This window comes from Myxocyprinus asiaticus, chromosome 33 (genome assembly GCF_019703515.2).
Source record: "Myxocyprinus asiaticus isolate MX2 ecotype Aquarium Trade chromosome 33, UBuf_Myxa_2, whole genome shotgun sequence".
Lineage (NCBI taxonomy): Eukaryota > Metazoa > Chordata > Actinopteri > Cypriniformes > Catostomidae > Myxocyprinus > Myxocyprinus asiaticus.
In genome coordinates, this window is record NC_059376.1 from 27,545,019 (window position 1) to 27,671,084 (window position 126,066).

Below are 126,066 nucleotides of genomic sequence, written 5' to 3' on the forward strand. Positions count from 1 at the left end.
ATGAATTTCTTCCTTCCTTGGAATACAAAAATAGGTAACTATAGCAGATTGTTCAAGCTGCATTTTTCCATTCAATGAAAGTGAATGGTGACCAGTGCTGATTTCAGTCTTTTCCACACAAAGCTATCACATGTCTTCAAAAGACTAGTGCATGAGTCATGTTTTGGGTGGAATAAAATGTGCAAGTTGTATGGACTGCTTTTAGAATGTTTTATGGTGCTTTTTAGTCCTCTTTGGTCACCCTCCACTTTCACTGAATGTAAGAGAGCAGTGACCATTCTTCTAAACATTTTCTTTTGTGTTCCACAGAAGAAAGAAAGTCATACAGGTTTGGAAAAACATAGAGTAAATGATCATATAATTTTCATTTTGGGGTGAACTATCACTTTAAATTAAAAAAGTTTCATTATTTAAAGAAGCTAATCAAAATAAGATGTACTGGTTTTCCTTTAGGATACAATGCCAACCACCATCACTGGCATTATGGGAAAAGGTGCAGTGACACTGAAATGTAAGGCTGAACAAAAGCCTGAGCCGAGGAGCCTGGTAAGGGCACAAAAGCACACACTGAGGAATCATGAGGGATGGATGTGTTCTGGAAGACAAAACAGAAAACCACAGGGGAGCAGATGCAGTGGATTTATTTACTCGCCACCTTTCAACTGCAGAATAAGTCACACATGCAGGCCTATGTGTGTGTGATTGGGGATAAAAGAAAAAAAAAGAAAAAAGAACAGAAACAGAGAGTACCGTTGCATATCTGAGGAAAATGATGATTGAATTCTAATTCAAATCGACATAGTGGGGACATTAAAAGGGACAATGTATAACTGATTCAGCATATACAGTAATTTACCCTTGTTTCTACAATGCTTCAGTCACACAGTTATTAATTGTTCTGTAAGTATCATCAGAATACCATGTAAAAATCACAAAATGTTGTGGAGAAAGTGTCTTTGTCTTTTATACCAGCTGCTTTGATGATGCTTTTTGTTACAGAATTACCACACCCAAAAAACGTGCACTCACACACATACACTCAAACACACAAAACACACACACAGATGCCCTCTTCTGGTCAGGTTGGAGTTTTGTCTCTCAAAGTGGCATCATTATTATTTTTATTTTTTCAATGTTATTGCCACAATATTGTCTTTAATTTTAAAATGTATTCATTTATTTATTTATTTATTTTACTCTCATTTTTAATCTAAACAGGAGTTCTGGTATAGTACAGCATATAGAGATAAGGTAATAATGCACATTTAAAATTTCCCAACAAGGTCAAAGCAATTCATTACCACTAACTTTGAAAAATAAAAACCTTACTGTCTGCATAAATAATTACAAAGACAATAATTGTTCATAATTATTACACAGACAACTGACAAGACAGTAATTAACACCATATTTTAAGTAAGACTAATGGATTTTTGTTCAGATATAGATAGTTTGGCTTCAATAATGAATATTAACAAAACAAGTTCTCATCCTCTCAAATAATTTTCAGAATCATAAGATTTTTGAAATCATACAGCCTCCATGCTTCTTTTTCTTCATACTAAACTTAACAATCTCAAATTATTGAAGGTTTCACTGTGAATCTATGGCTGTCATCGACACATCTAAGGTCTCATGGGGTGGAGAACATGAGAAAGGTTTCAGCCATTTCCAAGTATAGTCCCTGCAAAAACATTCCATATTTACTTTTACTCATTGGAATTGCAGACAGTCCACCTACATGGAGAAAATTAAGTAAACAATGGGAGACAGAGGTCAAGTCATATTAAGTTTTTCTTCATTCTAAATCCATTTCTAAATGCAAAAACACTGACATTCCAAAACAATGAACCAATAACCTAAGTTGTTCAATTAATTTATACATATGCTTAATTTGAGAATCCTAATTTTATTATTCTTTATAAGGGAAGAACATAAAATGACCTGTTGATTTTCTGTCCTTTCCTCTTTTGAAACTCTTCCTCATCCACTGTCCAAACTGCCCCTTTCCTCCTGTCCACCCGCACAAAGCATTTATGAAGACTCAGATTGTGTCGCACAGCATTCTGTGGAAAAGTTTGAAATGTTTATAAAACAGATAATTAAATGTAATATTCAGATGTTGGATTCTATTAAAAGACAATTGTTGAATGTTTCAGCATATTCTCCTCATGCCAACACTGCCATCATGTGGTCTATATAATGTTCCTGAAGTTCCTTGCCATGTCACATCACTCTCAAAACATTAAGAATACTCAGACCTAGTTTTTTTTTTTTTTTTTTTTTTTTTTTTAAGGAATATTCTAGGTTCAATTCAAGTTAAGCTCAATCAACAGCATTTGTGGCATAATTTTGATTACCAAGAAAATTTATTTCGACTCGTTCCTCCTTTTCGTTAAAAAAAATAAAATAAAAAATAATAAAAAAAAATTGATGTTACAGTGAGGCCCTTATAATGGAAGTGAATGTGGCCAATTTTTGGAGGGTTTAAAACAGAAATGTGAAGCTTGTAATTCCTGAAAGCTTGTTTTTTTTTATTTTTTTATTAAGCCAATTTCTTTCTGTGTAACCTGACCAACAAGTAAACCTCACAGTGTAATATTTTATAATACAGTTTTTAAAAAATGCATTTACAAGTACAAAAATATTTCTTCTATTCTGTGAACTGACTAAACAGAAATGGGACTGTCTCCAGGTCTGGCACTGACGGTTATTTGGCTAAGTCAGCTGTTAGCATACCAGTACCTTCCATGAAGTAGAGCTATGACGGAAGTAGAAGAACATTCGTGTGAACCAGATGTAAATATCATTTAGCATCCGTTGCTTCTCTGGAGCTTCCAGTATTGACTGTTTGAATTAACAGGGGAAAAAACAATCTTTTCAGAAAGACTAGGTGAAGAATACACGTTTCAGTATGTTTAAAAGGAAAATTCTTAATTGCTGCAGAATTGCAGTTAGGCTCCAGAATTCTACATGAACTGTTCTAAAAGATTTCGGGTGGAAAATGTAGCCAACAGATGTATTTTAAAGATGCATTTATGGGTAGAGGCAACACAGAAATATATGTGAAATGTTATTTTTGATAGGCTATCTATATATTCCACATTCGTCAAATTTCTTTAAACATTTGGTACAGTACATACTCACATACTCCACTGCACTCATTTGTGTACTTACCCATCTGATTAGGAAAGCGTAAGTATATGGAGGTCGTATATTGGCATATTTGTAGTATTCAATGCTGCTAACAAAATCTGCAAAGCAGAAGCACAGATGACTTGGAGGAAGAGCATAATACAATAGTTCATGGAAAATTACTGTAAACTCTCATTCTTGCATTGTGGTTTACAGTATGTATGTATGTATGCCACTATGTATTTTGCTGTATGTAAAAAATGTAGGCCTACTGTCACGTAACACGAATGAGTCAGTCATTTTCGAGAAACTACTTACGCAGTGCACCAAACCTGGCATATGTACAACCAAGGTTTTATCAAAGACTGCTTATGAGCAAGAACTCCAGCTGAGACCTGTGAGCTACTTTTGGTCCAGATTTAGGCAACCTTTGTGGTCTACAGGCATGCCAACTGTTATAACAGGAAATAAGCGATCTCACAAGTTCAGCTGTAGTGAAGTGGTAGACCACCAACTTTCTGCTGTCTGGCCAACAACAAACAGAGAAAGGAAATAACAATCCGTTCTCATTCCCTAAGCGTCCAATTTTGACACTTGTGCAGAAGTCGTCCGCGTCTGCGTGATGACGCCAAAGGTGCCTCCTAGCGTCCTCTCCTTGACGAACCCCATTGTTTTCAACGAGAACATTTTGTTGTCAGTTATAAAACTTTGAATATTACTTTATGTGCTATACCTCAATGTTTTATAATATTTATGAATATATTAGTGTGAAATTACATTATACAATCATATATCATATTTTAGATCCCCTAACCCAACCAAATTTCTAAACCTAACCGATAACCAACAATATAAAACATGAAATAGACACTTTGATATACATAATCTGACATACATTAGACTATTTATAGATATTTTAAGCACCAAACTGCACATTTATGCCTTAACCTAACCAGTTCTAAACAACAGAAAAGACGTAACAAGCAGATAAAGTAAAGTCACGATCATTTATTTCTATAAATGCACAAAACCACATAATATTCAAAACCATACAATGGCATTGTGTGTGTAGCAGAGTGAAACTGAAGGTTTTAATCATTGAAAATATTCCTCCTCAGTGAAGGAACTGTGATCCTGATTCTACCGGCAGGTCTCATTCAAAAAATGAATGTAACCGAACTTGAGCTCCTCACAACCAGTCCTCACAAGCAGGGACTAGCTAATGGGGTGAAAGGTGGTAAAGATTCTGGGGGGCCACTGATCCAGGGAGGCCCATAACGAATTTTAAACTGCATTTTTTTAAAGTGAAAGGGGCCCAGACCAATATACAGTCAAGGGGCCCAGAATTCCTTTGCTATGGCCCTGCTTACAAGACACGCGACAGCCAATGGTAAAATCGATGAGTCTCTGATGTCAAACCCGTGTCATAACCTTTGAGTTGGCAATTTTTGAATTTTACGGTGGACGCCGGGTGATTGTGGTGGTAGTGTAGTGGACTAAAGCACTGCACTAGTAAGTGGAAGGTTGTTGGTTCAATCACCACAGCCACCATCATTGAGTCCTTAACTCAAAGTTGCCCCAGGGGGATTGTCCCTGTAATCAGGCACTGTAAGTTGCTTTGGATAAAAGCGTCAGCCAAATGCATAAATGGAATACACCTGGAATGAAAGGGGTCACTTCAGCAGTGCAGGATCTGTACAGTTCGATTAAATAGACAGATAAACAACAGATTAAATATTAAGCACTGTGAATAAATGTTGCTGATTTGAAATTAAATGAAAATCATACCCCCAACAGATGTCACTATGACAAAATTGTACCCCAACGTATAATTAAACGATGCTAAAATTCTGATGCCCTTCGCGTCAGTCAGTTGACGTCAAGGGTTCCCCTGTTGTAAAGAACGCACTTGCCGGATGCGGCGGAAACCTAACGCCAGAGGGCGCCTTTGGCGTCTGTAGATTGACGCGCTGGGCTCTTGCACAAGCGTCAGTTTTTGACTACTTGGGAGTGAGAACGTGTTGCAACGAAATAAACAAAATATGGGTGTGGCTTTCACACTGTAAACAGTCTTGTATGGTAACCTTTATCTGTCTATATTTTTCAACCTCTAAATCATCTGCATTTCATCCATGAGTCCCACTTCAGTTCAATTTTGATTGGATTATTTATAAATATTGACATGAATAGATGTGTCACTTTGACACTCTTCTGTTATAGTGTGTGTTTTGGGCACAGTGTATTTTGGACTCTGATACCTACAGAGATGTTGGTATGTTAACAGGTTTTACCTGGCAGCAGGTGTGGTGGCGGTATGTGCCAGTATTCCTGTGGCACTGGTGCTTCACTAGCTCTCTCTGTCCTGCCATCTGGCTCCCCCAACGGGGGCAAATTTGGTGCCAGTGGCCTCCACCAGCCTGGAGCTGTTCCCTGATGGAGAATCCACAAGTCAGCCTTTCTTATAAGAGATGTCAAGCACAACTATAGGTCAGAGCAGATCTCAAACCAATGAACCAATACAATAAATTAAACAGTAAGGTACGAGGCCACGATATATTGTGAATACAGTCATGGCTAAATGGTGCTGCAACACCTTCAGCTGTGACTATATTCAGAATATCACTCAAGTGTCTCAAGTCTCAAGTGTCTTGTTTCTTCTGTGCAACAGTTATTACATAATAAATACAAATAGTGCACACAAAAATTAAATTCTCTCATCATTTAATTGTATGTGTCTGACTTTCTTCTGCACAACACAAATGACAATTTTTAGAAGAATAACTCAGCTCCTTAGGTCCATACAATGCAAGTGAATGGTGGCAGAACTTTGAAGCTCCAAAAAGCACATAAAGGCAGCATAAAAGTAATCCATACGACTCCAGTGGTTAAATCCATGTCTTCAAAAGTGAAAAGATAGCGTGGGTGAGAAACAGAACAAAATATAAGTATTTTTATTTTTTTTTACCATAAATATGCACAACGAATGTGAATCGCCAAAAACCAAAAGAAGAAAAATATGGAAGAGAAAGTGGAGATTTATAGTAAAAAAGGACTTCATCTGTTTCTCATGCGTACCTATTATATCGCTTCTGAAGACATGGATTTAACCATTGGAGTCATATGGATTACTTTTTGAGCTTAAAAATTATGGTCACCATTTACTTTAATTGTATAAACCTACAGAGCTGTAAACCATCTTTCGACTAAAAGATATAGGCTCTGACATAATGGAATGTGGCTATGCAACAAAAATAATAATTCAATGTGAGTGCTGTGCCATGGCTGTCACTATATCTTGGAATTTAGCACCACTGTATTGCCTAATCATTATCCAGGGCCAGAACTATCTGTTTAAAGACAAGTTCCCCTACTGAAAAATTAACATCTTAAACCAATTTAGGCTGATTTGCTGGTCTTGGTTGGATTAAGGTGGTTTTAGCTGGTTTAAGATGGTCTCTAAGCCTGGTCAAGCTGGTGTTCAGCTGGTTTAGTTGGTTTGGTCTCCCAGTGTGACCTGCTAACAAGTTCCCAATACCACTCTTAAACCAGCTAATATACTGTATCAGCCTAGGAGACCAGCTAAGACCAGAAGACTCATTTAAACTGGGATTTTTTCAGGGTCATCTGCACTTTCTATAAATTTCCCGACACTGTATGAAAACACAGAAAGGAAATTACATGTTCACTGTGAGAACCTATGTTTCCAAAACCTCTAGCAGGCATTGTTTTAAAGAGTAATCTAAACAGAGTCTTACGGTGTGTGTTGAGATGCACTCAAACAGCCGAAGGTGGAGCTGCAAGGCATGAAGTCTCTGCTTCTCCTGAATGAGCTAAAATATTTAGAAGTCATCCCATATAGCATATAAGCACACAAGAGCCAGTGGGTTCTCAAACCAATTTTACCAAGACATTTGATTCTTTTGGGTTCACACTCTTGCTTGATGACTCAAAACCATTGAAAGTGTGAATCACTTTCTTTTTCCTCATTCATAATGCACAACTTGTGCATGCTGTCTGTAAGAGATTGTATCACTGATGTTTTTGTACCTGATTTTCCAAGTGCCATACCAGGTCTTGCTGAACTCGCCACTGTGTGATGGTTTTCTCACCTGTGCTGTGGTCTCGATCCAGGTGTCTAGACAGTGTGAGAATCCAAAAAGCTTTCTGCTTAGACTTCAAAAGGATCCAAACAAATGATCAGTTCTGGCAATGGTGGCTTTCTGATGTACTGGTTATGTTTACATTTACATTTACATTTAAAAGAATAATTCATGCAAAATTGAAAATTCTGTCATCATTCTCTCACCCAAACACATATGATTTTCTTTTTTTCCGTAAAACACAAAAGGAGAGGTTAGGCGGCCACAGGGTGTTAGCTTAGAGACTGAACATTTTCACTTAACATCTCTTTTTGTGTTCCACAGAAGAAAGTCACATTGGAACAACATGGGACACAGAAATTAAAAACCTACAGACGTACCTCAAAAACAATTGATACCCTTCGAAGACTTTGTCACAGCCAGGCCAACGACATTGTCCGTTTACAAACAGAGAGCTAGAACTCTCGATATCCGACTGAGCATGACTGAGGAGGACACATCTAGATCTTATACTGTTCTTGATGAACATTTTATACTTTTAATCAAAATATTTGCAGTCGTAGAGATATTCTCACCTGTGTGAGTGAATGCTGGGAAATTGTTTACTGGCCTGGCTTGATCCAGGAACAGCTTGGACTGAGATCTGGGAACTGCAACTTGCATCTTTTCTTTTGTCCATGGCTATTGAGTTGCCCTCATTTGCTAAGGAATGAGGCAAACCAAATCACAAATGTCAGGATTTTAAATGACTTTTACAGAAGATCACAGGATACTTTCTGTAATACCAGGAAACAATGATCCCATAATGATTCTCTTTACAATCCATGAGCTTAAGAACTCATACAATTATATTTATGTTCTATAAAATGATATGCTTCTGGTGATGTAGAAGCAAATTTGATTTCCCCTTATAATCCCCTTCTGAACCGCTTTAAAGAAGTTATTTGTGTAGATGCAGTAGTAGTACATGCACACTTGAAAACATTATTGCTCCACAGAGCATGTAAATACTGTATATAGAATATAATTATAGATAAAGATAAATAATAATGATTTTTGATCAGAGGATTTGACCAGTTTGACAAAGTTAGGTTACAAAACAATGTTAAGTCCATAATTTATTGGAGCACAAACCCTGAAGCAGGAAAGCTGTAGAGCGGAGTACAGATGGCCTGAGCTGGCCAACACAAGAATTCTGAAACACCAGCTGAAGAAATGGCATCCGCTCCTCATCACCAGCTCCCTGCGTGCACACACACACACACACACACACACACACACACACACACACACACAAATCATGTCAGCATCTGTTCCACAACAAAGGCCATTCACTAACCACGGGTTACTTATGGTTCGATAGGTTCAGTATCTATTAACTTAATAATTCACCTGGTGTGAGAGAGGATGTTTTAAGTGTGATGAGCTGATGGAAGGAGCAGTATGGTCAAACTGGACTGGTCTCACCATCCGATGGGCAGAATTCTGCACACAGCAACCCAAGCAGCATAAGTAAACCAATTCCAAAAAATTAAGAACAAATTTAACATATTGCATTTCTATTACAATGATTTTAGAGCAGGACAATACATAAAACAATTTATCTTCAGAAAATGCATTGGAAATTATGTGCAAGTACCCCACTAAGGGATGGCTTTCTTCTTAGAAGACATTGTCACAGAAAGTACTGGAGAATAAAAGCTCACTGAATGTGGTGAAGAACATTCATTCATCAGAGGGGGAGATGCATCATGCTCTTCTTTTATTGTCGGCTGTCGTTCATGTTCTCTCTCTCTCTCTTTCTTGTCACTCTCTTTCTCAGACTGAGGCATTCCTGAAGTACAAAGTTTCGTAAAGCGTTCTGTTTATTTCAGTGTTCTTTACAGTATGCTTCAACTTCTCTAACATTAAACAAAAAATGTAAAAAAAAAATAAGAATAAAGAACAGCTTTTTTGCCACCTGCTATAATTCAGTAATGTTCATTAGACAAATTAAATATGAAAAAGTAAAAAAGACTAACTAGTATTACATTCAATTATTGTACAGTAGCCACCAGTGTTTGCGTATGTCTTTCAGATCTTTTAACCAACATCCAAGAGATAAATTAGATGTAAGTTTTGAATTTTGAACAGTTTGAACAATTATGAAATTTAGACAGCAGAAGGCAAAATATTATAGGCATCTCATGGCATTATATCAAGATGAAAATTAAGAAAGAAAAGTGTTGTTGATGCAACAATATGAAATTGCATTTCAAAAAGAGGAAAACATGGTATATGTGTAAGGAATGTGAGATCCTAGAAGGCAGACTCCTAGAACATCTCATTCGGCAGTGTCATTTCTATAACCATAACTTTCTTTTTTGGTTAAAGTCTCCTCAAAAACCAAAGCACAAGAGCTGCTTTACTGCAAAGGACATAAGGTGTGTGACATCTGTCGGTCTAAACAAAACATAAACCCCTCCCACCTCTCAGGAAACCACACACATACACTTTGCATTTTGCAAAAACATGCACAAAAACAGCAACCCAGGAACAGGATATGGGATATGAGGTAGAGACAGAATGTGGTTGACAATGTTATTGAGTCTGAGTTGAGATCAGAACACCAATGATGATAAAAGGATTTGTTTTCATGCACTCCTTCGCACTGTTAAAGAAAAATTAAATAAGATAACCAAAGTTCATGAAGGGATAGTTCACCCAAAAATTATGTCATCATTTAAGCACCTTCATGTTGTTTAAACCCAATGACCTTTCTTTGTTCCATGGCACACAAAAGGAGATGTTAGGTGGAGAGACTCAGTCAGCATTCACTTTCATTGCATCTTTTTTCCATACAATGTAAGTGATTGGTGACTGAGGCTCTCTACCTAGCATCTCCTTTTGTGTGCCACATGACATGAGGGTGAGTAAATGATTGACTGGGTGACTGGGAAATGACTGGAATTTTAATTACTGCAATGCCTAAACATTTATTGTTATCCTATTTTTTGTCTGATAAGAATCAAAACCAAAAACACATAAACACAGTGATGGAATATTACTCACTGCCTCAGTCATGTGATCCTTTTTCCTTGTTTCACATGGGTAAAAGCTTTTTTTGAAATTCAAACAAATTTACACAATATTTCCACGTGCATCGTAATACAAATTCTAAGTGAAACTGCATATAGGCATCAATTTCTGTCAGCTACTTTCCTTTCCACTTCTACCACATGAAACAAGTTGAAAAACTGAACTTTGTTGGTCTGTGTAAAATCAGGATGTTATCCACAAATATTTGCAGACAAAATGCGAAAGATTCAGTGAAAAAAGCAAGATGACTCATGGTGATAACAGCTTTGTCTCTTTTGTCTTCCCACTCTAATATTTCTAACGTTTGAATGGGTTAATATGGAGGCGTTCCTGCAGCAAACACAAACAGTTCTGAATACTTAATAACCAAAGTTTAAGTGTTTATGTGAGATTTCAGTGGCAATTTGTATATGTATCATATTGCAATCATTTACTTTGCAACATGGTACAGTAAAATGCAAAACAAATATAATTAATGCAAAGCAGGTAACTGTTTGGGAAAAAAATATTTTATAATAGTTTTATGATTTTATGACCTTTAAATATTTCTTATTTGAATTCATCTGTAAACATATCATTTCACATGCAAATAATAAGTCGCCACATACATACTGTATTGTCTATCAAGTTTATAATACATTTATCCATTCAGTACATGCAGATTTGAGAATCCACACATTTTGGACACTTTGGAAATATTATAATCCAAAGCTATCTCATCAAAGGTCTGTATGAATGCCTTGGTTGTTTTTATCTGCCACATTTCAGCAAATGACAAGCATTACTAAATCAAGCAAATTTCAGAGACAAGCATGTAAATATTCACAAGTGTGTTCTGTACCTTGCACCTTCGCAGTCAGCCGTTCTCTTCCTGTGCTGTTCTGGTTAAAATGAGAGTGAAATAATCTTTATAGGATGAAAAAAATAAAACAATCTGAAAATAAATTGGAGATAAAAACCTCACATCAAAGCACCAAAAGCAATGTTGGTTTCTTTAACTCATGGTGAAGGTCATACATCATGATATGCACTACTGTGCAACTATCCAATGTGCACACGTGAAAAATGAAAACCATCTAACACATGTCAGTCTGCAGGATGAGATCACAAGAGTAAGAAAGGTGAGTTTTCTGAAAGACAATTCATCTCACTCACACAGAAGGCTTTATGTTACGTTTACAAGGTTTAAACATTTACGTTTAAAAACATTTCTGTGCCCTAAATGTTTCACTGAGAAAAACATGATATTAACAGCAAAAATGTAATTCGTGCACATAATGTTTTATGCTGAGATATATCAATTTTTGTGTATATAAATTAAATATTTGCCCCTAATTTGTTGCGCAAACAAATCATAGGCCATTATTTTCCTTATGATGACTGAGTTTCTTTAAAAAATGTTTTGTTTCTTTATGACTTAATATCTCTTACTGTGTCTACTATGTCATATTGTAATTGTAAATGCCTGTTCTATTCACATATTAAAAGATCTAAGAATTGTCAGGTTCAGAGTATTCATCTTTTTTTTTGTTATGAATAGTAAAAAAAAAAAAAAGAAAAAAAAATGAATGAACTGCTTCCTATATAATCACACTTAAAGATATTTTTCTTTTCTCTGCTGCATTAGATGCAAACATTTTATGCTTTTTTGAAACCCTTAACGCTCCTTATTTTGATCAGGTAAACCAGCAACAACAATAATAATTATACAAATAATAATAATAATAATAATAATAAAGCACACAGAATATATGTTTTTTAAGCTTTTGACCTCTCCCTTAGGTTGCCATTGCATACACATAAACCAGTAATATGTAGTAATTTTTGCAAAGGAGGTGATCAGTCAGAACAGAACAGAATTTAGTAATTGCAGCAAAAAATAGCTTGAAAATGTGAGCAATAATTGTGTCATGCAACAAATCTCTTAGGTTGTAGGCAAATTTTTCTCATTCACACTTTAGCAAAAAGTTCAGTGCCTGTCACGGATTTCTCGCCAGAGAGCTGCATTGCGTTTAAGACTCACCTGAAGTTGCTACCTCTCCCACACACAAAATGTGTCATTGCAAATAAACAATATCTAGCACTTATTTATACTCATTGTCATCACAGAGGAAACAGGATGAAATGTTCCACAAATAACAAAGCAAGGGTTAACACACACATTTCATAGTTGTTTGAAAAAGTTGTGAAGTAGTAAAAATCATTTACTACACTTTAAGGGTTTAAAAGGATAATTCCATAGTATACAATAGTTACTAAGTTGGCATCAACCGTGTCAAATGCATAATTAATGAAGAAAGGAATGGAAAATCACACACACCATTTCATCGCTGTCCTTTAAGAGATCTTTATGTTTCTTGAAATCTCTCAAATATTTTGTGCTTTATTCTGATTACAATTTGACATGATTTCTGCATTTGATTGATATCAAATAGACTGTGAATGTGAGAACATTACAGATGATGTTTTTTCTGGGCATTAATTTCATCTGTAATTATAACAATACAACAATTACATCAACAATGATAATTATTATTATTATTATAATAATCAGTATCATTATTATACAGGTAATTTACATTTTGATTGTGAAATTCCTTCACTTCACTTCCCTCATTACTAAGTACTAAACAGTATAACCAGACATCACAGAAATGACAGGAATGGAAATGCCAAAACAAACAAAGACTTTTTGATTTATATAGACTATATGCAATATACATACATGTCAATCAATGAATGATCATCAGAAAATGATCATAATATATTTTACAGTCACAGCATTCCTTTGCCTCTGCTATATGATAGAAGAGTTTGAAGGAGAAATCATTATAAAGAAAAGTTAAAAACAAAGTGTTAACTTTAAAATTTCTCATTGTGGTAACTTCATAAAGATCAAATAAAAAACAAAGTTGGATGATTGTAATTTCTTGTCTATTAGGTAGAAGTACAGAAAACAAGAAAACAGAGAACAAATACAGGCATATTCACAATTAGATTCAGGTTGAGCAATATTGCATAATGTTAGGTTTCCTAAATTATATAATTTATGAATACCTAATGTCTTTGATGTGTGTTTTAGTAGATAGACACAATTGTTCTTTATTAGATGGAGGTTATGTAGATATCACAGAATAAAATAATCCTAGTGAGAGCTGGCAGTTGTCTTTTCTGGATATTTGTATACATTAAGTTGTTAGGAAAGACAAAAACTGGGTCACACTTTATATTACAGTGTCCATGTTACGTACAATTATATGCATAAATAAGAACAGATTAATATAATGTGTTATGCAATTACATATCGATATTATATTTTACTGGAAAAACTAAAATTCTGTCAGCACTTACTCACCTCTTGTTGTTCCAAACCTAGGTCTAACTTTTTCTTCTATGGAACACAAACGGAAATGTTAAGCAGAATGTTAGCCTCTGTCATTCGCTTTATTGCAATTTTTTTTAATACAATGAAAGTGAATGATGACTGAGACTAACATTCTGCCTAACATGTTCCACAAAAGAAAGAAAGTCATACAGGTTCGGAACAACAGGAGAGTAAGTAAAAGATGACTGAATTTTTATATTTGGGTGAAAACTATCCCTTTAATGTGTAACATATAACTTGGCTACTGAAGGGAATGAATGGTAAAGCTGCTGAGGCTGACAGAAATTTCTCTAAAACTGCAGGTTCACCGCGTTTAAGGTTTTAAGATGTAAGGAATATCGTCTATACAAAATGCATTGATTCTGAAAAAAACTTGGCAGCTTTCACTAATTATGAAATTTCAGAGCACAATCGCCAGAACTGTGAAGTGTTTGACCCTTTTCTTCTTCACCAGTAAAGCTTCTATTTTTGAAGCATGACATTTACATAGCTGCCTCTGTAGATATTTATCATTTTTTTACACAAATGTGATGAGACAGACATGTGTTTAATGTAGTATGACTCAGTATTTCTTATTGTAGGTTTTACCTACTGTGAGATTCAGCTCATTCAGATCCGTTTGTGGGCGATGGACACAACCGAAACAACATAACCCAATAACTGTAACTATTTAATATAACTGTAAACCGGAGTGCTTTACCAAAGGGCAAAGGTTATGGTTAAACAATTCTTTAATATGAAAGTCAAAATGAGACTGGCAGAAATTTAGAAAACTGTGTCTCTCTGTGTTTTGTTACACACATGAAATAGTCCTTAATAGTAACATCTTGCACATTTGACAACAGCTTCAACAAAACTGACTAGTAAAATGTAATATCTCAGTGCAGCTTATCTGCAAAGAGACTCGAATAGAGCAAGTCACTGTAGGGCTGGTAACAGATGTTCCAGACAGACCATTATTTTTAATACCATTTTAAAATATATATTAATTTTTTATATTAATTGACTTCTTATTGAACATTCAAATGTTTATCTTTGTCGCTTTTGCATTTTAGTGTCATTTTTAATATGTATGACTTTTACATTTATTTACCAATTTTTTTAATTTTCAATGTGTTTTTGAAACATGATCACATGGGAAAGCTGTGTGTTAATTCTGAACATTTTGCCACCCATATTTGGATGAACTGTGCAGAATTACAGACAGGCCGATCACAGCTTTAACTGTAACAAATAATAATAATGTGACCTCTCCACAGAGTCAAATAACCTTTCCATAGAAAACAGTTGCCTTGGTATTGCTTGTGTATATTACAATATATGTTTAATAATGACACACTTGTATTTGTCATAACCTATGAACAGTGCTCGGCAGATTATTTCTGAATTGTAATCGGGTACTAATTACAAATTACATGTAAAAAAAATTGCAATCAGTAACAATCTCACAGATTACATTTTTGGGTAATCTAATCCAATTACTTTTGGATTACTTTTGGATTACTTCCAACCTAACTCTTTTTTTGATGTCACTTGCATTTCTTATGGAAGTTTCTAGAAATGTGGACAGGTTCCCAGGGCACATTACACAAATGTGGTCATGCAGTTTTGCCATTTTACAAACACCATCCTTGTGTGGTAAGTGATCAGACCAATTATATTTGGGAATCAACGTCACAAAAACGGCCTCAAAGTTATCGCTAAAGCAAAAGTGCCTTTTGAAGCCGAGTACAAAAGCAATTCACGAAAGAAAACTATTTTTATGCTGCTAATGCAATTGAATTACATTGTGAATATGAAATGATGTGCATTTGGGCATTTTGATGTGTTTGATGGACAAAACCCTTTCAAACACATAGTGGCACATGGTTAAATTACACACAGAGTGATAATTCAAATATTACTTAAAATGTGCTCATCAGGAGTTAAGAAAGTTAAGAAAACATGCACACATGTCTTCAAATGCTTCTTTAAATTTTACTTGAATCCTTTGCAGTTGACAGGATATTAACCTTCGGAAGGCAGAGTTTACCTGAAAAGGGAAATTATCTCTGTACATCCAGTGGTCAAATGCTGATTTAGACCGCTCCATCTTCACCTGGCTAATGACAAGTATCAGATCTTTGTGCAATTTGACAACTCTCCCCCTCTCCCTCTCTTCCAAACACACTCAAAGAGTTACTGAACATACGGTATATCATAGTTAGGCTGAGTGAAAAATGTAAAAGAAAAAAGAGAAAAAATGGTGGGCCTGTGTAGCTCAGCGAGTAAAGACACTGACTACCACCCCTGGAGTCACGAGTTTGAATCCAGGTCGTTCTGAGTGACTCCAGCCAGGTCTCCTAAGCAACCAAATTGGCCCAGTTGCTAGGGAGGGTAAAGTCACATTGGTAACCTCCTCGTGGTCACTATAATGTGGTTCCCGCTCTCGGTGGGGTGCGTGGTGAGTTGTGTGTGGATGCCGCAGAGAATAGCGTGAAGCCTCCACACGCGCTATGTCTCCGCGTTAACGCGCTCAACAAGCCACGTGATAAGATGCGCGGATTGACGGTCTCGGACGCGGAGGCAACTGAGATTCGTCCTCTGCCACCCGGATTGAGGCGAGTCACTATGCCACCACGAGGACTTAGAGCGCATTGGGAATAGGACATTCCAAACTGGGGAGAAAAAGAGGAGAAAAAAAAAAGAGAAAAAATTCCATTAAAAAAACAATTTGCCGCAGTTGCCTAATTAACATGAAATCATGTAATCCATAAGAAAGTAACTGTACTCTGATAATGAGTATTTTAAAATGTAATCTAATTCAATTACAAGTTTTTTCATAATTTCATAATCTGATTATGTAATACAGGTTACATGCGATCAGTTACTACCTAGTACTGCCTATGAAGTATTAGGATGTTTTCATGTAATATTAGTTTAAGGTCTATGTAACTGAAATCGAAAGGCAGACTGCAAAAAAGATGAATCAACTTGTCTATTTCAAAATGAACATACATAAAGTTGGCCTATATTTAAAGCAATAAGCAACAACCCCTGAAAGGGCTACTTCAATCACAAAAAAAAGAAATTTACATAAATGGGACTGTCCTCATGAGAGCAAATAGCAATGTTCGCTTTCACAGTTTGTTTTGATGAGAATTCTTATTTTTGTGGTTGGCAAAATGTCAAACATGTTATGTTCCGATTTCTGATAAGCTGCATTCTGACTTCCTCTGAAAGCCCATCAGTCATCATCGTCGTCAGTCACATGATCCCATCAATTCTGTACAGATAAACACTTTCACTGGAACGACAGACAAACAGTCTTTCTAATTGAGAAATGGAACACACACTTATCTCAAATAAATCTATCATTTGACATAATCATTTGACAAATTGTATGATTATAAGCTTAATATATTTTTCTTATATTGATGTACCTTAGCAAACAATGAGTCTTGTTAAAAATATATGGGCCCTGTACTGAAATAATAAGATGCATAGGGGTGAGGGATGGAGATGCAGAAGGAGAAATAGAATGGATAGTAATAATTTGTTATAAACCTTTTGAGCCACTTGCATAGACTATGAATCACATGCATACAAACTTTATCCGCCCTTGCACTGGCCTCTGAGATAAAGCAATTGATTTGAGAGGAAAAGTCAGTCAGTCTCTATGGACCATCCCTCTGTGCTGTCAAGCAAGACAGGAATCGGTCATCGTGCTACTAGAAAAAGAGTGTTCATTAAATAAAAAATGTAGATATGTAAAGAAATATCTAAAGAAATTTAAATTATAAATACTGAAATAATAAGAATGTTGAAATTATGAAATTATTTTTGGTAACATAATTGTAAAAAAATTTGTGTCGGAACAAAATGACAATATTTAGGGAAAAAAAACAAAACAGTGTTTTACTGTGATTGAGAATACTATAAAGAGCAAACAATCTGTCTTTGCTTTGGAATAAAAGGAGTCAGCCTGTGTTTAGACTGAGCTTAGTTTACCAGTCTCGTCAAGCATATCAAATTCTGTCCACTAGAAGGCACAACTGAACACAAAGTGCCTTTACTCCCAGCCTACTGTCAAACATGTTGCTGGGTGCAAACCAAAGAAATGATGGAAAAATTATTATTGAGAGCATTATCGATAATCAATAGGTTATGATGATATACCAAACAATACAAGAAAGTTATTAGAAAATGTAGACATGCTCTGTGAGGTAGCAAAGTTTGACTGAATTTATACTATCCTGTTATTAAAGGTATAGTTCACCCAAAAATGAAAATTCTCTCAAAACTTTACTCACTCTCATGCCATCCCAGATGTGTATTACTTTCTTTCTTCTGCAGAACACAAACAAATTTTTTTAGAAGAATATTTAATTTTTGTAGGTCCTCACAATGTAAGTGAATGGGTGCCAAAATGCACATAAAGAATAAAAGTAATTCATAAGACTACGTTGGTTTAATCCATGTCCTCTGAGGAGATATGGTAGTTGTGGGTCAGAAACAGATCAGTATTTAAGTCAGTTTTTACCATAAATTCTCCTCCCTGACCAGTAGGGGGTGATGTGCACAAAGAATGCAAATAACCAAAGACAAAAGAAGAAGAACTTAAATATTGAACTGTTTCTCACCCAAACCTAATATATCGCTTCTTAAGACATGGATTTAACCACTGGAGTCTTATGGATTACTTTTATGCTGCCTTAATGTGCATTTTGGAGCTTCCAAATTTTGGCACCCATTCACTTGCATTGTGAGGACCTACAGAGCTGAAAATTTCTTCTTAAAATCTTCATTTGAGTTCAGCAGAAGTCATAATATATGGGATGGCATGGGTGTGAGTAAATGATGAGAGAATTTTCATTTTTGTGTGAACTATCCCTTTAACACTTTATCCTCCACTAATGTGGGGTACAACAGCAGAGGATGTAACAGCAATGTCAGTCAATGTGCATCACATACATTGGCATTCATCTCTCTAAATAACTTATTTAAACCTTATATTTACCATTTTGTGCACACACACAAAACATCAAATAAGAAAAAATAACTTTTCATTCCTTTATGGTGACTGATTGTGTGTCCTCAGGTTGGTCTGTCACGCTTTTCCCTTTCTTGTGTAAAGCCATCTGTTCCTGTGGCTTCCAGCAGTTCAGGCAGCTGTTTGGCCAGGCATGAGGGCACAGAGTAGATTGCTGTCACACACAGAGACAACACATCGTTTTACCTGGAAGTTACAGATAGATTAAACACTCACACACCAAGGGCTTATTGGGTGAGCTGGCTTATAACCTTACTCGCTTCAATCAAAAATGGGCCAAAGACCCAAAAGCATATGAATTTTGAACAATAAAACAAGGCCATCTAGAATTGTCTATTTATGTTCTTTAAAATAGAGAGAAGGTTGTGGTTTGTCTACGTAAAATCGTCCATGGACTTTAGTGCAGCACATTATGCTACTATGGTGGGGATAGCAGCATCAATGAGGCTGCCGAAAAATCCCGAGACGTTTCCGGAGGGATCCGATCCAGGGATAACAAGGCTGGAGCGCAGAGACAGGAGCCGCTGTATCCAATTCACCATCGCAGAGAAGCCCATTTCATTTAGTACATTTTTCGTACGTTCTTATTTCAGTGATGGCAACAGGATACTGACAGTCATGGCGAATTCCCGTGCGAAGAATCGGGATTGACTGCCATATATGATTTGTGATTCATCTTTTTCCGCCTTGCATCACAGACCGTACCAGGCTCATGCATTTTAAATATACAGGGCGCTTGCATGTAGTGTACATGTCTGCACATAAAATGACTACACTAAGTGAGAGGACAACGTTGATGCCACTGGATATATCGAGGGATGATGCTCGATAAACTGGATTTATTCCCGTCGAAGATAAGATGTGTATCGGTGTGGCGTGTGGGAAAATATATTTGGCTTCAGTCGAGATTTCAGCAAGAAAATGAAGATTGGGGAAAGGCGTCTTGTCCTGTAGCGCATGCCAATCGTTATTTACAAATATAAATCGGCGCACGAGATAATGACACTGACGCTGTGTCTCAGGTCCCCAAGAACCTCAAGACCCCAAAACAGAGTATAAATAGAGTCATTTTTGCCAGTGAACTGTGTTTGATTTAGTCACAGTGTCATGGGAATATACTGCTAAGGCTTGGCCTAGCTTTATGGAAAACCCGAAGACATGACATGCACACGAAAAAAGAGGAAACGATATTTTTGGTTTTTTAAAACCTGTAGCCTATGTACGTAAGAAACCAGAACGTGGCATAAGGTTCAGACCGTTCGACAAAAAGACTTTACGTGGAAAGAGGTCTTGTTTCTTTTTCCCCCAGACGTGACCATTCCCTGTATTAATTAATTCATTAATTATTTTTTTCACTCTCTGTTGTTTGTAAAGGACGTCGAGGTTCATCTTGGATTACAATCTGGATTCATGTGCGATTCCTTGAACGCGTTGTGTCGGGTCGGGGGAAAAATTCCCCACCTTATTTTTGTGTGTTTTTATTTTATTATTATTTTTATTTATTTGCAACAAGCTCCCGTTAAGGCATACAGTCGCCACAAGATCCATTGTCTGGAGGAAGATCGAGCATTCTAGGTAAGAGCTCCATCATATATGACTCTCCAATAGGCTACTTTAATGTTTATTTTAGGGGATAATAATTTACTCTAATTTGAGGGCGTACAAGTGCTTATGTCAATTTGAACATTCTTTAAATAAATAAATAGCCTAAATAAATAAATAAAACATGCATCCATGGCTCTCGTCGTGACGCACCCTATGTAGCTACTAAAGTGAAATGCAGGCCTGTTTTTTTCACTTGTTATTTAATTGTCCATCATGCAAACACAAGCGCGCGCACACACACACACACACACACACACACACACCACACCAGCGCGCGCGGAATAATAAGACAGAGAGAGGCATAGGCGCTTTTTCCCATCACACCCAATGTTATCCATGTAGGCCACAATGTTTAGTAAATCTATGAATATGTAAATTGTACCCACGAGTACTACATAACGAAAAATCAGTCTGGGACTGTCATATGCGCTCTGACAGGTCATTGGTGTATTAGGTGCACTGGCATTGGCTGTGCTGGTCACGTCACTGGATCTAAGTAATACATTATTTTCGCGTTCTTTCCAATGCGTAACGGAAGAACCATCGGTCGCAAACTGGACAATACAAGCGCCGTTATGTCGCATCATCACGCGCAGACCGTTAGGCCAACACAAATAAAGATGAAGATGCGAAGAAACATTTTGTTAAAAGCTAGGCGTCGTTTCAAAACAATAGGTGTGAGAGAGTCGAAATGATTTAGGCTCGTTTGGTTGGTGAATTCCGCGTCGCCTCCTCCCACCGAGCCCACGGTTTCGATATTCACTGCTGTTGCTATCCAACCTTCAGCCTCCAACCAGCTCCCTTTACATCTGACTCCTCCCAGCGCGATCGAAGGCCTTCTCACTACTAATGCGAGATATTCAATTTAGCCTCTTAGTGCACATCAAACCTCTGGAGGCAAATATGATAGAGTCATTAATAGCACAATGGTAACCCAGGGATGATAACTGTGTACATGTACAGTTAAATTCATTAGGAGTTATATTTTAAATGCTGAATATCTGGGTAGGCTCCTTACACATCAAAGTATTTGGTGGAGGAGGGTCAATTCTGTTTCATTAAGTAAGTGAACTTTTCATCCACCCTCACTGGAACACGTGTCTCTCTTCCTAGAGTTTGAAAACTGAACTTTCACATTATGTAGGTTGACCTGAATGACACATCCAAAGATTTATTTTACAGAGCTAAATATATATGCATATTACACTCGGTGGGAAAGTGAAATAGAAGTTTTCACACCAAATTGATAAAACCTGCAGATTGAAAAGTTTTGTCCATGGCCCATGAAAATGTTAATGCGCTCCCAGTTCCTAAACCAGGTCATTGAATTACTACACATTTTCAAAAGAAAAATGTGACTAAGCATTTGGAATTCAGGTTCAATTGTCATATTCATTCAGCCTTTGATATTTGTATGTGCACGCAAAGTTCTAGGATATAGGCTATATGTTGTAGGTTATTTTACTTAGGTTTTAAATGAAAGTTCTATTCAAATGACAAATGCTTTAGCATCAAAATTCATGATGAAACCATTTCAGAAAACACCTTCACCAGTGACTAAACAACATATTTTAAATGCACCTGTGTTTGACTTTTTGGATATCCTTTGTTTAGATCTTGTCCTTAAAAGGATAGTTCACCCACTGTGAACTACCTTCTGTAGAACACAGACAAAGATTTTTTGAAGAATATTTCAGCTCTGTGTTTCAATGCAAGTGAATAGTGGCTAGGACTTTGAAGCTCCAAAAAGCAGATAAAGGCAACATTAAAGACTCCAGTGGTTTAATCCATGTCTACTGAAGTGAGCCAGTCAGTTTTGGGTGAGAACAGACAAAATGCAACTCCTTTTTCACTGTACATCTTGCCATTGCAATCTCTAGGCACAATCATGATTTCAAGCTCAATTACACTCATGATCACCAAGGAGAATGCTGTAAAGATTTATAGTCAAAAAGGAGTTATATTTTGGTATGTTCTCACCCTTTTGGAGCTTCAAAGGTCTGGCCACCATTCACTTGCATTTTATGGACCTACAGAGCTGAGATATTCTTCTAAAAATCTTCGTTTGTGATCTGGAGAAGAAAAAAAAGTCAGAATTTTCAGTTTTGGGTTAACTATCCCTTAAAACAATCTAAATAAAGTCCTTAAATTGTCTCTTTAAACAGAGGTTTTGGAAATATTCATCTGTAGTTTGTTTATCTTATCATCATCAGTTTATTTCCATCTAACAATATGTACTCTGTTCTCTATTACAGTCCAAATGGAATAAATGAAACTCACTCTCATTCCTCCACAAAGTAGGGATTGTAGGCCGAGATGTCCAACGTACTCTTTTTTTATTAAGTGCTTCATGCAGTAAAAAAGACTGTTCTCTATTTGCATCATTCAGCAGATCTTTTAAAAGCATAGTCTTCAGTTGCTACAACAGCAAAAATCTTCTCAATGATAACAATAATGAAAGTTCACCCTAAAACTACAATTCTGTTATCGTTTACTCACTGTCATGTCGTTCCAAACCCATATTACTTTCTTTTTTGAGTAAAACAAAAAAGGAGATCTTAGGCAGAATGTTAGCCTCTGTCACCATTCACTATCATTGTATGGAGAGAAAAAAATCAATGAAAGTGAATTGTGACTGGGGCTAGCATTCTTCCTAACATCGTCTTTTGTGTTCCAGGGGGAAATGTAAGTTATGTGGGTTTGGAGGCACATGAGGGTGAGTGACTGATGACAGAATTTTTATTTTTGGTGAATGATTCCTGTAAAAGCTCATTTCTGAAAGAGAATCAAAGTGAAACTGCTGATTCAAAATACACCTTGCAATGATATAATACTTTTCAATTTATAAACAGGTTGTCACAGTAAACAGAGACTACAGTTAAACATATCAGTTTCAGGACTCACTTTAATCTTCATTCTGGCTGATCATGTCTCATGAGTGACACTTGCCTGCCTACCTCATCTCAATACATACAAATCTGAGTTGCATTCAGGCTTAAAAAGACATACACCGACAGAAGGACCCTGTAGCCTAGCAACAAGCAGCTGTAACTGCTGTGACACAAGTGAAATAGCGTTTCAGCTCTAAAACAATGGGTCGGCAGAGTTCTGTCTCCTGTTGGACTGAGGTACTCAGCGACTTTGTCATCAGCTAAGGCGTCTTCTTATACAGTAGCTCACTGTATACCAGAGGTCGTTAGCCAGTGAGGGCTAGCACTAATGGCTCTATAAGTGCTGCCAATATCACCACAGTGGGTGAAGGTATACACCTGTATTCATGGGTCAATGCTCTTTCACAATGAGGCAATCGGATAATGCTAGCTGTCTTTGCTACACCACAGCAGGGGAGAAGTGTTCGTTTGGCAGCTGTACATGACTTCGTCTCACATAATACCCTCAATACATATAACATATCCCAGCCAGATAGTGAAGGGTGTCTGCATCTCTGCAGTCAATTAAGGACAGATTTCAAAGAGTATAAACTAATTATTATCCTTAAACATTGCCTTACTAACATATTGTTATTATTGTCAATTAATTTATTAAATGAAAACGTGAATATTATAACACATACTATGTAACTAAACAATATTTCGCCTTGCAATCATATATTGCAATGCGCTTCCACAGTCACCTTTGGGTTGCTCACTGGGGTCTCCGTAAAGATGCTTGGAAACAATATTATGAAAAGCTCTATACAAATAAAATTTACTTGACAGACAAAAAAGACTACCCCCCCCCCCCCACAATCCATTGCCCCCACATCCCAGTCCACATGCCCATACTCAAGACATAACAAGCGTTGTGTTGTAGCCTAGCAACCATGAGGCAATTACCATGAAATATTAATTTCTGGCATGCCATGTAGCATGTGTTGGAAACTGCTGAACTAAGGGGGAAGCAGAAGATGTTCCTCAGCGTGATACAGCAGATGCTTACAGGAGCCCTGCTTACTCCATTCAACAGACTATTGATTGATCAATGTTTACTGATGGTGGACAAAAACAAAATAGGCACCATTTTGGAAAACTTGCATGCAGTGTATTTACAATTGGTATACGCTAAAGTGTATTGGTTTTAATACTTATGATTAAAATTAATATGATATTTTTTTTATTGTTCAAAGAATTGTATTGTGCTGTACTATATTAAACATTACAAATGTGACTGAACATGAGAAGTGCATGGCTTTAGAGATAACATGTTTAGTTGCTGAAATCACTTCTACCTTTAGGAGCTAGATGTGTTTATTTCTTTAAAATGTAAAAATGAATAAAATTACAGTACTTTTAAATTGTCGAAAATACTTTTGTGAAATGAGTTAACTTAAAAAAATAAATTATTAAAGGTACTTGAAGGCAGAAGTCAAACTTTACAGGACATGCACAAACAACCCTAAATCCACTGAGAAACATGTGTCCTAACATGCTGACAAACTACCGAATAACAAAAATAAATATATAGATGTTACTTTGCCTTATTACATGGCGCACTGGAATACTCAATTCTGATTGCTTAATGGTGCCATATAGTGGTCAGATATCTCGGAGTAACAACGACACATCCACATATCAGACCACTCATCCATGTATTGCAAGTCATCTTTCCTGCTTCTCGGATCACTGTGCAATCTCTACAAATATGCTAATAAAATAATTTCAACTCAAACCAATGTTTATTTATTTGGCAAATGGTCTTGTAATGAAATGCATAATGTGGAGTCAGACAGTGATTATTTACAAAATAAACACCAACAGAACAAACCAGAGGTGGATTTTAGCTCTTCAGCGATTTAATACTTCTCACTTAATTAAATAATTTCAATGCAAATCAGTATTTAATGCCCATTTATTTATTTGGTAAGTAGCCATGTAAAAAGCGGGATTATCCCTTACATATGTGATGGTTGAGCCTGTTTCTAAGAGTATATCATGTCAATCAGTGGTTCAATACCCCACACACACAGTGGAAAATAATCATCCACAACAAATATTGCTTTTGAGGTGAGTATAGAAAACGTGGCTTTGCACTGTGGATTGATTTGTTTTTGATTTGTGTTTGAGCCTTTAAGTTGGAAAACAGGCTTTGAACATTGGGTGTTAAGGTAGTAAGCAGGGGCGTTATCACCTATTTTTTCAAGTAGGTATAGCTGCAGGCCGGAGATCTCCAAATAGGGATGGACTTTCCAAAATAGAGTGTGGTTTCTCCAGAAGGGGGCAGGATTACTCCAAAAGGAGGTTGTGCCAACTCCAAAATGGGGCGACACCTCCAAAGATGGTTAGGGTTAGGGAAAGGGTTAGGTAAGGGGCTGCCTATATCTTTGCTGGTGATTTGGAGCTCTCGCCCCTTTTTAGAGCTCTGTCTACAGCTATCCCCTTTGTATAAATCACCGGAAACAGTATCACAATTTTTTTTAACCTTTTTTTATAGCAAATGTTTCAAATATGTAACAAACATGGCACCAAATACTTGATTGATGATTCTCAACTAAGCTTATTAGACAACAACATAAATGGTAAAGGAGGAAAAAAAAAAGAGAAAAAGGTGAAAAATAAATGTCATTCCGAGGCTTTCTAATAAATTACAGTGCATCCGGAAAGTATTCACAGCACTTCACTTTTTCCACATTTTGTTATGTTACAGCCTTATTCCAAAATGGATTAAATTCATTATTTTCCTCAAAATTCTACAAACAATACCCCATAATGACAACGTGAAAGAAGTTTGTTTGAAATCTTTGCATTTAGCCAGTATAATTATGCAATTTATAATATATTCCTTGTCTTTGCTTCCCATGATAATCCCAAACAGTAGCCTATACACTTGTAGCAAGGTTAAGGATGGGAAAGGAGGAGTCGGGAACCGGTTGAACAGTCAAAGTAATATTTAATAAAACAAAAAGACACACAACACAAACGCACACACAGCAGCTGCGTGTAGCTCACTCTCTCTCAAACTGCCACATCCCGCTGCACTTATCCCTCTCCTCAGCTAATTAGCCCGATTGTAGTCATGGCCTGGCCCCGCCCTTCTCCTCATCACACTCCTCCCTCCTTTGCCTCAGGCCAGTGAACCTTGAAGAGAACCTAGAAAGAGGAGAGGGACAGGGCAAGGCGGAGCGACAGTCAGAGGGAGAGGAGAGAGAGAAAAAACTTGCTCGCCAGTTCCCAGACACGCCGTCACCTGGTCCTCAATCACTCCTCCACATTCTGGCAGATAACAGCTGCTCCTCCTCGGGCGGACCGGAGCAAGTCCTCTGACCCCTGGTGGATGGCATGCCCCTCCGCGTTTTGGCGGCCGGTAGGGAGCCCCTCTGCCCCTGGCAGCGGCTCCACCGCTCCAGGCGGCCGGCAGCGAGCCCCTCCTCCCCTCGCAGATGGTGGCCGTTCCTCCGCATCCAGGCGGCCAGCAGCGACGACTCCTTCCCGGGCTTCTGCACCAATGTAACAGGGTTAAGGATAGGAAAGGAGGAGGCAGGAACCGGCTGAACAGTCAAAATTATATTTAATGAAACAAAAAGACACACAACACAAACGCACACATGGCAGCTGCATGTGGCTCTCTCTCTTTCGAACTGCCACATCCTGCTGCACTTATCCCTCTCCTCGGCTGATTAGCCCGCCCTCCTTCTCGTCACAACACTGTATATGGAAATATATGGAAACAATCGATCAGACTGTTCTTAAGGGAACTGACAAATAATAGCAAAATGTCAGCTGATTAAAGTCATGTCTGTGTGCTCAATGACACACGACAGCCGCAAAAAGTTCAAATACTTTTATCTTGCGGAAAATATGTGACTCGATTGGACTTGGACTGACAGAATTTAGACATATGAATAAAGATTTCTACCACAATTTTTTATTTATTTTTACATGCAATAATTTTTATCAAAGGTACAAATGCTTTTTTGGAACTTCAAATAATACATTCAAAATCCTCTTGGCTCAAAAATCTAAGGGGGTACATGCCCCCTCAGTCTGAATGGACATGACGCCTCTGTTGGAAAGTGTCATATTAGTTGACATTAGTCAATTAGTTATATTTCACAGGTTTTAAACTGTCATTTGCAAACACCGCCATGATGCACGTGAATTCGTATTTAATGCACTGTCTGTCATACTTCTGTTGTTTATTCCAATCATTTTTCACGTCACTTGAGTGGCTATAAACACATTAGTGAACGAATATGTGTTTTTGAAAAAGACACTTGGGGTGCATCTTATCTCGCTCCGTTGCTCCCTATGTTGTGAATCAGTTTATTCTGAATTGAAATTTAGGGACTGGCAAAGGTGTTCATCCACTAAACTTTAGGCTCATTTGAGATGAGCAAGTATGGGAAAAAAAACTCAATCTCTGTATGGGATATGTGACCGTTATTATATTTCTAAAATATCTAAATTATGTCTTTATTAAACTAAAAATGGATGAAAAAGACTTAAATAACAGGTACATTGTGTGACTTTGTTCATCATAATCATTTTCATTTAAAAGCAACAGAATTTAAATTCACTTTTTTTTAGCAACAAAGCACATAAACGCAAATCACGCAGTATCTGCCTTTGATCTTGTTGGTGGCTGATCCACTACGAGAAGTGAGAACTGTCCGACATGACAGCCCTTATTTTACTACTCCCCTGACTGCAGCCGCCTCTCGTCTACTTTCAAGGTGAGGCGTTTGGTGTCTAAAACAACCCTAATGGGACACTCATGGTGACTCAATTACCTGCAAAATAATTATAAGGTTAAACATTTTTATTTAAAACATCACTGTATAAATTATGACACTATTGTGCATTTTACTAATGTTAAAATGTACAGTGTAATTATGAAAGATAAATGAAGAAATAAAAATACAAAGGAGTATACTTTTAATCGTAAAACACTAATATTTAAAAGGTGATTTACCTTTCTTGCACATTGTGGATGAAAGACAACTACAAACAAATCTCTTTTAAAGAGAAAATAAGCCTTTGACTCATCCTATAATGACTTTTGAATTGGTCAAAAATGACAGTGATATTTAGGCAGAATTACTTTGCTTTATTTTTTAACCACCAAACATTTAGATTGATGTGGTGTCAGAAGGCTAGGACTCTGTTTGAAACAAGTCATTTTCCTGTCAAAATACGGAAAATGTCTGTATCTCCACACTGAGTCACCAGTGTCCACTGGACATGGTAAATAAATGAATAATTCCAGTGGTTCTATACTTAAAAATGTAATTCAGCAACAGCCATTTGATGTTATGTTTCTTGCAGTATGTGTTTTTTGCCTAAACAGAAAATGTGTCCTATGTGCTACAAGAGTTTTACAACTTTTTAATTTGCAAGAAAAAGCAGCATGGTTAAAAAAAAAAAAAAAAAAAAAAAGCTGTAGTGGTTTTGAGAATAAGCTCTTTTATCATGAATCGATATCATGCTACCTGCTACTTTACTGTACCTGACCTAAAAATCTACCAGGCATTTACAAATATGCTTGCTTGCATACTTTTCTCAAAAGTCAGTTGTGTTTGTGACATGGTTGGGAATAAATATATTAGGGTTTGCAGAAAACACATTTAAAATACAAATGAATAGTAACTGTATTTTGTTATATTTTCATTACATTGCATTTAATTGTCATTTGTTTCATATAATATTTAGTCTATTCAGTTGGAAAACATTTATCCATATACATAATGTAATCTGAGGAGCATTTGAACAGTGTTGAAACACTTTCTTAGGGTTAGTTCACCCAAAAATGACAATTCTCTTATCATTTACTCACCCTCATGCCATCCCAGAAGTGTATGACTTTCTGTCTTCTGCAGAACACAAATGAAGATTTTTAGAATAAAATGTCAGCTCTGTAGGTGCGATGAATGGTGACCAGTGGACCAGTGGAGGTTAATAAAGAGAATCCATATAAGATCAGCAAAAGATGTAGCTGTGTACACTGTGGGTTTTTGAAGTTTGGAGCAGCAGAAATAGTTAATCTTCTGTAAATTGTCATGTTAAGTTAAAGTGCTATTTCTAGCCCTTTTACATGCACCTGTTATCAGGCACAATTAAATTATATCAAGAAAATCCATGTTAGATCTTTTTTCTCTCTCTCTAATAAGACCTTTGATATTAGGGCAAAGATGTACAGCAAAAATCCTATACTTGATGATTTTTTTTTTTTCTGTAAATACAAATCCCTAAAACAATATAAATATAAATAACTTGTTTCAGAAAAAAGACTGCATAAGATATTTAAGCTTTTTTCAGAGAATGTGTTTGTAATAAAAGTGTTTTGTTTTTTTTTCACTAATAATTAACTTGCAATGTAAATCTGTGATGAAGAAGTAGTCTGAAGATTACGTCGCTAACCTGGAGTAATGTAACGGATATGTCACAAATTAAATTTTACAGCATGTATTCTTTAATCTGTATTGGAAAACATTTAAAGTAACCCTCCCAACCCTGTTCTGTGAACTGTAAGAACCAGCAATGCTTTTGGGGGGAAAAACTGCAACAAATGTTTTGTTTCGTTTTATTTATAGGAGTGGAGGCCAAGAGAGGTGGTACCTTTGAAGGGAAGTTCCAAAGAGAAGCGTGCAAAATGGGGCAATGCAGATCAAGCTTCTCTCCTTCTATTTGAGACAACAACAAAAGGCAACCACGAGGACGGAGGACAGCTCAGCCGGAGGAGGCGGAGGTGGAGGAGAGAGTGGAGGAAGTGGGGGAAAAGGAGGAGTTGGTTTTGGAGGAGAAGGCAGAGGCGTGCAATCAAAGCAGCAAAAGAGATGGCCAACGGAAATGCGAGCAGCGATGGGCCTGGAAACCCTTTGGCAGCCATAGTGTCTACTACAGGTGGCATGATGGGTGGAGCGTCTTCCTCTGCTGTGTCTACCTATGTTAAACTTGTCCTTTTGGGGCTGATCATCTGCATCAGCCTGGTAGGCAACTTAGTGGTGTCTCTGCTGGTGCTACGGGACCGAGCGCTTCACAAGGCACCTTACTACTTTCTTCTGGACCTCTGCCTTGCCGACACCATTCGTTCGGCGGTCTGCTTTCCCTTCGTGCTGGTATCCATCAAGAACGGCTCTGCTTGGACTTATAGCGTGCTCAGCTGCAAGGTGGTGGCCTTCATGGCTGTACTCTTCTGCTTCCATGCTGCCTTTATGCTGTTCTGCATTAGCGTCACACGTTACATGGCCATCGCCCACCACCGATTCTACTCTAAGCGAATGACCTTCTGGACCTGTGTTGCGGTGGTCTGTATGGTCTGGACACTGTCGGTTGCCATGGCGTTCCCACCCGTCTTCGACGTGGGCACCTACAAGTTTATCCGTGAAGAGGACCAGTGCATCTTTGAGCATCGCTATTTCAAGGCCAATGATACGTTAGGCTTCATGCTGATGCTGGCTGTGCTAATCCTGGCCACTCATGTGGTCTACATGAAGCTCCTGCTGTTTGAATACAAGCACCGGAAGATGAAGCCGGTCCAGATGGTTCCAGCCATCAGCCAAAACTGGACCTTTCACGGGCCTGGAGCCACAGGCCAGGCAGCCGCAAACTGGATAGCAGGCTTTGGCCGTGGTCCAATGCCTCCCACTTTACTGGGCATCAGGCAGAACTTGCACAACCAGAACAGACGGCTGCTAGGCATGGAGGAGTTTAAGGCCGAGAAGCAGCTTGGCAGGATGTTCTATGTCATTACCTTATTTTTCCTGGTGCTCTGGTCCCCATACATTGTGGCCTGTTATTGGCGTGTCTTTGTGAAGGCGTGCACCATCCCACTCCGGTATTTGTCCACCACCGTGTGGATGAGTTTCGCCCAGGCAGGCGTGAACCCTATCATCTGCTTTTTCCTCAACAAAGACCTGAAGAAGGGCTTGGTGGCCCACCTGCCTCCCTGTTGTAGAACTCCACCTCAAATGCCCCGTGAGCCTTATTGTGTAATGTGAAGATGATCATTTATATTGTTTTTTATTTTTTGTTTTGTTTTTTTCTTTCATTCTTTATCTTCTAGATGATTGGAGAGTGGACAGCCTCGGGAGGGGTTTAGGAGGTCATAGATGAACTTAAAGAGCTGTTGTGGCCTTTGATTCAGTTTAAGATGTTTTAAAATGGTGGATGTTAAGGAATAAGCATCTACTTCACCTTATAGTAATTTTAAGAGGAAAATGAGCTCTATGCTAATATGTGATATGGTAAATCAACTCTAAACAGATTTGAAGAACCACATGTTTTCCATTGGGTTGCGTTAGGGTGGTAAAAACATGACAAATCTTGCCCTTCAGAATTTATCTGGTATTTGGTATATTTTATTGTGAATGTATGACTGCTGTATCAAATGGTTTCTTAAGACTAAACCCTACAAACATTAAATTTGGCTCAGTATCTCTGATGGTTTATAAGGAACCTGAGGGCCTCGAACAAAGATTTGCAAAAAAAATTATCCATGCCTTGTGAACAGCTGCACTCTTGGCCGAATAATTTGTATTATTTGAACTAACAATTCAAAAATACTCAATGTGCATGTATATTACCTTATCTTTAAGGGCAAAACAAACTTGAGATTAAACTATTTTTAAGAAAGCGTGCCATGAGACAAGTATAAGCCTATATAGGAATGGTAATCAATGGGGGCTGACAAAAAGACAAAGTTTCTACAATTTATGCTAATTGTTTGGACTGGATCCTTCCTGTTTTCCTGTCAGGTAGGAATGATCATAGAAACACAGTATGTATAAAAAACAACAGAGAAACTTCCATGAAAAATGAAGCTTGTTCCTCTCTTAATTGATTCAAATGGAGATGAGAGGAGCTGACTGAAACATGAATCTTTGTGAAATGATGCCTATTCAGGTTTGCAGGTGCTCTTTCCTGAGTGACTTTAATGACATTTTTGCTGCAATTTATTGTGTTTATTTATTTGTCTCAATTGTTTTTTATGATAAAGATTTCATTGCATTGCACAAAATAACTCATGTCCTTATCATGTTCAGAACTGGTTCTGAATATGTGACCAGGCCTTTGATATTTAAACCAAGAAAAGTAAATATATAAAATAAATAAATAAGACAATAGTACTTTGCTGTAATTGGTCTTTTAATATGGAGACAACATTTGAATGCAAGCTTAGATTTTGAGGAGTGGAGATTTTAAGTGAATGAGCGAATAAACTTATCAGATAACAATCTACGTTGGTTAAACTAACTGATCTTTTATCCTTCCAAATGATTCAGAAGACATTGTAGAGGAGAGATTACATAGTCTTTTGCTTCTTGAAATTACTTGAATGAAAGTTTACTAGCATATCAAATCAATACAAAATTTCAACTATTTTAAAATGTGGTTTAGCCTACATATCGAAATATCTTTGAGAGGAATTAATTAATCCTTTCACATAGTCATGCCTGGTAGATTGCAGTAGAGGGATTTCTTTGCATTTACGATGCATTACAGACTAGTATAGGATGAATGGATTTCCTGGAAATAAGAAGTTGATCAGGTGGCAACAAGGAAATTAAAGTTTGTGCTGGATTGCAGCATGACAAAATACATGTAGAATTTTGCCTCCTGTTCACCTCATAACTCTTGAAGCATAAATCAAACAACAAAAATCTTATTTTAAGACATTAAATTCTTAATTATTCTTGTAATGAAATTATGAATGTGTTTGTGATTAGAACAACATGTAAGCTATTAGAGGAATGTTTCAATTTACTTTACAAGTATTCCATCTCATTAGGAGCAAATTGGTTGACGTGTCAAAGAATTTCCCTTAATATTTTGCACACAACTTGCACACAAGTAATCATTGATCCAGTGACTTTATTTCTCTTGCATATTTTGACTTGAATCGGAATACTGACCAATGGAGATTGTAATATTTGAATGTTAAAGGGGGCAAAAACATACAACATCTGTCTGTAGGTTAGGCATGGGATTGGTAGGTGTGATCAGACTTTCATTTCTGAAACCTGTCAATGCAAGAACAAAGCAAAACAGAATAGCAGCAGAACATCTATGATCAACAGAAAAAGAATAATTCTTTCTGTTATCTGCATTTTATGCCTTACTCCATTACCAAGGTTTGATGTTACCAATGCAAGAATGATTTGAAAGCTGTATGCTTCTAAAGACACCAATAAATGCTACTGAAACATATGCTGGGGCAAACACAACACTGTGTATATGTGGATTATCAGAGGACAAGCCTGCGGGTTGTGGGTGAGAAGATGCCAGCATCAGCGGGGTTACTGATTACAAATTTGCAAATTCTGACACACTGGAGTGTCCAATTTTGCACAGTTCTCTGGAGAGACTTGAATTTAAGAAAAAAAAAAAAAACGTGACACAGAGAGACAAAATTGATTTTCCATGGGATTAAAAGGATCTTCTTGGATTCTTAAGGATTACTTTGAGACTTTTTCCTCTTATTGTCTTTGGGAGGGGTGTGGGGTGGGGGCCAATATATGAATGAAGGTTCGGGTATTGTGTATTCACATGTGCATAGGAAATTGTTTGGGTTAGTGATGGGATCGGGTGCAAAGGATGTGATTTTGTAATGAGCAAAAATGCCTGGTAGAACATTTTTAGTTGCTTCAGGCATCTTATCTTTTGTAAAATAACTGTGAACCTTGTGTAATTTCATGTTTATTATATGGACAATGCACTAACTTCAAATGGGGGGTGGAGTGAAGGGTGGGGTTACGACCCTTGATCGTCATCTTTTTACCACGCATGTGTTTGTGTGTGTGTGTGTGTGTGTGTGGTGGGTGTGTGTGTGTGTTTACAATGATGAGTATGAGTGTGTCGATGGAACTGTGTGCTCATTACGAGTGAGCAAACATGAAAGGTCAGATAAACCATCTGATGGGAACCACTCCTGTAGTTGATCAACTAAAATTTTTAAAACTGTAAAGAATATTACTGACAATACAAAGAGCTGAGCCTTAAATAGGAGATAGTGTTGGTTAAAGTCAACATGGAAAACCATGCTATGGCTCAAACTTACAGTGAAGGCATACTCCCCATCCCCCCCCAAATGAAATTTATGTCATCATTTAATCACCCTCATTTTGTTCCAAACCCATATGACTTTCTTTCTTACATGGAACACAAAAGGAGATGTTAGACAGAATGTCAGGCTCAGTCACCATTCACTTTCTTTGCATCTTTTTTCCATATGAAAGTGGATGAAGGCTAGCAGATTGAAGTGGTGATTGAAGCTAACAGTCTGTCTAACATATCCCTTTATGTTCCACAGAAGAAAGAACAACATGACAGTGAGTAGATGATGACAGAATTTTTTCATTTATGGGTGAACTATCCCTTTAAAGTCATAACCATTACATTTGTTGTTCCTAACCAAACTAAATAGCCCAGAATGAATATACTGTCACAATATATATATACATCTGGAGCATTTTACTTTTAATGGAGTGTTTAAATCTTGTTTACCATATCTTGGGATACTGTAAACAATCACTACATGAAAACACTGGCTGCTTCATTTTTTTAATAACATAGCTACAGATGGAATAGTTATCACACACTGTTTGGCAATCCCAGTGTTACAACGATTGCTGAAGATAAATGAATAATTTTTATGCAAATATATCTGGTGAACAAATGCTGATATTCAGATTATTCATCAGATTTTAAACGCAAATGCAATGATTATTGTTGAGCCTGTAATTGATCATTCTTTTTTATCCTGAACACTCTTTTTTTTACAATTTAGAAAACTACAGAATACATTTTGTGCACAAACTATCCCATATATTTAAGTAGAAAACATTTAAAAATGAAATTGCACATGAAAATATCGCCATTTTAATTATGCTGATGTAATAGATGTATTGAGGTCAATCCATGACATCCATTTTTAAAAGCAACTTTGCAATATTGTTAAACACATTTATATATTTTCTCAAAGATTAATTTGTCTTCATCTGAATGATGCAAATGTGACATCAGAAAACATTTATGGAGTTACCATTTGTGGAGTTACTGTACCATTCAGACTGAGAAGACATGCATAAAAATACTTCTGAAAGCTCCCTTATACCTTGTAGTTAAAACTAAGTTAATTATTTTTAACAATGGACCTGGTATTAAGATGACTAAAACTGTTGGACGATTTCATTTACTTTAGCAAACATTTGATTTAAATAAAAAATAAAAAAATAACATGAATGTATGCAAAAACTTTCACAAAATCACTTCTAGAAATGACGAGCTGCACAAACTCATACAATTATATATTTTCAGAGCAATAGACAGCATCGATCCACCAAAATTCTGTCCATATTGAAGTTTTAGTTGAGCAACTCAGGAGTAGTTGATTTGTGAATGCATGATGTATGAAGGGGGTAAAGCGAAAACAAAACAAAACTGAGAGAGAAAACATGAGGCCACTTTCAGATATCTTGATCTGTAAATCAACAGGATTTTTTTTCCAACATAACAATAAAAGTTTACTTTTGTTGCATTTTTGTCTGTCAATGTTGCGTTCTTATGATGGTAAATTTGAGTATTTGGAAGAAATGTAATTTTCTTCCAAATGGAATTATAATGCTTTTTTTATATAAAATAATGCATTTTCTCTTGTATTCTCAGTTCTATAGCAAAACTTTACCTATCTTTGTTCTGACAAACTATTCCCAAAAAAAAAAAAAAAAAAAAAAAAAAAATGCACAATGTAAAAAGAAGGGCTCTGGCTGAGTAAAATTATGAATTAAGAACTTAAAGAGATAGTTCACCCAGAAATTAAAATAATGTCATATTTTACTCACCTTCATCTCATGTTGTTCCAAACCTTTATGACTTTCTTTCTTTCTTAAGCAGAACACACAAAAAAAATTTTTCAGGGTCAATCTATTAAATACAATGGCAGTGGATAGTGCTTCACTCGGAAGCTTAAAAAGCCCCAAAAGTATAATAAATGTAGTCCATGCGACTTGTGCAACAAATTTCAAATTTTCTGAAGACATATTTTTGGTGAGAAGCAACCAGAAATGTAAGCAATTTTTCATCAAATATCTTGACTTCTGTTATACTTTTAGGCCCTTTTTCTTTTTTTTTTTTTTTTTTTTTTTTTAGATTTCAGTCACTAACAAACACCATTGTTTTAAAGAGATAGACTGGAATATTCATTCAAACATTCCTTTGTGTTCTGCATGAGAAGAAAAAAAAAAGTCATATGGGTCTGGAAAAATATGAGATGAGAAAATTATGACCGAATTTTTATTTTTGGGGTAAACAATAAATAGTGATACAACAGCACTGTTATAATTCATGTCTATGAAATCATATTTTTGTGTCATTCTTCTTTTGTCATTATGTTCATAACCTTTTTCATACTGAAGTTCACACACTTGGTTTAAGAATTTACATTTGATCTTAATCTTCCTGAAATTTATAGCTGATGCTACACTGCAGGAAGGCCAAATTGAGTTGGCTTAAATGCGTCAGAGCAGCACTTATCTATAAACAGGAGAGATTTCCTATGGCTTCAGACAAAATGATGGGGTCAAAAGATTGAGCATTGGGGTTATTACACAATCTGCTGATGAATAAAGAAAACAGTGTGTGCTTTTGATTTTAAGTTTAGATGCCACATAAAAACTGATAAGAACTTGTTTTTATGCATTTAGATTCAATTTTCACATCCACAGCACTACAGTTTTTCAGTGTAGGTTGTCCTTTATGGGTATACTGTACAAGTCAGTTTGCGTATATTTATCTAAAAGTAAACACTGAACCAGGTTGGCTGGATTTTGCATTATCCACCTCACATATTGCAATCTGAACTTGACCGATATGTTCCATTTGAGATCAACAGTGAAGTGATTAGCTTTAAGTGGTAGATGAACATAAGTCCACCCAGTGTGAGACTGGCCTTGGTTAGATGCTCAGGCCATTTGTGTGAGGTCAACTGATAATGTTTGCCAGTCTGTGCTTGGAGAGGTCTGATCCACAGCAAATCCACTCATCCAATAAAGACAACCACTCACCTCAAAAAGAAACATAGCATGGTAGACTGAAAGAGCAACATACAGAGATGCTATGAATAGTTTATAGATTAAAAAAGGGGTATAAAAAAATTTGTGTTGATAAATGTGCAGTAATAAAAACTAAAGGTGCTGGCCTGGAGGAATCTGACATCCTCATTTGATGTTAAAGCTGAGCTGACTGTCTGTCCCTAGCTGGGGATTCAGGCCAGAGATCAGGCAAGGCCAGCTGACTCTATAGGATACATGAATGGTTCTACCACAGCCTTCTCTCATATTCATAGCCTGAAGCTATTTTTAAACCAGTAAATTCTGGTTTGCAATTCACCCACAGTTAACGACTGGCAAATTAAAGGAGTTGTTTACCCAAAAATAATTTACTCACTCTCATGCCATCCCAGATGTGTATGTGTAGACTTTCTTTCTTCTGCATAACATAAATGAACATTTTTAGTTCTCAGTTCTGTAGGTCCATACAATGCAAGTAGTAGGTGACCAAAACTTTGAATCTCTAAAAAGCACATAAAGGTAGCATATAAGTAATCCATATGAGTCCAATGGTTAAATATATGTCTTCTAAAGCAATATAATCAGTTTTGGGTGACAACGGACCAAAATAGAACCCCTTTTTCACTATAAATCATTATATCAGCATTCTCCTTTGCAATCATGATCTCAAGCTCGACTACACATTCTTAGCCAACTAGTGCTCTGCGCATGTGTCAGCACTAAGTGAAATCAAGCTTAAAATCATGATTGTGCCTAGCGACTGCGATCCCAAGATGTACAGTAAAAGAAAGTTATATTTTATTTTTTCTCATTCAAAACCAGTTGGACTGTGTCAATAGACATGGAGTTATGGATTCCTTTTATACTACCTTTGTGCTTTTTGGAACTTCAAAGTTTTGGTCACCATTGATTTTGACCACTTTTGTCCTTGTATTAAATATTCACCTGAGATCTCACAGAAAGTTCAGAAAATCTGACCTGCCAAATATGAAACAAATAATGTAAATATAGGTAATAGTGTAAGACCCCCCCAAACAATAGACAAAGATAGCTATAATGTGTAAACCGAAAAACCCTTTCTATCAACTGTCTTCAAATTCTGACACAAAATCAACAGAAATCTAAAGACATTTTTACCTGTTTCTGATCATTTGGCAACCTCACAGTCTATTTTATGTTTATTCACTATCCTTGCCGAACTTTTGAGGATTACAAATACGTGTATGCCTTACATTCTGTTACCGTATCTGTGAATTAATTTGCATCACATTCTTAACATTGAAGGAAAGGTGTAAATTAAAGCTTGAATGAAATTGACTTAGAAGACTTGAAATTACAAATAAACAATAGCACCATCTTGTGGCCAATGCAGACATTACGCAAGCCACATATTTTTGCAGTGAGCATAAATACTCCACATAGTATTAACAGCACTGTTTAACTTTTTATTATTATTATTAAATTCGTTAATAAAAAGAACATAAAAAAGAGACAAAAAGGCCATATGATCATGCTCTAGAAATGAAGAAATAAACTTTCAAGGCCATAAACAGTGGCAAATTCATTGTGGGAATACAAGATATGTAAAACATTAATGTCCTGAATTTGGTTTGAAACACAAATATTTACATTTTTGATTTATAGCAAAGTTCAGAGGAATGTAATTTTAATGTCCACTTATAACAATAAAAGTTTTAAAAGTTTGCAAACATGTTGTCCAGCTAAAATCTACTGAAAGTATATACACATAAAAGAGATATAAAAATGTACAAAAAACATACAAGTTAAAACTATTAAGAAGATTGGCATGTATCTTGATTCTTGTCATAGTAAGCATGCTTCTGTATGAGTGCTGTTCTCTGTGCATGCTGAATTAAAACAGATATTTCCGGCAGTTCTTCACTCCACATTTGCACTCCATACGGATCCGTTTGATGGGTGATCTTTCAATTCCTGCTCGACTGAAGTCTGAGTCCATTTTTGAGCTCTCTGCATCGACTGGATCAGCTGGGACAAAAGAGAGAGACAGGAACACAGTACAAAGTAAACATGCTTTTACAATGAGTGTTCATCGTTAATTTATTTTTTCAATATTTTTACAACTGTCCAACTCCCAATAATGTAATAAAAAGCAGAATAAAAGACTTCTATTCTTACCTGTCATCTTGTAGTCAAAGGTGAGCTCCTCTCCTGCTTTGATCCCTCGTTTCGCAAAGAATGCTATTCTGGGAAGTCGCTCATCCAAGTTGTCAATAAAAACATTATATACCTGCAAGTTTGGATCACACTGGAAAAACATTGGTAAAGACTTATTATTTTAATGCTTTGTCAAGTGTTATAATGTTAATTTAAAAGCTACATATTATGAGATTTGCATCCTGTTCGACTTCAGTAACATCATCAGATGTTATGAGAAGCCGATCCTCTGTGCAACTGGTTTTGAATGTTCTGAAAATTTTTATAATATTGTCTTTTAAGTGTTTATAATCTTAAAAACTATATGTCCTCTAATTTCACAATTACGTAAATAATAATAATAATAAAAGAGTTTAAAAATTAAAAAAAAACCTGAATAAGAAACATTTATACCAGAAATGCGAATTTACTGGATTTATATCCTGGCTTATGAATATTACTAAATCTATGATAGAAAAAAAAATATCATTATGTATTTCTTTCTACCTTATGCGTAATATCTATAACTGTGGACTGATTACTCTGATCAGTATTCTTTAACTGACAATTATCATCACAAATTTATATGTTCATGCAACACACCTGCAATCATCAAATATCATTAACAAACTGTTCTGTAAAAATATGCTTTATGTAGCTTGTTAGTGCTCACACTGTGGTTGACAAAGTGAGATATGTTTCCATAATGAGCTGCATCGACAGTGTAGACGTCATCCACGTAGTCTAGATCAAACAAATAAGTGACACCCTGTTTATCGTACACCACTCCCCTCCTCTCAGCCTCCTCTGTGGTGATGACCTGATCAAACACACAGCTGATAACAGATCAGTGATCAGCATTTACAGAATTGCAAGTGTCGGCACAATGACTTAAAAGAACATTTCACCCAAAAATGAAAATGTTCTCATCATTTACTCACCCTCACGTCATCCCAGATGTGTATGACTTTCTTTCTTCTGCAGAACACAAACAAAGATGTTTAGAAGAATATCTCAGCTCTGAAGGTCCACAAAATGCAAGTGAATGGTGGCCAGAACGTTGAAGCTCCAAAAAGCACATAAAAGTAAGGCAGCATAAAAGTAATCCATATGACTCCAGTGGTTGAATCCATTTCATCTGAAGCAATCCAATCTGTTTTGGGTGAGAACAGACCAAAATGCAACTCATTTTTCACTATAAATCTTGACATCAGCAGTCTCCTTGGCCATCATGATTTCAAGCTTGATTAGACTTCCTAGCGCCATCTAGCTCTCTGTGCATTCATCAAATCAAACTCAAATCAAATCAAATCACTTTTATTGTCACACAGCCATATACACAAGTGCAATGGTGTGTGAAATTCTTGGGTGCAGTTCCGATCAACATAGCAGTCGTGACAGTGATGAGACATATACCAATTTACAATAACATCAAATTAACACAACACAATTTAAAGTCTAATATACACATAATTACACACAACAATATACAAATAATAACATACACTGTACAGTATACAATACACACAATATAGATACACATTATTCAATAAAAAAAGTATATATAGTATATATTGAATGTACAGTAGGTTGTATTGTACTGTATTGACATTCAGGCTGTCGGTTGATAGTCAGTTGTTAAGAGAGAATATAATATAATAATAATATAATTTATGACAGTCCAGTGTGAGATATAAGAGTTCAAAAGTCTGATTGCTTGGGGGAAGAAGCTATCATGAAGTCGGCTGGTGCGGGTCCTGATGCTGTGATACCTCCTGCCTGATGGTAGCAGTGAGAACAGCCCATGGCTCGGGTGGCTGGAGTCTCTGATCATCCTCCGAACTTTTTTCACACACCGCCTGGTATATATGTCCTGGAGGGAGGGAAGCTCACCTCCGATGATGTGTCTGGCAGTTCGCACCACCCTTTGCAGTGCTTTGCGGTTGTGGGCTGTGCTATTGCCGTACCAGGCGGAGATGCAGCCAGTCAGGATGCTCTCTACAGTGCTGGTGTAGAACCGTGTGAGGATGTGGCGGTTCATTCCAAACTTCCTCAGCCTTCTCAGGAAGAAGAGGCGCTGATGAGCCTTCTTCACAACGACTTCAGTGTGGACGGACCATGTGAGTTCCTCAGTGATGTGGACACCCAGGAACTTGAAGCTGCTGACTCTCTCCACTGGTGCTCCATTGATGGTGATGGGACTGTGTTCTCTGTCTTTTCTTCTAAAGTCCACCACAAGCTCCTTTGTCTTACTGACACTGAGGGAGAGGTTGTGCTCCTGATGCCAGTGTGTCAGAGTGTGCACCTCCTCTCTGTAGGCTGTTTCATCATTGTCAGTGATCAGACCTACCACCGTCGTGTCATCCGCAAACTTAATGATGGCATTGGAGCTATGTGTTGCCACACAGTCATGTGTGTACAAGGAATACAAGAATGGGCTTAGAACACAGCCCTGTGGGGCTCCAGTGTTGAGGGTCAGTGATGAGGAGATGTTGCTGCCTATTCTAACCACCTGGCATCTGCTTGACAGGAAGTCCAGGATCCAGCTGCACAGCGAGCTGTTTAAGCCCAGAGCCCGGAGTTTCTCATCTAGCTTGGAGGGCACTATGGTGTTGAATGCTGAGCTGTAGTCTACAAACAACATTCTCACATAAGTGTTCTTTTTTTCCAGGTGGGAGAGAGCAGTGTGTATTGTAGATGCAATGGCATCATCAGTGGAGCGGTTGTTGCAGTAAGCAAACTGCAGCGGGTCGAGGGAGAGAGGCAGCACAGAGCAGATGTAATCTCTGATTAGTCTCTCAAAGCATTTGCTGATGATGGGGGTCAGAGCAATAGGACGCCAGTCATTTAAGCAAGTGATTTTGGATTGCTTTGGTACAGGCACAGTGGTGGATGTTTTAAAGCATGTGGGGACTACAGACAAAGAGAGGGAAAGGTCGAAAATGTCCGTAAAAACACCAGCCAGCTGGTTCGCGCACGCTCTGATGACGCGGCCCGGAATGCCGTCTGAGCCCGCGGCTTTGCTGATATTCACCTGTCGGAAGGATCGGGTTACATCCGCTACTAGGAAGTGTAATCAAGCTTGAAATCATGATGGTGACTAAAGACTGCAATGGTGAGATGTTCTGTAAAAAAGGAGTTACATTTTGGTCAGTTCTCCTCTAAAACCATTTGGGTTGCTTCAGAAGACATGGATTAAACCACTTAAAGTCTTATGGATTACTTTTATGCTGCCTTTATAAGCATTTTGGAGCTTTTAAATGAATGTTGGTCACCAATCACTTGCATTATGAGGACCTACAGAGCTGAGATATTCTTCTCAAAATCTTCGTTTGTGTTCTTCAGAAGAAAGTCATACACAAATATTGTTGACTTTTGTATAACAAATAGCTTGCTGTGTTCCTCATTTGTAAGTTGCTTTGGGTAAAAGTGTCTGCTAAATGACTAAATATAAATGTAATGTAAACGTATTAGGCACAATGAGATATTAGGCAGAATATAAGTCTTGGCAAGATGGGTAAAGCTGATATGAGTAATTTTTTCCATGTTAAAAGGATCTTGCATCTCATTGGTGTGAGTTAGGGGTGGGACTATCTGTTTGTTCAACCAATGGCAGACAGGGAGCATCTTTTGTAATTGTTTTAAAACAGTGATTATTTTTGAAGTTCTGTTTGGTTATGCTAGTGATGCAGAAATAACACACTTCACCTTGAAATAAAAGTGTTAATATTGCTATTGAAGAAGTGAAACATTTTTACTTCTGGAGGAATGTGTTTACAGACCATAAGAAAACAGGGGACTATTCATTCTAGTGTACATGCCATCCTCAGAGCATCCACATTAACCTATTTAACTTGCTTACCTCTCCAAGATACTCCATAACAAAGGCATTTTTGTAAATCCTCTGTAGCGTCCGCACACCCCATCCTCTCCCATTGGCTGTTTTGAAAATGCACATATCATACTGAATACCTCTCTGCACAACTCTATTCCCACAGTCTGGCCCACATCGGCACATAGAGTTACACTCGTAGATGGGCACACCAGGTATCACTTTCACCTGCCTGCTGTCATTATATGCCCTGCGATGACTCATCAGCCCTGGGCAGCAGCCGTTAACAGGCTGAGAGAGGCAGTTCTCACACTCACATCCCACTGTCACTGGGTGCACCTCAACTCCTTTCCCAAACTTATTGTCATTAATGTAGGTGAAGTCTTTAGGAGGTCCTTCCAGGTCAACATCATTACTGACGAATATGCGGCCCTTCTGCCTGCAGGTCTGGTTCATGAGGCCTTCCCATTTCTGAAGCTTTATGTGCTGTTTAACTTTCTTGAGGAGGATGGAGACAATGGGAGCACTCAGAGATGCTGAATCGAGTGGTTCGTTGGCCTCAAGCAGAGCTGTCTTCATGTCTTGCCGGAACTGGTGCAAGAGTATGGGGCATTTAAGGTTTTTGAGAGGCTCCCATGTGTTCTCGCACTCTGCATAGCCCTTCCACTTCACCAGAAAAAACTCTCGACCCTAGACAAAAATATTACAGAGGTTACAATGGTGACCAAAACTTTGAAGCCCCAAAAAGCACATAAAGGCAGCATAAAGGTCATCAATAAGACTCCAGTGGTTTAATCCATAGCTTCTGAAAACATCTAATCGGTCTTATGTGAGAACTGACCAAAATATAACTCCTTGTTCCCTGTACATCTTGGCATTGCAGTCTATAGCCATGGTCATGATTTCAACCTCGATTACATTATCTGCACAGGGTACTAGATGGTGCTAAGAAGAGTAATCGAGATTGAAATAATGATTGCCAAGGAGATTGCCTAATGTCAATGTCATGAGTTACATATTGGTATGTTCTCACTCAAAACTATTTGGATTACTTCAGAAGACCTGGATTAAACCACTTTGGATGGATTACTTTTATGCTGCCTTTATGTGCATTTTGGAGCTTCAAAGTTTTGGTCACCATTCACTTGCATTATATGGACCAACAGAGCTGAAATATTTTTCTAAAACTCTTTGTCTGTGTTCTGCATAAGAAAGAAAGTCATACATCTGGGATGGCATGAGGGTGAGTAAATAATAAGAGATTTTTCATTTTTGGGTGAACTATCCCTTTAAAATGTATTCTAATTTATGAGAGTTTTGACCTACAGGCTTTTAGGGTAACCAATACTGATTTTCTGATAAATCGTTATCTTCATTTTAACGATCCCTATATTGATTCTTAAAATCCCAAGATCGATATTTTACTTTAACATTTACTTCAGTTTTGGTTGTGATGCTTATTAGCCTACAGTATATCTGTTAAATAAACGGCAATTAAACTGCACAGTTTGAACCCTGTTATTAATTTTTTTTTAATTAATTTAATAATGTCTCAAATTAGAAGGTACCCTGTAGCATTAGCTGAGAGAGAATGTATTTTATATGTTAGCAAAATGGACAATCTAATTGGAATATACTAGTGGTCGACCGATATATTGCCGAGGCCGATAAACCGGCCGATATTCTGACTTTTTTAATTATCGGCATCAGCCGATAAAATTTCCTGTTTGGCCGATTTGTTTCTTGAAGGCGTAGAGAATCGCCTGCTTGCATGTGAAGCAACTGAGACATGTAAACGACCAGTCACGGTTCATTTTGTTGTTACGTGTCATCGTGTTACTACAATAATAGACCGGTGTGCAACACAGTCTCATTTAAACGGACCGCATATACGTATGAGCCGTGGCAGACACGTCTGAGTTCATTATGTTAAAGTGCTCGACTGTTTCATTCTCCCTCTCTCTCCTCAACAGTTCCCTGTAACTTTTAACTGTATTGTCTAATGATAACAAATCAGTAAATATCAGTTAACCTAATATCATATACCATCTGCAAATATGTGCATATCTCACACAACTTCAGCAGATCCAGCATCATGTGGAGCGCTCATTTATTTACCTCTGAAGCACGTATTCTAACAGTCTCTCCTCAACAGTTCCTTGTAACTTTTCTAATGAGAAAAGCCGAATATCAATAAAACTTCTATTATATACCATCTGCAAATATACAGATATCTCGTTTAAACAGATGTAATTCACAAACCTCGTGAAAATCCAGCATTTTCTTCCTGTCGATCGCTCATCTAATATCTTCCTCTGAAGCACGTATTCTATCAGCCAGAATCAAAAACTTCAGGATCAGGATCAAAACTTCCTCTGATTCACAAATCATGACGGTCAGTCCATGACAATCCAATCAGGCGATCCAGGCCGTTTAAACTGTCTGGGGATTGCTGCTGCTCGAGCTGGATCCGCACAAGCGTGTGAGTGTAACTTCAAAGTAAAAGCGCTTCACGTGTGCTATGAGTAAATATAATATTCACTAAGCACTGTATGTGCAATTGGTTTGATTTGAGAAAATGCGATTGCTAACATGGACATGCCATACATGGTTGCTGGACTACAGTCAGTGTTATAGCCATGGGTATATATTTGAAGGGTATACATTTGAACCCAAAAAATAATTAAAATAACATTCTGGGTGAGCCTGGGTCTAATTTGGGTGCTGAAGGGGGTTTCGCCCAAGGCACCATACAATCTAGAACCACTACTGAACCACTACTGTACTGTACTACTGTAAATTAGTTTAAAAATGCATAATTTCTGATAGTGTGAAATAACCTTTTGAATGCACCACTTCAGTTATTTAAATAAAATTTGTTTAAAAATGTTTTGGCCAAATTACCCAAAGGTAATTTCCTGGCTATGCCCTTGACCACAGTGTGCACTGTTATTTCCTGCTTCCTAATATATTACCAATTTCTTCATGTGCAAATAAATTACTAAAATTTGATGACTAAACAGAAATCAGAAGAAACTGCTATCTACCATTTAAAATACAATTTTACTTTTTTAGATTCTTTTTTGCAACGTTAAAGTTTTGTGTGAAATTGAGTAAATATAGTGCTAAAAGAATTTATTCATTTGTTTAGCAATTTTATGTTTATGTTATTTACTATATTAAATATTGTGGTATATCGGCATTGTATCGGCCTATCGACTACCCTGCTCTCTGGATATCGGCATCGGCCATTAAAAAACCCATATCGGTCAACCACTGGAATATACCCAAATGAATCAGATCAAAACGAAATCAGAATCAAATCAAGATCTTGTGAATTAGAACAGAATCAAATCAGGAAATCTGTATAGATACCCAACCAACATACAAAATCACTGCTAAAGAAAACACACATCTGTATAATTGGATATTTGACCTCATAGTTTCTGAGATAAAGTCAATGTGACAAATTCCCAGTGTGACAACTAGCCCCATATCTCCCTTACAGTACAAGCAAAACCTTATTAAGACAATATTAACTCGCCTTATATTTTTTGTAGTTACACAGGTACTCCACCTCATAGTCATTAAAGTTGTTCTTTGTCACACTCAGCTGCTTGCAGACTAGCCTCTCTCTGCAGCACAGAGCCTGAATGTCTCCCCATGAAAGTTTACAGGACACTCTGCAATCTACAAACACAAGGGGCAACATAATCTACATTGCTTAACAAACAATTACAACTTTAATAAACCAGGCAAACGATCGTCAAGCAAAGCAAAAGAAAGCTATGCCATCAAACACATGAAATTTCCTTCCCTTAACTGAGTAATGCAGACACATGAGTTTATTATAATGAATTTTGATGCATATGTGGCACAGTTACAACTTCTCTGCACTTGAACACGACTCATGTTATTCATGCATCTAAAACTGCACGTTTATCCATTGCTATTTAATTGCACCGTAACTACATTGTTCGTCACCATTAAAAGAAAGCGCAATCAAAATTACCTTTCAAAATTTGCGCCATTTTCACTTCACCGCGGAAAACTGCATGAATCCCGTCTGCCGCGGAAGATCATTCTAGGCATTAACGTTGATGATTGGTCGAGGTGTATCTGAGAATATAATATGAAACGCTCATTGGTTAATCCCGTTGACCACGCTTAATAATATTCATCTAAATGAACGTCATTTATCTAAAAATACTTTAAAATTAGCAGTGTGAAAAATACATTATAATGTATTTTTCACACAGTGCTATTGTTGTGTTTTTTGATAGTATTTTGTTTTATTATTATTACGAGTACTTATGTTCACCAAATCCTCAAGTGTCTGTGAAGATTGAGATGAAATATGAGACAAGTGATATTTGGAGAAAACAAAGAAAATACAAAGCAAGTTTTTATTAGGCACCGCATTTCCATTCAAGATGTAATTCCTGTCAAATTATGCAAAAAGTATTTATTGATATAATAAAGCCTTATAACAAGACAACCTTATTCACGCTAGCGCCATCTTTGACTGACAACGAGGCTGTGAGAGACAGACTTACCGTCACTTCAATGGGCTGTACTTCAGTTAAGTGTTTTTGAATCGTTCCGCGGATAAAAACATTGATAAAATATCTGTCCCAGAACATTCATTATACAAAAAACTCCAGACAACACCAGCTGTGGAAAATCAGATGTGATCTAGGAGCTTTAAACAGCTTTATACCGTTGGTGCCATTGAAGTGATGGTGAGTCTATCCCTCACAGCCTCGTTTTCATTCCCATTAAGATGGCGCTAGCGTGAATAAGGTCTATGTCCTTTCCACCACGGAATTCTATTAAACACAACACAGAATTTGAGATGTAGTGGGAATTTTCATGACAAAAAATGACATCTCCTGTGGTGCTTGTACATACACTGTTGGACAGTGTTAATAGACAATTAAAAAAAAAAAATGTTGTAAAAATTTTTTTTAACACCTTTACTTTCTCAAAGTTTACAGTGTTGTAAGTGCCATAAATTGAAGAAACACCCATTTACCCCAATAGATCGCAACAAATGAGGGTATTTTATGTGTTATGAGTATGAGTGAGTCATTGAATCATGGATTCAACTGATTAATAAAAAAAACATATGTTGGACAAATTGTGGTGTTTTTGTGTCATGACATGAAATATGGAAATAGACTTTAAACCAACATATTGACATTAAAACATCAATGATTTATCTACTTTTTGGTGGATATGTGGAGCCTTCAAGTCATTATGCTTTATATATATTGATGTAGGTGTCATTTACATGTGGGATGGGTGGTACATGTCCCTACCACTTTTTGCTTTTGCCAGTTTTGTCCCCACCACTTTTTGAAATAGTGGAGTCACTCAGCATGCCCTGGATTTGAACTTGTGACTCCAAGGGTGGTAGTCAGCATCAATACTTGCTGAGCTACCCAGGCCCCCATGTCCCCTCCATTTTTAAACAAAGTGACAGCCATGGGAATCAGTAATAAATTGTTGTGTAAATTTGTAATATTCTTTTTATTATAATATTAATCCATTGGTAGAACATAAAAATATATCTTATTATGGGGAAAAAAACTTGTTATGGTAGTGAAATTTACAATAATTACATGGCCTTTGTGTCACCATGTTTGTACATCAGAGTCTTAGGACAATAATGAAAATATGTATATATATATATATATATATATATTGGGAACAATGGAGTCACAGACATGTGAAGTACAACAATCACACATTAACTACAAAACAATAAAATAATATATATATTTTCCTTCTTTTTCGGCTATACAACAGTAACATCATCTTTGACAGTATGGTTAATCTCTGCACTGACAGTAATTGTTGGCAGCTCCACACTAATTGAGTTGTTAGGTGGTTTAGTATGAACTTTCTCTGTGCTTGCTGCAGTTTGCAGTCTGTGCTGTAAGGGGAAGGGGAAACAGTCCAGTGGGGCATGTTCAATTTTGCAGAGGCTATCTTCGCTGTCACTGCTGTATCCTTGGTTAGAATGGCATGGCTCGTCCTCATGAGAGGAGAGCTGCACAGCAAATGGCAGCTCGTCTTCTGTTTGAATCGCCTTCTCACAGAGCTCTCTTATGGCATCATCTTCTGTTTCATCAACCTCCTCAGGAGAGGGCTCAACTTTCCGGAATGTGTGATGTGCAAAGAGGCTGATGCAGAACATCTCCACAATAACAGAATAGTGGAATATTACTTGGAGAGACCGCAATAGAGAAAATAGAGAGAGTTATTTTAACAAATTAAAGCTTTAGTTAAAAGAATAGTTCACCTTCATGTACTCACCATCATGTTGTTCCAAACCTGTATGACTTTCATTCTTCAGTTAAACACAAAAGGAAAATGTCAGGCAGAATGTTATCCTCAGTCACCATTCAATTTCATTGCATAATTTTTTTCCCCATATAATGAAAAGTAATAGTGACTTAGGCTGACATTCTGCCTCATGTTCCATAAAAGAAAAAGATATATAGCTTTAGAACAACATGAGAGTGGGTAAATAATTATACACCGTATGCACTTTTTATTTTGGGGTGAATTATCCCTTTAACAAATTAAAGCTTTAGTTAAAGCTGCCATATTCCTGTTTCCAAATCCCCAAACTTTATAAAAATGTGCAGAATCACTTCAAATCTAGTTCTTACATTGAGACCGAAAGAGGTCAGAGAAGGGAGGTGTGCAGGGGATGACATTCAGTGCACCCATGGTCTCTAGAATTCCACTCTGTAGTCCACAAAGGACCAGGACAACAATGATGCAAATAAACTTTGCTCGCAGACTGTATCCAGGCAATGCTCTTTTTGTGGCTTTATAAAACAGCAGGTAGCCATAAAAGGACAGAAAAGTGGAAACAGCAATTATAGCATTGACATACATGTTGGGGTTAACTTGGTCCACCTATGAGAATGAGAAACAGAATACAAAGGGACACAGTTTAATATAATGTAAATCAGAAACTGATAAATGGATATGTTGTGTAGAGACTACATTTGTCACCTAAATGCCTTCCTCAGGGCTTTTCATTCTACAGTTCCATAAACATATTACACCTAATAATATAGTGAGCTGAAAGCAATGGCATATTGTACTCACATCACCATAGTCATACTGTTCATCTGTCCAGAGGACAAGAGTGAGGAAGAACAGCAGTGTTCTGACCACAGAAAGCTGAAGGACAGCAGCCATCATCCAGCCTACACTGGTCCTGAAAAAGAATACGATTCTCCTTACCTCCAATATAATAAAAGAATCCAGTTATTTTACATTTACTTCAACTTTAAACTATTCTGAAAAGACAGTTAATTCTAGAACAGCTGTAAATAGTCTCAGAGAGTCTCAGAAATTATTAAAGGAATAGTTGACCCAAAAATGCAAATTCTCTCATCATATACAGTATTTACCCTCATGACATTGTAGATATGTATGACAATCTTTCTTCTTCAGAACACAAACGATTATTTTTAGAAGAATATCTCAGCTCTGTAGGTCCACACAATGCAATATTAAATGAATGGTGACCAAAATTTTAAAGTTCCAAAATGCACAAAACGGCAAGTAGTTTAATCAGTGTCTTCTGAAGCGATCCAATCGGTTTTGGGTGAGAACAGACCAAAATGTCACTATAAATCTTGACATCAGCAGTTGAGCAAGCAGTAATCAAGCTCGATTACACTTCCTAGCATCATCTAGAGCTCTGCACATGCACCAAGCACTAGGAAGTGATTGTGCCAAGAGACTGCAATGGCAAGGTGTACAGTGGAAAAAAAAAAGAAAAGAAAAAAAGAGTTATATTTTGGTCTGTTCTCACCCAAAATCAATTAGATTAAACCACTGGATCCATATGGATTAATTGTATGCTGCATTTATGTGCTTTTTGGAGCTTCAGAATTTTGGTTCCCATTCACTTGGACCTACAGAGCTGAAATAAAATCTACAAATCTGTGTTTGTGTTCAGCAGAAGAAACATTCACATCTGGGATGGTATGAGGGTGGGTAAATGATGAGAGAATTCTAATTTTTGAGTGAACTATCCCTTTAAAATGAAAACCAGCAGGTATTTGTGTGAAGTACTTGTTGATGTCAAATAAAGGCAGACAGCAGCAGCAGCAACAGGGGAAGGGGTTTGGAGACACCTTCTCCCCTGCTAATGCTTCCAGCATGCGGGCCTTTCCACCGAAGAAGTCTTTGATAAGACCCATGAACTTCAACAGTGTAATAGAGTGATATCTGTAAAGAAATGATACAAACACATTCCAGATAGATATGATTGTTTGTCTGTCATTTGGCATCAGTATTGTGCAATTCGACTACAACAGTTGAGGTCAAAAGTCACTCACAGAGAAGCGATGAAATTGCAAAGAGATGAGGAGCGAGGAACATACAGAGCAACAACAGACATCATTCCAAAGACCTGTACAGGAAACACAATGTTACCAAATGGCAATTACAAGCTAGAAATTAATGAAGTTCAGTAATGCGTGGTAGGTGCTGTTTTACTGGGTACATTCCCAGGATCCACAGGCTGAGACGTCTGCGCCGTGGAAAGGGAACATGGCGCAGAAAGAAGCCAATCTCTTCCAAGAAGAGAGCAAGCAGCAGCACGGCAAACACTGCAGGAAGGAGGAACAGCCAAAGATCGTTTTTGATCACTGCAAGCAGAAAAAATATATTAAGAAAAAAATATTTTTATATAAAAACACATTATTGCTCATTATTAAGGGTCATGATATGAGAACTATCCTGTGGCAGGGATAGGATTAAGAGATGCCCTTGCAAAATAAGAAAAATATTGTAATAATGTTAAAAAATACTTCCTACAGGCTGAATTAGCTGAATTGCTTGTGTACAACAATCTTTATCACAGCAAAGTAGGGTGAACAGATGCCGTTTTTCTCCAGACATTTTAATAGTACAGAACAGTCCCATAAGAAATGGGGAAGTCTGGTTTCCCTAGCTCAGATGCAAGGGGGGTTAATACTCCTGAAAACAGCTAAACAAGGAAAATATCAGAATTTGGAAAACAGTGATACAATGGTAGCAGACTCAGCAATGACCAACAATTAAGTTGTTGAATGATGCTGATAAGCAGTTTCATCTGTGTTGTCTGTCAATGCATATACCGTTCAAAACACATACAGCAGTTTCCGTTACTGCACATACCATGTCCATAGCAGCTTACCATTCCCATCATTAATCATGGAAAAGCACATGAAAGACATTACATTACTCAGATAGACATGATTTGGGTTGACATATCTACACTTTTCATCTGTTAAAACTTTTACCTTTAAAGAACTCTGATGACAGAGGGATCCCACCCCCCATGAAAGTACAGTTGTTCGCCTTCATTGTTCAGTGAATTCAGCGACGTCTCACAAAACAAGCAGCTTGATTAGGAGCCCCTCATGTAACTGATCAAATGAGTAAACACAAGCCAAACACCTAAATCATGTGCAAGACTTAGGAAAATCGGGGATTGGTGATAAAATGGTGTACTAAATCTACACAGAGGTGGCTTCCTATAGTCAAAGGGATGTCTTCTGGAGCTCACTTGTTAATGATTGACTTAAACAGGTAGGGTGTCAGGTAGAGGGCCAAGTCCATCTTACTGCAGGTCTGGGCAATCCCACACAACCTCACGATAGGCATGAAGTACATGTACAATTTTAATCCAGTGCATGATAACTCCTCTATATTTTAAGTACTGACTAAATAGCAGGGTTCGTACAAGGTGCTTAAAGTACTTGAATTTGGCTTTTTCAAATTTAAGTCCTGGAAAACCCTTGAAAATAGCCATTTTTACCAAGAGGTGCTTAAAAAGTTCTAGAATTATAGAAAATCGTAAAATACATTGCTTAAATCGTTTAATAAATGAAATGTATTTATTTATTTTTACACGACAGACCACTAGACCACTGCTGAAGCAGGCAGCGCATAGACGTTGCTGTCACGTGGCACCTGTTACTTTTGGCAGCGCTGTTCAGAATGGGCCAATCACAATCAATTGTTACTGGAGGATTTAAAAATATATTTTATAGATACTGCTGTGGCGGATTTAACAAGTATGAATCCTTGCAACTATCAGTTTTAATTAAAAATTACTCTCCAGAGTGAAAAAATTATATGAGATGTAAAACATTCTGAGATTTGAATGCAGATCAATGGAGGATTCAGTTTTGTGAGCCATCTAGCTTCTGTAAAGAAAGCTTTGTGCCTCTCCAAATAGGTTATTTCTGACAACATTTGGGTCAATATCAAAATATGTTGACAAACATGTCCCTTGACTTTTTTAGTCATGAAAAATCTTTCAAATAGCGAATAAATAAAAGGTATCATTCTATAACCTAACCTTTAATGGTAATGATATGGCTTGACTCTGTTTTGATAATTGTTTAGAAAATATATTTGAAATTGTCAATTGCCTGAAAAAAATCCTTGTCCCCTTCAACTGATACACCACTTCTATGACATGTAAAGTTATTTATGTATTTCTTTTGTACTTATTTTTAATACAAGCATTAGTGCAAGGCCGAACAAGTGTACAAAAAGCAAAACAAAATTATTAATTAATTTAAATAATTTAAAAAGTATGTTTGTTCCTTGATTTCATGGCATTGGTGTTATCAATGTTAAAACCTTTTAAAAAAAAAATTAAATACAAAATGTTGTGGAAAATAATTTAAGGTCAGAGTTCAGAGGCTGCTGAAATATGCATATAGTGATTTTCCTAGTATTCCCATACAATTTCGGTCAGTTCCTCACATAAATCTGTTGTGTGACTTTAGAAAACATGGAACATAGCACATGAGTCTTATGGACTACTGTTTACGGACCCAGCTATTCACTTTTGTTGGAAAGCGAAGTGCGTTTTAAGGGAGCACACTACAATTGCACATCAAATTCATCATGAATGAACCAAGAATTGTTACTGAGAAAATGTAGTTAAAGATGCTCATTGAGATATGTTGTACTTGTAATAAGTGGTGTTTTATACAAAATAAATGAACTGAATGAATAAAATATTTTTATTTAAAATGAACAAATAAAGAATTAGTGACATTAAAATGAACACACGAACCCTGAAATATGCTGCAGTTTTCCATCTATAATAAATATTGCAACTAATGATATTTACTTGGTCTGTCCTTACACTGTATATTCATGCTTTGTTTCTACCTCAATAACACCAGTGGTCACTAATAACACCAGTTGGTCACTAACTTTAACAAATATTTCCTTGTTAATTATAGCCTACAATAGAAAAAAAGATATATATGTATATAGAAAAATCATATATCAGAGGAAGAAAGTGAAATATTAATTTGTCCATTACAATAAAAACACAATACATCTAAATAAAACAATACATCTTTATGTGCATTGAACTTAGGAACAAACAAAAAAAAAAAAAAAAACTTTTATTTTGAAATTTATGGAACGCGTATGATTGGTGGACTGTCGGAGAGGCGTATACGGAAGACAATGTACTTGTAAACAAATGCAGTAAATGAGCATTTCATGTTAGTAATATATATATATATATATATATAAAACCACTTTAAACTAAATTTAACTTTGCGTTTTAAGGGCTTATTCTTGAAGAATGATTTGAAAAGAATTAGTGGTTTTGAGGATAGCCTGAAGAAAAATGACTAAAGTTTAAGAATTTCTTTTAGTAACAAGTATGTTGCTGATGTTTACTGAGCATTCGATCTAAATCACAGAGAAGTGGAGTGAATAATGAATCCCTTTTAATTGTTTCCAGCAGACGTGTTGGCGACTCCGTAAATCGATGGAGAAGCAGGATGTGGACGTGGTTCGTGAGAGGGAGTCTGATGGATCAGCGGCGGGTGCGGAGCCGCAGTCTCTCTCTTTCCCAGAGGTTTACCGTATGATTCAAGCTGGGGAACATGTGCCAGGACTACAAAAGCTAGACGTCAAACCTTGTCTTCAGAAGCCAACGGCTTCACAGATGCCTAGGAAGCTAAAACCATGGGAGAAATGATTCGTGTTTTCTAATTAAAAAATTATATGGTATCATTTTGCATGTATGCGAATTTCTGTAGTTTATGACTGTAAAAACGGAGCAGTTATGGGTCTCTCAATGTAAAATAAAAGAGTGCTGCAAAGCAAAGACTTGCAAATTTTGCCTGATGGTGGTATTGGTAGCTTTTTGCGAACCAAAGGTTGTAGGTTCAAAATCACATAGGAAACAAAGTTTGAATCATTATTTTAAATGAATGACTGTTTCAGTGCAACTCTATCACCACAAAAATGAAAATTCTCTCATTACTTACTGACCTTCATGCCATCCCAGGTGTGTATGACTTTCTTTTTTGCTTAATACAAACATTTTAAGAATATCTCAGCTCTGTAGGTCCATACACTGCAAGCGAATGGTGACCAAAATTTTGAAGCTTCAAAAAGCACATAAAGGCCATATAAAAGTAATCCATTTGACTCTAGCGGTTTAATCCATGTCTACTGAAGTCATCCAGTTGGTTTTGGGTGAGAACAGACCAAAATGGAACTCTTTTTTTCACTATAAATCTTGACATCAGCGGTCTCTTTAGCGATCATGATTTCAAGCTTGATAAGACTTCCTAACACCATGTGAAGTGTAATCAAACTTGAAATCATGAATGTGCCAAGAGACTGAAATGACAAAATGTACAGAGAAAAAAAGTTATATTTGGATCATATGGATTACTTTTATGCTGCCTTTGTGCTTTTTGGAGCAAAGTTTTGGTCACCACTCACTTGCATTGTATGGACCTACAGAGCTGAGATATTCTTCTAAAAATCTTTATGTTCAGTGGAAGAAAGAAATTCATACACATCTGGGATGGCATGAGGGTGAGTAAATAATTTTTTTTGGTGAACTATTCCTTTAAGGCTGGTTCTCCCAACTCACAAAGTGTTCTCATTGCCTCATGTCTGTGTAAAAGGGAAATGCAAAACAAGAAGTTGATACACATCCTGTCTCAGCTTATAAGAGGAAGTGAACATCACTCAACACTCAGCTACTCAACTAGCAATCAAATGTGCAGATCAGAAACAGATCAGAACACAGAAAGATACAGTTAAGGATCTCTTTCATCATGCCTGTTCTTTTACAACAGGACAAATGAATGGATCAGAATGGCATGTTCAAGTACTACCAGTGTTCTTTAGTGGATATGCATGATCCATTCAAGAAACACTGAGAGACTGGTATAAAACAGCCACTGGTAACTACTTTATTTTTCTTTCACAAAAGTAATTATTTTTCAGTGTTCAATAAAAAAGCTGAAAATTCAAGGTACAGAACTTCCCTGAAAATACATTCAAAAGTCACAGTTCAAAATAATGGACCCAAGGCTAGTGCAGCAGAATAGCAGTAATAAGCCAGTACAGTATATGTGCATTTCAGAGTTCAATGGGTAATTTTCAAAACTGTCACCCCTGGATTGGTCAAAACTCTTCCGGTTCACCTGCATCATTCTCCGGAATTACAAAACCTTCCTGTTGAAGAACAGAGGAAACCACACAACTGAGCTTGTTGAAGAAACTTTTGTTTGAGATTCACTTTAAAAACTGAGATACTCTTACATCTGTGGCGTACAGAATATCCATGATCCTTTGAAGTGTTGGGTCACCCTCACCCTCCTTCTCTTGGCAGATGAGCTCAATGTTTCTGAGTTTGCCGAAATAGAAATCCCTTTCCTTCTCCATGTCTGCAATGGTGGCCTTCAGGTCATTTACCTGCTCAGATGGGAAATTTAAAACATTAAGGTATGTCTGAAAACATTTTGGAAGCTGCTCTCAAATAGCAGAATGAGGAACCAGACAGAATATAATTTCTGTTCTGAAAAGAATAATCGAACCATTAATGTATATGTAGTGCTGTGACAGCATTTCATAACCAACTGAGAAAATTTATTCAATCCAGATATAGAGATAGACCACTTTTTTCCAGTACAAGGGACAATACAAGGAAATGGTGACTGAGGCTGTTAATCTGCCAAACATCTTTTATGGTCACTGGAAGATAGAAAATCACACAGATCTGAAACATCATAAGGGTGAACACATGATGAGACTTCTCATTTTTAGGTGAACTTTCACTTTAAAAATTCAACTGAAGTAGTAACACTGCTTTAAGTGATAGTTGATCCCAAAATGAAAATTCTCTCATAATTTACTCATCGTCATGCATTCTCAGATGTATGACTTTCTTTCTTTTGCTGAACAGAACACAAAGATTTTTAGAATAAATCCCCTCCCTGCACAGTAGATGGTGATATGCACCAAGAATGCAAATCAACAAAAACAAAAGAAGAAAGTGAAAGTGTAGATTTATAGTAAAAATTTACTTAAATATTGATCTGTTTCTCACCCAAACCTATTATATCGCTTCTGAAGATGTGGATTTAACCACTGGAGTTGTATGGCTTAATTTTATGCTGCCTGTATTTGCTTTCTGGACCTTCAAAGTACTGGCCACAATTCACTTGCAATGAATGGACCTACAGAGCTGAGATATTCTTCTAAAAATCGTTCTGTGTGTTCTGCAGAAGAAAGTCAGTCAAACATCTGGGATACCATGAGGGTAAGTAAATGGTGAGAGAATTTTCATTTTTGGGTGAACTCTCCCTTTAATATTCATATTTCTGAACACTGAAATTATATGTCTCTCTCCTTGAACACAGTAGTATTGCTAAAACAAATGTGATTACTGTCCATTTATTGATAACATCAAGGTCTTACCATCTGAGTAAGTGCTCCTTTGTCTTCATCCCCACCTCCTGCACAGCGCATTGCAGTTGGAGCTGTCTTTGGTGCAGACTTGGGTGCTGTGGCTGAACGCTGTGGAGCTAAAGATCAACATGACATCCATCATCTTGTTATACATACTTGTGAACCTCCCTTGAGGATAAGGGTCAATTCCAGCCTCAAATTGACCACAGTCAACTTTCCTTTCAAGGGACAGTTAACCCAAAATATAAAATTGTATTTACTCACCCTCAAATCATTCCAAACCAATGATTTTCTTCCATGGAACACAAAAGATGATTTTGCATAATGTCCCCTTTTGTGTTCCATGGAAGATAGAAAGTCATACGGGTTTGGAACGACATGAGGACGAGAGAAAGATACATTTTTGGTGAATCATCCTTTTAAGAATTCAATATTATAAGTATTTCATTATTCCAAAAGTGACTGAAATGAAACTAACCTCAACACTGTTAAAATAACATAGTGCCCTCATACCAATCAGTGAGAGACCCAACGCTATAAACCCCTCTGAGAACCGCATTGTGACTTTTTCATGCAACACTTAAACAGAACAACAACATCAGAGGAGAAAAGACTGGTAGAAGGTGGGTAGGCAGTGTGACTGGTAGTACTGAACATCTTACCTACAGGAGCCACTGGCTTGATGAAAGGTGTGCTACCCATGTCTGAAGTAAACAAGTATTTCAAGCACATTCAACTTCAGGCTCCAGTCATTCTCATATAAGTGAAAACAGTTAATGGACTGGCCAATAGGTGTGTGACTGGTTCATGCCCATATATTTTGGGATCATAATCCATAACAGCTGCACCTGTCATACACCTGTTAGTATTGGAGCAATGGACAACTGGCTTCCAACTATAATACTAGACCTCATGTACTTCTGAAAGGCTTGTGCAACACAAAATGGCTGATATGCTGAAAGTAATTCATTAAAAAAGTTAAATTTTCTATTATATATTAGTAGGCTTATACACAAAGGGATAGTTCACCCAAAAATGAAAATTCTCTCATCATTTACTCACCCTCAAGCCATCCCAGATGTGTATAAGGTTCTTTCTTCTTTAGAACACAAATGTAAATGTTTAGAAGATTATCTCAGCTCTGTCGGTCCATACAATGAAAGTGAATGGTGACCAGGCCTTTGAAGCTCCAAAAAGGAGATAAAGTCATCAAAAAGGTAATCCATAAGTCTCCAGTTGTTAAATTGATGCCTTCTGAAATGATCCAAATGGTTTTGGGTGAGAACAGACCAAAATCTAACTCCTTTTTCACTGTACATCTTGCCATTGCAGTCTCAAGGACAGATCATGATTTCAAGCTGGATGACGCATGCACAGTGCACTAGATGGCGCTATAGGTAGTGTAACCGAGCTTGAAATCATGATCAAGATGTACATTTAAAACGTTACACTTTGGTCTGTTCTCACCAAAAACCAACTGGATCAATTCAGAAGACATTGATTTAACCACTGAAGTTTGATGGATTATGTTTATGCTGACTTGATCTAGTTTTTGGAGCTTCAAAGGCCTGCCACCATTCACTTGCACTGAATGGACCTACAGAAGTGAGATATTCTTCTAAAAATCTTCGTTTGTGTTCTGCAGAGAAAGAAAGCCATACACATCTTAGATGGCATAAGGGGGAGTAAATGATGGAGAGAATTTTCATGTTTTGGGTGAACTATCCCTCTACAATCCTAAAGGGTTTTCATAGTCATATTTAATGGAATACTTAGTATTCAATACATGTTAAGCTCATCGACAGCATTTATGGCATAATGTTGATTACCACAAAAATGAATTTCAACTTGTACTTTTTTTTTTTTTTAAGAAAAGGAGAGACAAATATGGTTTACAGTAAGGCACTTACAATGGACATGAATGGGGACAATCTGTAAAAAATGTATGTACTTATTACTCAATGATTCAAACGTATAGCCACAAGACGTAAACTGTATGTGTTAACATGATTTAGTGTGATAAAATTGCTAACTAACCTTTTCTGTGTAAAGTTATATTCAATTTTACAACTTTGTTGACATGACGACATAACACCATAAACCCTGAAATGACTATAAAAACAAAGATAAACAACTTTACAGCTCAAACAATACACAAGTTTTAACAGAATAATTAATGTAAGTTCTTTTATAAAATTACAAGCTTCACATTTCTGACTTCAAACCCTCCAAATATTGGCCATATTCAGTTCCATTGTAGGTGTCTTACTGTAACTTCAATTACTCCTTTTTTCTTTTGTTTTTTTTAGAAAAGGAGGAACAAGTCAAAATTATTTTCTGTGGTAATCAACATTATGCCACAAATGATGTCAATGGAGCTTAACTTGTATTGACAATGGGAATATTCCTTTAAAGATTATACATTTATGCATGTTAGTTTGCCCAGGAGACTTGATATAACAGGATAAACCCCCAAAAAAGTCTCCAAGTTATATACTGAGGACTTGTTCTCTCTCCTCACCTGAGGTGACTTTCCTTGGCTTGTTGGCTGTGGCTGCCGCTGGACTCTGTTTGTCGGCTGTATCTTGTCCCTGCCGTGCTCCAACCGGGTCATATTCTTTCCCATCATAGTTTGCATCAAAGAACTTCTTAAACCACTGCACAAACTCAAAGTTATCCTGGAACTTGCCTTTCACAAGCTTGTCAACAGGGATAATCTGCACAGTAATGGAAGATTAAAAAAAGACATGTTCGGGCTTTACATATTTTACATCTTGAAAACATTTTGTTTACTGGTATTGTAGTGTGGAGTTGCTTTGGTTTACATACTTTGCTAACTCCCATCTTCTTGAAGCTGGCTTGAAGGAGTTTGAAGTTATGAATGTATTCGTGCTCAAGTTTGGCCTGGAATTTGACTTTCTTCAGTGGAACACTTGATGGGAACAACATGTCCATGAACTGACAGTACGCAGCACCTTGAAACACAACAGCAAAGTCAACAAATAAAAATGCTCATGCAGGTCCCAACCTTTCACTGCTCTCATTCCCCCTGCTCTGAGTACTGTCCTATCTTTGTCTATTCTGTCACTAATGTGTGTTAAATGTTGACCTGGATATTGAAGGCAAATTTAGCATGCAAATGACAGTCAATCCGTGACACATCCCACTGTTTTTCTTTATAGTTTTTTTTTTTTTTTTCTCAAAATGCAAACGAAACTTTATATTTGTCAAGAAAGCACAGTGAGTGGAGTAAAACAAGTGTCTGTAAGATCTACTCAAGTTGGGTGTGTAAAGTGAAGGAACCAGACAGCTGGTCACTGACCTGAGCACAGTTGCTCGATCTTGGCATGGTTCATCTGTAAAGACTCGTTTATCCATGTGAGCATGTCATGGCGGCTCAGGTTCTCACTTGTCACTGATGTCGAGTACACGTTCACAGCCATGCCTGAGACAAAACCGATGAATTTAACTGAAAGTGGCTGGAAAAAGAGGTTGTTCATAAATGGGTTAGGACTCATTTCCTTAAACACATTCAAACCATCTACATCACATTACTTCCTATTTAATGTCACTTCAAGCTTGAGGCTGTACTTTTATGTCCTACCCAGAGCTTTAGCCCTGAAACAAGAATAGGGACATTATACGTATATAAAATTAGAAAATAAAATAGTTTTTTAAATTTGGTTTATTCCGTTTACTTTGTAGAGTAGTCATTGAACGCTCTGCTTTAAGGATTGTTTTAAGTTTTAACTGCTAATCTGTCCAAATTATGAATTGTTTGTTAATTTAAACAGCTGACCGTTGACTTTTTAACTGTCAAACTTTTAAATCATAACGTAAAATAACATAATTATTGTAAGTCTTTTACAATTGTCGAGTTATGAGTGTTACACATGAAACCGATGGCATTATCTTACGTTTGGTCCAGAAAAACTCTTAACTTTGATGTGATGTGAAAGAACCGGCTGCTGTTTCATCGGCGTGTCGTTCTAAACGTGCAGCTTCAAGCAGCAGCGTGCTGAAAACTGGCGAAGACCAAAACAGAAGCTTACTAACCAATCACATCTGTCAAAATAAGTTATTATCTACAAACTGGAAAAAACACACAACTGCCTACTCTCAGCTGTCAAAATAAAAGTAATCATCAACTGAGTGAACGCATAGCTAATCTCAGCTGTCAAAATAAAAGTCATCATCAACTGAGTCAACGCATAGCTAATCTCAGCTGTCAAAATAAAAGTCATTATCAACCGACTGAAATAAGCACATAACTAAATTAAGTGCATGCAGAAATCATCAAAACCTTTGGTAAACTTATTATTGACTTGATAGAATTATGAAAATTAAAAGCTTTATATTTGTTACATATGTTTATATGAATATTTAAATAACTTAATAAATGTATGTTGTAAATTAATAAACCATGTATAGTAGGGGTGGGTAACATTTGGCCTCAGGGCCGTAAAGACCATTTTACCCGGCCTGCGAGGCCATTCGAGAAACAATTTGAGAAAGGGAAAATAACAATTATGATTAAAAATAAAATATTTTTTTTAAATCAACGCAAGTAGAAAGACCTCTTTAAAAAATTATTGGTTAGGACGTTGGTTATGAATTTCTGTGATGTTTCTCGCTGAATGAATAAAATGATATTACACAGTTTTACCAATGTAACTCAAAATGTTGTATTAAATAAAAAGACCTCATTATGATTCAGTACTCTCTCTCATACACACACACACACACACACACACACACACACACACACACACATACAACAGAGACAGATAGAGAGATTAAGTTAAGAATTACCAATTTTCCACGGTGCTTCATCACTCACTCCAGCTATGAAAGGAATAGTTATAAAACATGTTTCCCCCCAGTCACAATCTGAAGCCTCAGGTTATGGTTGCGTCCTTTCTTGCTCATGTCAAGTAAAACTGATTCTCATTTAGCCAGCCACAATCTAAAGTCTCAGTTTACAGCCGGTAAGATCCTTTCTCAATCCTGCTGAGCAGACGTGAATCTTTGTTTCCCTATCGATTCAGTTCACTTCAACACTGCGACTCACTAGGGGATTCCTTCCCCGACAACCTAGTTGAAACCCCTGTACAATAACACCAATCCTGTGATTGGCAATGGTGTTTAAGCCCCACCCCTTTAGGCGCGCAGTTGGCCTATATAAGTGTGTGCGCAAACACCATTTCTTCAGAATTTTCTTCCTTCAAACCGAGGACATCTTCGTCTTGGAAACCCTCTATGCTTCGCCATTGAAATATATGCCTCAGCGGATGGATCTTCTCTGCTAAGACGTGGACAGGATGACTCGTTGCCTGTTCTACTAGTGCCTATAGCGTGGAGACTTACTGCTCCCCTGCAGTGTTTTGGTGAAGAGTTTCTCCACTTCGCCATCGAAGACGCTCTTGGTGAATGGGTTCTTCGCTTCTATGCTCACCGTGACAGCGCAAAGCTTCAGCGAGATACTGCTGTAGTTATTGTATCCTTTACATATACATATTGAATCTAAGCCACAGGGCTTTCACAAAAAAAGTAGCTTGTGTGAAACAGAATTTTTCAAGATGTGGTTCCACAAGTGTTCTTCATGCGAGTGGCAAATTCCACCGTCAGACAAGCATGAGAGCTGCATTCATTGCCTAGGCCATGCCCATGCTGAAGCGGCCCTCATGGACACAGATTGCCCTCATTGCGAGGACAAGCGGTTGCAGCCCACCTCTGTCCGGCTACCGCTATGGGTTGGAAATCCCACCCCACCCAACCCTCCAAGCTGTGTCAGCTAATGTCCAAACTGGCTGGAAAAGCTTATACAGCAGTGGGGCAAGCTGGTTCAGAACTCCACGGATGGTGGTGCTCTAGGTATAAAGCAAATGGACAAGCAAGGCCCCAATCCAGAGCTTTTCAAGGAACTCAGAGATGCGTGATTCTGAAAAAACATTCAGTGTTGCCTGATGGCTTCTTTGGCAACACTGTAGAAGGGTTTGCTGAATGCTTCATCGCAGCTCAAAAACAGTTGCAGGCGAAGAAACACTTCCTGCCAAAGAAAAGCTGCTCTTCATCCCAACCGGCCCGCTCCTGCTCTACTTCCAGTCAGCACATGTTTAAAAATCCTATCCTTGCTGCTCCAGCATAGCAAAGGGCTGCCAGTGAGTCGCCGTTACGGAATGTGCCTTTATTACGCGCAGAACTTCACAATCTCCTCGCGAAAAATGCAATAGAGATTGTTCCGAACTGCGATGCCCACAGCGGGTTTTGCAGCCATTATTTTCTCATCCCAAAGAAAGGCGGTGGGCTCCGGCCCATTCCAGATCTGAGATGCTTGAATCACATGTTCACAAAGCAGCCATTCAAAATGATAACTCAGAAACAGATCTTATCGCACATCCATCCACAGGACTGGTTTGCATCAATAGATCTGAAGGACGCGTACTGTCATGTACCAATTGCGCCTCTTCACACTTGAGGGAACTGCGTATCAATTAAAAGTCCTTCCTTTCGGTCTGTCTCTGGCTCCTCGCACATTCACGGAATATATCAATGCGGCACTCGCCCTATTGAAAATGAACAACACGCGCATTTTGAATTACCTCGACGGGGTAGCTCAATGAGTATTGGCGCTGACTACCACCCCTGGAGTCACGAGTTCGAATCCAGGGCGTGCTGAGTGACTCCAGCCAGGTCTCCTAAGCAACCAAATTGGCCCGGTTGCTAGGGAGGTTAGAGTCACATGGGGTAACCTCCTCGTGGTCACTATAATGTGTGGTTCTCGCTCTCGGTGGGGCGTGTGTTGAGTTGTGCATGGATGCCGCAGAGAATAGCGTGAAGCCTCCACACGCGCTTGTCTCCGCGGTAACACACTCAACAAGCCACGTGATAAGATGTATGGATTGACGGTCTCAGACGCGGAGGCAACTGAGATTCGTCCTTTGTCAACCGGATTGAGGCGAGTCACTACGCCACCACGAGGACTTAAAGCGCATTGGGAATTGGGCATTCCAAATTGGGGAGAAAAGGGGAGAAAATAAGAAAATAAAATAATAATAATTACCTAGACGATTGGCTATTACTGGCCCAATCAGAGGCTCTACTGAGTGAACACAGGGACCTGCTGCTTTGCCATCTGAAAAACCTAGGTCTAAATGTCAACTGGGTGAAAAGCACACAGTCAACGAATCTCCTTTTTGGGAGTTAGGAGCGATTCCATTAGCATGCGAGCACACCTCATGATTCGAGACACCATTCTTCAGTGTCTGTCTCAGTTCAAACTGGGGAAAACAATGTCTCTGAAGTGATTTCAAGGATTCCTGCGGTTTATGGTGGCAGCATCCACCATCATACCACTAGGTTTACATTTACTCATTTAGCAGACGCTTTTATCCAAAGCGACTTACAAATAAGGAGAACAACAAAAAGTGAATCATCCTAGGGAGGCAGTAGTAACACAAGTGCTGTAATACAAGTTTCAAAATTGTTTAAAGAATTACCCCTAGCAAGGAGGATGAGAGACTTTTTAAATAAGAAGAAGACAGTGCAATAAAGGGATTGGGTCAATTGCTCATGGAAGATCTGTGTCTTTAGATGCTTTTTGAAGGTTGTTAGAGAACCAACTGCTCGGGTGGAGTATGGCAGGTCATTCCACCAGCGAGGAACAGTTGAAGTGAAAGTCCTGGACAATGATTTTTTGCTTCTTTGAGATGGCACTACGAGGTGCCATTCACCCGCAGAATGCAAACTTCTGGAGAGCACATAGACCTGAAGTAGTGAGTGTAGATAGGGGGGTGGAAAGCTGGTGGTTGTTCTGTAAGCAAGTATCAATGCCTTGAACTTAATGCGAGCAACCATTGGCAGAATGTGCAGTTTGATGAAGAGAGGCGTGACGTGCGCTCTCTTGGGCCCGTTGAAGACCAATTGCGCTGCTGCATTCTGGATCAATTGCAGAGGTTTGACTGTACATGTAGGAAAGCCTACCAGAAGACCATTGCAGTAGTCCAGCCTGGATAGCACAATTGCCTGGACAAGGAGTTGGGTGGCATGCTCAGATAGGAAAGGCCTGATTTTCCTGATCTTGTACAGAGAAAATCTGCACAATCATGCAGTCCTTGCGATGTGGTCCGTGAAGTTTAACTGATCGTCAAACACAACCCCAAGATATCTAGCTGTCTTGGATGGTGTGATCGTTGACAAGTCTAGTTGAATGGTGAAATTGTGATGAACTGCTGGACTCGCTGGAATCACAAGAAGTATGGTTTTAGCGAGGCTGAGTTGGAGATTATTTTTTTTCATCCAACACGAGATGTCTACCAACATGAGATCATCATGCTGGAATAAGAGGTAGAGTTGTGTGTCATCAGCATAGCAATGGTAGGAAAAGCCATGTACCCGAATGACAGATCCCAGACATGTGAAGAGTATATGGAGAAGAGGAGGGGCCCAAGTACTGAACCCTGGGGTACCCCAGTAGCTAGTTGGTGAGACTTAGACACCACTCCCCTCCAAGACACCTTGAAGGACCTACCTGTGATATAAGACTCAAACCAGCAGAGCACAGTTCCTGTGATGCCCTTTGCCATGAGGGTTGACAGAGGAATCTGGTGGTTTACTGTGTCAAATGCAGCAGACAGCAGAATGAGAACAGATGAATATACCATTAGATCTGTTACACATGAGACCTCTTCAGTACTGGCTCAAGCTACATGTACCGCAACACGCTTGGCGCCATGAACACATGCGCATTGGCATAACTCACAGCTATCTAGCTGCTCTAGCACCATGGACAGCTCCAGCCTTTTACCAACAGGGAGTTATTATGGGTCAGATTTTCAGGTGAAAAGTAGTGACCACAGATGCATCCAACACGGGTTGGGGTGCGGTGTGCAACGGTCGCCCAGCCTTCGGCACCTGGACAGATGCGAAGTGGGTGTGGCACATCAACTGCCTAGAACTGCTAGCTGTCTTTCTAGCCTTGAAGGCTTTTCATTCCGACTTAGTGAATCACCACGTTGTGATTTGTTTGGACAACATGACAGTAGTGCCGTATATAAATCGCCAAGGCGGAATTCAGTCACTGAGAATGATGAGCCTGACGTAGCGCCTCTTACAATGGAGTGGGCGCCATCTCCTGTCCCTATACTCAGATCTGCTGTTGCGCCAGGACGAGTTACCAGGGGAATGGAGTCTTCATCCTCAGATGGTTCTGAGGATTTGGGAAATATTCGGCAGTGCGGAAGTCGATCTGTTTGCCTCCGCGGAGAACACCCACTGTCCCCTTTGGTACTCCATGTCCCAAGCCCCGCTGGGGGTGGACGCTCTAGCCCACAAATGGCCTGCAAAACACAAATACACGTTTCCCCCAATGCGCCTCCATTCTGTCAGTAGCAAAGTCTGAGAGGACATGGAAACGGTTCTGTTGGTCACGCCAAGATGGCCCAACCAGTCCTGGTTTCCAGAGATGATAGAGATACTAGACAGTCCTCCGTGGGAAATACCACTGAGGAGGGACCTCCTCTCTCAAGCACAAGGCACAATTTGGCATCCCCAGCCAGAGCTGTGGAACCTGCATGTGGGGCCCCTTGAATGGGGCACAACGAATGAGCCAGAATTGGCTCAGTCAGTAATGAACACCATATTACAGGCTAGAGCACCATCCACAAGACGTCTCTATGTGCTGATATGGCATGTTTGTTAATTGGTGCTCTTCAAACGGTAAGGTCCCGGTGAAGTGCTCTATAGCTGAGACTCTCACATTCCTTCAAGAGCGGTTGGACCCAGGGCTTACCCCGTCAATGCTTCATGTTTATGTAGCAAGCAACTATCTCAGCATATCACGCCCCAGAGGCTGGCTCCTCTAGAGATTGATAAGCAAAAAACTACAAAAATCTCCTTTTATATTTTATATTTATAAGATCCTAGACATCAGCTTTATGACTGTTCCAAGCTAATAACTAAAACATCAGAAGATGTAAAGGAAAATAATCTTTGTTACGGATGTCTGAAACCTGGCCATAATGCAAAGGATTGTCATTATTGTCTCTTCTGTAATACATGTAAGGGTAAACACCCTACTTGTCTTCACGACGAGTTATGTTAAAAGGGAAAGGCCAGTCCCTGCAACAGTTTCTGTTCAAAGACCAGCAGATGAGTCTACAGCTGTGCTATCGCTCAGTGTGGCTGGAAGGGGATCATCTTATATGTCAATGGTCGTGCCAGTGTGGATATCATCAAGCCACAAAGTGTTTATGCCTTGCTTGATTCACAAAGAGATACATCCTTTATTGACCAAGAAGTGAGTAATATTTTGCAGACAATAGATTTCCTATATTATAGCTCTGCGCACATATTGAACTCCCTCCTGTCTATATCAAGGAATTTATGTCAGTCAATCATGCACATATACCCACATGTGAAATGGCAAAACTCTGGAATCATCTTTCTGCCATTGCAGATGAAATACCTTCACTGAAGAACTGTGCAGCTGGACTTCTGATAGGTTATAACAGCGCTAGAGCACTGGCACCAAGACAGGTGATCTTAGGAGAGAACAATGAACCCTACGCTGTTAAAACTGATTTAGGCTGGACGGTATTAGGAGAAATAGTTCTGGACACTATGAAATGCTTCTACATTTTAAGGAAAGTCTTAATTTGCCAGATAATAAACAACTTGCTCTTGTTAGGCTTAACCACCTGAAGGGGAAATTGTTAAAGAATCAAAGTATAAGGGGCACTATGTGAAATTTATGGAGGAGGAGAAGCAAAGGAAGTAAAGATGCAAAAAATGGTATGTCCCTCATCACGGTGTCTATCACCCCAAGAAACCAGATAAGCTGAGTTTTGTCTTCGATTGCTCTGTGGGGTATAACTGAATTATTTTAAATTATCATCTTCTTCAAGGACCTGATTTGATGAATAATCTGATTGGTGTTCTTTCACTGGGTGCCGACATGTTTGTGTGACATCATGCACCTGTATCTCTGCGAAATTGGAGTTGAAAATTACCGCACGAGTTTCCAAGTTGAAATTTCGACTTCAAGTGGCGTTCCATTGCACTTTTACTAGTAGGAAGTTGGAAAATCCGACATTCCGAGTTCAGTGGAACACAGCATTAGACTATAGACTGTGTAATACACATTTCTTTACTTTTTAAATTATTATTATTATTTTTTTTTAAAGTCATAAATCAACCATCTCCTTATTTTTAGTCATCCCTAAAGGTATTTCTGTATTTTATAACTTTCGTACGTTCCAGACAATTTAAACATATGAAACTTTGTTTAAAGTAGGTGCATCATGCCAGCGGAAAACAAAACTAGCTTTTGTAGTGTATACGGTGGAGCTTTGACAAAGGTTCATCAGATGGCTCGTGGTCATCTTCATCAGCCTCCTCATTTTCGTTTGTGTCACAGTGCTCTTCGTCATAATCCCCCGAATCACTGCCGGAATCCTCCATCTTGAGCACAGTTATGTAGACGACATCGTCCGACTACTTGTTTTTAAAATCACCCATCATTTATTACCATACATTCAGGTTCACATCAGTCCATTCTCTGATGTCCAGAGATGATCTGCGTAGTTATTCAGATACTTACAAACTTGACTGTACTTGACTGTACACACCAGTCCTTTTCTATGAAAAACAGAGGGATATAATTTGGTGAAAACTTCCCGTCTTCCACATGGTAAATCTTGATAGTTTGGGCCGTTTTACCAAACTCAAACCCATTCGGACTACCAGTAGACATGGAAAATTCACGCCTCACAATATTAAACGGTTCCAGGATAAACTTTGACAAACTCGGTCCACATTCTCTCTTTGGGGCAAAAGTCAGAATCTCCACCCTCAACAGGCTCCCTCAATTTCAGCCATCTCAACAGCCATGGTCTCAGTAGAGATAGAGAGAGAGAACCCTTTGTCTCTGTTTAAACAGACCAAAAACCAACCCCCTTAAATACACTCAAAAGAAAAAATGCTGATAAAAAAAGAACATGATTGACAACATGCTCTTAGTTTGAGTGATAGCTCAGCTCCACATGATTGACAATAGTGTTACACATCTAATTATGACTGACAGCCATTCACAACCATCCTTCAACAACCCCTCCCATTTTGACAGCTTAATAGCTGTCAATCATCCACCCTCCCCCATTTGACCTTTTGACTACCTGTCAATTAATCAAACTCATTTTTACAGTTAGTGCATCATACACTTCTTCTGCTATATTTTGATGTTTTAATTCTTATATTTCAAAGAGATGATGCAACAAATATAGAACATGATTCATTTCTTCCACACTGAAATTTCATGAGATGCAACTGGCTATCAAACACATATTGAGCTACACATAACACATATGTATTTTCTCAGGCACTTTTTTGAGTCTAAATGGAAACACAACTTACATCATTTCAGTAGTACAACCAAATGACAATAGCTAAACTGTACTGTTCATGTGTTACACTTGCTATAGTTTACTTCCACATTGCTTCTTCGTCAAATAGCAATGTCAAATGTAAATCAAGTCAATCAATAAAACATCAGCACCACTGTGGTGATGGGGCGTGGCCAAGCGACGTCTGTTGAGAGCTAGGCCGAGAGAGAGAGTGTGGTAAGGGTTGGCACCTGTGGGAAATCACCTCTAACAACTGTTTTGTGTTTGCAGTGAGAGCGGAGAATGATTAAAGGGCGATCCAGACCGCCAGAAGAAGAGAGAGAGAGCCGAGCCTGCATGTGTGTGTGTGTACATGTTTATATTACATGTCCCCACAAGGATAGTAAAACCTGAGATCACCTACCTTGTGGGGCCCAGCCAGTGGTCCCCACGAGGTAAATGGCTTATTAAACATACTAAACTATGTTTTTTGGAAAATGTAAAAAGGTTTCTGTGAGGGTTAGGTTTAGGGGTAGGGTTGGGGGATAGAAATTATCGTTAGATCTGTATAAAATCCATAAAATGAATGGAAGTCTATGGAGAGTCCCCACAATGATATAAAAACAAGTTTGTGTGTGCACGCGCGCGCAATCTCCTGCTTCCTCCTTGAGAGAGTGAAAGAACCTTGTCACAGCCACCTAGAGTAAAAAATAGCATGAATGTACGATATGTGTACAAGCATATGGCATATTGATAATTCACCATCATCACACAGGAAATCAATGCAATATAGTAGTCATTTGTATAAATTTAGTACTCATTTGTCTGCACACTTTTGGTTACTAGACAGATATGAAAAAAAAAATGTGTTTGTTACATTATTCAGAAGAAAAAGGTTAAGGAATACAACAGAGGAGTGGGCATAACTCCAATAAATGGTACAGGGGGTGGAATGAGGTCCTGGGTTAAGCTATGTCTGATACACAGTTGTTTTCAGTTAAACTCCCAGATTAAATCACTCAATTTAAAAGAAAGATTCATCAAGTACTTGATCTTTAGCACATTAACCCTCATATGACCCCTTTTGAACTTTGCTTCTTTAAAAAACATAGTTTCCTTCATCTCAGTGGCATGAGTGATCTATACAAGAAAAAAAAAAGAAAAAAAATTGGACTGGATTCTGGTGGTGTGACAAAAATACTCACACTCAGTGTTCGGGGTCAAATTTGACCCCACATAGGAAATGAATGGGTAAAACAGAGATTTTTTTTTTTTATTTGTCAAATAAAATCAATAAATCAGCCACAATGCAGAACACACACAGAAATGAAGGGGTGATACTACTGTATAACACGTCCATGGTGCGGAATGCACATGCTCACACACACACACACAGGAATGAAAAGGTGAGACTATAAAAGAGAGCATTTTTTTATAGAATATGTCCAATAAAATCAGCCACAACGCAGAACACACACAGAAATGAAGGGGTGAGACCATAATACATCCACAATGGAGAACACACACACACACACGCACAGAGAAATGAAAGGGTGAGACAGTAACACTTGACTCACACCAAGCATGCTCACACACCAACATGTACATGCACACGCACACACAAATCTGAAGGCTGAGTTTGAGACAGCTGACCTTTTCCATTGTGAGAAAGTTTACACTTGGGGGTGGGATCAAAATGTTTATTATAAGTCTTATGTTTGTACACAAAATGTATTTTCACTGTTCATTCCTGTTAGTTTTATAGACATTTTTATGAATTTACTTTATTTAATTATTGAATTGGGATGTTTGAAATAAATGACAGGTTACAAAAATCTTACTCTAACTCTTCTCCTTGTAACACCATGGTAAGTAATTATAATGTGGCATCATTGTAAAAACTGACACTTCAAAACACCTAAAATAAAATAAACAATGCTAAACTTGGACAAAAATAGTGATTTTTTCATGTCTTTGATAATGTATAAATATATATTCAAATGTATAACTTATAAGATCAGTTTGCTACAACCAGGCAAATGAGTGGACCTCTGCAGCAATCTACTGGTTATATCTGTAATTTCAGGACATTTTAATTTCAAAAGTTTTTAAACTTTTTTTTTTCTTCAGCAGATGGCAGGAATCTGCCCCTAAAGCATGACACATTTTTCATATTTTCTCCATGAATGGAACTGAGAAATGTAGATCTTCACTTAAGTGAATATAACAAAAAATGTTCTTATTTTTTATGAAAATGAATGGGTGTAGTTTAGTAATTTAGAGGCAAAAAAAAAAAAAAAAAAGCATGAAACATAAAGCTAGGCAAAGAAACAATGTGAAATATCAAAAGCTATTAAAAGAAAACCAGTCTTGTTTTGTTCTACATTCTAGGTCTATAGACAATTTGCTCTCCTAAATTAAATCCACTTAGCACCAAACATAGCACCAAAATAATTTAAAACAAGCTTAATTTGAGACAGTTGGTAATATTTACAAGATACAGATTTAGGAGAGGGACAGTAACAGTAGTGGTAATATTTCAGAAAAAAATTAAAAAGCGTAAAGTGACTAATGATTCTTTCAGAAAATTACCAAAAGCTGAAGATTAGCTTTTGTAACAAGCTTGTGAAGTTGGAATCACAATGATCTGTGTGCTGCTGAGAAAGAAAACCATGCTAAGCAACTACAAAGAAAAATCCAAAGAACACATTAATTTCACACTTACATAGTTTTTAATCACCACACTTGATATCTAAATGTATTCTGAGACTTTGCAAAGGCAATGTCAATGCTGCATAGCACTAGACAACTGCAAAGTAATCAAAATAATTCCCTTAAAAGTAAACTGAAATTATGCCAAAATTTCCTCCTACATAAAAAATATAGCCTATCCATGTGTAGGCACTTGATTAGAATTTAAGCCCTTGATCACATTGCATCATGCAGTCCAAAAAGGTCTCAATAAATTACCACAGTGACTAACTTTCCCACAGATCTTGTGATTTGCTAAATCCTTACTAAATAAACACAAAGGAAAGACACATCCATTTGCAATGCCGTAGTCCACCAGTTTTAGATCAGCAGCTCAAGGCCAACAGTTTCAACATGGAAGTGTGTATAGATAACAACTAGGGTAAAACTGTAGTGTTGGAAGAAGTAAAACGCTAAACCCCAACCCAACCCAACCCTCAACCTAAACCATAATGACTTTAAATTGATTGATGACCTTTCTATTGTAACATGATGTGATGGTACGATGTGATGGTAGGAAAAAAAAAAAGGATGTAAAAAATCCTAAAGCTTTGGAAGGCTTACTCAAATCTGCCAACTGCCTGAGGCTTTGGATAAAATATAATGGCACAGACAATGATGCGTACAGAGTATACTTACAGGTGAGTCAATTCAACATCTACAAGGCTGAATGTACTCCTATGAGCAAAATGTTAAAAATCCAGGTACTAAACTGGGGGTTTTGCTGTGTAGATTTATATTTTGTTCATTTAAAGGTATGATCCTAATTAGGAAAACATTTACCCTATTCAGACTTAAGTACAGTTGTCATGGTAGTCAGATATGAAATGTTCTAAAATAGCACCATAGTGGAATAAAAAGATTACCAATTACTATTTAAAAAAATTATGTCACAAATATTTAGCAATATTTAAAAATAGGACATGGTTATTCCTAAACAAGAATAAGATCTGATGTAATAATATCATGTAAAAAACTGATGCAAGGTTAAAATGATTGTTTAGATAAAATAAAATAATTAGATTAATATTAACATAATCATTAAATTATAAATAGGCATAAAGCAGCATTTCTCCAGACAATAAACCAGTCACAGAATGGCACTGAGGTAGTGGGTGGACTATCATGTTGCTCTCTCCAGCATTAAATCACATTAAATGTACACAAGAAAAAACTACAGTACTTATGATGTACAAAATCAGATCCAAAAGTGTCCGTGCATTCCAAGGACTTTGCTTTGACAAAGTTTTGAACAACTGTGACGTTAAAAACAGACAAAATATTCTCTGAAATCCAAATCTGCAGAAACATAAAATAATAAAAAAATATAAAAAATTAAAACAATTAAAATCATTTATCTGAACTGGGGGTATCTGGATTCCTCCTCATTTAGACCTCTAGTATCAGTGCTGTCTGGACAAGAGGGAGGCTTTACTCGCAAGCAAAGTAATCCTTCAGAGGAGCGAAGAGGTGTCGGATCACGGGAACACTCCAAGACCGTCCAAGGACCTTCTGCCTCTGTGTCCACCCCATTTTATTCACATCTGTGTAATGCTTTGGGAACCCAAATATCCTGAAAGTGGAGACAGAAATAAAACGTAAATCATTAGGGGTGTAACGGTGTATCCACCGTTAAAAATTTGACAATTCGAATCGTGGAGATTGGACGTTTTTTGTTTGTTTTTTAATTATTTTACAAGCATCTGTATCTAATACGCTCGACATCCTATGCCAACATAACATGGGCATACACATGGAAATCGCTTCAATGGACACAAGGAGCTCTAAAATGTGATTACTAGCTGAATCTGTGAGAACTGAAAGTGCAACCATGCAGTCGAGCGTAATACCGAGAGCGGGAGAGAAGCGTCTTTTTAACCGGGAGGGATCTGGGGGCATATCACAGAAAACTTCCTATCTTGGGCTGTGTCTCGTTTGGAAGGATGCATCCTCCGGAGGTTGCATTTCTTGGCCGCATATGTCATCGAGGCTGTCTTGTTTCAGAAAAGCGAGTCCAACACTCCTAATGCAGCCTTCGATTGTGACCTTCTTTCATGGGAATTTGGAGGATGCATGAGGTGTATCCTTCGTGGGCACTCACTGCCCATAATTCTTTGCTTCAATGGAAATGTCTAAAAAAAAATGATGCCAATTTGCCTGTAAATATGATGTTCAAACGCAAGTAATGTTAATTCCCAAGTTGAAGTCCCTCAGTAGATGGGTGCAGAGTATATAATATGTATAATTATATTAATATATAATTAAAATAAAATATTAGACTAAAAGTACACCTGTAAAATCTATTTTCTTTTCTCTTTACATCATTATAACTCTCCTAAAATGTACTTCATACATTCCCTTCTCAAAGCGCTGGCACTTGTTAAAGAGTGGCGTGCTGTCATAGCAACCATGTTACGTTCCGTTTCCGTTTGTCCTACGAGGCCCTCTCGTTTAAACGAGACTTGTTTAAAGGAGGACACTCGGTATACTGCAGCCTTCAAAGGACGCGTCCTACCTAGCATGCAGCCTTCCAAACGAGACAAAGCCTTGATTTAGGATTCTTATCTTATCTTACAAAATCTCTAACCCTTTCCATCGAGTTCAATAATCAACTCGTCTGTTACCAAGCAACCAGCGATGCCAAACGGCTGCTGTAATTAAACATTAGATAGATGAAAAAATGGAGAAACAAAATTGATGCAATTTTAATTTCAAGGCTGCAGAAACAAAGTTTTGATAACTGCATTATCATATTTCGTGGGAGTCTGTATTTACTTTGAGTGTTTTCTCATCAAACCGCAGCACATCATCTGGTTCTTCCAAAGTGTTTCCACCATCAAACCTTGCTTTTTTGCGTTTTGTGTCACTAATAAATGTAGCACTATTCTCGGACAGTGCTATAGTTATGTTTCATAGTATTGTAATGTGACTGTAAACATTGGCTTTCAAATAAGTTTTCAGTTAGGACGACAGTGGGGTTGTCCTAAAGTTAGTATAACTTATAAGTCTCTACGATGTTCTGGTGCAGAGATATGCGTTTTGATACTCGGTTGCTAGTGTAACCCCATCTGGTTGCTAGGCAGTTAACAGGGTGATACTCAAAAAGCTCTTTGCTAGCCTGAGTCAAATGAGCCAACCCAGAAGTCTCTACGATGTTCTGGTGCAGAGATATGTGTATTGCAACTTGGTTGCTAGGGTGAGCTCAATTGGTTGCTAGGCAGTTTCCAGGGTGATACTAACAAAGCTCCTTGCTAGCCTGAATCAAACGAGTCAACATTGAAGTCTGTATAACATTCTGACCCAAAGATATACCACTAAGCCAATTTGAATGGAAGTCAATGGAGTTTGGTTGCTAGGGTTTTCTAAATGGTTGCTAGGGCATGGCTAAGTAGTTTTCAGGGTGATACTTAAAGGCTGCTTGCTAGTCTGATTCAAAAAAGACAAATTTGAAGTCTGTACGATGTTGTGGTGCAGAGAAATGGGTTTTGAAATACGGTTGCTAGGGTAAGCCCATCTGGTTGCTAGGCAATTACCAAGGTGATACAAAAAATGCTGCTTGCTGGCCTGAGTCATACGAGCTAACATTGAATTCTCTATGACATTCTGATCCGGAGATACCCATCTAAGCCATTTTGAATGGAAATCAAAGGGGTTTTTGTTGCTAGGGAGCTCTAAATGGTTGCTTGGGCATGGCTAAGTAGTTTCCAAGTGGATACCTGAAGACTGATTGCTAACCCAAGTAAAACAAGCCAACTCTCATGTCTCTAGAACATTCTGATCCGAAGATATCCCTCTCAGCCATTTTTAATGTAACTCAATAGGGCTGGTTGTTAGGGTGCTCTAAATGGTTGCTAGGGAATGGATAGCCAGTGACCAGAGTGATTCTTACTGGCTGCTTATAACCTGACTCAAAAGAGCCAATCTGCAAGTCTCTATGACATTCTGTTCTGAAGATATCCTTCTGAGCCATTTTGAATGGAAGTCTATGGGGTTGCTTCAGTGTGGTTATGCCATTTCCAAGGTGATACTTAAAGACTGACTTATAGCCTGAGTGAAATGAGCCTACCCCCATGTCTGTACGACATTCTGATTGGGAGATATGATCCCACAACTGTCAGTGTCTTGTCATTGTATGAAAAAACAATTGTTTTCATGGGCGAGACCTTTGCCATAGTCCCACACGTCTCTATGAAATTCTGATCCAGAGATTTGATCTAACAAAGTTTGGCATAATGCAAAGTCATTAGGATTTTTCGGGTCATTTTTTGCCCCCCCACCCCCAGGAGGCACTGTACCACCCACCCCTTAGAAAAGTCATAGCACAGGTGTCCGCAATAGGCCGGTCGATTTAACACTTAATTCGTTGGTCTACGCCAAAAGGTGGGGGATGAGTTAGATGTCGATTTTTTGTATGGAAGAAGAATAATAATATGTATGTGAGATTATAATAGTGATGCTTTGCTTTGCAAGCACCACTAATAATAAAACTTTCAATCTTAACTTTTCTTGATTCAGGCTAAAAGAACCGTAAACTGAACCAAACCATGAGCTCAGTATCGTGAACTGAACTGAATCGTGAGATAAGTGAACCGTTACACCCTTATAAATCATTTTCTAAAGAAACAAAAGCTTGTGCAATGGAACACTTAAAGAAATAGTTCACTTTAAGGAAGACTTTTATGGTACTTCTGCATCCTTACTGAAACTTGAATGCACCAGTAATGGCAGGAACCAGAAAATTTTTCAAAATTTCTCAATTTGTGTTCCACAGAAGAAAGAAGGTCATTCAGGTTTGGATCAACATGAGGGTGGGTAAATGATGAAAATAATCTTTTAAATCAAATCCATACAATACAGTATTTTGACATACTAACCTATGATACTGATCTTAAAATATACAAGTAATATTAAACTTAAAAATAGCTGACCTCTCCATTTCAGTACAACAAAGATAATCCTCTTTTCCGTTCATGGTGACAGGCAGTGGTCCCATCTTTCCTTGTTTAATTGAGTTAGGCTTGGTGGTGATGGTGCGAACTTTGTTGAACTGCAGAAAATAAAATGAGAAATGTTACATAAACCTTGATGTTAAAAGGGATGAAATAATGTATATTTACCTATTGGCGAACCTTGGCACTATCATAAAGACGCAGCCCTACAAAGTCAAACGCAGTAACAACACCAACACTTAAACACTCTTCAGTTCACTATTTTTTTGATTGTCCAGCCAAATGTGGATTGTACCTACAGTATAATCTGTTTTCTCTGAATCTGAGCATAGTTAAACAAAAGCTGCGTTCACGGCATGTCATAATTACGAGTTGGCAACTCGGAAATTCTATTCGGAGCTGTTCACGACCTGGGAACTCGTAATTATGCGTTTCTATGGCAATACAACAAGTAACAGTCGTTATGCAAATGCCTTATTAATAAACGTATAGTTTATTTAGCGGAACATTAGACATTAGATGGCCATCTGTCACAGGACAGATCATAGTCTAAAGGCCAAAGCATACTACTTGGTGCTTCCGCGTTACTGATCGCTCCGCACATAGTAAGCGTGGCGTAAATTTCATCATAATCCAGTCCGCAATGCCTGACTGCGCGCCGGCCAGATTTTCTAAGGCCATCGTCTGTGCACATCATCGGCGCCTGTACCGGCCATTGACTCTACTAAAAGAGTATCACAAAGAAGTTGTAGTGGGCATGCATCAAGCGCGTTTGTATTCGCCCACGGTCAGAAGAGTATACTCACAAAGGCAACACGGTCGACCAGGCGTGAGGTGATCCGGAACACGTAAAAAAGTATACCTGGGCCTTAAGAGTGGGTTGCACCAACAAGGATTATTCTTAAATTTAGATTAAATCAAGGTTTATCTGATAATTCTGTTGGACCAAACTTTGAACTTTGTTTAAAAATAATCAGGGTTACATTTAAACCATCTTTTTGATCCTGATTTAAATTTAACTGTAAATCTATTTATTTTAATCCTGTTGCTCCTTTCATTTAAACACTGATTTAAATATAAGTAAGGGATTAACTTTAAACTTGCAGCTGAGGTGGTTTAAATAGAAAAACTGACTTACAATTAAACATGAATGACTGGGTAATTGAATAGTAAATGTGGCGTCAGCCTTCTGAGAGACGTTTAACAATTTATTTATGTTTATTATGGTCTAAAATGCCCGCGATGCGTTCTTTCAAATCCAGGGTACAAGTATAATGGCTCACATCTCGGTGGCTCATTCATCTTTCATAAACACATGATAGGAGATGTGGTCGTCGTTGCTGGTGTGTTATCATTGTTTGAGAGATATTGAACAGTTGAGCCAAACCATTTGAATATAGTGCTTACTTGTATGTGATATTCAATCCAAAATTCCATAGATTTTGTCCTATGTTAATAGTGAGGAACAAATTGAGATTTATAAAGGCTGAAACTGACGTGAAAATGTTCTTAAACAAATGCCAACCGAAAAGCGTGTATATGTGTTTTTTGTGTTTGGTGCTCATGCACCGGTACGTCAGTACAGTATTAACAGTTATAGCCTGTATGCCTCATGCAATATTCCTTATTTTCTGCTGTAACATACTATTTATTGACTGGCGTTGTTTTCTGTGTGCATATTTATTAGAATGTAATTTTTATGCCGACGAGATAATGGAGCACACATTTTTGGAGCAAGGAGGAGAGATAATCATTTACACTCCTTCAAAGAAATTAATATGAATCTATATAGAATACGAGTGAAAGCACCACAACTATCTCAAGAATGGCATAACAATTTTCATCAGTTCATCAGCCTCTTGTTTGCTATTGTTGATGGCATAAATTAAAATGACTAAATTCTAAAATGCAGAGTAATCAATAGATCGAGCAGATGCAGATGGCGTGCATAAAGCAAACTTGGTCAAAGAAAGAATCTATTATTAATCATACAAAAAAATCACTCATGATGATGAGCTTTTATGGCAGAAACTGGGAGACTAAAAGTGCATGCATGCTCTTGTTTTTATCGAGAATTGCCCATTGGATACAAGCACATGCCTTATGAACATACGATTGAACGAACGAACGACATGGGTTTTTGTAAGCTGTCCCCCCAATATTAGGATATTTGAAAATACGTTTATATTACTTCTTTATCACTTTTGTGAGAATTGGAGTGTAATTTACAGTTAATTTACAGTAGACGCACTGTTGGTTTTCATAACCCATATGTTGGGTCATAAATTAAAATGTTTATGTAACAACAACCCTGATACACTTTTTTCATTTTTGTTTTTCTCCCCTTTTCTCTCCAATTTGGAATGCCCAATTCCCAATGCGCTCTAAGTCCTCGTGGTGGCGTAGTGACTTGCCTCAATCCGGGTGGTGGAGGACGAATCTTAGTTGCCTCCGCGTCTGAGACTGTCAACCCGTGCATCTTATCACGTGGCTTGTTGAGCGCGTTACCACGAAGACGTAGTGCGTGTGGAGGCCCATGCTATTCTCCGCGGCATCCACGCACAACTCACCACCAAAATGATCTTTCCAAATTATTTCAACACTGACTACGACCGCAATAGAGTTGAATCTTCGCCATAGTAGGATTAGTAATTTTGCCCTCCACTTTCAACATGACTGAAACAACAACAGACTGCTCAGTCAGACTCCTACTACATCTGTTTGCATTGAACTGTGAGGTACAACAAAATTTCATATCACTGACGAGCCACAGTACTATAATAAAAATTATCGGGCTACACTATGCATCTCCTATCATGTACACCAATAAAAGATGACGAGCCAATGAGACTAAGTTATGGGCGGGACGACACATGTAGCCATGCCCCAATGTATTGCCCCGCACCATTCTGCAAGCTGCAGCCAGGGATACTTGAAAATAGTGGCGCTGACATGAGGGGAGAGGGTCAATCTGAGACCCGTGCCACTTGCGTCTTGTTTAATTTTATCTGTCCTTTTTTCGTAAATTATTCTGCCATATTTTAAGGCTTGTGACATCGTACACATTGCTGAGACATTTTCTCAACCTAAGAATGTATGAATCTGAGACCGTCAATCTGTGCATCTTATCACGTGGCTCGTTGTGCATGACACTGCGGAGGCTCTGCATGTGGAGGCTCATGCTACTCTCCGCGATCCACGCACAACTTACCACACGCCCCCATTGAGAGCGAGAGCCACTAATCGCGACCACGAGGAGGTTACCCCATGTGACTCTACCCTCCCTAGCAACCGGGCCAATTTGGTTGCTTGGGAGACCTGGCTGGAGTCACTCAGCACACCCTGGATTCGAACTTGCGACTCCAGGGGTGGTAGTCAGCGTCAATACTTGCTGAGCAACCCAGGCCCCCCCTGTTCAACAGTATTGAAATTAAGTGGTGTGACACAAATCAAATTAAAATAAAACTTGGATCAGCAAACCCTAGATTAGCTCTAAACTCTACTTAATTTAATCCTTATTGGTGCAACCCACCCAATGAGACACAATTTTGCTCATAACTCAATTCTGACAAAATGTGTAGTTATGCATTTTGCCTTTGCATGGCAATATTGCCTAAAGGAATGGAACTACAAATTAAAATGTATATTTAAGTCTTGTCAGTTTCTTTTGAAATCCTGGTTTTGATAATATAAATTGTCCAATTAAATCATACAATAAATGTGTTATGTTTGAAATATTTGTTTTACCATTGCTGTTCGTCCAACCTCCAGGCAGTCATGCAGCTCTAAGTTGTCAGTGAGTGAAGTAGCCAGTGGTCTAAAAACACAAAATCATGTCTTTAATCACATTTAAGATGTGAAGGCATCCATCACCATCTATTTCAGCATGAGTTACATAAATGACAGAGCACACATGTATTTTCATACTCAAGCAAATTCTGCCTTATGTTTACATGCGTAATTGTGAATTTCTGTTTTGTGTGTGTATGTTTTCATTCATACTGGTTCATTCCAGGTAAATTGCCCCAGAAGTAACGGGCCCTGTGGGCAGGGCTCACTTTCATAGCGTCAATCATCACAGGATTACACTGGAAGGAGATGAATGTATAATGATACAGAACTACTGACAACAAGGGCATACTCATTATAAGAGCATAAACCCAGAAGAACAAAATAAGCAAAGGAAGCATTTACATCAAAACATCTCAAGATAGTGAGGGATGAAAGAGGGCCTTGTGAAGACAGCATGGATAAGCCTTCTTACCTCCAAGAAGCGGGAGACATCTGCCTTATCGCGGGCACTCATGGCTACTACGTTCTCAAAGAGCCAGAAAAATGGGCGATCGTCATCCTGTCTTGGCCTCATCAAGGTTAACATGTGGTAATATTCAAAGAACAGCCGACCTGTGCCTTCTGTGAAAAGACAGAAAAGTAAAAAATGCTGTATTTTTGCCAAATTAAGTGATATCCAAATCATAAGTGTCAAGTTTCTAATTGATTCTGTAGCTAATGTCTACTAGCAAAACATGTGCCAGCTTCAGATATATACATGAATGCCTTATTATACAAAATACCATGTACAAATATGCAAAAATCTTCCAGTGTGATTTAACTGGTAGCGTAAATCCACTTTTGGGATGACATTGGATTGTTGTTGTTTGTGGTGCTGTTTTGTTCTTACCAAAAATACCTTTTCTGGCTGGATTTACCATGGACAGGTCATTACAGGGACTTCCACCAATCAGAAGGTCAAATGGGCCCCACTCAGCCAGCTACAATATGATGTGAAAAAGTTAAACATTTAAAAAGGATCTTCCAATTTACTTAAATTCCCTTCAACATGCGGATGTGAGGAGGAGTACATAAAACAGCATGTTTAGCTATTAAAAATGCTATAAAATAATATAATTTTAATTAATTAAGTTTAATTTCATTTGTTAATAACTCCCACAAACTTGAAGTGATAACGATCTTTACGAACATGTTTCCTTGTGATGGTCCGCACATCCTTCACATATTCAATCATGCCCTCATGTTTGATCATCCCGACTGCAATGGAGTCTTCACAGATTTCAGAAGCAATGTAGCGCTCCACCTTTATGCCCAGGTCTTTTAAAACCAGATAGCCTGTAAAAAAAGAGAAATAAGAAACAAAAATCAAACTGGTTTCTGCTTTACCTTTTGCAACTCCCATGATGCACTACAAATTCACATGCTTTAAGGAAAACTAAGCCAAATAATCACCATGCTCATTCAGTGTTGGTTACACTATTCCACTAAAAATAACTACATGTCTCTAAAATTGTAATCAGTAAATACTTTACTGATAATATCATCAAAAAAGTTATTACATTATTATTTACTTTACTTTCACATTCCTTGTTAAAAACACTTATAAGAGAAAAGTTTTTGTATTTCCACTCAACAAACTCAAAATAATGTTTACATTTCCTCCTTGCTCATTGTCGCACACAATATACAGTACACTCAGCACCACACGTTTCTCCCTTACAATGAGACTTGTAAGGCGGAGTAAGCCCTTCAGCTCTCACAGAAACACAAACAAAGTTACATATGACTGTAATTCATGTTTTAATTGTATTCTACATAAATAATATTATTTTAGAAATATGTGTAACCCAAGTATTGCATAAAAATAATTTACTTAACTGTAATAAATAAATAAAAATAAAAAAATAACTGTAATCTGATTACAAGAGTTCAAAATGTAATGCATTACACTTTGACTAAAAAGCAATCAGATTACAGTCATTAATTACCTTGTAATCAGATTATACCAAACACTGCTCTCATTGCTTCAATTGACCTTTTATGAAGAGATTTAAAATGAAAGCAAAAGAAGTGAACAAACCTGTTGCAATTCCACCAAACAGGGAGAGGACCTTGATCGGCCGACGCTGATAAGCTGGAATTGAAGGGTACACTCTATGTGGCTCCTAAAAAAGAAAACAGCAAAATAATCAAATTCTGTAATATGCACTCCCTACAGAATCATCTTTAAATTGAAGTCTTAACATAAACACTGTTCTACTCTTACAGTTAAAAAATATAAATTTCACCAGTTGAATATCTAATAGAAGGAGGACATGATGGTATGGTTGATGAAACACTGGCACTCACAAATTCAAAGGCACTGTTATTGGCAAAATACTCCTGGACACGAACACTCCAGTCAGGCCTGAGCTTGAGCACACCATATCTCTTAGAGGGCAGGCAGACATAACAGCTCCATGGGTCCTCCCCCTTCAGATTTTCAAATGTCCCTGGTCCCACCAAGACATTCAAACAGTCTTTACAGAAACACCTGAACAGGATGAAAGAAGGGAAAGAGAGTGAGACAATCTGCATTGACGGTTAAGATTAAATTAAAGTGATAATTCACCCAAAGAAGAAAATTCTGTCATCATTTAAACTTCTGCACAAATGCAGATGTTAGGCCGAATATTAGCATCCGTCACCATTCACTTTTTAACTGCATCTTTCTTCCGGACAATAAAAGTGAATGGTGACTGAGGTTAACATTCAGCCTAACATCTCAATTTGTGTTCCAAATATAAAAAGTAATTTGGGTTTGGAACAACAAAATGTAAATGACAACATTTTCATTTTTGGGTGAAGTAGCCTTTTAAGTACAAAAGAGAGAAAAATGTGAAGTTCAAACCTGCAGCAGTTTTTATTCCCACAGAGAATGACCTCAAGGCCAGCACAGCACACAGTGCAGTATGACTGATAGCCATCATCATCATATTTGTACAGGGTCTCTGTAAAGTTCTCCTACACACACACAAATACACAATCACACATGCAAAATTATGCTCTGGTCAACAAATACCATTTGTAATTCAGCACTACAGAAATAAACATTCAACTCTAATATCGTACCTTGCATTTAAAACAAAGGCTTCCCTCAAAGAGAGGATGGAAAATTTCAATGCTGGGACTTCCACAGGACAGACAGAAATCTAAAAGAAACAGCCAGAACCACATACAGTCTGTATAGTTATCATTGTATGAGTTAAGGATACATTTATGAATTAACTCAAATGTTGAAAATTAATACATAAATAAAACAAATGACTCACCTTTAATGTTTTTGCTTTTATCTGAGACTGCATGGACCATTTGCTCTGAAAGGAATAGGACAAAACATATTTTGTATACATTTTCACACAAACACTAAACTTAAAATAAGTTCCTGCATAATCTGCTAAAATAAAATGGAATATATGAGATAAAATGAAAAGAACTTCACTGCTCAATATAACTTACCTCTGGTATATTCCTGAGTGGACTGTCTGTTCTTGTGGACATATTTTTTCTTAGCTGGTGGCTGAAAATCAGACACAGAGGAATCCGATAACTCTGCTTTATTACTAGATGAACTGTCTGTGAAATGTAACAACAAAAGTTGTGTTCAAACTGTTGCCTTCAGTTCTGATAATTCAATGCAGATGAAGCCATGGAATGTATGAAAATCTCAAAATTTGGTTAATTCTTTAATCCTGAACTAACTAAAGAGCTTTAGTTACCAATTGACCCTTTTCACAGACTGTGATGACATATTTCCGCATTATTTAGCAGCGTAATTCTAGCAAACTTTTTTTGTTGTGGTAACGTAAAGACTTGTTTATAATTTCGCCTGGCACCGCGGTTGCACTCTTCTCCAAATAACAGATGGCAATGCAGAGAAAATATCAGCTAATCCAGCAAGAAAACCGTAGTGAAGAAGTGATTTGCTGAACTTTACATTTACCTAGCCAACATAGCCAGGTATTATAATAACAGTTCATGTTTACTGGTCATATGAAAGAGGTGAAAAAGTCAAAAACACTAATGAACCAGTAGTAGGATATTCACACTGTCTGTCTGTGGTTAAACACAAGCACTTTAATTTGTTTGCAGTTAAGATAATAGTTTTATATTTTAGAGCCTTGTCAAGAGGATGTACATTTAAAATAATTGTTTGAACTCCAATTACATTTAAACACACGGTAATACATTTCACACCCCACACCTGCTCTGACCTTCACAGCACACAAACATTTACACCTCCTGCCACCACCCTCCTCCCCTCTCCTGCTACTCAACATGCACTTAAGATCTGTGAATATGATGTGTGCCGGGGCTTCCGGAAACAGAAGACAACAAAAGCACAGGGCCCAGATGGTGTTTCACCCACTTGTCTAAAATCCTGTGCTGACCAGCTGGCCCTCATCTTCACACAGATCTTCAACAGATCATTGGAGCAGTGTGAAATTCCCTGCTGCTACAAATGCTCTACAATCATCCCCATCCCAAAGAAACCCAAGATCAAAGCATTTAATGACAACAGACCCATCACTCTGACATCTGTGGTCATTTGAGAGACTGGTGTTGGCCCACCTGAAGGACATCACTGGACCCTTTCTGGATCCCCTTTAATTTGCTTCAGCAAACAGCAAACTGAGCAAACAGGCAAAACAGGTCTGTGGATGATGCAGTCAATATGGGACTGCATTATTAATTGCATATTTATTGCCACGCGAGGATTAATAAAGTTCTAAACTTAAACTTATTACATACTTCAACATCTACACAGACCAAGGACTTATGCAACGATACTATTTGTTGACATCAGTTTGGCTTTTAACACCATCAACCCCGCTCTCCTATGGACTAAATTAACCCAGTTAATTGTTCCCGGCTCTATCTGTCAATGGATCACCAGCTTTCTGACAAACAGGTGGCAGCTAGTGAGAATGGGGAAATTCACCTCCAGCACATGTACAATCAGCACTGGTGCCCCCCATGGATGTGTGCTCTCCCCACTACTCTTCTATCTCTACACAAATGATGACTGCACTGCCAAGGACCCCTCTGTTAAGCTCCTGAAATTCGCAGACAACACTACAGTCATCGGCCTCATCCAAGATGACGATGATTCTGCATACAGATGGGAGGTTGAACAGCTGGCCGTCTGGTGCAGTCAAAACAACCTGGAGCTGAACACGCTTAAAACAGTGCAGATGATGTGGACTTTAGGAGGAACACCCCAACATTAACCCCGCTCACCATTCTGAACAGCACTGTGGCAGCAGTGGAGTCATTCAGGTTCCTGGGTACTACCATCTCACGAAGTGGGAGACCCACATTGACTCATTGTCATTGAGTTTGTCCTCTGCACTTCTACAACTCTCTGGTTTGGTTCAGCTTCCAAGTCAGACATCAGAAGACTTCAAAGGATAGTTTGGACTGCTGAGAGGATTAATTGGTGCTCCCCTACCCACCCTGCTAGAACTGTACACATCCAGAGTGACAAAAAGGGCTGGTAAAATCACTCTTGACCCCATTCACCCAGCACACTTCCTCTTCGAACTGTTGCCCTCTGGCCGGCACTACAGAGCACTAGAATAGCCAGGCACAGGAACAGTTATTTCCCTCAAGCCATTCACCTCATGAACAGTTAAAACTGCCCCCAAATACTTTCCTTTGGTCAATAAAACCATGTGCAATATTCAATCCATCCATTCCTACTTATATCCATATTTCATTTATGTTCTTTAACATATCCTACCTCTTCTTCAATACATTACATCACCTGCACATAACTGTATATCTGTATATAAAATATTCTAACAACACTATTGCGCTAATGTATATTTCTCTTTTTTTTTTATCTGTTATATCGTTTTTTTTAATAATTTTTTTATGTCACTATATGTATATATGTTTAAATGTATATGTTTGCATGTATGTATATACGTTGCATTCTCTTGCACTGGAAGCTTCTGTCACCATGACAAATTCCTTATGTGTGTAAGCATACTTGGCAATAAAGCTCATTCTGATTCTGATATAACATTAAAATTGTTTTTTTTTACCATTATAAAAATAAATGCAAATTAGAGGTCGACCGATATCAATATTGGATGGTTGCTTATACGATAATATGTTGAAAGGCAATTAAACTGCCAATAATTTATAAAATTGGTAGTCTATATTTAATGTTCATAGTCTTTCCTTCCTGTGATGGGGAGGGCCAGACAGAAGCTACAAGAGTCCATATTGAATACAATTCCAGATTCAGTTTATGGTGCAACCAAAATACCAACAACCAGAAAAAAAATCTAATTCATAGCGGGGAACTTTTAACTTTAAAGGCTGAAATACATCGGGGACTCTTATTTTTAAATGTGTGCACTTCATTGTCTCCAGCTGCTCATTCAGACAGATAAGAGAAATAAAATGTGCACTCCTACAATAATCTACAACATATAATATAAACAATTAAAAGTAAACATTGTCAAATTTCATCAACACTATATCATCATCAACAGTTGATCATTAGTGATTGCTTATCATAAATTTACGATAAAAGACGTCTTTAAATTACAATTAAGAATTTTGTTGTATCTTTTAACAGGGTTAGTACAGATGCTTCAAAGTTATATTCAAGGACTTTTAAAGCACATTTTTATTTGTTTTCAAGGACTATGCTCGAGATGTCATTAAAACTAATTCTTTATTTGTTAATTTTAAATACAAATATTTTATTCATTCAGTTCATTTACTTTTTATAAAACACCACTTATTACAAGTACAACATATCTCAATGAGCATCTTTAACTACATTTTCTCATTTACATTTTGTATTTAAAACAAAAATGTTAAAACATAAAAAAATTTTTTTTAACATTGATAACACCAATGCCATGAAATCAAGGGACAAACATTCTTTTTAAATTATTTAAATTATTATTAATAATTTTGTTTTGCTTTTTGTACACTTGTTCAGCCTTACACTAATGCTTGTATTAAAAATAAACTAAATACATAAATAACTTTACATGTCATAGAAGTGGTGTATCAGTTGAAGGGGACAATGATTTGTTTTCAGGCAATTGACAATTTCAAATATATAAATTTTTTTTTTTTTTTATCAAAACAGAGTCAAGCCATATCATATCATTAAAGGTTAGGTTATAGAATGATAACTTTTATTTATTCGCTATTTGAAAGATTTTTCATGACTAAAAAAGTAAAGGGACATGTTTGTCAACATATTTTGATATTGACCCAAATGTTGTCAAAAATAACCTATTTTGAGAGACACAAAGCTTTCTTTACAGAAGGGGGCGCTAGATGGCTCACAAAACTGAATCCTCCATTGATCTGCATTCAAATCTCAGAATGTTTTACATCTCATATAATTTTTTCACTCTGGAGAGTAATTTTTAATTAAAACTGATAGTTTCAAGGATTCATACTTGTTAAATCCACCACAGCAGTATCTATAAAATATATTTTTTAAATCCTCCAGTAACAATTGATTGTGATTGGCCCATTCTGAACAGCGCTGCCTGCTTCAGCAGTGGTCTAGTGGTCTGTCATTGTTTCTTTCCGAAAATACATACATTCATTTAATTTTTTAAATGATTTATGCAACGTATTTTACGATTTTCTATAATTCAATAACTTTTTAAGCACCTCTTGGTAAAAATGGCTATTTTAAAGGGTTTTTCAGGACTTAAATTTGAAAAAGCCAAGAGACTTTTTATGACCTTAAAATTTGGGAAAATTAATTTAAGACATTTTAAGACTTAAAGGATCCGCTGGAACCCTGTGCTCCTGACTGAAAGTTTCTGTGCATAGTGTTGACTCAAATTGCTGGCTGTCAGAACACAAGGTACTGCTGAAAAAGAATGCAAAAACAAACCCCCAAATTAAAAATGAGGCCCTTTTTGGCACATTTGCATAAAGTTGTCATTGGAAAAGTTTTGAAGCTGTTTTCATGATCAGTCATTGATGTCATTTTCAAATACTCCCACTCTGGTACTCAACCCCTAACCCTATTATACATACCTGTAGAAGGCAAAAAGCCATCGGGACCTGTGGGCTTGAAACCTCCAAATGCCCAGTCTAGCATGGCTTTCATATCTTCCGAGCTTCTCCCAGAGCTGGTGAAAGTCTTCCCACAGCGTTCCCCAGCCAACTATACACAGACACAACACAATATAGTGAAATGAAACAGAAAACAGTCCGAGATCATGCCTAAGACTGCACTATACACTACCGTTCAAAAGTTTAGGGTCACTTACTCATTCTTTTTTTTTTTTTTCACATTTTAGAATAATAGTAAAGTCATCAAAACTATGGAATAATAGAAATGGAAATATGGGAATTATGTTGTGACTAACCAAAATAAATCAAAACTGTGTTATATTTTAGCATCTTCAAAGTAGTCACACTTTGCCTAGATTTTGCAGAAATGTACTCTTGACATTTTCTCAACCAACTTCTTGAGGTATCACCCTGGGATGCTTTTTAACATATGCTGGGCAATTAGTGGCTGCTTTTCTTAATTATTCAGCCCAAGTCATCCATTTAAAAAAAAACAAAATTTAAATAAAGTTTTAGTTTTGTAATTAAATAAATTAATATGTTGGCACAATTATATTTTTGTTACAAAACTAATTTCAAACATTTAAGCATATGCCTTCAGATCAAAAGATTTTTAAGATCATGAGAAACTTTTCAGGCAAGTGACCCCAAACTTTTTAACAGTAGTGTATATGACATGAACAGGTTTGATGCCATTAATGCATGCAGCATATTCAACAGCCTTTGAGGATCAGAACTGAACTATTGTATCAATGTTCAAATAAGTGTTAAAAAAATACAAGCACTGTTAAATGAATATCTTGCTACTGTACCTCCAGGACTTGGTAAATGGCATCTTTGTAGGTAGGCAAACCTTCAAAGGATTTACTACAGAAGCACTTTGCAAATGCAGCGAAGGGCAACAGCCCCTCTGTATGAATCTACAATCAATAAAAGAGATGTGCTTTTGGTTATTTGCACAGAGAAATATTGAATGCTTGAGTGGGGAAAATATTTATCAGATGAGACTCAGGAGAAAAAGAGAGGGACAGAAACAAAAACAGTCATTACCTCTGAAAACATGGCATCTCCAAACCACTCCACACGCCTCATGGACATGGGAACTGTTCTGCCCTTCCACGCTATTACCAGCCCAGGCCACCAAGAGAAGCCCTTCACTTTCCCCCACACCAGCTCTCCATTGACAAAACCCTTATTATCCTGAAATGGGTAATGGAATCAGAAAATGCAACAGTGCTACCATCAGTTTAGAAATTACAGCAGAAGGATACATTACTTCATATTCTTACTTCCAATCCTTTTGACCAAAGAATTGACTTCTTGACTTTTTCAGTTGTTTGTAATTACTGGATAAGGATTTTTGAGGATTTGAAATTGCTCCCTCAAAGAGCAGTTTCTAGCCAATGAAGAATTTTAGAGGTAAGCATAACTAGTTACATAACGAGTTAACAGAACAGTCACTCACTATAGAAGCTTCCATGACTTTTTAAGATTTTAATCAATTCCATGAGTTTTCCAGGCAAGGAAATCATAATTTAAAAATTCCCTGATATTTCCAGGTTTTCCATTATTTACCTGGTATGTCATGTCTCTCTTCCCAGGTTTGGGGCTTGGCATCGCAACATTGGATCCAGATGAACAAGCTTTGTTCTTAGCCTAAAATTAGAGCGAAACAAACACTTATTAAGGAAGTATACATAACAATCTGAGTTGTAAAACTTCTTTGGGGAAAACAAAGACACGACACCCAGGTTCAATGCTAGGCATATTGATGGCCTCGGTCACAATTCACTTTCATTGCATGGAAAAAAAGATGCAAAGAAAGTGAATGATGACTGAGACTAACATACTGCCTAACATCTCCTTTTGCATTCCATGCAAGAAGAAATTCATATGGATAATGTTTCAACTTTTTGGTGAAGTTTCCCTTTAATGTGATTAGCTATAAATTGCTAATCATCTGTACATTTTTGTCACAAGGTCCTCCAGCTAAAGCTGTACAAAATGATTATTACATGCAAATGTCCTGGTTTTATGTACATGGAGGATGACCACATACAATCTGGCACCAACATATTGGCACCAGTATGAAGACATTTCTTATTTATGTTAGTGTATCAGTGTGCCATGCATGACACTTTGCATAATGAACATAAATAAGCTATAAGAAACCATCCATACACCAGGGAAAAGCAGATGTAAATAAAGTTAGACATGAAATAACAGAGAGAAAACAGACATGGACTCATCTATAGGAGAACTCAAAAGGAAGTATCAAAGTGGGAAAGGAAACCACAGGACACATTCATGAAATTGTATCCACTGCATATGAAAACAGACCAACAGAGAGAGCATAAATGGGACAAAACTAGGAGACTGTCCCTCTACACCTGCGATCAGCAAGACAGAGCATTTGATCTCCACCTGGGCAGGTACATACCGCCTCGGGATTGCTGTCCTTGTCTAGGTTCACTGGTTTGCTCCAGGTGCCTGCATTGGCCTGAAAGACAGTACGTGCCTGCGGTTTCTGCCGTAAACTGCTTTCCCAACTGTATATTCCCCTAACAGAGCCCTACAGACCCACACACACAAATGAACACACACACAAATACATATGCACAAACATCACACACACACGCCATCACTCAGGTCGCATGACTCCTACAGTTAAGTAATAATGTCCCAAAGTACAGATATATACAGAAGGAAAGAAAGAAGATTAATCAAAAGATGTTAGTGAGATGATATGGTTGGTTTATTTGTGCCATTTTTTTTTTATCTGGGTAAACTGCAAAGAAATGACCTAATCAGTCTTGGAGCAAGACACATGTGTTGTGTTGTCTTCTCCAAGGGCCCATTTCCAAGTAGAAATCAGTGTTTTTACTATTCTGGGCATATTCAGTGAAGAGAGTCCTTGGATTAAAAAGCCAGTAGTCCATAGCGTTCAACAGCTGAAATGTTGCTGAAATTATTTGATCAGCAGAACGTTCTAAAGACACTTGAGCGTGAATTCACTAAACAGTTGCACCACTTTTACAAATAGTGTTTCATCGTAAAAGCCGGTCTTAAAATCACCTGCAATTAAGTTCAACCAGGTGCTAAATGTGCTAAAATAGTGCTGCAGCCAGCAACAAATATTTAAATGAAGTCACTGCCATTTTCAGCAAAAACATGTCTTTTTACTTTGCAAATTATGCTAATTATAGATCGAATTTACAGATTGCATAATTTACAGAATTCATTCTTAGTGAATTCTCCCCTCAAGAATTAGTTCTTTGGCTACAAACAAATCTGAAAACAGTTAATTGTTGTTTCTCAGCCACAGCTGTTTTCTAACTATTATTACCTGCTGAAATGAGTTACTAGTCCACATAACATCATGGTCTGCTCCATTTTTCTTTAAATCCATTTCTGCAAGAAAACAACACAATTTACAGTTAAACTGAAAAGTGTCAAGTAACAACTGATCTAATCTGGGCCATGTTAATCTTAATAAAGTGCAGTATCTACTAACAACAATCACCATTATTAAAATAGATCAAATTTCTATAAGCTTTGAGGGCGAAGCAAAATCAAACAGAGAGAGAGTTAAGACCCACAAATATTTGCCACCAGTAGAAGCGACAGAGATTGTAAAGCATTATTTGTTAGCTGCCCTAGATTCACTGGTCTGAAGCATTTTATTCACACCTCGCTTACTGGTGATCTTCTCCAGTCGCACCACACATGGCTTCACTGTGACTGAGTGTTGAACCGTCTCTGGAAAACAACACATTGCTTCCATGAATCTAACCTTTGCCGTTAATCCTACAGTACCCACTTATCATTTTTAAATGTAACTACAGTACACTATATCAAAAGTTGTAATGTTTAATCAAAATGTATATACGGTCAGTGAACAGAGTGATCTGTGGGCATGGCATCAGGTGCACAAGGTTACAAAAATTAGGCTGGTTACGGACAGTCCATGCAAACTGTGCTGATGGAGGCACATGGAAAACATTGAATAATACCATTTGCATAAAAGAGATCCAGTCCATTTTACTAACACTTTATTACCTACACTGAAAACTGTGGTTACATCAATGCAACTTCATGCTTACAGTGCTCACCCAGATCCTACAAAATTGGAATGCATCCAGGATTTATTATTAGGCTGCATGCCAAGTTATATGAACTATAGTTTTCTCTGCTATCTTTAGGCCTGTCACGATAACTAATTTTGTTGGACGATATATTGTCCCAGAAATAATTGTGATAAACAATATTATTGTCATTTTAAGACCATTTTATGCCACTGCTATAATGATAATATAATAGCATAATAATGCAAGTACACCCTTTCAAAAAGCAATGAACTTTTAATTCTTCTTAAAATTTTTCACTTTGACTTGCCCTTGTAAAAATCCACTTGTCCCGGACAAGCGTTAATGTCGAGCCCTGAGTTGTATTGCCACTTTTCATTTCCACTCTTTTTAAACAAAGTAGACATACCGGCTCATTCACGTTAAAGCCAAAATTAAAGCCAAATTTAAATTTAAATTAAAAATTAAAGCCACTTAAAGCCAAAATTTTCCCACACCGGAGCTCTGGAATGCGGCTTTGAAACCAAGTCCATTTGGACTTATTCTTTCAAACTTTCTGGCAGGAATTATGCAGTCGTCAGGAAAAACACCTATTAGCATCGAGTAACACGTAATCTTCACCTGTCGCGGTCCGCTCTGTGTGTGGAGCTGCCTGAGCCCCGCCCCGGCAAAATGTTGGTGACATTCATTCTTATGTAAACAAACACGCATGCAAACACAATGGGTAATATCGAGGTCTGCAAAAATTATCGAGGTCATATATCGTACGATAAGTCGATAGCGTAATTATCATGACAGGACTAACTGTCTTGCTACCATTACCAGAGCACAGGACTCAATTTCACTAAAGCATTTTAAAATTGAACTGAAATTATGATGATGATGATGGTTGAGTAAAATTATATTGGAAAAGTTTTAACATTACAGATCCCTTTTTCAATTTTCAGCTATTATGCTGTCTATTTACATGCCACCCCATGGACTGATTAATAAAGCTAAAGGTATGCAAAAGCCTCGAGGCCTATTCACACAATATATAATGCGATCACACGATATATCAAGCTACTACACTGTTTTCTTCCATTATTCCATTCCATACTTACATCATATCAGTTACACTGTAGTGATGGGATATATTTTGCATCAAAAGAGTGAAATCTGTATTGTCAGACTGGTTGTATTTTGCAAGCATGTTTTGCTTTTGTTCAGGTATGGAAACTTTTCAGTGGCTGACAAAAATTCATGTTGTGCTAGTGCAAATATATCTGGTGCAAGTCTTAACCAGCAATTGTCATTGACAATTCAGATGGCTTCATCACATTGCTTATGGTGTGAATAGGACTTAAATTTAACTCACCGGATGTGCTGTTTGCAGCTTTTTTCATCCTCCCATTTTTGTGGCATTGGGCCTTGACTTCAGTGTGCTCTAAGGAGGAGTAACTTTTCTTTGAACTGTCATCCCAATGACCAGCATCACCATTTTCGACAGCCTGTGTGTGTGTGTGTGTGTGTGTGTGTGTGACAATTTCAAAACCATTTCAAAGACATAAAAAGCTGTTAACAAGCAAAGATAGCTACATGATACTTTTGTGTACTTTATACCTGAGCAAAGATCTTTTCTGCTTCAAGAGATGGACAGGGCAAAGCCAAAAGACTGAGAACAAGTCTTCTGAAGATGGATTCTGGTGCGAAAGTCTTAAGGGCACTACTCCAGTATCGTTCCAGGAAAAGGGTTGAAGATTTATCTTGAAGTCCTTCATCAAACCCATTTTCCATTTTCAGCTCCTCATCCTCTACAAGCTGGTAATGGAAGAACTCATTGATAAGCTTAGCCGATTCCTCAGATTTGGCACAGAGGCCAAATTGTACAGCAAGGTCAACTACACTCTTTCCAGTGATTTTTAACCTTCCTGCTGGACTGAGAAGCTGTGACATGCTCCTCAGGATCCCATCGCTTAGAGGTAGACTGTCAGCAATGCAGGTAGTAAGTGTTTTGTACAATGCTAAACACTCTTCCTGAAAAACATTCAGGGAGTCTGCTAGTTCCTCTTCTTGTGCAGAGATGAAGTCTTCTACTGCCCCACCTAGACTGAGCTCCGTAGCAGGAAGACAGAATGTTAAGTTATCCAGGATGGCTGGATCTCGTTCCTCCAGGTAACGTATGACAGCTTGAGGGCGAAGAAAGCTGGAGGCATAAGATCGCAGGAGCCCACTTGCTTCTCGAAGAACCTGCATAAGATCAGCACGAGCAGAGCCTTTGCAACGTTGCAGCCGTTGTCCGAAGGCACATAATGGTCCAAGGGCATGATCCAGGAACATCAAGGTGACCCTGATTTTAGGGTTCTCCAACTGGGTACAAATATGCTTAGCTTTATCATTGTTCTCATCACAGGAAGTGTAGTATGATGCCAAATCTGTCCACATTCTGAGCATCCTTTGAAGAAGCACACAAAACTCCTCACAGTTGATTGAAAGCGGTGGGCTGGAGTCTTTTAGTCCATTAATGCCTGCAAACAGCATCTTGAGGTTGTCATTACTGGTGGAACAAGTTGAGTAGTGTCCATATATGTTCACAATAAGTTCCTGAACCTCACTAGAGTGGCCCATTAGGCCAGTATTGCAGGCAGAATCTGGTAAGCTGTAAAGTTCTCCAAGATCAATCATCTTTGGGTTGAGCTCCCGAATCTGCACAACAACACTCTTTGAGGTCTGGTCCTGGTCATCAATGTAAAATGCAACCATGTTGTTAGCAGGAAGCTCAAACTTTTGCAGGACGTTGAGTAAACATCCAGTTACAGAACAATCTTCAGCAAATGCTTGAAAGACATCAAGGATACGGATGGAATACTTTGTTAGCTTTTCATCAAAAAAGCCCACAAGTACCACATGGCAGGTCTTTTCTCCGCTCTCTGCATCAAGTGGCACCTGTCCACACACGTAAACACAGTACGGGTTCAGCTTACAAGCAGAAACAATGTCGTTTGGGTACTGTAGTCCAAGGATATATCTTGCAGTACATTGAGAGACCTTGTTGATCCTTGAGGGTAAACTGGTAAGGCAATGAGTTTGAATGAAGAGCAGCATGATTTCACTACAGGAAATGGAGTCTTCAACCTGCTTTCTTTTAGATGAATTTAATGTTCCCATTTCATGCTTCATATGCTTTTTAGTCTGCTGGTGTTGTTTCAGATCAAAAACACCTGTGTGCAGCATGATGTTGGTGTCACACAAAGTACAGGAAGCAAAATTGTCCCCCAGATCGCTGACCCTGATCCATTTCATGTTTTTTTGCCATTTAGGGTCATAAGTCACAACTAGCTTCTTTCCATTCAATTCCATGTCAGGCTCATCTCTTACGATGCCTGTATAAAATGAAAATCAAACTACATCAGTTTTTTCTCTGTAAGTTTGTAGTTCAGGTTTGTGTTTGATGTCCTTCCTTACTACTGTGTGTGTTTAACTAGTAACCTGGGAAGTATTTGATTATAAGGCCATATTAATAAGTACATATTAAACCCATTTAAAATCATATAACTTTTATGAATACAATAGCATATTGCCATGATGTAAATGCTACTGAGAACAATAACATTTCATGATTATTAAACTGGGACAGTTCACTCAAAAATGGAAATTCTGTCATCACTCTCTTAACCTTATTGTTATTCCAAACTGCTGTGACATTTCTTTTGTGGAAAACAAAACAGAAAATTAGACAGAATGTTAAAGCTTTTTTCAGCGTTTCAAGTCATCTCGGACACAGTCAAGTGTACAGCCTTTCAAAGTATACTCTTTTGATCGCGAGCAAATATGAACGCGTTCGACACATGCACTACGACTGCTTTGTGATACTCTTTTAGTGCAGTCAACAGCAGGCTCATTCACCCATGATGCGCACAGACGAGAACATCTGGGTTGCACATGGACAGTCCACACACACTGTGTTGAAGATGAAATTTGCTTCACACATACATTTGAGTGCACATGTACCTGCGCACTCTCCAAAAACCTATAAGAACGACACTTATGTGTTTACAAGGCTACATATGCAGCGTTTTCCAATATTCTACACACCTAGGTGTGTTAAACTGCATTCTCTTAAATCATTAAGTCCATTAAATAAAACTTTATTCACGTTTACATGATGTTTCAGAACGGCACTTTCTGCAAACACCCTGGAATAAGCCGTTTCTTAAGTGCATGTAAACAGGGTCAGTTCAACATCTCAAATAAAAAGAGTCGTATGGATTTGAAACAACATAAGGATGAGTAAATGATGACAGAATTTTCATTTTTGAGTGTACTATCACTTAAAGGCGAACATCTAATAAAACAGCATTAAAATTTGTCATATGTAAAATGTGAAGGCAAAAATATCTAGAACAATGACCAGTTTCTCTACTGAAATAAACCCTATTTACTTTTAGAAAGCAAGAAAAAAAGAAAAGAAAAAAAATCTAGCCTTACCCGATATCATGCAGACTTTTCCAGGATTTCTGAGACCTAAAGAGGCCATCTACTAGTTCAATATCCTGACCACCACATGCTTCAATTGGGTTGTAAAGCTGTCTCTCCTGACCCTCATTGGCAAGAAAAAATTTCATGAACCACTTTAGAAAGGTAAGGGTGGACCTAAAGTTTCCTTTGAGAAGCTCGTCCACAGGAACCGACTGAAAGAGGCATTAAAAATTGAAAGAATGAGTTTTATTGTTCTCACACAGGCTTCCAAAACACTCCTCCTGTCTGCCATTGTCAAATGGGGTAGTCAAGATGCATTGGTTTATCCTGCTATGTCAGGCCACAAACAGATTGCAAACAAATTACAAGTCAACTTTGAAAAACCTACATTTTAAATGCACGATTACTAGGATAGAATAAGGTGAATCTGACCTTTGTCACGCCTCTTTTCTGGAAGGCTGTCTGCAGAAGACTGTAGTTCTGCAGGAAATCAGACTCCTCTTGGGACTGAAACTTTACTTTGCTCATGTTGATGGACCCTGGGAAGAGCCAGTCCATGAGCTGGCAATAACATGCTCCTGGAAAATCCAAGACAAAATACAATCACAGGTCATTCAGATTCAAATCTACAACTCACATGTAAACTGTAACTGTGTCAATTTCTAGATGTAAACAAAACAAAAACCCTTGAAGCAATAAGAGGTACCTGAACAACACTGCTCCACTTGAGTAAACTTGGTCTGAAGTGATTTGTTGATCCAGGCCAGAACTTCATAGTGATTGCACTTGTCGTCAGGGTCATTAGGGTCCAGACTGACATTAGTTGCCATGTTATGCTTCATTAATAAAATAATAGCATTATTATTGCCATTTAATAGCACATGAGACAATAATTTAGAAGCAATAAATCATAAGCAAAGTTAGTTGCAACGTACATTTGCATTGTGATTTTGGATACACCTCTAAGGTAGTCTGGGATGACACTAAACCAGTTATACAGTAGGCATTGTTTACATATTGACATAGTGTCATGTTTTGTGAACAAACAAAAGCTAACAAAAAGTTAATCTCATATGTACAATGTTTAATGAAGGGTTTGTATCCAGAAGTTGGCCGAACAGTGGGAGTCAGACTGCATTTCCCACAAACTAGGAAGCCTTTCTCTTTCGTCAGTGAGTGGAGTAAACACTCCACCCCAAACCATGTTTAGAGAAGGACAAAATCTCGCGGGTTAATTTTGCCGCGAAATCAGCGCGCTTGAAAAGAAGGTTTCACCTTTAACCGCTTAACTGGTGACGACTATTGATAACGCGACAAATGGATTAACAAATGAGTTTCCCAGAATTTTCTTTGTTTTTAAACTTTTAGCTTTGCAATTTGCTTGAACCTCAACGTAAACACGTAACATGTAGCGCAACATCAGTGCTCTTGTTTGCAGAACTGTAATTTAGTAAAAACGCCTGTTAGAAATAATATCCATCTTCTTATTGTATAAAGACCGGTTGCCTTTGTAGCTGTAATAGTCGCCAACATGCAATCAAACTGTAACACCATGAATCAAAACAAGGAACTGTGTTGCAGATATATCGTTACTATTCACTAACGTTACTAAACTACCCAGCAAAACGTGTTTTTAAAACATTAACTGTGTCCTACCTCTTTTGTACCTCTGTCCGCGTGACCTCGCTACTCCCCAGTCTAGAAGATAACCCCCAGTCCACCCTATAGTGCCTTCCCCAAACATATGCATTTTTGCTGCCACGGATTGGCCTGTAAAACCCACATGGGAGGTCCAATAGTAGCCTACACTACACTAGCTATGATTTCACAAACGTATGAAATTATTATTATTATTTTACGGTTAAACTTGTACTTTCCCATTTCGATATATAAATGTGAAGCAAATTTGAGCTTCCTTAACGTGTGTCCAGTTGTTTATTTCTTTCTAAACACGAATGACGCGCGACACCAAACCCAGGCCTTTGCGACGTTTTTCAGATCGCAAAGTTAACAATTATGCCGATAAATTATTATATTTCTTGTTTTTATGGATTTGTTAAAATAGTTATATGTTAAATATATAGCGCGTAAAAGCACAATTATACGATTTCGGTATTTTTTACGCGTTTCTAGATAACTTTATCTGCTTTTGAAGACATGAAGACAATAAAATGACGACCAGCATTGCATTTAGAAAATGGTTCTCCCTCACAAAGGAAAGCCACGCTGCATGCGCAGTGTTAGAGAGACCATTTAAATTCTACAATTTTCGTAAAATGTAGACTATTTTTGTTGCTATTTGCATATTTCTTTATTGTCAAATGCATAAATAGCATACATTTAAAAATGTTTAAAGCTGTCATATCAACCAAATTGAAATTCTGTTGAGCAAGTAGTGAAATGGCGGAGAGTTTGTTTTTCACCACAGAAAATGTTGGGGCAATTTGAATTAGCGGCAGTACAGTATTTCAGTGTAATCTCATAAATGTAACTCGCAAATGTACTAAAAGACGACGACTCGTCTCTGTATTTTAGAGAAGGACAAAATCTTGCGGTGTAATTTTGCCGCGAAAGCAGCGTGCTTGTAAAGAAGGTTTCACCTTTAAACGTTTAACTGGTGACAACTATTGATAACGCGCAGATGGCAAACAAAGTGAGCACAATAAACAACAAACTGGTGGAATGCATTAAGATCATTCGATGGGATGACATGATCAAATTATTTTGGTTTACGTCAATAGATCAAGATAGAATTGTCACAGAGACACAACAATGTTACCTTGTTGTACAGCTTCGAAACAAATGGATTAACGCTAACAAAACCGAATAGTTTCCCAGAATTTTCCTTGTTTTTAACCTTTTAGCTTTGCAACTTGCTTGTACCTCAACGTAAGCACGTAACATTCTATAATTTTCGTAAAAATTTAGACTATTTTTGTTGCTGTTTGCATATTACTTTATTGTCAAAAGCATAAATAGTGTACATTTAAAAATGTTTAAAGCTGTCATATCAACCAAATAGAAATTCTGTTGAGCAAGTAGAGAAATGGCGGGCAGCGCACGGACACGTGTTGTTGATATGGCCTCAGAAAGTTTTCGGGAGAGTTTTTTTCACCACAGAAAATGTTGGGGCAATTTTAATTAGCGGCAGTACGGTATTTCAGTGTAATCTCATAAATGTGACTTGCAAATGTACTAAAAGACCACGACTCGTCTCTGTATTTTGCTTGTTTATACAAACGTTCCCAGTCACAAGCTCACAACATAAAAGACGACTTTGTAAATGTGTAAGTCGAATAACCTAATTCTTCTGTCTGCAGGAGTTCGTGACCAAGGTGTTTAGATTTCAGCCAAATGTCGACACGTTGGCTGACTACAGCACACAGCTTACCTGATTAACCAAGCGAACCAGTTTTATCTGATAACAAAATTAATCATGTTTATGTAGTGCATAGTTTGCAGCTTTAAGAGGCGGCAGAAATTATATAAAGACATTCATTCATTGGTTGACAGTGTGACAAGGTAATTAGCATGTTAGTACTATTTTAACCTGCATTTAAATATCTGATGTTAAAAAAGAATGAGCATATAAACTGAAACAAAGATATGTAATATGAGACTGTTGGATGCACCTAGTTTAGGCCTATAGTTTTATATTCCCCATTGCAATATTAAACCTGAAAACATAATTTGATTATAGTCAAAGTGGCAGCTGGACAGACAGGACAGTTGAGGTTCCAACCATGATAAGGAAGTCAGGTTTGTACTGGTCTCTCTTTTCTTTTCTTTCACCCTTCCTACTTTTTTCTCTCATGATTGAGATAATGAAGATTGGTCTGATTAATGATTGACCAATAGCACAGGCATGGCTGCAACTGAGTTGCTCTCCCTGTATCATTAACAGTCACTGAGTGATGTGATTTTGGTGACTTTACACACAAGCTGATCTGAAAAAGAAATAGCTTCAGTGGGCTTAGAACATGGCAAAGTTTTACAGGTCCACTTCTCTAAATAATGGTAGACCCAGCAGTGGTGAATTCTCAGGGCCAGCAAAGCCTTCTCTGCTGGCCTGACATGCCAAATAAATAAATATTTTTCATCCTTTCATTCTCAATCACCTTTTTGTCTATGTATTTTTAATCACTTTCCACTCTTAATTAATATACAAACAAATAGAGAAAAACAAAAAGTTTATCCAGTCAGAATTTATTCCTTGATGCTTACAAGTGAAGCGTAACAACTGTTTCACAAATCACATGCCCAAAGCAGCGCGTGAGTTTGAGCTCCACCCCCTCAGGCCTTCAGAATTTCCACAAAATCTCTCAAAAGTGCAAATGAATGAGCAACTAAAGTGTCAGATTCATCAGCCAATCAGATTGATTTATTTGTTCTTGGTGGGTGTGATCTTTAGGATATGTCCCAGTCTAGGCCTTCTAGCTGGCCTTGAGTGGCAATCATGCTTTAAGTGATGTAATTTGAAAGCGAAGAGCACAAGATCTTGCTAACAGTCGGCTGTCATTACTGCCGCTATCGCCATTGAGAAAGAGATCCTTATGGATTTAAAAACACAAGATGTTCTGCATGACCGTGTGATTGTTTAATTTATTAAACAGGAAAGGAGGACTGATTTTCACTTCAAGTAAATTGGAAAGTGCTTTTTGCATTGTTATAACAACATCAGGAGTTTTCTAAGTGTAAATTAGGCTGCTTGAGCTTTGAAAAGGAGTGCTGTGTTCCATTCAACTTGGAAGGTCGGATTTTTTTTCCTACAAGGAAAAGTGCAATGGAATGCATCTTGAAGTCAGAATTACAACTTGTAGGCTCATGCAGAAATTCTCAACTCGCCAAGATGCAGGGGCATGATGTCACACAAAAATGTCAACACTCATGGAGATATACAAAGTAAGTGATAAACGTTCACTTTATTAAGTAATATCGATAAATGAGTTTGTTTCCACATTGCATGATATTAAAGCTTGTTTAAGAAACACCTGCAGAAACAGGTGTATAAAACTAAACAGCAAGCGCTGCAGCATTGTTTGTCAGCTGGGTTGCTAGGAGACATCTCTAATGAGAGTCAAACACCTGCTAAGCTAACGGGAGCATTGCAGTTCTGAATATCGGGGAATGGAATGCATTTATGGTCGGAGATATCAAGTAGGAATATCCCACATCCAACTTGAATGGAACGTAGCGTAACCATGTACCCTGACGAAACGAAATTTATTGCAAGCAACATTTAAATCACAAATATTATTAGATTAGATTTTTCCAGGTATTATAGTCCTCCTTGGTAGATTCATATGACAAATTATGATTTTTGGATGTCTGTTCGGGAGACGTTAAAATTAGGCTTGCTTGAGCATTAAGTGTCGTTTCAAGTTCTGGATTTCATTCATGGACGTGTTTTTAAAATGTCAATTGGTGTTATTAGTTAGCTGCAGCATAATGTATGATGCCCAAATGCATAGGGTGTCTTATTCATTGTGAAACTGTGTTTTCTTAATGGCATGAATCACATTGAAGGCCTAGACTTTTAATGCACAGCCCGCCACTGGTAGACCCACTCATCCAATTGAAAAGTATTAAAAATGGAGATGAGAGAGGAACAGTTGTGTCAGCCTTCATATACTACATATGCTTCATGGTGAAACAACAATAGAATTGGGCAAAGAGAAAGAAAAATTATCAACAAGAAGCCATGTGATCTGTTTTCATGTGTTCTCCATAGGGCTGCACGATATTGAGTAAAGTGCGATATAAGTTGTTGGATAATGCGACTATTCTATGATGATGTCATAGGTGTGTGTGAAACATCAGATCCACCACCACCGGATCACTGTCTAACCCAGAGATCACAAACATTCAAGGCTCCATACTAAAAATTTAGGAGCCAAAAGGCTGTTTTTAGTTAACAAAATAAAGGACTACTTTATTTAGATGGTTTCAGAAGCAAGACAGAAAGTCAAAAAAAGCAAATTAAGCATAAAATGTGTTAAAACAATGTTCTTAGTCTTTCCGTACTGTGACGGGGCAGCACAGACACAGAGGCTAGATGAGTACAAATTGAACTGAATCACAGATGCAGTTTATTGTGCAATCAAAAACCCAATAATAACTGGAAAAAAACATTTAGTGCATAACGTGAAGCTTTTATTTATTAACCAGCCCAAAATACACAAAGAAAACACAATGTGTACTCTTACAATCATTTACAATACATTACAATATAAACACTACAAAGTGAGTATTTTCATATGAAAATTACATTTTCATTTGTGATCGCATGTCATAAATGTCTGGTATTCTGATAATGTAGTATTATTAAAACAGAGTTTTCCCCCTTTTCTCTAGCAAAGAAAATTCAGTTGTAAATATGTATCTTGAGGCGAAACATCATGCCTCACACTGAGTTTGTTGTTGTGTGCAGCGAGCACATCTCAACAGAAAGGTTGAACAGTGGTGGAAGACACACTGGTGTGCGCCTATTCTCAGTGCATGCACGCACACACACCAAGTGACAATCGCGCAGCCAGCCTATCATTTGTGTCGCCATAATCATTACTTTTTAAAGTAAAAAAATCATTCTGTTAGTGCAAGCCCTTGTGATATGTAAATTTGTGATATTTAGATAAATGCACTGTGCAGCCCTAGTACCCGGGAACATTTAAATTACTGAATTTGAATGTCCAAGCAGAACGAACGAATGGAAACATATACTGAAGTGAGTTCTTTATCAAAAGTGAAAGAGGTAGTCACTGATCCCTATCAGGCTCTCCGCTCCAAAACAACAGCAGAGGTCTTTATCTTCTCTCCTTCCTTTCCCCTCCAAATATCTGCTGTTTGAAACTGAAAACAACGGTTCAACTACAAACTACCTCAAAACCACACACATAAATCTCTCTAATTCATAAATCACAATGTCTTTTTTGGCACGCCTGAGAAAGTGACCATTTCACTGACATTCATTTGCTAATTTTTGTGTGAAGGACAGCTTTTTAGGAGCCTGATGCAAATTTTCGTCATTATCTGTTACAAGTTTGTATACCTGAATGAAAACAAAATGCACTCTGGTCTTTCTCATTCTTTAAAACAAAATACTACCCATCTGACAATATAGATTCATTAAAAAAGCAATAGATTTAGAAGTGCTTCCTATCAGAGACCCCCATTCTCACCTACAGCCACTGAAGAATCTAAAGCACAGAGTGCACACTAGCTGAATGACATCACATTGACCCTGCTATTGAGATGGCAAATCCTATCTCACTCAGTGCTAGTTAGGTTCAAGATAGGCTTTTTGTTGTTTATCAAGAAACAACGCCCTGTGAGCAAAGAGTGCGAGAGAAAAGAGACAAAGTTGAGAGACTGAAAGTTGAAGTTTTGCTTGGGAAGTATCAGCAATTATTGAATGCATCTAATAGATAAACAAACTGTTAGTCAAACTTAACATTTAGAAAACTAAAACTAAGTTTCCATAATGAAATTCATACAATAATTGTTGCATTGTCTAGAGACTGTGTGCCTAAATAAGCCTAAATAGGTCAAGCAGGTTTAAATAAATTATAGGACATTTTAGTGAGATATTTTCAAGTCAAAAAGGACCTGTGTTATTTTTATATGGCAACAGTTTGGCGTAGTATTGGTAAACCAGCAATTAATTAATTGATTGATAAACAACAACAACAATAACAACAACAAAACATCTGTGACTAAACCGAAGTTTGTTATTTGTCATAAAGTCTTTAGCCTTATTGAGGTCTTAAACACTGATAACAGCAAGAGACTATTTAGCCCAAGATGAAGCTCGGGTATTAAAATGAATTGGGGAAATTGAAGCACCCAATATGGAGGATGTAGAAAAAGAAGGCTTGCCTAACAGGTAAAATAGCAAATCACCTTTTAGATACATATATCACCTGTCAGTCAACCCAAGAATGTGTATGCTGGACCAGCCTGAAAATACTGTTTTTTTAGCATGATCTGAGCTAAATAATTACAATTTATGATAACATTGTCAGATTTCACTTCTGATTTTAAATATATTCTTTGATCGTAATAATGACCAACCATTTTGGGGATTTCAGTCTTTCCACATTCAAGATAGTGCTTTGTAACAGCTCATTCTTGCATGTAATCATGACTGTTTGCCAGGTTAGGAACATTGTTGTTAATTATGTATTTTTTGGGACTGAGAGCTATTTAGTTTACTTGAAGCTGCAACTTGAATTTAAGTCAAGTAATTATGATTTTTATAGCACACATAGTTTTAAAGCAGCTTTACAGAAATTCATGCATTGATGCCTAAATGATATGTTAAAAAGTAAATGATCATAGAATTTTAATTATTGGGTGAACTATCTCTTTAAGATGGAACGTTAGACTCACAACTTGTTGGTTCTACAGTGAGTATTTTTTTAATGTTTGAAGCTTTGCTAATGTAAATTTTTTAAGTGTATGTTCTTTAGGAAGTTATGTGTATGCTTTTTTAAGGAAAAGGTTGAGGTAAAAGCAGGACATAACAAAAAGAAACTGTGAGAACGACAAAGAAACTGATTGAATGAGAGAGGTGAGCAATTAAGGGCAGGCAGGGAAAAGACAGAAAACAATACTCAGAGGTCAGGTCCTGACAGATGCGATCAAACTCAACACATGCTCCCAGGATAAGGGAACTCGCAGCCACAACAGGGGGTCACCTTGCACTTGTCACGGCCAATCAGATACAGCCACAGCATGACCAAAGCCTGTGTTTGTGTCTCCTCACAGTGAGACTTTTCTAGCCAATCAGTTTGATTGATTTCAGGGTCTGACTGACAGGTATGAGACAAGGAATTGCAAAGCATTTTATACAGGTCAATGGAGCAAGAAGTCAAGTTCTAATATTCTCTGAAAAAGTATGAAATCTAAAAAATTAGCAATAAAAAATTTGAAATGATCTGTGACTATGTTTGTGTGTGTTTTATGAATGTAAACTTTATGGAGGATTCAGCAGATCTCCAAAAGTCTCTGTCCACTGAAATGAAGCTTTAATATTTAGCTCATGTACAGTATATGAACTTGTGTCTATTTTTCTAAATGCATTTCAAGGCTCTGTTATTAATGATTGTTGTGATTGCTGTTTTTCCATACTTTTCACCAGGGCAGATTCAAGCTAAAGCACACATATTTGTGTTTGAGAATATGTGTGTGCAATTGTGTGTTCAAGTCATTCATCTAATGCAGTGGTTCCCAACCTGGAGGCCCAACAACACTACGTATTTTGGATATCTCACTCATCAAACACACCTGATTCAACTCATTAGCTCCTTAACCTGAATTGGGTGTGTCAGATAAGGAGATACAAAATGTGCAGTGTTGGGGGACCTCCAAGAACAGGGTTGGGAACCACTGATCTAATGTCAGTTAAGGGGGTGAGGTGAGTTAAGGCCAGCAGGGTCATTAATACTTTGGCTTTGTGTGGAGTAATAGTATTATTCTTCCACAGGCCCCCACAAGGTTTTGAGTATTGTTTGCAGTAACACTGTGTATTAGGGTCTCATTTACACACATACACATGACACCTTATGAACATAAACATGATGTCTTTATTTGTTTTTGCCTATTTTTGTGTTTTTGCTTTTTATCCGTAAAGAATCAAATATAGATTTTTCCCTCTTTAAGACCATGTGGCAAACACAAGGCCATTGTGTGGCAAGTATGGCTACTTTACACTCACATAACAGCAAAATCACATTGTCTAGAATGCCTGTTTAATCCACACATATTGGACCTTTATTTGCCAGAGACTTACATGCAGCTATTTGTCAGCTTTCTTGAGAGATGTTCACTTAATAACTATTATACACTGCCGGGCCAATAAAAAAGTTGCATACTCAAATATTTCGTTGGACCGCCTTTCGCTTTGATTACGGCGTGCCTTCATCATGGAATTGTTTCGACAACCTTGTGCAACGTCACACCATTTATTTCCATCCAGAGTTTCGTTAATTTTTGGCCGAGATCTTGTATGATTCCTCATGCTCCCTGAACCACTCTTTCACAATCTGAGCCTGATGAACTCTGTTGTCCTGGAATATGCCCGTGCCGTCAGGGAAGAAAAAATCCATTGATGGGATAACCTGGTTATTCAGTACATTCAGGTAGTCAACTGACTTCATTTTATTGCCGCATAACGTTGCTGAGCCTAGACCTGACCAACTGAAGCAACCCCAGATCATAACACTGCCTCCAGAGGCTTGTACAGTGGGCACTATGCATGACAGGTGCTTCGCTTCATGAGCATCCTTTCTTACCCTGACATGCCCATCGCTTTGAAATAGGGTAAATCTGGACTCATCAGACCACATTACCTTTTTCCATTGCTCCACAGTCCAATCTTTATGCTCACTAGCAAATTTAAGTTGTTTTTTCCTATTAGCCTCACTAACAAGTGGCTTTCTTGTGACCACACAGCTGGTTAGTCCCAATCCTGTAAGTTCTCGTTGCATTGTGCGTGTGGAAATGCTCTTACTTTCACTACTAAACATAGCTGTGAGTTCTACTGTTGATTTTTTACGATGTGACTTCACCAAGCATTTTAGTGATCTCTGATCACAATCATTCAAGACTTTTTTCCGACCCAATTTCTTCCACGAAGCTGATGTTCACCACTATCCTTCCAGGTTTAATAATGCCTTGGACAGTTCTTATCTCAATTCCAGTGATTTCAGCAATCTCATTAGTTGTTTTCTTTGCTTGATGCAGGCCAATAATATGCCCCTTCTGAAACACAGTAACATCTTTTCCACAGGATACATTTTCCAACATGGTTGTTTAAGAAATCAGAAGCTACACACTGCATCAATTGGGGTTAAAATAATTTTTGCCAGCTGAAACATGTTAATCACTGCAGTAATGATCCAATTATTGGCTCTTAAGTATCTGTTTATTTAAATCCAAGCGGTGACGTTTTTTTTTTTTTTTTGGCCAGGCAGTGTACGTAATTAGGGAACCGACGGAGTGTGTCTGATTCTTTATTATTCTGTATAAGAGTTTATAACTGTATGGTAAAAAGTTGTTAAATGTATGTGTGTATATATATATATATATATATATATATATATATATATATATATATATATATATATATATATATATATATATATATTATTATTATTATTATTATTATTATTATTATTATTATTGTTGTTGTTGTTGTTGTTGTTGTTGTTGTTGTTGTTGTTATTATTATTATTATTTGGGTAATGTCGATCTTAAAGGAATAATTCACCCAAAAATGAAAATTCTCTCACTCACCCTAATGGCATCCCAAATGTGTATTACTTTCTTTGTTCTCCAGAACAAAAACAAAGATTTTTAGAAGAATATCTCAGCTCTGTATGTCCATAGAATGCAAGTAAATGGTGACCAAAACTTTGAAGCTCTAAAAAATGAATTCAGTTAATGTCTTCTATAGTTTTGGGTGAGAACAGATCAAAATATAACTCCTTTTTCACTATAAATCTTGACATCAGTAGTCTCCTTGGCGATCATGATTTCATGCTTGATTATACTTCCTAGCACCTTCTAGCGGTCTGCACATGTATCTACACTTGGGAGGAGTAATCAAGATTGAAATCATGATTGTGCCTAGAGTATGCAATGGCAAGATGTACAAGTGGAAACAGAAGTTTTATTTTGGTCTGTTCTCACCCAAAACCAATTGGATCACTTTGAAAGACATGAATTAAACCACTGGAGTCATATAGATTACTTTTATGTTGCCTATATTCTTCTAAAAAAATCTTTGTTTGTATTCTGCAGAAGAAACAAAGTCATACCAGAGATTATTTAGCAGAGACGCGTCACATCAATTAAAACGAACAGGAGAAACTCAAGATGGCGTAGAGTATGGCTGCTGCGTTGCGAGCTCTGACACAACATAGTAGTGTTCTGTTTGTTTTGTTCACAATTCTTATGTTTTTTGTCTTGGATGTTGTCTGCCTTATTGTCTACGACAGACAAACACTTTTGGACATTGGTTCAGCAATTTCACACCGTAACCCGGACTTCAAATTTCTCAATGCCGACCCGCTGTTTACAAACACGCCAGTGGAGCCCTTTGTCTGGGCAGCACGCAAAAGGAAAAGGGGAAACAGAGCCGGCGTTCTCATCAGAGTAAGATGCCGCGCAAATCGACCCTCGCTACCCAGTATTCTACTGGCAAATGTTCAGTCTCTGGATAACAAGCTCTGCGAGCTGAAAGCGTGGATCTCTTTCCAACGAGATACAAGGGACTGCTGCATTATCTGCCTTACGGAAACTTGGATGTCTGCAGAGATTCCAGACTCAGCCATTGAACCCGCGGGGTTCTCCGTGCACCGAGCGGACAGAGCGAAAGACCTCTCAGGTAAAAGCAGAGGAGGTGGTGTATGTTTTATGATCAACAAATCCTGGTGTGATCAGAGGAACGTACATTCTATCAAGTCTTTCTGCTCTCCTGATCTGGAATTTCTTATGCTTCTGTGTCGACCATTCTGGCTATCTAGCTCTCGCGACTGAAGCTACAGAGGTTAGTTCACTCTCCGTCTCTGTAGCGGATGTAACCCGATCCTTCCGACGGGTGAATATCCGCAAAGCCGCGGGCCCAGACGGCATTCCGGGCCACGTCATCAGAGCGTGCGCGAACCAGCTGGCTGGTGTTTTTACGGACATTTTCAACCTTTCCCTCTCTTTGTCTGTAGTCCCCACATGCTTTAAAACATCCACCATTGTGCCTGTTCCAAAACAATCAAAAATAACTTGCTTAAATGACTGGCGTCCTGTTGCTCTGACCCCCATCATCAGCAAATGCTTTGAGAGACTAATCAGAGATTACATCTGCTCTGTGCTGCCTCTCTCCCTCGACCCGCTGCAGTTTGCTTACCGCAACAACCGCTCCACTGATGATGCCATTGCATCTACAATACACACTGCTCTCTCCCACCTGGAAAAAAAGAACACTTATGTAAGAATGCTGTTTGTAGACTACAGCTCAGCATTCAACACCATAGTGCCCTCCAAGCTAGATGAGAAACTCCGGGCTCTGGGCTTAAACAGCTCGCTGTGCAGCTGGATCCTGGACTTCCTGTCAAGCAGACGCCAGGTGGTTAGAATAGGCAGCAACATCTCCTCATCACTGACCCTCAACTCTGGAGCCCCGCAGGGCTGTGTTCTCAGCCCACTACTGTATTCCTTGTACACACATGACTGTTTGGCAACACATAGCTCCAATGCCATCATTAAGTTTGCTGATGATACGACGGTGGTAGGTCTGATCACTGACAATGATGAAACAGCCTACAGAGAGGAGGTGCACACTCTGACACACTGGTGTCAGGAGCACAACCTCTCCCTCAATGTCAGTAAGACAAAGGAGCTTGTGGTGGACTTCAGGAGAAAAGACAGAGAACACAGTCCCATCACCATCAATGGAGCACCAGTGGAGAGAGTCAGCAGCTTCAAGTTCCTGGGTGTCCACATCACTGAGGAACTCACATGGTCCATCCACACTGAAGTCGTTGTGAAGAAGGCTCATCAGCGCCTCTTCTTCCTGAGACGGCTGAGGAAGTTTGGAATGAACCGCCACATCCTCACGTGGTTCTACACCTGCACTGTAGAGAGTATCCTGACTGGCTGCATCTCCGCCTGGTACGGCAATAGCACCGCCCACAACCGCAAAGCACTACAAAGGGTGGTGCGAACTGCCAGACACATCATCGGAGGTGAGCTTCCCTCCCTCCAGGAAATATATACAAGGCGGTGTGTGAAAAAAGCTCGGAGGATCATCAGAGACTCCAGCCACCCGAGCCATGGGCTGTTCTCACTGCTACCATCAGGCAGGAGGTATCGCAGCATCAGGACCTGCACCAGCCGACTCGATGATAGCTTCTTCTCCCAAGCAATCAGACTTCTGAACTCTTGATCTCCCACGATCAAAATACATCAGCACTGCACTTTATTACCCTTACTCTTATATCTCACACTGGACTGTCATAAATTATATTATTATTATATTATATTCTCTCTTAACAACTGACTATCAACCGACAGCCTGAATGTCAATACAGTACAATACTGTATATTCTATATATACTATATATACTTTTTTATATATTTTTATTTTTTATTTTTATTGAATAATGTGTATCTATATTGTGTGTATTGTATACTGTACAGTGTATGTTATTATTTGTATATTGTTGAGTGTAATTATGTGTATATCAGATGTTTAAATTGTGCTGTGTTAATTTGATGTTATTGTAAATTGGTACTGTCTCATCACTGTCACGACTGGTATGTTGATCGGAACTGCACCCAAGAATTTCACACACCATTGCACTTGTGTATATGGCTGTGTGACAATAAAGTGATTTGATTTGATTGATTGATTGGAACGCTCAACCAAGGAGCTTTGAACGCCCAACGGTCAACGGATGTAGAAAGGAAGTCCCGCCTTACAGTTAAAAGAGACCTTTTCGATACAGCCATCATCTGTCAATCAACTCTAAAACGTGCATGCGCATTAGCTATACAAGCCAGAAAAATTCTGTTTTTAGCGTAATATGAGGTAAAGAATCACAATTTATAATACCAGTGTTGTCAGATTTTATTGCTGATTTGAAATATGTTCTTTGATCATAATCTTGAACAACTGTTTTTTAGATTTTGGTGTTCTCCATTCACCTAGATAGGAACTGCACTGGCATGACTGGAAATAGCCTCCCGAGAGTGTTACAAAGATGGCTAACAGTGGACTGACTTGCTAGAAAGGCTTTGGTCAGATACATCTGAGATGGCATGAGGGTGAGCAAATGATGAAATTCTTTTTTGGGTGAACTATTCCTTTTGAACTCGTTCTACAGTTTTCCATCAAATCATGCCTAAATTTGTGTCAGATAATTTTGAGACAGTGCTGGTCAAACGTTACTGACAGATTTTCTGATATACCTAGCTGTTCGTGTGTAACACATGAACAAATTTGACATCGAGGGAGCTACACAGGTTCTGAAACTGTATTTTGGCTATTCTTTAATTTGTTCAATTGAAACTTTGCAGTTATAAACCATAAGGCCATACATCGCCTGTAGGTCCGTGTAAAATGTGGGGACTGCGCCTCCTGGTGGCTAGACGTTGTAAATAACGGTGATATGCTCATATCCCTTATAAAGATTATTCTGCAATTCTACAATATATATATATATATATATATATATATATATATATATATATATATATATATATATATATATATATATATATTCTTGTTTTCTTGTAAAAAATATCTGAACATTCTTATACAATATAAATACAGTTTATTCTTACAACAAGAAAAAACTATTTGCCAGTTATGAAAAAGTTTTTAATTTTACCACATTGACATTTTGTTTTTTAAGAATAAATCCCACTAAATTGTATTAGATTTATGAAAAACAAGACTTAATTTGTTATATCATTCTGCTTCTCAGTATTTATTTATTTATTTTTTGTTTTAAGGATCTTTAGATATTTTTACTGGAATTTTGTTTTTGTTTTTTTGTTTTTTTACAGTGTCCTTCTGCTGTTCTCTGATTCTTTGAACTTGCTCAACTTAAATCATGCCTTTCACCACTGTGGTGCTTTGGCCTATAATTGGTGTTTACAGCTATATTCTGTTATTATTATTAGCCTATTATTATTATTATTATTATAAATAATAATAATGATTATAAATAAGTGATCTTTTCTGTTTTTCTTTAGACAGTCTTCACAACCCATCATATCCTGTTAAATCCCAATTAGTCTGCCTACATTTTTCCAGCTCGATTTCTCTGCTAGATCCCTGTTGTGCTCCGGACGGTATCTTCTGCACCCTTGAGAGTCAAACACACAAATATAGACACACCAAAGGCACTGACCTTGAGTTGCCATGGCAACCTCTCTGCTCCATGTAAAGCTTTACTTAAGCAGGCATGCATCCATAGGCCCATACTGACATGTGTATGTAAAGTATGTTTAACACACAGGACTGAGGAGGCCTGTGAACTCCATTTCTATCAATAGGACGTTTACTGGCACAGTTATAATGATATTGATTTTTTACTTGCATGCACTTTAAGCAGTTGTATTACCTTCCTTTTTGCATATCCTAAACTGTAATCTAAACAGACACATAAAAAACTCCCAAACACACAAGAATCAGTCACAATGTCCGTCGTATAAAATAGGTCTGACCTGCTCAAATTTTAGATATGACCAGAACACGTGCTGCTGCATTTTGGACCAAATGAAGCATATTTATTGAAAGTAGAAAGCAGTCATTTAGCAGACAGTTTTATCCAAAGCGACTTGCAGTACCCTTATTGAAGGGTCGAACCCTATGGAGCAACTGGAGGTTAAGTGCCTTGGTCACAGCAGTGATGGATAATGGCTCTGTCATTGTGGGACTTGAACCAGCAACCATCTGATTAGAAGCCTAGAACTTTAGCCACTATGGGGGTATTATGTTAATGGTGACGGCAGGGCATCCATACAAAAGCATATGACAACAATCTTGTCTTATTTAATTGTGAATGCATTTTTCAAGCAACTTACTTTTAGAAGCCTCAGGTCCAAAGACTAATACTTATGTTTTCAGAATTAAAAGGCTGGAAATTACAGGCCTTCCATTGTTAAATGTCTTTAAAATACTCTGATAACTTAAATTGTGAAAATGTTTTAATCTGGTAGAAGTTTAAATCTGTGTCCCATCAGCAAAAAAAAAAAAAAAAAAAAAAAAGAAAGCTAAAAATGTTAACTACTTGGAAAATGTACAAGAACAACAGAGCACAAAACCTCCAGACTTCACCTGTGTTTACTCAGACAAGTCCTCATTTTCACTTTTAAACCAGGTTAGCGTCTCTTGACAAGTGCTGACATATTCGCTCCAAGAAATTATTTTGGCCTGAAGTGTCAAATGCAGTATAACAGTCCAGTATTACTCACAGAAAAATAAACTCATCTAGACTTTAGTAAGTGAAGTAAATGGTTGGTACCAGTAGCCCACTTTTCATTAGACTGTACTCCCATGATAAGTATCACCTGGTGTGAGGCAAATTGTGAGATAGAGGGCCTTGTTACTCAGAAGAAATCAGTCATCTTTGTATGTTTTCCTTATCTTTCCTCAACAGAAATCTATCTTAATTAACAGAAGTATACAGTATGTATAATATATGAATCATTGATTGCTTAGCTGAGTGCATCCTTAGAACTATATTTACTTCTAAAGCCCATATGAGAATTTTGTCAAGACAGCAAGGTTGATCCTAAAATAACTTTTCAGTTTTTCTTTTAGTTTTCAACTAGTAACACTAATATTGTAGAAAGTTTGTAAAAGTCTGTAAAAGTCATGAAAAATTAGATCATAAATAAAACTCTAGGGATCATAAATTGAGCGATTACATAATTATATTACATTTTTATTATATTATTTTAAATGATAGAAGCAAAGAGTAAGGCTGTATGCTAAAAATAGTATTTAACATAGTAAAATAGTAAAAACATGTTTTTACATTTTAAAATACACTAAACAAATACTGCAAATGTACATCGGCATGGCTGTTATTACATGCAAATAACACCTCTAATTAAGGCTATTCACATATATATATTTTTATGACTCTGTCATGTGTTTAGTTGCCTATTAAAGGGGTCATTACAGGAACAAAATTTTTCTTGATCTTTTGACATATGAGTGGTCATTTTACTATAAAAACAGACTGTAAGTTTCAGAGCTCAAAACTTCCTCCTTACTTCAAAAAGAGCATTTGTTGAAACTAAGCTGCCAAAATGACTCGTTCTCTTCTGTGATGTCACACTGTGGTAGACATTTGCATCTGACCGCCTCCACAACAACACATCAACGCCTACTTTACCTTATTACTTCCGTAGCCCACCCAGTCAGGGGTTGTGTCAATGGCATAGATTTGGCTTCAACATTGGCGGGGGTTGCAGCTTGAAGCATTTACATGTTTCCATTGATCATGGTATAAATATTGGGGGGATTGTACTTGATTGTTTTGATTATTAGTGCCGTTACCCCCCCCCCCCGGAATCTACGCTCTTGGGTTGCGTAAACCAAAAATCCCCGTAAATTACAGATTTTTTAAAACTTTTGACTTTACTGTTTCTTTCACACAAACACACACACTGTGTTTGTGCCCTGTTTATTGCTTGGTAGATTAAGATGTGTATTAACAGGCACCATCACCATTAACACCTGGTAATATGCATCTCTTTTGACCAGTTGTGTTTGGATTTCATGGAGAGGGTCCCTAATGATGAAATGAATGACTGAATGCATCAGTCATTGCGTTAGAGTGTTAATGTATGATTAGTGTGTTACTTCATTAAAATAAAGCGCAAAAAGTATAATAACAAAAAGTGCGAAAAAAGCGGTGCATTGTTTTTGCCAATTACTTGCATTTAATCTAAGCATTAACAGTACATTTAGAGCAGAATTTTCTGGTATTTTAAAGGAGTACCTACATTAGAGCTTCAGAGGTGTGTGTGCTTTTTATCCGTGACACTTTTATTGTGATATCAGGCACACTGAAAAAGTTCTGTGAAATTGTACATGTATGTATGCACATTTTCAAATAGTCCAATTGGATGTTTATTTCCTTTAAAAATAACTTTCACCCAACAACTCCTTGGTTTCACCAGACTTGCACTTGGGGAGTCAAAAAAATATATCTTTATCCACTGTCATGTATGCCGTTTTAATGGATGCTACACCTCTGAATGTAGTACTTATAAAATTAAAACAAGTATGACAGATAAAAATAGACCACGACAAAAGTTTTTTTCTAGAGCAACCTTTGCACCCAGTAGCTGTGAACAATGATATGGCAAGAAGAGAGCAGGTCAGTCAAGAGCAGAGGGTGAATCATAACAGTGGGCATTTACTGTCAAGTATTAAGTGAAGTAGCACCAAAACCAAAGAAAATGAGGGTGGAAAATTATCATGTTTTACAAATATATTACTGTTTTTTGTGCAATTTGTTTTACTACTAATATAAGTGAACCTCAGGGAACATTTTGAAATAATAAAAAAGCCATGTCATGACCCCTTTAAAGGTTACAGTATATCGCAAATCCTCAAAAACTTGTTAATGCTATTAAAAATGTATAATAGATATTGATGGTGTAGATTACAAAACTAGACTAAAGAATTTCTGGAACTTAACTCAGTAACAGTGAGGATAAACTGAAGGTGTGGGTACTGGTCTGGAGTATAGTGGGCATGTGTAATTGCCAACTTCTTGAGTTTATATATTTTTAAACTACACTGGAAGGTGAAAGCACAGTTGTTATGGGAGAGAGTGTGAGATCATGAAGGCAAAGCCAATAACTAGAAAGCAGCTATGTAGGTTGGGCAAAATTCAAAATTTAAAAGAATGTTCCGGGTTCAATTCAAGTTAAGCTCAACTGACCACATTTGTGGCATAATATTGATTACCACAAAAAAATATTTCAGCATGTCCCTTGTTTATTAAAAAAGCAACAATCACAGTTACAGGCATTTGCAACAGAAGTGAATGGGGCCCGTTCATAAATGTAAAAATACACATTATATTAAAAGTATAGCCACAAGAGGTAAACATTATTTGTGTTAACATGACTCTAGTATGATACAATTGCTTACCGTAGCTGTGTAAATTTATATAAAATACAACTTCATTGCCATGATAATGTAACGCCAGTGAACCCAGTTGTTAAAGGAATAGTTCACCCAAAAATGAAACATCTCTCATCATTTACTCACCGTTATGCCATCCCAGATATGTGACATTTTTTCTTCTGCTGAACACAAACTACTTAACACTAACAATATTTCAGCTCTGTAGGTCCATATGAAGCAAGTGAATGGGTACCAAATTTTTAAAGCTAAAAAAAAAAAAAAAAAAAAAGGCAGCATAAAAGTAATCCATAAGACTCCAATCGTTAAACCTATATCCTCAGAAGCAATATGATAGGTGTGGGTGAGAAACATATCAAGTCCTTTTTTTTTTTTTTTTTTTTTTAACTATAAATTTTCCTCATTGCCCAATAGGTGGCGATATGCATAAAGAATGTGAACCGCCAAAAACAAAAGAAGAAGAATGTGGAAGTGAAAGTGGATATTGATAGTTAAAAATGAATTAAATATTGAGCTGTTTCTCACCCATATGTATGGATTACTTTTATGCTGCCTTTATGTGTTTTTGTCATTTCAAATTTTTGCTGTCGATTCACTGCATTGTATGGACCTATTGTTATTCTTCTAAAAATCTGTGTTTACATTCTGCATAAGAAAGAAAGTCATACACATCTGGGATGGCATGAGGGTGAGTAAATGATGAGAACATTTTAATTTTTTTGGGTGAACTCTTGCTTTAACATGTATCGATTTATCTGAACTTGTGTTCAACCTGGAACATTCCTTTAAGAATTTGCTCCCATTCAATGCATAAGTTGGAATTTTGGTTGAATTGGCCAAGCGCCACAGGACATTGAATTTGAATTGGAATGATAAGAAGTGGAATTTACTGAATTGCAATTCAAAGTCAAACAGCAGGAACAGAGGACAGAGGAATTTCATTAGTCCAACACAAGTTTAGCATCAAAACAATTTAATATCGCAAATACAGCACCACAAAATGTCCACCGTATATTTTTCAGATAAAATAGTTTTTACTTTTTAAAAATAAATATTGACATCAAAATTTGTATTGATTATTAATATCAAATATCTAATTTCCCTTCTGTTGATGTTTGTCCATTTTATTTGTGCTTTACACCTCTCTCACTCTCTCTCCCTCTCTCTCTGACTCTCTCGTTTTTCCTCTGCTCTTTACCCCATGTGTCATAGTTGGTGATAATTGCATCAGGAGAGGTACTATAGTCTAGTGGCTCTCTGTCAATCAGCCAGCCTTCACATATGGTGCCCTACACACACAGGTTGAAACTGCTGTGGCTTTAGAATGTACACAGATTTGTAAACGCATATTTACATGCTCATAAAGTGCTGGACAAACATGCTGCACTTTAACTTTTGTCTCTATCAAGAGTTCCAGAGCTTGTCCCATTAGCTGAGACCTCCCTCCTTCTCTATCTTTCCTCTCTGCTTCTCCCCCTTTCACTACTCATTTCCTGTTACTTGGTAACCGGTTGCCTCGAACTGCTTGGGCCAATTGCGTTGCCATGGTGACCATGCTCATTCTGTGGTTTCCCAACAGCCTCTTGGCTCTCCTGTCCTGACATTCTCCATTGCCCCCCAGCCCACCTGCCCAGCCCCTGGACCACCCTGTGCTGATGTCCCACAAGGATGCCTGTGTGTGTTTGTGTGCTTGTGATTGCTCCATCCCCCTCACCTATTCCTCTGTTTGGGTGTCAAATAGACAGACCACCTCCGTGTACAAGCAATTTAACAACTGCTAAAGAATTAATGCCTTTTCTGCATAGAAAGAGAGAGAGAGAGAGAGAGAGAGAGAGAGAGAGAGAGAGAGAGAGAGAGAGACAGAGAGAGAGAGAGAAACAAAGGCTTAGAGATGCCTGTTGAAATGTGTAATTCACATGTACGACAGGAATACTGCAATTCTCTTATTTGAAGCAGTGTTTCTCAATGCTGGTTCTGGACCCCCAACATTCAACACTGTGGAGTGTGGTAGTGGTGGTGGTGGGCACTGAATATTTAGTACTGAACTGTTTAGAATAAAATCTGGGGAAATCTGAGACATACAAACACAAGTCCACATTTCAGACTTAAAGGGATAGTTCACACAAAAAAATGATATTTCGTCACCCTCATGTTGTTCCAGACCTGTTTGACTTTCTCCTGTGGACACAAAAGGAGATAGTCAGTTAGTCAGAAATTGAGGGAATTGAGCGTTGTGATGCAACAGACCAGGATATGATGTCACACGGGAGGGCTTCTGGCTTAGTGAATAATACTACATCACAAATAACAAAAATATTATATATATATATATATATATATATATATATATATATATATATATATATATATATATATATATATATATATATATATATATTATATTCAAAATGTTCAAATATATTGCCTACTCACTTTCCTTTAACATTAAAACACACAGCTTTGAAATATGTATTCTTTTTATAGAGCCAAGACGTCAGTGTGTGATGTTTAGATCTTCTATTGGTTACAAGTCCTCTTGTCATATGGATCCACAGGTCAGAGTTCACAAAATGTGAACTTTTGTCTGCTGCAGAATGCGAAATTTCTTTGCATGAGCTTGCGTTTCTGGTGTCCCACGTTCGGATGAGTTTAATGGGAGTGAATGGAGCGCAAAATGTTGTGTGACTAGGGCTTTAGTCACCATTCACTTTCATTGTATCTTTTTTCCATACAATGAAAGTGAATGGTGACTGAGGCTGTCAGTCCCTAACATTCTGCCTAAAATCTTATGTGTTACTTGGAAGAAAGTCATATAGGTTTGGAATGACGTGAGAGTAAATGAACTAACCCCTATAATGCAGATCACATTTTGGAAAATAAAAATGCCAGCTTGTTACATTATTCTCTAGGTGTTACTCTAAATGTTTAGAATAAATTAATTACATTTCGTACACCATAGCTTTGAGACTAAAGGACTGAAGGTTCATCATTGTCCTCCTGTGTTGGGGGAAGGGAAAGGGAGGGTATTAAGGGGGTTAAATTATGAAGCGAGTGGCTTATTAACAAATGATAAACCCCCTTCTTACACAAACACACACACACACACTCACACATGCACAAACATCGCCACACTCCCCCCTTTCATCTCACCAGCTGATCCTGATGTAATGTGGGCGACAGGGTGTTCTGCAACCAATCAAAGGGGCAAAGGTCAAAAGGTCTTAAATGGGACAGAAAAGAGGTGTGCTACACACATACTGTCAATCCTTACAGACATAACTGCAGGAGTGTGAGAATACATACAGTATATTCGTATGTTCTGAAAAACACATGCCTGTATGGTACTTACAGCTGAACACAGCAGGATTCACATTTCCTTTTCAATGGCAACTTATTTTTTGCTGTTTTCTAGCTGTTATGGTATTTACTATGGAATTCTGTATTGACTCAGATAGAACTAGATACTCTGGGCAAATGTAGAATGATGCTTTAGAAAGAACGAGTGAGAAAATTGAAGAGATCAAGAGTGAAGAATGGGGGGGGGGGGGAGTGGGATGCAGAGGAAAAGGAAGATGTTTGAAGGGATGAGAGGCAAGCAGAGGAGGGAGAGGTTAAAAGAGAAAGGGTGTCTGTTTTTTTTCTAAGCGAAGTTCTAAGCTAATGCGCAGCTTTAGTTACACCCACCCTGAGCCGGCAAATATAAGCATCGGAGTGCGCGCACACACAAACACACACACATTCAAAACGGCAGCCTCCTCTGCACTGGCACAGTCCTCCCTCCCATTCACTTCTGCACACACACATGCTTTGAATGGCAGGGAGAAACACCCTTTGTTGCTGTAAGAGAAACCTGGCACACTTACGCCAAAGACTGCACACTTGTGTGTGTGACCAAAAGGAAATGAAATGTTAGGGAAAGCTCTGCTCGGAGCCATCCACCCAGTTAGAGATGAGAACATGGGAGCTAATCTGCTAATGCTTAGGCCTACAACAGACCAATCGAGGCCAAGACCTGCAATCACATGTCTCTATCCAGAGTTCAGTCAAAATGATGAAACTAAGAGAAATGCCCTCACCTTGAGAGCACATGCCTATTGAAAACATGCACCTTAATAGCACATATCAGCTTTTTGTACAGACATACAAACAAGAACTTTACGTAATCAAGATTTTATGTCATCTCATTTTATTATGAAAGTAATTCCAAAACCATTTCAACTAAGTGAAAAATCTGTGCCCAAAACACATAATATGGAAGCAATATATTTGAATATTTAAAGGACATCAACTTAAACTCTTAATATGTTTCTGTTCATTCAATGTACAATGTATGACTTCAAACTTACAGGTAACAAAAATTCTTTAAAGGAACAGCCTGTCAATATTTATCATACTTACTGAATCCATATGACACCTTTACAATAGGATAGCTGGAACAACTATATGTTTTCAAAAGGTGTGACTCATGACAAAGTATTTTAAAGTATTTTAAAGAAATTAAATGTCCGAGACACTGAAATCTTTTAATCTAAAAAGATTTAATATTTGCCACTCAGTGGGGCCTGGGTAGCTCAGCGAGTATTGACGCTGACTACCACCACTGGAGTCGCGAGTTCGAATCCAGGGTGTGCTAAGTGACTCCAGCCAGGTCTCCCAAGCAACCAAATTGGCCCGGTTGCTAGGGAGGGTAAAGTCACATGGGGTAACATCCTTTTGGTCACGATTAGTGGTTCTCGCTCTCAATGGGGTGTGTGGTAAGTTGTGCATGGATCGTGGAGTGTAGCATGAGCCTCCACATTCTGGGAGTCTCTGCAGTGTCACGCAAAATGAGCCACGTGATAAGATGCGCGGACTGACGGTCTCAGAAGCGGAGGCAACTGAGACTTGTCCTCCGCCACTCAGATTGAGGTGAGTAACCGCACCACCACGAGGAACTACTAAGTAGTGGGAACTGGGCATTCCAAATTGGGGAGAATTTTTTTTAAACATTTACAATTTGCCACTCAGTTACACAGTGTAGATTCTCTATATATTCTCCTTCTGTGGATGTGTTATACGTCTACAAAACTGTCTCTGAATTTCAGAAACAATGAAAAAACCACACACTTTTCTACAATTATTTAAATGAATTAAAGCCTACCACCATTATCACAAAGTGGTTATAATAACATAAGATTACATACAGAAATGCTGTTCAAATATAGCTTGTTATTCAGAAAATATTTTTAAAAAATACATGATTTTGAGGGTCATTATCTTAATATATTACTTTTAACTTAGCTGCCTTGTTCACAATTAGCTTGATATAGTTACTAATGAGCTAACTTGTGTCCATTAGAATAATTCTAAGCATGTGTTTGAAAGATCAAGTAATTAGTTTAATTTGTGCCCACACATTGCTTTATGTATTTCAACATTGCTTATCACATTGCATGGATTCCTGCATTACTTTAACTAGATCAGTTAATTATTTTCTTAAACACCTCTGCACAAATTCTCTTTATTATCAATCCAGAAAAAGTGTCAAAAAATCACTCCTGATGAATCACAGATCCAAGATTATCACACTGCTAATGTAAGAAATCTCTTTTGAAATTGCTCTCATTGAGGCGACTAAAAAAAAAGAATTGGTTCAAATACATCTTTCCCAAAAATCTATTTAATCTGAATAAAGCCATGCCTTGTGATGTTAACTGGTTTGATAATATCATCAGTTCCATACTAGCTGCTGAGGACAATGATATTTAGGGCGGAATGTCCCTTTAAGAATCAGAGAACAACAAAGAGACACATTCCCATCAGCTTCATCCATTACAAATGAGAATTCTACACATTTGTAAAAATTCCACATCTCAAGGAGGATTCTGAAATGCTGAAGTGATTCCAGATCCAGGAAAAGAACCCCAAATAGGTTCCATGACAGAGAGAAGATTCTGGACCTGTGTGAGTGGAGTGAGGCAATGCAGTCTGGATGGGGCAGATACAGGCGGCCTGTTCTGCTTCTTCAGCTGCTGGAGCTGAGCTGCTGTCATAGCAACAGCAGCCGACATCACCAGCAGTCCCAGCATGGTCCTCGACACAGCCCCGGAGCACTCACACTGACTGCACAAAGAAAGAGAGCATACTCACATACCAGCACTCACATATGGATACACGCAGTCCAATCATGTACACATACCATCGCACATACATGACAAAACAGTAACACACTGTCACAGACTGTATTAGAAATTAACAAACCATATACACACACAGAATCTGACAAAACTTTACCACATGCATGTATATGGCACAAACATAGTCATCGACAACATAATATGAGTGCTAAAACCTAAGCCCTCCCAAAAATTCCCTACCATTTTAAGAAAACACAAATCAAAATGTGTAGACTCTTCTACAGTTTTTATAGAAATGTAAGCATCCCAATAACTTCAGCAATTTTGCAAAGATGCTTTAAAGGTCAAAGATATCTTAGGTGTACATAACTGTCTGACCAGTAATATATAAACTTGCTATGCAATATTTGTAGATGTCACACAAAATGGACCAAATGGAAAGATCACAAATGTCAACACAATATAATATTCACAGTTGTGCAAAGTACTGCCTGGTGCTATGAGTTTATCACAATGTTACTTCGACCTAAGTGCTCTCAGCTCATCAGGAACAATTCACAAATTACCTAAACAGTTCATAAATATTTTTGTCTATTTTTAAGATTAACACATTTCAAATTCATTTTATGTATGTAATGTTTAACCAGATTAAATTATTAAAATATTTAGTATTTTATTTGATTAAAGATTACTCAATTCAATCTGATGAAATACATTTTTTTTAAATAAATCTTAGCGTAAATCGTAACATTTTTTTTTGAGTATTGAATCATCAGATTACCTCTTCATGTGGGAAAATCAATCAATCAATCAATCAATCAATCAATCAATCAATCAATCAATCATTTTAAACTGCTTTCAATTTACAGTGCAAGATGGGAATCCTTTGTAAAATGTTAGCTATAACTTTTGTAAAGGATATCGTTTTGTGGTGCTTAATCATTTTGTTCCTTCCCTGTACATTAATACATGCAAAATTATTCTTTTTATAATCAGCCTGAATCAGGTGCTCGAGTACAAATGAGAAAACTTAGTGGCTTTTATTTATTTTAAAGATATTTTAGGGTCTCAGGGGTTACACTTGTTGGTATGTTTTGGTAAAATTTTAAGAATGACACGAAAAGTAATCTGTACCATAACATTGAAACACAATTCACAAAACATGGCACTGTTCAGTTCCGTTTTTCAGTGGAAAGTAGATTACATTTGACCGCATTTCCGTAAATATAAGGAAAAGAGTAAAGCTAATGTTGTCTTGCAATCACTGTGATATATATGCAAGAGAAAAATAATTAAAGCATCGATGTGTCTTCTATTCAATAAAGATTTATTTTCACTAATTTGGATTGATACAAATATAATCAAAAGGTCGGTCCTTTGCCCGAAGCTGTGTCTGAATCAGAAAATGTTCTTTCTCTTTTTATTGCGACACCAGACTGCTACCCGCCCGCTTTGTAATCATTGCGTCCACGCGCTGCACAGTCTACTTCCTGAAAAACAAAAAGAATGAGAAAGATAGAAAATAATACTCCGGATGTTTTTCTTTCACGCCAGGCGTCTTTGCCTTAAAACTACCAGTATCTATTAAATTTCGGCGATTACAAACGAGAAACGTCAATTTGGGACGGTCTC

At 37.7% G+C, this 126,066-nt stretch overlaps 6 protein-coding genes across 12 annotated transcripts; 1 reads left to right on the forward strand and 5 right to left on the reverse strand.

The window, feature by feature from the left end:
• Positions 1-626: 626 nt before the first annotated feature.
• Positions 627-12,360, reverse strand: LOC127424200 (forkhead box protein P3-like). 3 transcript variants are annotated; one of them, XM_051669177.1, is made up of 15 exons: positions 12,337-12,360; positions 11,278-11,404; positions 11,155-11,194; positions 8,942-9,069; positions 8,628-8,720; positions 8,370-8,478; positions 7,811-7,937; positions 7,616-7,720; positions 7,183-7,270; positions 6,891-6,965; positions 5,427-5,565; positions 3,178-3,254; positions 2,746-2,847; positions 1,945-2,066; positions 627-1,684 (listed from the first exon to the last, which is right to left on the reverse strand). In XM_051669177.1, the coding sequence occupies exons 4-15, from the start codon at positions 9,065-9,067 to the stop codon at positions 1,594-1,596; spliced, it is 1,254 nt and encodes a 417-aa protein (XP_051525137.1). In that variant the 5' UTR covers positions 9,068-9,069; positions 11,155-11,194; positions 11,278-11,404; positions 12,337-12,360; the 3' UTR covers positions 627-1,593. The 3 variants fall into 3 exon arrangements, with proteins under 3 accessions (XP_051525137.1, XP_051525140.1, XP_051525139.1); XM_051669180.1 differs by having other exon boundaries at positions 627-1,737; positions 11,155-11,404; XM_051669179.1 differs by lacking the exon at positions 11,278-11,404 and having other exon boundaries at positions 12,337-12,352.
• Positions 12,361-19,287: 6,927 nt separating this feature from the next.
• Positions 19,288-35,773, forward strand: LOC127424625 (probable G-protein coupled receptor 173). Its single transcript, XM_051669979.1, has 3 exons — positions 19,288-20,017; positions 20,105-20,305; positions 29,862-35,773. The coding sequence occupies exon 3, from the start codon at positions 30,105-30,107 to the stop codon at positions 31,266-31,268; it is 1,164 nt and encodes a 387-aa protein (XP_051525939.1). The 5' UTR covers positions 19,288-20,017; positions 20,105-20,305; positions 29,862-30,104; the 3' UTR covers positions 31,269-35,773.
• A 3,437-nt stretch (positions 35,774-39,210) lies between these two features.
• suv39h1a (SUV39H1 histone lysine methyltransferase a) lies at positions 39,211-47,375 on the reverse strand. The gene is made up of 6 exons (XM_051669441.1): positions 47,357-47,375; positions 46,889-47,034; positions 43,375-44,034; positions 40,186-40,332; positions 39,495-39,624; positions 39,211-39,344 (listed from the first exon to the last, which is right to left on the reverse strand). The coding sequence occupies exons 1-6, from the start codon at positions 47,373-47,375 to the stop codon at positions 39,211-39,213; spliced, it is 1,236 nt and encodes a 411-aa protein (XP_051525401.1).
• Positions 47,376-48,870: 1,495 nt separating this feature from the next.
• LOC127424189 (organic solute transporter subunit alpha-like) lies at positions 48,871-55,166 on the reverse strand. Of its 3 annotated transcripts, none has more exons than XM_051669159.1 (7): positions 52,665-55,166; positions 51,877-51,989; positions 51,717-51,790; positions 51,451-51,606; positions 50,473-50,584; positions 50,025-50,277; positions 48,871-49,575 (listed from the first exon to the last, which is right to left on the reverse strand). In XM_051669159.1, exons 1-7 carry the CDS (start codon positions 52,726-52,728, stop codon positions 49,145-49,147), a joined length of 1,203 nt encoding a protein of 400 aa, XP_051525119.1. In that variant the 5' UTR covers positions 52,729-55,166; the 3' UTR covers positions 48,871-49,144. The 3 variants fall into 3 exon arrangements, with proteins under 3 accessions (XP_051525119.1, XP_051525118.1, XP_051525120.1); XM_051669158.1 differs by having other exon boundaries at positions 51,877-52,028; XM_051669160.1 differs by having other exon boundaries at positions 51,877-52,028; positions 52,198-55,166.
• A 1,424-nt stretch (positions 55,167-56,590) lies between these two features.
• LOC127424190 (microtubule-associated protein RP/EB family member 1-like) lies at positions 56,591-62,227 on the reverse strand. 2 transcript variants are annotated; one of them, XM_051669161.1, is made up of 7 exons: positions 62,037-62,227; positions 61,442-61,598; positions 60,949-61,094; positions 60,641-60,836; positions 58,129-58,235; positions 56,971-57,123; positions 56,591-56,883 (listed from the first exon to the last, which is right to left on the reverse strand). In XM_051669161.1, the coding sequence occupies exons 1-7, from the start codon at positions 62,094-62,096 to the stop codon at positions 56,833-56,835; spliced, it is 870 nt and encodes a 289-aa protein (XP_051525121.1). In that variant the 5' UTR covers positions 62,097-62,227; the 3' UTR covers positions 56,591-56,832. The 2 variants fall into 2 exon arrangements, with proteins under 2 accessions (XP_051525121.1, XP_051525122.1); XM_051669162.1 differs by having other exon boundaries at positions 61,442-61,564; positions 62,037-62,189.
• A 16,009-nt stretch (positions 62,228-78,236) lies between these two features.
• On the reverse strand, positions 78,237-97,542 carry LOC127424414 (uncharacterized). Of its 2 annotated transcripts, XM_051669599.1 has the most exons (20): positions 95,788-97,542; positions 95,543-95,675; positions 93,791-93,859; positions 93,447-93,511; positions 92,541-92,672; positions 91,676-91,756; positions 91,151-91,300; positions 90,913-91,020; positions 90,062-90,191; positions 85,490-85,606; positions 85,303-85,347; positions 85,103-85,182; positions 84,882-84,994; positions 84,341-84,524; positions 84,072-84,156; positions 83,181-83,326; positions 82,881-82,971; positions 82,464-82,612; positions 81,947-82,287; positions 78,237-78,297 (listed from the first exon to the last, which is right to left on the reverse strand). In XM_051669599.1, the coding sequence occupies exons 1-19, from the start codon at positions 97,522-97,524 to the stop codon at positions 82,192-82,194; spliced, it is 3,711 nt and encodes a 1,236-aa protein (XP_051525559.1). In that variant the 5' UTR covers positions 97,525-97,542; the 3' UTR covers positions 78,237-78,297; positions 81,947-82,191. The 2 variants fall into 2 exon arrangements, with proteins under 2 accessions (XP_051525559.1, XP_051525560.1); XM_051669600.1 differs by lacking the exon at positions 78,237-78,297 and having other exon boundaries at positions 81,957-82,016; positions 82,202-82,612.
• Between the last annotated feature and the right edge of the window lie 28,524 nt (positions 97,543-126,066).

Coding starts and splice junctions, on each gene's coding strand:
- LOC127424200 (XM_051669177.1), bottom strand. CDS start 9,067: ATGCCTCAGTCTGAGAAAGAGAGTGACAAGAAAGAGAGAGAGAGAGAA. Junction 3,255..5,426: donor GCCACCACACCTGCTGCCAG/GTAAAACCTGTT, acceptor TCTGCTTTGCAG/ATTTTGTTAGCAGCATTGAA. Junction 2,848..3,177: donor ACGCTTTCCTAATCAGATGG/GTAAGTACACAA, acceptor TAATTCAAACAG/TCAATACTGGAAGCTCCAGA.
- LOC127424625 (XM_051669979.1), top strand. CDS start 30,105: ATGGCCAACGGAAATGCGAGCAGCGATGGGCCTGGAAACCCTTTGGCA.
- suv39h1a (XM_051669441.1), bottom strand. Junction 39,625..40,185: donor CTCACTTTGTCAACCACAGT/GTGAGCACTAAC, acceptor ATGTTTTTCCAG/TGTGATCCAAACTTGCAGGT. Junction 39,345..39,494: donor CTTTGACTACAAGATGACAG/GTAAGAATAGAA, acceptor CTTTTGTCCCAG/CTGATCCAGTCGATGCAGAG.
- LOC127424189 (XM_051669158.1), bottom strand. CDS start 52,728: ATGAAGGCGAACAACTGTACTTTCATGGGGGGTGGGATCCCTCTGTCA. Junction 51,607..51,716: donor TGCAATTTCATCGCTTCTCT/GTGAGTGACTTT, acceptor ATTTCTTTACAG/ATATCACTCTATTACACTGT. Junction 50,278..50,472: donor AACAGTATGACTATGGTGAT/GTGAGTACAATA, acceptor TCATTCTCATAG/GTGGACCAAGTTAACCCCAA.
- LOC127424190 (XM_051669161.1), bottom strand. CDS start 62,096: ATGAAACAGCAGCCGGTTCTTTCACATCACATCAAAGTTAAGAGTTTT. Junction 61,599..62,036: donor AGAGTTTTTCTGGACCAAAC/GTAAGATAATGC, acceptor CTCTTTTTCCAG/CCACTTTCAGTTAAATTCAT. Junction 60,837..60,948: donor AGAAGATGGGAGTTAGCAAA/GTATGTAAACCA, acceptor ATTACTGTGCAG/ATTATCCCTGTTGACAAGCT.
- LOC127424414 (XM_051669599.1), bottom strand. CDS start 97,524: ATGGAATTGAATGGAAAGAAGCTAGTTGTGACTTATGACCCTAAATGG. Junction 90,192..90,912: donor CCATTTACCAAGTCCTGGAG/GTACAGTAGCAA, acceptor GTCTGTGTATAG/TTGGCTGGGGAACGCTGTGG. Junction 84,995..85,102: donor GCCTTTGTTTTAAATGCAAG/GTACGATATTAG, acceptor GTGTGTGTGTAG/GAGAACTTTACAGAGACCCT.